This window comes from Gigantopelta aegis, chromosome 8 (assembly GCF_016097555.1).
Source record: "Gigantopelta aegis isolate Gae_Host chromosome 8, Gae_host_genome, whole genome shotgun sequence".
Lineage (NCBI taxonomy): Eukaryota > Metazoa > Mollusca > Gastropoda > Neomphalida > Peltospiridae > Gigantopelta > Gigantopelta aegis.
The window spans coordinates 7,392,216-7,536,394 of NC_054706.1; the positions used below are offsets into that span (position 1 = coordinate 7,392,216).

Below are 144,179 nucleotides of genomic sequence, written 5' to 3' on the forward strand. Positions count from 1 at the left end.
TATAAGTACTGAACACATTAAAGAAAACAAACTTGAAACTTTATTAAAGCGTATCATTACAGACGACTTAGTGTTTTAAACTAATCCAACTTATAAGTACTGAACACATTAAAGAAAACCAACTTGAAACTTTATTAAAGCGTATCATTACAGACGACTTAGTGTTTTAAACTAATCCAACTTATAAGTACTGAACACATTAAAGAAAACCAACTTGAAACTTTATTAAAGCGTATCATTACAGACGACTTAGTGTTTTAAACTAATCCAACTTATAAGTACTGAACACATTAAAGAAAACCAACTTGAAACTTTATTAAAGCGTATCATTACAGACGACTTAGTGTTTTAAACTAATCCAACTTATAAGTACTGAACACATTAAAGAAAACCAACTTGAAACTTTATTAAAGCGTATCATTACAGACGACTTAGTGTTTTAAACTAATCCAACTTATAAGTACTGAACACATTAAAGAAAACCAACTTGAAACTTTATTAAAGCGTATCATTACAGACGACTTAGTGTTTTAAACTAATCCAACTTATAAGTACTGAACACATTAAAGAAAACAAACTTGAAACTTTATTAAAGCGTATCATTACAGACGACTTAGTGTTTTAAACTAATCCAACTTATAAGTACTGAACACATTAAAGAAAACCAACTTGAAACTTTATTAAAGCGTATCATTACAGACGACTTAGTGTTTTAAACTAATCCAACTTATAAGTACTGAACACATTAAAGAAAACAAACTTGAAACTTTATAAAAGCGTATCATTACAGACGACTTAGTGTTGTAAACTAATCCAACTTACAAGTACTGAACACATTAAAGAGCTCAGTAATCTTAGACAATATGTAATTCTGGCAAGTAATTGAAGAAATAATTCGATTTAATCACGTTTTAGATTGCATATTTGTATGTGTATTGTGTAATTTTCAGTTGCCAGATTATGTAAAAATTAATCCCTACCATTATACTGTGCATATTGTATAAACATGTATTTATTTTGTATGCTTGTTTTGTTTCGTTTATACTTTTTTTTCGCGTTTATATTCAATAAAGATTAAGGAGGGGTATTTTTTATATTAAATATATAAATATATATGTTTAATTTGTGTGCTCTGATTTCAAATATATGTGACTGTGTGTGTGTGTGTGTGTGTGTGTGTGTGTGTGTGTGTGTATATATATATGAATGAAATCAGAGAACACAAATTAAACTGAGTCGGCGCCTCATTAAAATACAGATTGCATGATACGAAATGCAAAGGGAAACGTTTGACCTTTTCATTATGTACACCGACATGCATTTTTATCCATTTACAAGGCTAGCGGTATACCCGCTTGTTAGAGTACACATAGGAACATATTACGCATATTTGCAAGCATTTGCCGAAGGTTTGGCACCGTAGCGATGGGATTAACAAACACTGATTAAATGGAGCTCGAGAAAGTTGGCGCTTTATTTATAATCCGCTAATCAAAAACCAACTCGGCTTTTTTGGTTACACTAGCGGAAGCAAACGCCGTCACTGTCGCTAGTGCAAGAGTTTTAGTTGCCATGTCAACAAAACATCACACACATTAACCATACAACGCCTCTTATCCATTCATAATGAACCCTTGTGTACAGGGACTGCCTCAAAGGAAACTAGTTGTCACGTAGTTAATATAATAAGTTATGTTTTTAATGTTATTTTATTAAAATATATCTATATATATTTCCGTGCTTATATCCAATTAAGGTTCAAGAACGCTGTCCTGGGCACATACCTCAGCTATCTGGGCTGTCTGTCCAGGACAATGGGTTAGTTGTTAGTTGTTAGTGAGATAGAAGAGGGTATAGTGGTCTTACATCTGCCCATTGAGTCGTTAAAACTCGCTCTGGATGGGAGACGGTACAGGGCTGCGAACCCTGTACCTACCAGCGTTATGTCCGATGGCTTAACCACGACACCACCGAGGCCAGTAAGTTATGTTAAAAATAGCTTCTCTATGCTTGAAATGAATGAAATGAATGAATGAATGAATTAATTGAAAATGCTTTTGTTTGAGCCATTTTCACATATGTACACAAATGGCTAATTTAAGGAAAACTTTATCAGCTAAAGCCTCAATGTTGTAGCCATTTTGTATAAAATGTTTTTAGCAATTGGCTAATTTGGCAGTGCACACTACATGATGATCCCTGATCGGCTATTGGGTGTCAAACAAAGGTAAATGTATTAATATGATTATTTACATTAAAATAATAATAATAATAATAATAATAATAATCATAATCATAATCATAAATAAATAAATGAAACAATAAATAAACGTAAAGTCCTGTACATGCTTCAGTGAAGATGGCTGACTGTCACTGAACGAGTGTCTACCAGTTATGCGGCTTTCCGTATTCAAGATGATATAAGGGTTTACTAGTTTGGACTAGTTGTGTTAAATAGGAAGGAAAGAAATGTTTTATTTAACGACGTATTCAACACGTTTCATTTACGGTTATATGGCGTCGGACATATGGTTAAGGACCACACAGATATTGAGAAACCCGCTGTCGCCACTTCATAGGCTACTCTTCGATTAGCAGCAAATGATATTTTATATGCACCATCCCACAGACAGGATAGCACATACCACGGCCTTTGATATACCAGTCGTGGTGCACTGGCTGGAACGAGAAATAGTCCAATGGGCCCACCGACGAGGATCGATTCTAGACCAACCGCGCATCAACCGATTGCTTTACCACTGGGCTACGTCCCGCCCCCATTTGTGTTAAATAATGAACGACGGTTGTAAAAGGAAATAGACTGTCACAAAATCGTATACGTAGGAACCCCCATACACACAAAATTAGCTCGGCCATTTACCTTTCGACCGACCGTTCAAAATTGTGCCAAATTCCCTCGATGAAAATTGCGCACCCTTTTCTCTTTGGCATTTAACTGCTCCATTCAAATTTCATAGCACCACCACCACCCCAACCCGCCTGCTACCGATTTAATCGGGCTGCTGGTGCTCCCTTGCACCTGCCAGTGCAGGCGGTCCCTCCTCTCCCCTCCCCCCACCTTTCCTGTCGTGGACGGAGGAGCTGGCCAAGGCCGGCTCTTGTGCCCACGACAGGCGTGCGCTACAACAGCTTGTTCTGAATGTGCACGTAAAACCCTATGACATGACATGACACACAAAAAAAAAATAGATAGAAAAACAACACCACAACAATAAAAAAGAGCAAAAAACAAAAACAAAAACAAAACAAAACAAAACAAAACACACAAAACACCCGCAAAAAATCCCAAGCAAAACAAACCCCAACTCAACCACGCAAAAGAACCCACCCCACCAAACAATAACTCAAACCAAAACAACAACAACAACAACAACACCGAAAAGAAAAGAAAAAAGAAAAGCTCTCTCAAATAATGATAACAACAAACAAAAGAGGGAGCAATTATAAATAGATATACATCTGATAATACATCGGTATTGGCAGGGGTACCAAAGGGATCACTATTAGGGCCTTCCCTGTTCGTAGTTTGTATAATCAGTTTTGTTAGCAATATTAATTGCAACACCAGACAAGTCAATTTCAAGTTAACTTATACGTCACAGTGATAGGTTTTGTGCTTCTTTGTTTTTTTCATTGGTTGATATTGTATTTGCGTGGTCATTACCTAGGAGCAGCCAGTTGAATGTCTTGAAATTGTTATTGCACGAATATATGTATTAACATAACCAACGATGTTCTCACAAACAGGTGTGTAAGAATTCTAATTCTGAACACTTCCATATATTTATAAAGGTCCTTTTTTCATAATCAATATTAGCACTGTACAAATACCTCAAAAATATTGAACTCGAGTACTCAAGGGTCAAACTCGACGCGGATCCGTGTACCCGACACTTACACTAGATGATAATGAGACTAAGGATGTACAATTAAAAAATACACATTATTAATTCGATTTCTGTACAAGTAATTTGTTGAAATTGACAACAAATTACTTGACATATTAGAACACAACAAAGATTTTGCGAAAAAGAGAAAAAAAGAAGACCCCACTCCGCTCAAACAAACCCAAACTTTTTAATTGTTAATGCATATTATGTCAAATACTGGATATCTTCATTGATACTATATTATGTCAAATACTGGATTCCTTTATGGATAGTATAATATTCCTTACTGATAATATGCATATCAAATCTAAGGATATGAAAGTTAAAATTATGATATTTCAAATGGCAGTTTTGATGTCGTTACTATTCCTATTGCTGCCGAATGCTTCCTCTGTAGGAGGACTGCCAGTCCCCCTCACCTCACCTCACATCACATACACACCTCACCCCATCCTATATCACATCACATCACATCACATCACATCACATCACATCACATCACATGACGTCACGTCACGTCACGTCACGTCACATCACATCACATCACACCACATGCACATCAAATCACCTCACCTTAGCTCACCTCACATCCACACCACCTTATCTTATCTCATCTCACCTCACCTCCTCACCTCGCCTCCACCTCACCTCCACCTCCACCTCGCCTCTACCTCACCCCCACCTCGCCTCTACCTCACCTCCACCTCACCTCACCTCACCTCCACCTCACCTCACCTCCACCTCCACCTCGCCTCGCCTCGCCTCACCTCACCTCGCCTCGCCTCGCCTCGCCTCGCCTCACCTCGCCTCACCTCACCTCGCCTCGCCTCACCTCACCTCGCCTCGCCTCGCCTCACCTCCACCTCCACCTCCACTTCACCTCACCTCACCTCCACCTCGCCTCATCTCACCTCACCTCCACCTTGCCTCGCCTCGCCTCGCCTCGCCTCACCTCACCTCACCTCACCTCACCTCCACCTCCACCTGACCTCACTTCGCCTCCACCTCACCTCACCTCACCTCACCTCCACCTCACCTCACCTCACCTCACCTCACCTCCACCTCACCTCACCTCACCTCCACCTCCACCTCGCCTCGCCTCGCCTCACCTCACCTCACCTCCCCTTCACATCACCTCCACCTCCACCTCCACTTCACCTCACCTCACCTCCACCTCGCCTCATCTCACCTCACCTCCACCTTGCCTCGCCTCGCCTTGCCTCGCCTCGCCTCACCTCACCTCACCTCACCTCACCTCCACCTCCACCTGACCTCACTTCGCCTCCACCTCACCTCACCTCACCTCACCTCCACCTCACCTCACCTCACCTCACCTCACCTCCACCTCACCTCACCTCACCTCCACCTCCACCTCGCCTCGCCTCGCCTCGCCTCGCCTCGCCTCACCTCACCTCACCTCCACTTCACATCACCTCCACCTCCACCTCCACTTCACCTCACCTCACCTCCACCTCGCCTCATCTCACCTCACCTCCACCTTGCCTCGCCTCGCCTTGCCTCGCCTCGCCTTGCCTCGCCTCGCCTCACCTCACCTCCACCTCCACCTCACCTCACTTCGCCTCCACCTCACCTCACCTCACCTCACCTCACCTCACCTCACCTCGCCTCCACCTCAGCTCACCTCCACCTCGCCTCCACCTTACCGCACCTCACCTCACCTCACCTCAACTCACCTCAACCTCACATCATCTTACCACCTCACCTCACCTCACCTCACCTCACCTCACATCCACCTGACCTGACCTGACCTAACTTGACCTGACCTGACCTGACCCTCTCACTTCAACTTACCTCACCACCTTCTCTCACCTCCACATCACATTACATCACATCACATATAACATAACAACACTGCAATACCAGAGCATAGCATAGAATAATATTGCATTTCTATAGCTGTATATTATGACAATATAGCACTAGGATAAGAATTGTATTAAGTAGGCATAGCTTAACGTATTATAGCATATCAACATTGCATTTCCATAGCTGTATTAGGACAACATAGCACTGTATTGGCATACAAATTGTATTAGACATAGCATAGAACATTATAGCACATCATCCCATGCGTGTCAGTATGGTAGATTACAGCACGGGAACAGGTGGACGTCCAGTGTGTGACTGGTCACCTACACAACTGTGCTACGAGAAGTCTGTTGTTCAAGTGATGCTGTGTACATGACACCAAACACACATGTGGACATTTCACAGTGTACATCCCCCGTACGCGAACACAAACAAACCAGCTCTTGAGCCGGTCCCTTTCCCACACCTACCTATATCACACTTATGTCATCTGCATATGTAGAATTTTCCGGCCGTTCAAGTTAAACATTGGCGGGAAAAATAATAGTATTGGGGTGTAATTTGTTTTCACGGAACCTTTAAAACGACTGTCATGCAGCGTGGTGTTCAAAACCAGCCATGGATGCGAGGATAATTGTGTGCGCTCTGCTGGTAACGTCAACGTTCGTCTTTTCGCCGGGACTGGGTAGTAAAGTGGTGTTTGAACTCGATGACATCGCGTTGGATGACGGCGGTTTCGAAGGGCGCGTGTTGCCCAGATCTAACGCAAAGAACGAGCGCTCGCTGTGGATGTTTCAGGATGAGTACATCAAGCTGACCTTCTGTCTTCCCAGGAGAACCCAGGTCACCGTCGACGACATCCTGCTTTCCAACGACGGCGGCGTGGACCGCGTCCTTCTCAAGTGGGACATCCGCAACGCCATCGGCAACTTCAACTCGTCCGAGGACAGTAACTGGGGCTTCAGCTGGAATAACTTCTACAGCACGGGCCAGATCGGGGCACCACGCTCACTCCCGGCCGGCAAGCAGACCGTCACCGTCAAGGTAGTCAACGCCGACTGCTACGGCGTAGAGCTCGACCAAGTCGTTGTTAGATTCGATGATGACCTTACGGCTGAGAACGTGAAATGTACAGATGGTGCGCAGACAACGGCGTCCTCGGGTTATGTGCACAACCTGTCGCCAACAAACCTTATTAGTCTGTGCGTCTCCGGGAAGCTGAAGGAATGGGAGAGAACACACCCGCGTTCTTCGTCTCCTGTAGGCGTTACAGAAGTTTCTGCTGAGAAAGGTGAGACGGGCTCCGTGCTCCTATTGTTTGGTCAAGCGCTTAATTTTGTTTTGTATACAATGAGGAGTCCCCTCCTCGTGAAACGTTCTAGATCTATGCCTGTACGGTGTAGCGTGAGTAACTAAATGGGAAAGACACACAGTCTAAGGTGAGACTAGTATGAGAAGGGTACGGGTAATAGTAGACAATAGTATACATATACGTACGGAATCCCTTTCATTTCGGGAGACAAGGAAGGAAATATTTTATTTAACGACGCACTCAACACATTTCATTTACGGTTATATGACGTCAGACATATGGTTAAGGACCACACAGATATTGAGAGAGGAAACCCGCTGTCGCCACTTCATGGACTACTCTTTTCGATTAGCAGCAAGGGATCTTTTATATGCACCATCCCACACACAGGGTAGTACATACCACGACCTTTGATATACCAGTCGTGGTGCACTGACTGGAACAAGAAATAGCCCAAATGGGCCCACCGACGAGGATCGATCCCAGACCGACCGCGCATCGAGCGGGCGCTTTACCACTGGGCTACTTCCCGCACTCTTCATGAGACAATTTCACAAAATATTTACAAAGCTTGTTTATGACTTACACGCGTGTAACTACATACACTTACAATGCTTAAACACCTGTTTATGTCTTACACGCGTGTAACTACATACACTTACAATGCTTAAACACCTGTTTATAACTTAAACGCGTGTAACTACATACACTTACAATGCTTAAACACCTGTTTATGCCTTACACGCGTGTAACTACATACACTTACAATGCTTAAACACCTGTTTATGTCTTACACGCGTGTAACTACATACACTTACAATGCTTAAACACCTGTTTATGTCTTACACGCGTGCAACTACATACACTTACAATGCTTAAACAACTGCCTTTAAAAAAAACAGGCGTCGTAAATTCAGCCCCGTAAATTTACGTTTGCTACTAGCAGTTCTACGTTTTTCATGTCTTTGGTATCTAGTTTACACAGAAAATTACATCTTTATGGCAGATGGAACATTTTAAGGACAAAAGAAAATGAAATATGAGTACTTCAAATTAAATTTGCTGTACTGTTAATAGTAATAAGAACTGTCGCTAAGTCCTAAATGTAGCCTACGAGTACGTGCAAAACTAGGTTTACGATGTTTTTTGAAATTGGGCCTTGATTTTTGCCCGAATTAAACGAAAATGGCCGAATCTGGTTAACGACATTTATTGATATTCGCACTAAAACCAAACAGCTAAATTGGGTTTTAAACGAATCACTACATATTTTTACACGGATTTACAACTAATACTGTGAGTAGAATGATGGAAATACATGGTAAAAAGGTTGTAGGCCAGCTCATTTTATTAGAACCTCGCCATAATTTTCGCCCGAATGCGAAGAATTGCCCCAGCACTAAGATGACAGTTTACCCCACGAAAGGATTAGTGTTAGTAGATTGAGGACAAAAATAATTGTTCTGTTTCGTTTGTTTGGCTTCTTGTGGTATTTCTTTTTCGTTCGTTTAGGTTTTTAAACATTATAATTTTTTTTTTTTTTTTTTTTTTTTTTTTTAAATTTAAATGTTTTGGGTTGTTTTTGCAGAATTTGCTCCAAAATACGTGATTCCAATCTCATCATAAGTGCCCAATAACAGTAAATTACAATACCTTTTAGCGGTTTTGCAACATGATACAGTAAAATACAATACCTTTTAGCGGTTTTGCAACATGATACGCTCGACACAATAACAACAAAACAGTAAAATACAATACCTTTTAGCGGTTTTGCAACATGATACGCTTGACTCAATAACAACAAAACAGTAAAATACTATACCTTTTAGCGGTTTTGTAACATGATACGCTTGACATAATAACAACAAAACAGTAAAATACTATACCTTTTAGCGGTTTTGTAACATGATACGCTTGACATAATAACAACAAAACCGCGAAGGAAATATGGTAAAACTGCCTAAAAAAATACACCAATTTGTTTTCCTACCTATTACACTGTATATTTCTTTTCTTTAAAAAATAGTTCATTTTAGTACAAATGTTTTGGTAATTTTAGTTTTGCGGCCTTCATTTCACTACTTTATATAGCATGTTAACATAATATATATATATATATATATATATATATATATCAATAATATAACATTTACATATCTAACAAATGAAATGGAGCAATGACAAAAATAGCGTCAATATAAAATGTAGACCCACAGAGCTAAATACAATAAAGACAAGTAGGTTTTATTCCAAATTAGTGGCATCATTTCTACGGATTGTCTCAGCTGTAGCGTCCAAGAACTGTTAATCAAACTTGTTTACATATTATTTTGTTTTTAATTAAAAATATATATTATCTACTTCAAAATGTGTTGAGCAATTGTACATTTAGTCAATTTCTAAAAGTTTATTCTTCCATACTACTATACATCCTACTTTTGGGGAAAAAATCATACAGGCATTGAACGCGGGAGAAGATGGGACAGGGCGAGGGCGGAGGTATTGCTCCCAGTCGCTGAAGTCTATACATTGACTCCCCCAGTTTTGACTTTAATGGCGAATTAATATACAACTGTAAATTAATTAAGCACCATATGCCTTGTACTTCGCACCTAATTGTGATCGTTTCGTGTCTACAAATAACTGAAATCAATGTTCCATGTATACAAAGCAATGAAATCAATGTTCCATGTATACAAATCACTGAAATCAATGTTTCGTGTATACAAAGAACTGAAATCAATGTTCCGTTTATATAAAGAGCATGAATTTTTTTTTCTGTGTATACAAATCACTAAAACCAATGTTCCGTGTATACAAACCACTGAAACCAATGTTCCATGTATACAAAGAACTGAAATCAATGTTACGTGTATACAAAGAACTGAAACCAATGTTCCGTGTATACAAACCACTGAAATCAATGTTCCGTGTATACAAAGAACTGAAACAAATGTTCCGTGTATACAAAGAACTGAAACCAATGTTCCGTGTATACAAACCACTGAAATCAATGTTCCGTGTATACAAAGAACTGAAACAAATGTTCCGTGTATACAAAGAACTGAAATCAATGTTCCGTGTATACAAAGAACTGAAACAATGTTCCGTGTATACAAACCACTGAAATCAATGTTCCGTGTATACAAAGAACTGAAACAAATGTTCCGTGTATACAAAGAACTGAAATCAATGTTCCGTGTATACAAAGAACTGAAACAATGTTCCGTGTATACAAACTACTGAAATCAATGTTCCGTGTATACAAAGAACTGAAACAAATGTTCCGTGTATACAAAGAACTGAAATCAATGTTCCGTGTATACAAAGAACTGAAACAATGTTCCGTGTATACAAACCACTGAAATCAATGTTCCGTGTATACAAAGAACTGAAACAAATGTTCCGTGTATACAAAGAACTGAAATCAATGTTCCGTGTATACAAAGAACTGAAACAATGTTCCGTGTATACAAACCACTGAAATCAATGTTCCGTGTATACAAAGAACTGAAATAAATGTTTCGTGTATACAAAGAACTGAAATCAATGTTCCGTGTACACAAAGAACTGAAATCAATGTTCCATGTATACAAACCACTGAAATCAACGTTCCGTGTATACAAAGAACTGAAATCAATGTTCCATGTACACAAACCACTGAAATCAATGTTCCATGTATACAAAGAATTGAAATCAATATTCTGTTTATACAAAGAATTGAAATCAATGTTCCGTGTATACAAAGAACTGAAATCAATGTTCCGTGTATACAAAGAACTGAAATCAATGTTCCATGTATACAAACCACTGAAATCAATGTTCCATGTATACAAACCACTGAAATCAATGTTCCATGTATACAAACCACTGAAATCAATGTTCCTTGTATACAAAGAATTGAAATCAATGTTCCGTGTATACGAAGAACTGAAATCAATGTTCTGTGTATACAAACCACTGAAATCAATGTTCCGTGTATACAAACCACTGAAATCAATGTTCTGTGTATACAAAGAACTGAATTTAATGTTCCGTGTATACAAAGAACTGAAATCAATGTTCCGTGTATACAAAGAACTGAAATCAATGTTCTGTGTATACAAACCACTGAAGTCAATGATCCATGTATACAAACCACTGAAATCAATGTTCCGTGTATACAAAGAACTGAAATCAATGTTCCGTGTATACAAAGAACTGAAATCAATGTTCTGTGTATACAAACCACTGAAATCAATGTTCCATGTATACAAACCACTGAAATCAATGTTCCGTGTATACAAAGAACTGAAATCAATGTTCCATGTATACAAACCACTGAAATCAATGTTCCATGTATACAAAGAACTGAAATCAATATTCTGTGTATTCAAAGAATTGAAATCAATGTTCCGTGTATACAAAGAACTGAAATTAATGTTCCGTGTATACAAAGAACTGAAATCAATGTTCCATGTATACAAACCACTGAAATCAATGTTCCATGTATACAAACCACTGAAATCAATGTTCCGTGTATACAAAGAATTGAAATCAATGTTCCGTGTATACAAAGAACTGAAATCAATGTTCTGTGTATACAAACCACTGAAATCAATGTTCCATGTATACAAACCACTGAAATCAATGTTCTGTATATACAAAGAACTGAAGTCAATGTTCCGTGTATACAAAGAACTGAAATCAATGTTCCGTGTATACAAAGAACTGAAATAAATGTTACGTGTATACAAACCACTGAAATCAATGCTCCATGTATACAAACCACTGAAATCAATGTTCCGTGTATACAAAGAACTGAAATCAATGTTCCGTGTATACAAAGAACTGAAATCAATGTTCCGTGTATACAAAGAACTGAAATCAATGTTCTGTGTATACAAACCACTGAAATCAATGCTCCATGTATACAAACCACTGAAATCAATGTTCCATGTATACAAACCACTGAAATCAATGTTCTGTGTATACTAAGAAATGAAATCAATGTTCCGTGTGTACAAAGAACTGAAATCAATGGGCCGTGTATACAGAGGATACTGAAACAGACTGACAGCAAGTGGCACTGTCATTAGACTCATTACAGTAGTATTTAATGTATTCTAGGGGAAAATACAGAAATTGGAAGTATACATGAAACTGTATGGTAATTAACTATGGACTTGAAATCACACTGGAGTAATTCATGTCATTTCGCCCTAAACTCCCAGTAGAAACAGAGTATGTAAATACTCTCAGTACCTGGATTATATTAGATTATCTTGGCGCGGACAATTACTTCTGGTCGCCTTTTGATTGCAGTGCAGTCCAGGCAGCTTCTAAAACCTAATAATCAACCAAGAGTAAATTAGTTTAACCTTCTTCTTGCAGGTGGTGTGACCTGCACTGACGTCGGATCCAGCACCCAGGATAGTGTTATAGACAAACAGTCAACCAGCAGCACAGGGCAGGAGTCAGACGGACCTACGGACACTCAGACCAAACGCGACCCAGGAGAACGGATACTTAGAACTACGATAACTACCCAGTCTGACATAGAGTTTAGCACCGATAGCAACCCAACAAGGAGTCAGTCTCGGAATACCGAGCCAATCTACGACACCACTGCTCTATCTGGACAGTCTACAAAGGCGACAACATCTACTTCAGAATATGACAAATCTACACCACTTACTTCTGAATCCAACAAATCTACATTTACTTTACAACCTGACAAATCTACACCCACTTCGGACTATGATAAATCTACACCAACTTTAGAATATGATAAAACTACACCCACTTCAGGGTATGACAAATCTGTATCTACTTCAGAATATGACAAATCTGTATCTACTTCAGAATATGACAAATCTACACCCGCTTCAGATTATGACAAATCTGTATCTACTTCAGAATACGACAAATCTGTATCTACTTCAGAATATAACAAATCTACACCCACTTCAGAATATGACAAATCTACACGCACCTCAGAATATGACAAATCTGTATCTACTTCAGAATATGACAAATCTACACAAACTTCAGAATATGACAAATCTACACCCACTTCGGAATATGACAAAGCTACACCTACTTTGGAATATGACAAAGGGTCATCAGTCATTCCTGACACTACTAATGAAGATTGTCGCAAGAGGGGAACATGTCCAACACAAAGTACAAAGAGTTCACAGACAAAGAAATTATCTACAGAAAAACCTGACCCTGATGACCGACGCTTTAAAACACCAACAAGTAACCCTGAATCTGAGCAATCTACTGAATCAACATCTACTTCAGAATCGAACAAATCTACAAAATCAACATCAACTGCAGAATCGGATAAATCTACAAAATCAACATCTACTTCAGAATCTGAGAAATCTACAAAATCGACATCTACTGCAGAATCGGATAAATCTACAAAATCAACATCTACCTCAGAATCTGAAAAATCTACAAAATCAACATCTACTGCAGAATCGGATAAATCTACAAAATCAACACCTATTTCAGAATACGAGACATCTACACCTACTTCTGTATCAGACAAATCTATTTCGGAATATGTAACATCTACACCTTCAGAATCTAATAAATCAATATCAGATGTTACCGACATTACAAATTGTCTCTGGAAAGGAAAATGTCCAACAAAAAGTACAGAGAATTCACAGACAAATAAATTATCTACAGAAAAACCTGACCCTGATGACCGACGCTTTAAAACATCAACAAGTGACCCTGAATCTGAGAAATCTACAGAATCAACATCTACTTCAGAATCTGAAATAGCCAAAGAACCAACATCTTCTTCAGAATCAGATAAATCTACAAAATCAACATCTACTTCAGAATCGGATAAATCTACAGAATCAAAATCTACTTCAGAATCTGAGAAATCTACAGAATCAACATCTACTTCAGAATCAGATAAATCTACACAATCCACATCTACTTCAGAATCTAAAAAATCCAAAGAACCAACATCTTCTTCAGAATCAGATAAATCTACAAAATTCACATCAACTTCGGAATATGAAAAATCTACACTTCAAGAAGTTGACAAATCGACACCTACTTATATATCAGGCGAATCTACTCCACAATCTGTAAAATCTACACCTTCAGAATCTAATAAATCAATGTCAGATGTTACCGACATTACAAATTGTCTCTGGAAAGGAAAATGTCCGATGCAAAGTACAGAGAGTTCACAAACAAGTAAAGTATCTACAGAAAAACCTGGCCCTGATGACCGACGGTTAAAAACATCAACGAGTAACCCTGAATATGAACACTCCACGGAATCAACATCTATTGCTCCAGGGAATGATAAATCTACATATGTTTCAGAATCTGATAAATCTACATCACCTACTTTAGAATCTGACAAATCTACAGTTACTCCAGAATCTGACAAATCTAAACCAACTTTGGAATATGACAAATCTACACCTACTCCTGACGCTAATACATCTATATCTACTTCAGAATCTGACAAACCTATATCAGCTATTACTTGGACTACAGGAAAGGGTTGTCACAAGAATGGGAAATGTCCAACACAAAGTACAAAGAATTCACAGACAAGTAAATTATCTACAGAAAAACCTGACGTTGATGACAGACAGTTTAAAACATCAACAAGTAACCCTGAATCTGAGAAATCTTCAGACACATCGTCTACTTCAGAATATGACAAATCTACAGAAACAAGATATACGGCAGAATATGAGAAATTAACATCTACTTTAGAAGTGGATAAATCTACAGCATCTACTTCAGGATCTGACATATCAAAATCTGTTCCGGAATTTGACAAATCTACATCTATTTCAGAATCGTATAAATCTACGTCACTTACTTCAGAATCTGACAAATCTACATCTACCTCGGAATATGACAAATCAACATCACCTACGTCAGAATATGACAAATCTACACCTGCTACAGATGTTGACAAATCTACATCTACTTCAAAATATGAGAAATCGACAATTACTCAAAAATCTGACAAACCTATATCAGCTATTACTTGGACTACAGGAAAGGGTTGTCACAAGAATGGGAAATGTCCAACACAAAGTACAAAGAGTTCACAGACAAGTAAATTATCTACAGAAAAACCTGACGTTGATGACAGACAGTTTAAAACATCAACAAGTAACCCTGAATCTGAGAAATCTTCAGACACATCGTCTACTTCAGAATATGACAAATCTACAGAAACAAGATATACGGCAGAATATAAGAAATTAACATCTACTTTAGAAGTGGATAAATCTACAGCATCTATTTCAGGATCTGACATATCAAAATCTGTTCCGGAATTTGACAAATCTACATCTATTTCAGAATCTGATAAATCTACATCACCTACTTCAGAATCTAACAAATCTACATCTACTCCAGAATCTGAAACATCTACACCAGTTATTCCAGACACTACATATAAGGGTTGTAGCAAGAAAGGAAAATGTTCAACACAAAGTATGGGCTCATGGACAAATAAATTATCCACAGAAAAAACTGATCCTGATGATCGAAAGTTGAAAACATCAACAACTAACCCTGAATCTAAGACGTCTATAGAATCAACCTCTGTTTCAGAATATGAGAAATCTACAGAATCGACTGCTGAATCTGACAAATCAACATCATCTACTTCAGATTCTGAGAAACCATCATCTACTTCAGAATCAGACAAATCAATGACATCGACTTCAGAATTTGATAAAAATACCCCTACCCAAGAGTTTGACAAATCAACATTATCTCCTTCAGAATCTGACATATCAACATCACCTCCTTTAGAATCTAACAAATCAACATTGTCTATTTCAAAATCTGACAAATCAACATTATCTCCTTCAGAATCTAACAGATCAACATCGTCTACTTCAGAATCTGACAAATCAACATCGTCTCCTTCAGAATCTGACAAATCAACATCACCTACTTCAGAATCTAACACATCTACACCTACGTCAGAATATGACAAATCTACACCACCTACTTCAGAATCTGACAAATCTACACCAGTTATTCCAGACACTACATATAAGGGTTGTACCAAGAAAGGAAAATGTTCAACACAAAGTATGGGTTCATGGACAAATAAATTATCTACAGAAAAACCTGACCCTGATGATCGAAAGTTAAAAACATCGACGAGTAATCCTGAATCTGAGACGTCTATAGAATCAACCTCTGCTTCAGAATATGAGAAATCTACAGAATCTACTGCAGAATCTGACAAATCAACATCATCCGCTTCAAATTCTGAGAAACCATCATCTATTTCAGAATCAGACAAATCAATGACATCGACTTCTGAATTTGATAAAAATACCCCTACCACTGAGTTTGACAAATCAACATTATCTCATTCAGAATCTAACAGATCAACATCGTCTACTTCAGAATCTGACAAATCAACATCGTCTCCTTCAGAATCTAACAAATCAACATCACCTACTTCAGAATCTAACACATCTACACCTACGTCAGAATATGACAAATCTACACCACCTACTTCAGAATCTGACAAATCTACACCAGTTATTCCAGACACTACATATAAGGGTTGTACCAAGAAAGGAAAATGTTCAACACAAAGTATGGGTTCATGGACAAATAAATTATCTACAGAAAAACCTGACCCTGATGATCGAAAGTTAAAAACATCGACGAGTAATCCTGAATCTGAGACGTCTATAGAATCAACCTCTGCTTCAGAATATGAGAAATCTACAGAATCTACTGCAGAATCTGACAAATCAACATCATCCGCTTCAAATTCTGAGAAACCATCATCTATTTCAGAATCAGACAAATCAATGACATCGACTTCTGAATTTGATAAAAATACCCCTACCACTGAGTTTGACAAATCAACATTATCTCCTTCAGAATCTAACAGATCAACATCGTCTACTTCAGAATCTGACAAATCAACATCGTCTCCTTCAGAATCTGACAAATCAACATCACCTACTTCAGAATCTAACACATCTACACCTACGTCAGAATATGACAAATCTACACCACCTACTTCAGAATCTGACAAATCTACACCAGTTATTCCAGACACTACATATAAGGGTTGTACCAAGAAAGGAAAATGTTCAACACAAAGTATGGGTTCATGGACAAATAAATTATCTACAGAAAAACCTGACCCTGATGATCGAAAGTTAAAAACATCGACGAGTAATCCTGAATCTGAGACGTCTATAGAATCAACCTCTGCTTCAGAATATGAGAAATCTACAGAATCTACTGCAGAATCTGACAAATCAACATCATCCGCTTCAAATTCTGAGAAACCATCATCTATTTCAGAATCAGACAAATCAATGACATCGACTTCTGAATTTGATAAAAATACCCCTACCACTGAGTTTGACAAATCAACATTATCTCATTCAGAATCTAACAGATCAACATCGTCTACTTCAGAATCTGACAAATCAACATCGTCTCCTTCAGAATCTAACAAATCAACATCACCTACTTCAGAATCTAACACATCTACACCTACGTCAGAATATGACAAATCTACACCACCTACTTCAGAATCTGACAAATCTACACCAGTTATTCCAGACACTACATATAAGGGTTGTACCAAGAAAGGAAAATGTTCAACACAAAGTATGGGTTCATGGACAAATAAATTATCTACAGAAAAACCTGACCCTGATGATCGAAAGTTAAAAACATCGACGAGTAATCCTGAATCTGAGACGTCTATAGAATCAACCTCTGCTTCAGAATATGAGAAATCTACAGAATCTACTGCAGAATCTGACAAATCAACATCATCCGCTTCAAATTCTGAGAAACCATCATCTATTTCAGAATCAGACAAATCAATGACATCGACTTCTGAATTTGATAAAAATACCCCTACCACTGAGTTTGACAAATCAACATTATCTCCTTCAGAATCTAACAGATCAACATCGTCTACTTCAGAATCTGACAAATCAACATCGTCTCCTTCAGAATCTGACAAATCAACATCACCTACTTCAGAATCTAACACATCTACACCTACGTCAGAATATGACAAATCTACACCACCTACTTCAGAATCTGACAAATCTACACCAGTTATTCCAGACACTACATATAAGGGTTGTACCAAGAAAGGAAAATGTTCAACACAAAGTATGGGTTCATGGACAAATAAATTATCTACAGAAAAACCTGACCCTGATGATCGAAAGTTAAAAACATCGACGAGTAATCCTGAATCTGAGACGTCTATAGAATCAACCTCTGCTTCAGAATATGAGAAATCTACAGAATCTACTGCAGAATCTGACAAATCAACATCATCCGCTTCAAATTCTGAGAAACCATCATCTATTTCAGAATCAGACAAATCAATGACATCGACTTCTGAATTTGATAAAAATACCCCTACCACTGAGTTTGACAAATCAACATTATCTCCTTCAGAATCTAACAGATCAACATCGTCTACTTCAGAATCTGACAAATCAACATCGTCTCCTTCAGAATCTGACAAATCAACATCACCTACTTCAGAATCTAACACATCTACACCTATGTCAGAATATGACAAATCTACACCACCTACTTCAGAATCTAACACGTCTACACCTACGTCAGAATATGACAAATCAACATCACCTACTTCAGAATCTAACACATCTACACCTACGTCAGAATATGACAAATCTACACCACCTACTTCAGAATCTGACAAATCTACATCTACTCCAGAATCTGAAACATCTACACCAGTTATTCCAGACACTACATATAAGGGTTGTAGCAAGAAAGGAAAATGTTCAACACAAAGTATGGGTTCATGGACAAATAAATTATCCACAGAAAAACCTGACCCTGATGATCGAAAGTTAAAAACATCGACGAGTAATCCTGAATCAGAGACGTCTACAGAATCAACCTCTACTTCAGAATATGAGAAATCTACATCAACTACTTCAGAATCTGACAAATCAACATCACCTACTTCAGAATCTGACAAATCAACATCACCTACTTCAGAATCTGACAAACCAACATTATCTACTTCAAAATCTGACAGATCAACATCACCTACTTCAGAATCTGACAAATCAACATCATCTACTTCAGAATCTGACACATCAGCATCGTCTACTTCAGAAGCTGACACATATACACCATCTCCTTCACAATCTGACAAATCATCATCGTCTACTTCAAAATCTGGCACACCAACATCGTCTACTTTAGATTCTGACAGAACAACATCGTCTCCTTCAGAATCTGACAGATCAACATCACCTACTTCAGAATCTGACAAATCAACATCCTCTACTTCAGAATTTGACAAATCAACATCGTCTACTTCAGAATCTGACAAATCAACATCACCTACTTCAGAATCTGACAAATCAACATCACCTACTTCAGAATCTGACAAATCAACATCACCTACTTCAGAATCTGACAAACCAACATTATCTACTTCAAAATCTGACAGATCAACATCACCTACTTCAGAATCTGACAAATCAACATCGTCTACTTCAGAATCTGACAGACCAACATCATCTACTTCAGAATCTGACAGATCGACATCATCTACTTTAGAATCTGACAGATCAACATCGTCTACATCAGAATCTGACAAGCCAACATTGTCTACTTCAGAATTTGACAAACCAACATCATCTACTTCAGAATCTGAGAAAACGGTAGCAGTAACAAGGACTACTTCTGAATATAAGAAATCAACAGAATCAGACACATTTACTTCACGTACTTCGGCGTCTGACAAATCAACAGCTATGCCAGACTCCGAAAAGACTTCAACTCCAAGTGACCAAAATATGAAAACAACAGACAAACCTGACCCCGACGCCCGAGCCCTATCGTCCACAAGCATGACCCCATCAACTGACAAACCCTGGGATTTTCAGAGTGTAAACGAGTCTTTTACTCTTGAGTGTTTGTCTAATTCTCTCGTCACCTTAGTTCGCAGAGATCATTTGCGCTGTTCTAATGGAAAGATCCGTCTTGATATCTACACATCGACGGTAACACAACTCCTTGTTTCAGTACCCTTTGCTGGAACTACTGATGAACAGCCATCGTCGCGTCACAAGAGACGAGCGTCTATCGACCACACTATTTTTAAATTAGGCCACCAAAGCAGTCAATGTGTTGATGATATGGGAAGAGAACTTCAACCGAGTGAAACAACGATCTCCCTTAACAATACTAATATCAGCAACATGTTTCCACTAACAATAGATCCTCAAATCTCCAATTCCCTATCCATAAAGTTCACATTTAACTCCACCATGCAACATTTCTGGGGAAAGGTTTTCAGAGGCAGATTGACTATTGGCACCAGCTGCTTGAAAGAGGTCACTGTGGCTGCCAGTTTCACCGACATGCTGACAAACAAGCTTCTTCCACTGGGATCCATATTTATACAGGATAGCAGCAGTCAAATGCCCGTGTGGACATTTACACTGGATACCCGTGGCAAGAAGAGGGATTTTGAAATAAACTTAAATTTCTCAAAAACATCTGAACCGTTTGGACTGAATTACATCAAAATGGAGGCCCAAGACACCTCGATATCGCCTGGAGGTTGGTTTGGAAAACATTCTGGCGAACCTAAGAAGTGGATTCTATCCAGCAACCCCGAGGTCAAACTGGAAGGTAGATCTAGTGGTAAGGGAAAGACAAAGAAGATGGGAGTACGAATTAATGGTTCGAAGAAGACCAAGATGGTAGATTCTTTGGTGTTTTCTTCATTTCTGTCTCCTGGACAAAAAGAAAAAGCTAGATTTGTGCTGCAACAGAATGGCCGTGCCATGTTTTATCCAGAGGAGGAGCCACAAGAGCAGCCTGCCTTTTTCTTCGGTGGTGGAAACTTTGACGTAGGGTCTCCCGACGCAGATATCAAAACCATCGACATTTCTTCTAACGGACAGAACTTCGAGCTGGATATCGTCTCGAAAAGCCACACAAAGACGAAAGTGGTGGTGAGCATGGAGAAAAATACGACCAACCTGAACGTAACAAGCGTTAATCCCCCGAACATTATTGGCAGCATCAAAGTCTGTTCTTTGACATTGCCATGCTGGAGGCCAAGAGAAGGCAAGCAGTCATTCGTGTCAGCCGACGGTACCGAACAAATTCCAGTGTTGTCGCCATGGAAACGTATCACTGGCAAGAAACTAAAGATCGAAAGATTTAAAACAGACTAGTTTTCAGAATGAATTGTTTTAAAAACATAATTATAAAGTACGATGTGTACTGAGACATATAAACTAATATAGATCTACATACATGTGTTGAAATAGTATGTGTTTTTGCAACACATGACTCTATAAGATTATCAAGTCTTTCAAATACAGCGTGACAATTAATTTAACGTGCCATATCAATGGATGATGTTTTAAGATAAACTCATTACAATTATTTAAAGGAGGTCTGTAGTATAATTGACAGTTGAGAGATTTGATAAAAACCGAGAGGTACCTAGCCTGGTTTAGACAGTAAGAGAATTAACTAAAATGACAGTTTTTCATATTGCGTACTCTTAACTGGTTATTATTAAGACTGTTGTAAGATTATATTTAAGAGGGTTATAAGATAATATTTAAGAGGGTTATATGATTATATTCAGGAGGGGTGTATGACTATATTAATTTAAGAGGATTGTAAGATTATATTTAAGAGGGTTATAAGATAATATTTAAGAGGGTTATATGATTATATTCAGGAGGGATGTATGACTATATCAATTTAAGAGGGTTGTAAGATTATATTTAAGAGGGTTATAAGATAATATTTAAGAGGGTTATATGATTATATTCAGGAGGGATGTATGACTATATCAATTTAAGAGGGTTGTAAGATTATATTTAAGAGGGTTATAAGATAATATTTAAGAGGGTTATATGATTATATTCAGGAGGGATGTATGACTATATCAATTTAAGAGGGTTGTAATATTATATTTAAGAGGGTTATAAGATAATATTTAAGAGGGTTATATGATTATATTCAGGAGGGATGTATGACTATATCAATTTAAGAGGGTTGTAATATTATATTTAAGAGGGTTATAAGATAATATTTAAGAGGGTTATATGATTATATTCAGGAGGGATGTATGACTATATTAATTTAAGAGGATTGTAAGATTATATTTAAAAGGGTTGTAAGATAATATTTAGGAGAGTTGTAAAACATATTTAAGAGGGTTGTATGATGGTATTTAAAAGGGCAGCATGTTTTAAAATGATAGTATGATAATATTTAAAATGACTTAATTGTAAGATAATATTTAAGAGGGTTGTAAGATAATATTTAGGAGGGTTGTATACTAATATTTAAATGGGTAATAACCTAATTTTAAGAGGTTTGTATGGTAATTAAAAGAAAGTTCATAATTGTATTAAGTAATGGATTATAATGGTTTTCTTCTCACATATTGGTAAACTACGCAATCAAAATGCATGATTTACGTATTCAATGAATACTAATTTGTTTCATCTCTTGGCATTAAACTACACAATCAAAGTTATCAATATCTGGGCATTACTTGATCTTGTAAATGTTTCGAAACCCAATGAACTCTTAGCGGCTGCGATAATCATACTTGTTAGAAATCTATCTTGTTGTCAGCAAAATATAAGATTGGCATCTATCTTTATCTTTTTAATCTTTAACTTGATTTTCGTGTTTTTATAGTCATAGAAAGAAATACGGGAACACATGGAATTGAGACCAAAATGTATTCACTATTACAGTAGTTATGTGTGTAGAAAATACAAACGTGTAATGTCAGTACTGAAGCAATGAATGTCAGTGGGGACGAGACGTAGCCCATTGGTAAAGCGTTCGCTTGATTCGTGGTCGGCATCGGATCGACCCCCGTCGGTGGACCCTATGGGCTATTTCTCGTTCTAGCCAGTACTCTACAGCTAGTATAACAGAGGCAGTGGTATGTACTATCCTATCTGTGGGATGCAATGGCGTAGGCAGGATTTTGTACTGGGAGGGGCCAAGTAAACAATGATATCGAGTACGCCACTGATCACCCCTAATTTCCCAAGATTGGGGGGGGAGGGATGGCCCTTGCCCCCCCCCCCCCCCCCCTCCCCCGGCTACGCCACTGATGGGATGCTGCATATTAAAGATCCCTTGCTGCTAATCGGAAAGAGTAGACCATTGCGTAGCGACAGTAGGTTTCCTCGCTCATAATCTGTGTGGTCCTCAATCATATAACCGTAACTGTAATATGTTCTGCGTGTCATTAAATAAAGCATTCCTTCCTTCCGTTTGGATGTCAGTAACTAGGTTAACTTCCTCATACTACGGACGAGGATTCTGGTAGCAGCTAGTCAACATTTACTATTAGTATTTATATGTTCCCTTATTTCTTCCAATAATTTTTTCTATTTGAGTCTCAAACACGCTGTTCTGCAATGGGATGGGGAAGGGGACAAATTTTGTTTTACCTATTCTATATAAATAAATATATAAATGTGGCTTATGCACTCCCAACACTAGAGAGTGCTCCCTCACTCCAGATGTCGTTCCTACGTGCCTGTTTTGGGCATACATCTTACCTCAACGGTCTACACAGGACAGAATGAATGAATGAATGTTTAACGACACCCCAGCACGAAAAATACATCGGCTATTGGGTGTCATACTATGGTAAAGCAAATAAATAAAGTGATGATCAACATCAATATAAAAATTCAAGGTTTAAACAAGAACAGTGTAAAGAACTGTGCAAAAATACAAATACAAATATCACAGAAATTTACGGACACCGAATTTTACTCTAAACTTCAATTTGTGCTGTATTGGCCATTCTCAAAGAGAATGTTACACCCCTGCACCACGGTGAGGTTACAGCACTCGCAGGGGACACAGGACAGAGGTTCGTAGGTAACGAGAGACAAGTTGGTGCACTGGCCTTTTCTTACACACCCATTGGTGAGAACACCATCCGTCGTTTTTGATAACACATAGTTGTTTAAACACGTACGTGTGTTAACAATTTCAAAGACATACGACTGGCTACTCCTAGGTGATGACCAGGTCACCAATGCCATACGTCCAATAAAAATAAAAAAACATCACGATGGAAATCGATTACACTGTGACGTATAATTAACCTGGCAATCATGTGTCTATGACGCTTAAGTCAGCTACAAGTGCAAAGGGTTGTAAATATCTTTTAGTCGATAAAGATGTTAAAATTTTCTTAAAACCTTTTTTTTTTGAAGATATGTAAGAAATAGAATAATACACTCGTGTCCGTTAGATACCATGTATCTCACAACTCGTTGTTTTAAAACGTATCGTACTCGCTTTCGCTCGTTAAATACATTTAAACAAAAATGGTGAGATAAATAGTATCTAACAGCTACTCGTCAGGGCCGTAGCTAGGACTTTTTGTTTGGGGGTGGGGGAGCAACTGAGTAGTTGATAATCTAAAACTCCTTAAACGGTTAAGAAGAGAATTTTCTTTAAGTTTCTATAATTTTTCCGGATTTTTTCCGCTAGCTCATGTATTATTCTCCATATACCCCCCCCCCCCCACCACCACCACCACACACACACACGTCAGCCGTTAAAACTACCGGCATACGCTTCTACTACCTACAAGACGTAACACCCCCCCCCCCCCCCCAAACTGAAGATAATGCACGGGTCTCTTCAGTAAAAAATCTAATATATATATATATATTAATATCCTCCCCATTTCCCCCACCCTTAAAAATCGCTGTTATCTTCCGATGACTGTGGTAGCTGTCCCATGACAAATTCCTTGGTGCACTTTAAGTAGGAATAATCTTATATAGTGGCAGCCAACTTCCTGCCATCACTGACGAAGTGTTGAAATAGCCATGCTATAGTTTAAAACGCTGAGATGTCGTTAAATAGTTTGTTTTCTCCATTCACTAAGCATGCTTACTAATAACAGTTACTGGTAGCAATGAAATAGCAGATTAGCCCGGCGCGGTGTGTGATCTGGCTGCAGAAATATTTTTGCAAATATATTTAACCCATTAATGGCAACTGCAATAAATTGGCACACACACACACGTCCGCATCAAGTGGGCAGATATGTCGTTTTTCATGTTCGCAGTATTTGGCGAGTCGCAGGCGCAGAACGCATAAAACGGACTTATATCAGTGCTACTGATAATCACAGTAATATACGTCCAATTTCAGTGTTCCGCGTATGTCGTGTGAAAACCGCACCTCTGGAAAACGGCCGTTACTGCTTATACCTACCATCTCACCTCCGGGTTCATCACTTAATAGATTTTATTCTTATGAAACACAATGTTTGACATCCAATAGCCAATGATTAATAAATCAATGTGGTCTAGTGGTGTCGTTAAACAAAACAAACTTAACCAACTTAAATCCCTCACAGCCACAGTTCAAGGACAATCCATATCAAAAATCCAACAAACAAAAAACAAACAAAAAACAAACAAACAAAGAGCAGGTTGCTGTAATGTTTTATTACTGAGCACTTTGCATGACTAGCAGAAAACCAGCAATAAATCAATAAACCAGCATTCTGAGAGTACTGCTGTTCAAGGGAAACGTGTAAATTGATATGAAGTCAAACCTGATCTGTAACAGTACGTGATAATGCTACACAACATTTTATCTCAATGTCTGGCGGTATTGCAGAGCAAAAGGTCAGGAATTTTTAAAGGTTCAAAGGCCAAACCTTTGTCAAAAATGGGTAAATCGCCACGAAAATCAAACTTGATATGTAACATTACATGATAAAGCTGTACACAAAATGTACTGTTAAATACATGTACCACATATCTTAAGAGAATTTAAAATGTATCTAACAAACTAAAGTATGTTGGATACATATTTAAACAAGTTAAAAGAGAAAATGACATCTAAAACAAAACTAGCATTCTATTTACTACTAAACCGTAACATTATATCCAATACTTGTGCTTGCAGTTATTTGTATGACACAGGTAACAACAGATATCTGTAGTATTAATTTGTATGCCACAGGTAACAACAGGTATCTGTAGTGTTAATTTGTACGCCACAGGTAACAACAGGTATCTGTAGTGTTAATTTGTACGCCACAGGTAACATCAGATATTTGTAGTGTTAATTTGTACGACACAGGTAACAACTGGCATCTGTAGTATTAATTTGTATGAAACAGGTAACAACAGATACCTGTATTGTCAATTTGTACAACACAGGTAACAACAGGTATCTGTAGTGTCAATTTGTACGACACAGGTAACAGGTATCTGTAGTGTTAATTTCAGTAGACAATTTGGATTTAACATGTGCATCATCCCAATACAGATTTCTAAGAATTGAAAATTTGTGTATCCAAAACAAAACAATGCATGTAATCCATTTAATTTTGCATAACCTGTTTCAACCACATAAATCATGTCCTAAATTTAATGCATGAAAAAAAAAAGGTTTTGCAAAACTAGACTTCCACCAGTAATGTGAGAAATTTCAAGCACAGATCTGTGTTGGATACCTCGTTTCTAAACTATACAATTTCAAGCACCTTGTTTCTAAACTATACCATTTCAACCACAGATCTGTGTTAGATACCTTGTTTCTAAACTTTACCATTTCAACCACAGATATGTGTTAGATACCTTGTTTCTAAACTATACAATTTCAACCACAGATCTGTGTTGGATACCTTGTTTCTAAACTATACAATTTCAACCACAGATCTGTGTTGGATACCTCGTTTCTAAACTTTACCATTTCAAGCACAGATCTGTGTTGGATACCTCGTTTCTAAACTTTACCATTTCAAGCACAGATCTGTGTTGGATACCTCGTTTCTAAACTTTACCATTTCAAGCACAGATATGTGTGGGATACCTCGTTTCTAAACTTTACAATTTCAACCACAGATCTGTGTTAGATACCTCGTTTCTAAACTATACAATTTGAACCACAGATCTGTGTTAGATACCTCGTTTCTAAACTTTACCATTTCAAGCACAGATCTGTGTTAGATACCTCGTTTCTAAACTTTACAATTTCAACCACAGATCTGTGTTAGATACCTTGTTTCTAAACTTTACAATTTCAACCACAGATCTGTGTTAGATACCTTGTTTCTAAACTATACAATTTCAACCACAGATCTTGATTAAGAAACTTTCCATGGTGTATTATTTCAACCACAATTCATGGTCAGTTTATTCGGTTTACTAAGAAGCCTCAGTCCATCACATCTGCTTGTTGTGAAGTCCTATACCTTCACAATTCACTGTCAGTGTATTCAGTTCACTAAGAAGCCTCAGTCCATCACATCTGCTTGTTTTGAAGTCCTATACCTTCACACTCTATCATGTTCAAACTGTCTGAAACTTTTTCAATTCCAAACTTGGCCTGAAATGACAAACGAAAACAATATAAATAATCATTACTATGACATCACATAAAAGCAAGTACCTGAAATTAATTTACCAGAACACAAAATGTAGAATCATTCTGATATTAATTACTCAACAGTCACTTGGTAAAGACACCCTACAAGTCATTACATGTTTAATGACATTTATTAATCATCGACTATTGTATGCCAAACATTTGGTAATTCTGACATATAGTCTTAAAGAGAAAACTCGCTATATTTTCCCAATTAGTAGCAAGGGTCCTTTTATATGCACCATCCCACAGACAGGATACAACATACTACAGCCTTTGATACACCAGACATCATGAACTGGCTGGAATGAGAAATAGCTCAATGGGCCCATTGACAGGGATCGGACCCTAGACTTGACAATACACCTATAGCCACACATGGAGTTTGTACATACTGTCGTCATCAGCTTTGCTACATGGATGGCTGTCTCGGTGTGAAGAGTTATGGGCCCTGTTAGGATTCGTGACTTCCCCTGTGCTAATGCCATCAGCAAAATTATCTGAAATACAAATATTTAGAATAACATGGAATAAAAATAAGCAAATTGGTAGAATTATATGGGTATAAATTTAAACTATTTTTTATTGACTTAAAGCAATGTTACATTAAAAGGTTATAGACATTAAGTGCCACTGTGTTATATATAGCTGGTTATGTACAGTACATTTGTAACCAGGTGAATGTTTTATGGTTTTAAGCTACTGCACTGCACTGTACAAAATACACACATACACTGGGTTTTAATTAAGGGTCAATACTTTAGGGCAGTTAGTGTAGCTTGTTTCATGTTTAGAATACTGACCTTTGACACTGACCAGTACTCACCTACTGACTGATATGTTTAAGCCAACAGGTGACTAAGGACTTTTTGAAATTCACCTGACCAGAAAGGACATGCTTTTCATTCTCTGAAATAGACGCCATCTTGAAATCTTTGAGCTGCTGATATCTACATTCCCTATTGACACCTATGTTCTGTCGCCCTATCGCCCACAGCGAAAGGGTTTAAAACAACACCCTTCTTTCAAATAAAGAACCGTTACACACTGCGTCCGTCTTTGTGTTGAAAGCCAGTGTAACACATTGTGTGTTAAATATGGCTAGTTATCTACAGGACACGTTAATATAGCTGAACTGTTTTAATGGTTCACCTAACAATGTAGTTGTCTTAGCAGTCCCTCCTAGTACATAGCTCTTTCTAAGTAGTCCAACCTATCATACAACTATTTTTAGCCGTCCAACTGCAGCATATATATCTCTTTTTAGTTATCAACCCATTCACATAAGTTGCTTTTAGCTATCTACCCTATCACACTGATTTGAGATATCCACCCTATCAGACAACTGGGGTCTTTGTGGATTGTTTGCTGTCCACTCTATCACACAGCTGTTTTAGCTGTCCACTCTGTCACATGAAGTTCTACTTTTAGCTGTCCACACCATCATATAACTGTTTCAATTCCTTCATGTGTGTATTCTCCATGTACTTCTCTACATCCAGCTGGCTTCCCTGTCCTCTGCTTGTAGCAGGTCGGTCTGTTCCATAGCACTACATAATAAGCTTGTGTAGTAGAGAAACATAAAATGTGGTCACAAGAGGTTACTGACAGTGTCAAATATATGACCAATCAGCAGTCACATCGGTCATACAAAGTTGGAGAGCAGGCCTTGTGTTTGGCAAATAAGAGGGCAAGACCATTTGGCCTCGACCGATGGAGATTTATGGAGGTCATTACGGCCAGAAGACAGGACAACAAGTGTCTTACTATAACACGACAGCACCCATTCAAAATAAATAATAAAATAAGTGTTAATGTTTCATGGTTTTGTAATAAAACAACTTTCAGGAATCTCGTTTGAGTATGCTAACCAATCACTAACATACAAAATAAGGTACGGCCAGAGATTTTCTTTAATTTCCAGGACACTGGAGCATTGCGGCAATTTGTCGCTGTTAAATTCAAGTCCTGTTAGAGAACAGACATGGAAAAAAAACGACTTTGGAAAAAACATCACAGGTTTACCATGAATTTTTTTTCAAAGAACAAAGACAGGAATACGTTTGGGGGGAGGGAAGTTTATAAAAATCTAGAACTCCATAAAAAACTGAGGGATTTTTATCTGTAGGAAAAATAAGGATAGGAATGTGGAGGTGGATACTAAAAAAAGCTGAAAGATGGAAGGAGTTGTCAGAACAGAAAGAAAATGATGTAAAGGCAGTGTCACACTGGAAGGAGTTGTCAGAACAGAAAGAAAATGATGTAAAGGCAGTGTCACACTGGAAGGAGTTGTCAGAACAGAAAGAAAATGATGATGTAAAGGCAGTGTCACACTGGAAGGAGTTGTCAGAACAGAAAGAAAATGATGATGTAAAGGCAGTGTCACACTGGAAGGAGTTGTCAGAACAGAAAGAAAATGATGTAAAGGCAGTGTCACACTGGAAGGAGTTGTCAGAACAGAAAGAAAATGATGATGTAAAGGCAGTGTCACACTGGAAGGAGTTGTCAGAACAGAAAGAAAATGATGATGTAAAGGCAGTGTCACACTGGAAGGAGTTGTCAGAACAGAAAGAAACTGATGATGTAAAGGCAGTGTCACACTGGAAGGAGTTGTCAGAACAGAAAGAAACTGATGATGTAAAGGCAGTGTCACACTGGAAGGAGTGGTCAGAACAGAAAGAAAATGATGATGTAAAGGCAGTGTCACACTGGAAGGAGTGGTCAGAACAGAAAAAAAATGATGATGTAAAGGCAGTGTCACACTGGAAGGAGTGGTCAGAACAGAAAAAAAATGATGATGTAAAGGCAGTGTCACACTGGAAGGAGTTGTCAGAACAGAAAGAAAATGATGATGTAAAGGCAGTGTCACACTGGAAGGAGTGGTCAGAACAGAAAAAAATTTATGATGTAAAGGCAGTGTCACACTGGAAGGAGTGGTCAGAACAGAAAAAAAATGATGATGTAAAGGCAGTGTCACACTGGAAGGAGTGGTCAGAACAGAAAAAAAATGATGATGTAAAGGCAGTGTCACACTGGAAGGAGTGGTCAGAACAGAAAGAAAATGATGATGTAAAGGCAGTGTCACACTAGAAGGAGTGGTCAGAACAGAAAGAAAATGATGATGTAAAGGCAGTGTCACACTGGAAGGAGTGGTCAGAACAGAAAGAAAATGATGATGTAAAGGCAGTGTCACACTGGAAGGAGTGGTCAGAACAGAAAGAAAATGATGATGTAAAGGCAGTGTCACACTGGAAGGAGTGGTCAGAACAGAAAGAAAATGATGATGTAAAGGCAGTGTCACACTGGAAGGAGTGGTCAGAACAGAAAGAAAATGATGATGTAAAGGCAGTGTCACACTGGAAGGAGTGGTCAGAACAGAAAGAAAATGATGATGTAAAGGCAGTGTCACACTGGAAGGAGTGGTCAGAACAGAAAGAAAATGATGATGTAAAGGCAGTGTCACACTGGAAGGAGTGGTCAGAACAGAAAGAAAATGATGATGTAAAGGCAGTGTCACACTGGAAGGAGTGGTCAGAACAGAAAGAAAATGATGATGTAAAGGCAGTGTCACACTGGAAGGAGTGGTCAGAACAGAAAGAAAATGATGATGTAAAGGCAGTGTCACACTGGAAGGAGTGGTCAGAACAGAAAGAAAATGATGATGTAAAGGCAGTGTCACACTGGAAGGAGTGGTCAGAACAGAAAGAAAATGATGATGTAAAGGCAGTGTCACACTGGAAGGAGTGGTCAGAACAGAAAGAAAATGATGATGTAAAGGCAGTGTCACACTGGAAGGAGTGGTCAGAACAGAAAGAAAATGATGATGTAAAGGCAGTGTCACACTGGAAGGAGTGGTCAGAACAGAAAGAAAATGATGATGTAAAGGCAGTGTCACACTGGAAGGAGTTGTCAGAACAGAAAGAAAATGATGATGTAAAGGCAGTGTCACACTGGAAGGAGTGGTCAGAACAGAAAGAAAATGATGATGTAAAGGCAGTGTCACACTGGAAGGAGTGGTCAGAACAGAAAGAAAATGATGATGTAAAGGCAGTGTCACACTGGAAGGAGTTGTCAGAACAGAAAGAAAATGATGATGTAAAGGCAGTGTCACACTGGAAGGAGTGGTCAGAACAGAAAGAAAATGATGATGTAAAGGCAGTGTCACACTGGAAGGAGTGGTCAGAACAGAAAAAAAATGATGTAAAGGCAGTGATGTAATGGCAGTGTCACACTGGAAGGAGTGGTCAGAACAGAAAGAAAATGATGATGTAAAGGCAGTGTCACACTGGAAGGAGTGGTCAGAACAGAAAAAAAATATTGATGTAAAGGCAGTGTCACACTGGAAGGAGTGGTCAGAACAGAAAAAAAATATTGATGTAAAGGCAGTGTCACACTGGAAGGAGTGGTCAGAACAGAAGAAAAATATTGATGTAAAGGCAGTGTCACACTGGAAGGAGTGGTCAGAACAGAAAGAAAATGATGATGTAAAGGCAGTGTCACACTGGAAGGAGTGGTCAGAACAGAAAAAAAATATTGATGTAAAGGCAGTGTCACACTGGAAGGAGTTGTCAGAACAGAAAGAAAATATTGATGTAAAGGCAGTGTCACACTGGAAGGAGTTGTCAGAACAGAAAGAAAATGATGATGTAAAGGCAGTGTCACACTGGAAGGAGTGGTCAGAACAGAAAAAAAATATTGATGTAAAGGCAGTGTCACACTGGAAGGAGTTGTCAGAACAGAAAGAAAATATTGATGTAAAGGCAGTGTCACACTGGAAGGAGTGGTCAGAACAGAAAAAAAATATTGATGTAAAGGCAGTGTCACACTGGAAGGAGTGGTCAGAACAGAAAAAAAATGATGATGTAAAGGCAGTGTCACACTGGAAGGAGTGGTCAGAACAGAAAGAAAATGATGATGTAAAGGCAGTGTCACACTGGAAGGAGTGGTCAGAACAGAAAAACAATTATGATGTAAAGGCAGTGTCACACTGGAAGGAGTGGTCAGAACAGAAAAAAAATATTGATGTAAAGGCAGTGTCACACTGGAAGGAGTGGTCAGAACAGAAAAAAAATATTGATGTAAAGGCAGTGTCACACTGGAAGGAGTTGTCAGAACAGAAAGAAAATATTGATGTAAAGGCAGTGTCACACTGGAAGGAGTTGTCAGAACAGAAAGAAAATGATGATGTAAAAGCAGTGTCACACTGGAAGGAGTGGTCAGAACAGAAAAAAAATATTGATGTAAAGGCAGTGTCACACTGGAAGGTTGTCAGAACAGAAAGAAAATATTGATGTAAAGGCAGTGTCACACTGGAAGGAGTTGTCAGAACAGAAAGAAAATGATGATGTAAAAGCAGTGTCACACTGGAAGGAGTGGTCAGAACAGAAAAAAAATATTGATGTAAAGGCAGTGTCACACTGGAAGGAGTTGTCAGAACAGAAAGAAAATATTGATGTAAAGGCAGTGTCACACTGGAAGGAGTGGTCAGAACAGAAAAAAAATATTGATGTAAAGGCAGTGTCACACTGGAAGGAGTGGTCAGAACAGAAAAAAAATATTGATGTAAAGGCAGTGTCACACTGGAAGGAGTTGTCAGAACAGAAAGAAAATATTGATGTAAAGGCAGTGTCACACTGGAAGGAGTTGTCAGAACAGAAAGAAAATGATGATGTAAAAGCAGTGTCACACTGGAAGGAGTGGTCAGAACAGAAAAAAAATATTGATGTAAAGGCAGTGTCACACTGGAAGGAGTTGTCAGAACAGAAAGAAAATATTGATGTAAAGGCAGTGTCACACTGGAAGGAGTTGTCAGAACAGAAAGAAAATGATGATGTAAAAGCAGTGTCACACTGGAAGGAGTGGTCAGAACAGAAAAAAAATATTGATGTAAAGGCAGTGTCACACTGGAAGGAGTTGTCAGAACAGAAAGAAAATGATGATGTAAAAGCAGTGTCACACTGGAAGGAGTGGTCAGAACAGAAAAAAAATTATGATGTAAAGGCAGTGTCACACTGGAAGGAGTTGTCATAACAGAAAGAAAATGATGATGTAAAGGCAGTGTCACACTGGAAGGAGTTGTCAGAATAGAAAGAAAATGATGATGTAAAGGCAGTGTCACACTAGAAGTTGTCAGAACAGAAAGAAAATGATGATGTAAAGGCAGTGTCACACTGGAAGGAGTTGTCAGAACACAAAGAAAATATTGATGTAAAGACATGTCACACTTGAAGTTGTCAGATTTTTTTTTAATGTAGCAATAATTCAAGAAGAATTTTAAGAGTACTGCTAAAGTAATACTTGTCTTCTACAGCCCCCAGCAAATTGTCTCATCTATGATCAAGGGCCATAACTCTGTCAAAAACGGGCAAATCCCCATTAAAGTAACACTTGGTCTGTAATTCTACACAATAACGTTATGTATAAAATTTCAGCTGAATATAACAAAGCATTGTAAAAAAATATATATATAGTCTGGCAAACAATATGTGGGCCATACGGATGGACAGATGAAGAAGAATAGATGGATGGATGGATGGACAAACCGATGGCATAGTTTTCTCTGGTTGAAAAAGAAGGAGACTAATAACATACCGAAGTATCGATAACAAGTGGGAGACGACGACTAAGCAGCTGGTTGAATAAATTACTTTTCAGAAGAAAGTTAATGTTTGTTTTGCTTAACACCACCACTAGAGTACACTGATTTATTTGTTTGGGGCTACTGGATGTCATTAGTATAAAGTGATCTTCTATATGCACCATCCCATAGACAGAATAGTCACTGTTGTGGTGCACCAGCTGGAACGAAAAATAGCCCAATGGGCGCACCGACAGGGATCGATCCTAAACCGACCACGTATCAGGCGAGTATTTTACCTGTGGGCTATGTCCCATCCCTTTCTGAGAAGAAGTTAAATGTATATATTTTTATGCTGAAAGGCTAATATACCTGATCCTGTGCGTGATCGTCTACACAAGCCCCGTGCATGATGTTTGTTATCAACATGTTGGCTGCAGTCTTACCCACCTCCTCGGCAGGGACACCTAGAAAACAAGGTGCAACACATTTATTATAACCACAGACATAGATAGTTGTCAGTAACACATCTGAAATATTAACAAAATACAGAAGAAGAAAAAAACTTTTTTTTTTAAATGTACAATTTTTTTTTTTTTAATGACACCACAAGAAAGTAGTTTATTTTAATCAATTATTATGTCAAACATTTAACATATAATATTCAGAGGAAGCCAGCTGAATGTTTCCAGTAACAAGAAGGAATCTTTTCACACTCACAGGTAGGCATGACAGGACAAAGAAAGATCTTTGATATACTGGTTGTATTTTATTGGTTTTATGTGCAGCATCTTTTAGCTTTTTTGACCAGCCTCAGTGGCGTCATGGTTAGGCCATCGGTCTACAGACTGGTAGGAACGGGGTTCGGATCCCAGTCGAGGCATGGGATTTTTAATCCAGATACCGACTCCAAACCCTGAGTGAGTGCTCCGCAAGGCTCAATGGGTAGGTGTAAAACCACTTGCACTGACCAGTGATCCATAACTGGTTCAACAAAGGCCATGGTTTGTGCTATCCTTCCTGTGGGAAGCGCAAATAAAAGATCCCTTGCTGCTAATCGGAAAGAGTAGCCCATGAAGTGGCAACAGCGGGTTTCCTCTCAAAATCTGTGTGGTCCTTAACCATATGTCTGATGCCATATAACTGTAAATAAAATGTGTTGAGTGCATCGTTAAATAAAACATTTCTTTTAGCTTTTATAAAAAAATGGACACTCAATGCTTGGTTATTTTTTAACTTTTGCTTATTTGTGAAAAATGTAAGAATTACCAGTTCCTTTTTTTCCCTTTATTCTAGGTCATCAATCTATATTACGTCATTTTGGCTTCAAAAATATTTTATATTTGTAAAATGTAGGGAGTGGTCTTAATATATAGAGATATAACATAGAAAATATCAACCGCGTCTATGTTAATTGGTATTTGTCGAGGCTATGCCAAGACAAATACCAATTAACTAGACGAGGTTGATATTTTACATATTAAAACATGAGTAGCAAATTCTACTGATCCTATAAACCTTCTAAAATAACATTTTAATTAAACTTTTAGTAAATCACAATACTAAAATCCACGCCATTGGTAATATGATGTCATCACGATTAGGACAAATTATTTTGACGTCACACATTTTAACTAAATCTTTGAAAACGTTACGCTCAGGTATACACAAATGACCAATTCACAGCAAGACATTACCTAGAGACCTTGCAAATTTGCATACCATTATTAACCGGGTTATTACACTAAATTTATCACATGGGTAAGGTAAGTTATAGGATAAAGGCTTTTATTTGTTGGCTTATTGCAATACAGCATATCTGACAGTTAATAAACCTTGTTTAAATTATGGTTTGATGAGTACCAGTCACTGGTGACAGTTTCCTACCTCTTTTTCCAAGAGCTGAACCAGACAGGAGACAACCAGTGCTGGTTTCGGCCATCAAACTGTAAAACAATTAACAACTGTAATCAGCAATAATAATTTACTTAGTAAAACATTGCATTATAGTCTATGATATACAGCATGTATAGTAAAAATCAAACTGTTTTTTTCTGTGTTCTTTTTTAAATGTAAAATCATAATATATTTTATAATAATTATATAATGTATTATGATTTTACATTTAAAAAAGAACACATATATAACACACTAAAAATACTTTTATATACTCAGAGAGAAACGTTCCTGTGTATGTATTGCACAAGATATACGTTTAACTGTAATAAAGGTAAAAACAAATTGTTTTCAAGAAATTATTTATTGGTCATTCCTAAACATTATGAGACAATTTGCAAAATTATGGTGTGTCCTCGTGATTCACAAATTTCAACCACTTCACAAACTTTACAACTAGTCTGAGACCATTTTATTACATGCACAGGAATGTTTGTCCTTGAGTATATATATATGAGTATATATATATATATATATATATATATATATATATTTATCATATAATATCTTACATTTTCAGTGCAATCAAAGTATGTGATATTTTTCAGATCACATAGTTTAAAAATTTGATAACTTTGCAAATTAGATGTAAATTAGTCGAGGTCTCGGCACTAGGTTTATTGACATTTAAGCAAACGTACTTGGGTATCACTATTGGGTGATACAATAGTCATCAAATAAAAACATTTCAATGGCAATTTGACACTGAAAGCTGTCCAGCGTTCAGAAAACAAGAAAAGTTAGGCTTAACTTTATTTTGAGTTTGACGTCATTTCCATTCAAAAATACACTGCGCCACATATTCTTACGTCATTTGAATATCTAGTAATGGCGGACTGGCATTAAAGTTGCGTGTACAGTTTACAAAAACACGTTGTATTAAGCTTGAGCTTATATGATAAAGAGATTATTACCCTCGTGTATTTCGATACAGGCTCGCATAATACAATTTTTATTCCTAATATATGATATTGACGATACCGAAAAACACTCTGGTAATAACCTCTATATATATATATATATATATATATATATATATATATATATATATATATATAGACTTGCATAGTGCAGAAACAAGTCCATTCTTTGGTGTTATATAACATAAAATCATTATAACTGCAATGATTTACAATGATTTTTAATTAGAACTTGAATTATATTCCATACCTACTCAAATAATTCCTGAAATGGTTTTAAATAATCATGAAGGAAGGAAATGTTTTATTTAACGATGCACTCAGCACATTTTATTTACTGTTATATGGCGTCAGACATAGGTTAAGGACCACACAGATATTGAGAGAGGAAACCCGCTGTCACCACTTCATGGGCTACGCTTTTCGATTAGCAGCAAGGGATCTTTTATATGCACCATCCCAGACAGGATAGCACATACCACAGCGTTTGATATACCAGTCATGGTGAACTGGCTGGAGTGAAAAATAGCCCAATGGGCCCACCGACGGTGATCGATCCCAGACTAATCGCGCATCATGCGAACGCTTTACCACTGGACTACATCTCGCCCCAAATAATCATGAATTATGTGACCAAATTATTAACGCAAAAAATGTGACTTATGTATAGGTGCAATTATTGTTTAACTAATTATATTTAAACTGGTAACCTCATCAAGAATGAAAAATAAACAGTTATTGTTCAAACTAAGTAAAGATACTATATTCGCTCTGCATCTTTTAATTTTTGTTGTGCTTTGAATAAAGTGAAGGAATTTACTATAATCTAAAACAAATCATATTTAGCTTTCACTGGTGTGACTGTTAAAAAAAAATCCTAAACATTTTTGTTCAACTGATCTGAGATACAATAAAAGTAAATTTAGTTAAAACTTGGTATTTTTAGTTTGATATGCTACTTTCAAAACAGTGCATTGGTCAAACACATCACAAAAACCCCCAACATTTTTCTATGTACCTATTGCAATAATGATTGGATATATTTGTGATTGACAAACTATTCTGAATGTACTCACATAATTCCTGACCCGGTTCCTACAGCTGCGGCATCAGGCTCTTTCACAACTTGGATTTCAACTGGAACATTATCAAACTGTTTCTTTATCGCATACTTGGCACTTTCCGACATCGCCTTTGAAATCTGTTAAAGAATAAAGTGTGTAAAACGTGCGAGAAAGGAACATTTCTTGCTGTATTGTTAGAGCTGTAATATTATGATACAGTATTATATTACAGTTGGAGATCCACATTATGATGCAGCTTCTTATGTCACCTGTAAATTTGAGTAAAATATGATATAAAAATGTACAAATTTTAAAACATGCCTGAGGAATAAAACCATAATCCCTACCCATGTCCAGATGCAGGGATTCCCTAGTATCTACTAAATTTAAATTCCTATTAATATATTATGAGATTATGTACAAAATGTGTTACAATGAAATTTGTTTAATACTTGGTCTAGTATCTACTAAATTTAAATTCCTATTAATATATTATGAGATTATGTACAAAATGTGTTACAATGAAATTTGTTTAATACTTGGTCTCGAGAACGAGAGAAAATGAAAGAAATTAAATATTTGTTTAATTATACCTGGGCACTTTTTAAACTATTTGGTGGAAAATATATGGTTGTGTCGACACATGGTTTATAGAGAGAGAGAGAGAGAGAGAGAGAGAGAGAGAGAGAGAGAGAGAGAGAGAGAGAGAGAGAGAGAGAGAGAGAGAGAGAGAGAAAGAGAGTTAAAAGTTAATGTTGGTTTTGTTTAAGAACACCACTAGAGCACATTGATATATCTATCATGGACTACTGGGTGTCAAATATCTATCAACAGCTATTGGGTGTCAAACATTTGTTAATGCTGATATAAAGTCTTAAGAGAGGAAACCTGCTATATTTTTCTATTAGTAGCAAGGGATCTTTTATATGCACCATCCCAGACAGGATAGCATATACCACAGCCTTTGATATACCAGTCGTGGTGCACTGGCAGGAAGGAGAAATGGAGAAAACTTGGAGTGTTTTCTCTTTTATAGATAAATCACCTGTCCTCAAACTAGTGCATATTCCCCTAGGGGTAGTAGACTGGTCTGAACATCCCAACAGCCAATGGGATGGCCTACGATTCTTCTACTGCACACCCATTCCTGTCCCGGTCACGTGACTGTAACTTCCTTCTTTTCTCTGAGTAAATTGCATGGAGAACTGGAAGCGGGGAGGACGGGTGGGTGTCATCCCTTGAGGACAGGTGATGTATCTATAAAAGAGAAAACACTCCAAGTTTTCTCCATTTCTTTTTAACATCACCTGTCCTTAAACTAGTGCAGCAGTCAACAGATGGTGGTGGGTTCCGCACTCCGAAGATTCACACGTGTTCTCCCCAAGGACGTGTAGGAAACTGACACAGTGGAAGAAAAGGCCAGCTGTGGTTAGCCCATCCTCCATGGGATGCCCGTAACAGACCATAACCGTGCTGTTAGTATTGACAGTGATGATGGTGGCATCCATCAGTGGTGTAGAAGAACGATACTGCGTAGTATGTACAGACTCATGATCTCGTTCCCCAACAATAGGTTTTGACAGGGTGGGTAAGTGTAGCCACCAGGTATGCAGGTGTTAGGTAACCCTCCCATGTCGTGCATGTTATGGGTGCATCCATCAGAACATTGAGCGAAAATATCCCCCTGTTTGTTCTTACTAGTAAACAGTGATCTGTTAGCTCAATAAGGTGGAAAACAGGTCACAAATGTGCAGTACATTAGATTGACTAGTTTATCCTGACAAAATGTCCTGTCACCAACCAGTGCGTGAACTTCAGAATGGTGCAACAAACAAGTGTCAAAGGCAGATCCTCACCTGTGGATTCGTTAGACATCTTGGAGTGCAGTCCGTGAATCCATCAGACATCAGCGGCGACAAGGACGACCAGTGTTAAACAAAGCTTGTGCTGCGACCACATGACCCAGATGACGGAATCCCTCAACATCTTCGTTGGATACATCTCACAGACAGTAGTTGGCGAAAATCGAATCCTGTTAAGATACTGTTAATAGGTGTACTGCAGTGCAGTGACATCGTGGCAAGTGCACGTAGTTCATAAGTGGGTTAGATGCCGATGGTGGAAGGTAAGATAAGAACACAGAATCATAGATCTGATCCAGATAGACACTGTGTTCTTAGTAATGTCTTTCAAGTGGCTCTGGTTTCTTTCGAAATTGACGAAACACTGAGTTCTCTCAATATAATGCTTGAGGACTTGGACAGGACATAGTGATAGGTCCTCCACATTGTGTGGACCCACAATAGTAGAGACAGTATAGGTGCAAAGCACTTGATCAGGCAGTTGATTCTTTGTAAATAAGTTCATCAGGAGGCCATGCATGTAGTTGAAACAAGTGGGGATTTGGATGGTGCTGTCTAGACATGAGATGAATCAGGAGGCGATCCCAATCAGGTAATAGTAGATGATCTGGATTCACAAGTCGAATGAGGTCGGGATACCAGACTCTGCCTAGCCACATTGGAGTGATGAGAAGTAGTTGACAGCGAAATTGTTAAACCCGCTGGAGTACTTGTGGGAGCAGTACTAGTGATGGAAATGCATAAGCATCCAGATTTTCCCAACTGATGGCCAGTGCGTCAAGATCGAGAGCTTCCAGATCCGGAACCAAGGAGATGTACAACTTCAGCTGATGATTGAAGCATGTAGTGAACAGGTTGACGTTTGGTGTCCAAAGTCTGTGGAACACCCACTGGAATGCTTCTGGGTTGAGCATCCACTTGGTTGCTTGTGGAATGGAAGGACTTGACAACATGTCTGCCAGCACATTTGACAACCCTGGAATGTTACAAGCTCCAAGTTGCAGAATGGCATCGATCAGCTGAAACAGGCGATAAGTGAGCTGAAACAGGCTGCTGGAATGAGTTCCACCCTGCTGATTGATGTAAGCAGTCACTGTCACGTTGTTTGTGGCTACCATGAGACTCGCATAGATCAATTGCTGACGCCAATGACAGAATGAATTGAAGACTGCCAGAAGCTCAAACATGTTAATGGAAAACCACAGTTGTCAGACTGTTGAGATGAGCTCCTCAATCTTCTAATGATAAGTCTACGAACAGGTGGTGAGTCGCTTGAAACGGCTGCAAAGAGACTCCATCAAAGACATTCGATGGAATCAGCTACTATTGGAGACTGGGCCTAAGGTCGCTGGGGAGACTGATCAACAAATTAGGGTTGTCCAACGTGATAAACGGATTCAGGAAGACTTGCAGGCGACGTAACTGAAGACGGCCTCTGAGAGTCATGTCTTGCGCCGACGTCAAAAGACCCAACAGGCTTTGCCAAAAGTGGAATGTCACAGGTTCTGCCAGGACTGTGGAGACCGCAGACTGAATCTTGGTTCATCTGTCGGCAGGAACTTGAACCAGTCCCAGATCTGTATGCAGCAGGGCTCCAATGAACTGAAGACTCTGTGTTGGTTCCAACTGAGGCTTTTCTAGGTTAACAATCCAGCCGAGGTGATGTAAAAACTGAAGTATGAACTTGATGTTCATGTTAACTTCGGGGCTGTTATTCAAGTGAACAGCCAAGGAGCTACCGATATACCAAAAGGCAGAGCTGTCCACTCGTAGTGCATTCCCTGAAGTATGAACCTCAGATATTTGTGGTAATCTGGATGGATTGGTACATGAAGGTAGGCATCCTTAAGATCCAGCGAGGCTAACCAGTCTCCCAGTTGGATGACGTTGTAAACATCTTGATCTTCATCGGTGGGTGAAAATGATGTTTGTTTAAAAATGACAAATTGTGGATCATTTTCAGCTCTCCTGAGCCTTTCTTTGGTATGAGAAAGATGTCTGAATAAAACCCTGGCATGACGTGGTGTAATAGTATCTACCAAACCGCTCCCAACTCTACCAATTTGTTGTTTCTTGCAGGACAATAGCGTGAGAGATGGAGTGGCTGTCTTCCCTTGGTGACGTTGTCATGGGTGGTAGGGAAGATAATTGAAGACAGTATCCGTGTTGGAGAGTCCCGGCTACATACACATCGTCGCAGAGGTGTTCCAAGTTTCTCCAATACCTCTGAAGTAGACTTCCATCACTGGATTGTTGGACACACTGGAAGTGTAAGGTTGATATCAGTGTTCAGAGAGAAGGGATGGGCGAAGGTCATAAAAGTCGAAGTAATCCAGGATTGGCCAGCTGGCATCAACGACGTACCAGCTTCCCCTGGGGTTGGTTCCTGGTTCCGGCAGGCTTGCGGGGAGTGGTGTATCGACAAAAGGGCTGTCTCTTGAATGGTGTGTTCTTCCATTTCTTAGACTGCATCGGTTGAGAAAAAGTATTTTTCCACTTTGATGCTTTCAAATTAGAAATCAACTGCAGCACCTTCACTGTCACAGTGGACTGCTGCACTTTCTCATTATCCACAACCACATCAGTAATCTTCCCCGCGAAGAGTTTAGATAACGACCACAGTTGTGAAAGGAATTATTTTGGCAGATTGCTGGAGAAGAGCATAACCCTTCACATCCTTTACCTGTGAAGCTAAGCCCACCAGGAAAACATCAAAGTACGATAAGACATACAAAAGACGTCGTTGTGTGGTGTCCATTGCCGTAATGGTGAATTCAGGAATCACAACAGTAGCCGAGTGTTTTCCAAGTCGTTCCAAGTCACCTTCAAGCTCCGGGGCCCTATCTTTGAACGGCATATTAAAGACTGGATAGGAGTAGGTATACCGCGGCAGAAAAGACAACGGCGAAGTAGTTTCCTTAAAGTTGCAGTCCAACTCAAAACCCATGTTGGAAACCATGGTGCCTGCTGCTAACGACCGAAGTACAACATCATCAGGGGCTGCATCAGTGGTCATCATCGGGACTGGTCCCTTCCATGTAGGTGCTGGCGGATGAGGTAATGACGGAAGCAGCTCAAAGACAATTGCCAAGCAGTCTTTCATGATCATTAGGTCGGCCGCATCTAAACCTTCAACAACAGACACAGTAAACTCATCATCTGGGAAGTCCCGTAAAAGCCTGGCACACACCTGATGATCCCCGACACTGGTAGTTCTAGATCTAGACTGTGGAAGATCCTTACGGGACCCATCGGATCCCCGTGACGTCTGAATCTTAAGACTGCGGGACGAGTGACGGTGATCCAATTTTGCTGATGGTGGCCGTGGTGAACAGCTATGGTCACGGCTCCGATGGCTTGTGGAAGGTCGACTGTGAGATCTGAAAGAACTTGATAACTTCCTACTGTAGTCCGCAGAGCCCCAGAGACCGGCGCAGGAGCCATCTCACCTGTGGATACAGGGGCTGTAGACACTGTAGGTCGGAGAAGATCAGCTGCAGGAACAAGTGCTGGTGTACAAACAGGAAAAGCTGGGCTTGCAGTCTTGATGGTAGACATAGAGGTGAAGGTCTACAGTAGCATGGTTGGTAGAAGTGATTTCAACACTTCAGCAACTGAATCCATGATTGAAGACTGTGACGGTACAGGTGATGGAGCTGGCTCGGTCTTCTTAGCCCACTGGGCAAGAACCCAGAAATAGTTGTTAAACTCTGCTGTTTCTAGAGGAAGACACAGCAGACATCGTGACTCTATGTCACAAGGCGGGCAACAACCAGGGCAAACATCATGAGGATCCCCTCCTGCCATAAATTTCTTGTACTTCGTACAAGGACATACCACTTGAGCTGCACTTGTATCTGACATATTCAATTACAGAAAAAGCAAACACATAAGTCTGTACAATTCCAGTAAACAAAAAGCTGCCATTTTAAAAAGGGTGACCATGACTGTTGACTGGCACACGTCAATTTATAAATTTGGAAAGAACACTTGAAAGAAAGTGATTACAACCAAAATAATTGCACTCCAAGAATGTAACAACATTTAAAAATGTATTACTGACATAATAGTCTCAAATAAACCAAGTAAAAAAGATAGATGGCTCAGATTACAACGGCGCGAACAAAAAAAATGTCTGAACCATAAGAGTGAAGGAAAGAGAAAGAAGTTACAGTCCCATTGGCTGTTTAGATGTTCGGACCAGTCTACTACCCTCAGGGGAATATGTACTAGTTTGAGGACAGGTGATGTTAAAAAGAAATAGACCTGTGGGCCCACTGGCGGGGATCAATCCTAGACCAACCGCGCATCGAACGTGCACTTTACCATTTAGCTACGCACCGCCCCTGAGAGAGAGAGAAACTCACTGGCACCACACAAAAAATAGAAAGGGATCACCAATACACTTTCCAACAGACAGAACAGTATATACCACAAGGTATTGGGCATCAGTTGGGACAGAAAGAAAGATATGTTTTATTTAAAGACACACTCAACACATTTTATTTACACTTCATGGGCTACTCTTTCCAATTAGCAGCAAGGGATCTTTTATATGCACTATCCCATAGACAGGATAGCACATAGCACGGCCTTTGGTGTACCAGTCATGATGCACTGGCTGGGATGAGAAATAACCCAATGGATTGATCCCAAACTGACTGTGCATCAAGCGATCGCTTTACCACTGGGCTACGTCTCGCCCCCGGTTGGGACAGACAAAAACCTACAAACCACAACACCTCAAGCCAACGTTTCCTCCCTGAGCTAAATCCCAGGCCTATTGTAACGAATTCCTACAAACCACAACACTTCAAGCCAATCGAGCTAAATCCCAGGCCTATTGTAACGAATTCCTACAAACCACAACACCTCAAGCCAACGTTTCCTCCCTGAGCTAAATCCCAGGCCTATTGTAACGAATTCCTACAAACCACAACACTTCAAGCCAATCGAGCTAAATCCCAGGCTTATTGTAACGAATTCCTACAAACCACAACACCTCAAGCCAACGTTTCCTCCCTGAGCTAAATCCCAGGCCTATTGTAACGAATTCCTACAAACCACAACACTTCAAGCCAATCGAGCTAAATCCCAGGCCTATTGTAACGAATTCCTACAAACCACAACACCTCAAGCCAACGTTTCCTCCCTGAGCTAAATCCCAGGCCTACTGTAATGAATTCCTACAAACCACAATACCTCAAGCCAACGTTTCCTCCCTGAGCTAAATTCCAGGCCTATTGTAACGAATTCCTACAAACCACAACACCTCAAGCCAACCGAGCTAAATTCCAGGCCTATTGTAACGAATTCCTACAAACCACAACACCTCAAGCCAACGTTTCCTCCCTGAGCTAAATCCCAGGCCTATTGTAACAAATTCCTACAAACCACAACACCTCAAGCCAACCGAGCTAAATTCCAGGCCTAATGTAACGAATTCCACATCACTAGAAAACAAGAACACTGCGAGTATTAAAACTCAGTACCTTCATTTACCTTAATTGGTAGTACGCCCGCCACAAATGACCTGCCGACCACCTTGACAAGTTTGCCGGGGTCTGTCCGGGTGAGAGGAGTTACGCTCTTCACTGGGTACATTGTAATCTTCACTTCACCTCCACCTTTGGGATAATAACCTCTGAAAAACACAACACATGACACAATTTATTGTATGACATTCAGCGAAAGATCTGGGGGGAAACAGTGAAGTAATAGACAAAGTGCAATCAGTGAGTAATAAAAAAATAATAAACAAAACCAATACTATCTTCAGGGTTGCGGAAAGTTGGAAAGGCACCAAGGCAAAGTTATCTTTCACCAGAGGGGCACACATGGGAGTGGGGCTACCATAATCTAGAAGCCCTGGCATGGTCACAAACCAGGTATGGAACCATGGTATTTTCCTTACAGTCATTGCCATGGTAAAATTTGAAATCTACGTCTCTTCTGTGCCTACACAACTCTGTTAACTCAGCACCAGGGATTACAGTGACACTGGACAAGAAATTCAGAACACTTTCAAAGTGTTGAAAAGTGGAGATTCCTGTAAGATTGTCATCAAAGACCAAGGAGAGGACCGGGTTTTTTTGTATCGCTCTAGTGTCTCCATTTGTGTAAACATCAACAACATTCACATTGAGGCAATATTACACTGTGTGATTAGTAGAAGAACAAAAACTGAAACCTACAGTCAAACCTGCTAAAGTGGACACCTCCGTTAATCTTAAGTAGACTACTGTCTTAAAAGGCCACCTTTTATTATGTTTACATGTATCAAGTAGTAAAAATACGAACCTGCGTATAATATCACAATCAAACTTCATTCCAAACTTCCCTGCTAAAGGCTTAAAAACCTGTAATTACACAAATAACATACCTGACCACTAGTATATATAATTTAAATACTCTCCACTAATTAAACAATGATGGTTATGGACAAAAATCAACAGTTCCAAAGAACATAGCCATGTATTAAAGGTGCTATGTCAAAGTTGTATTTATTAATTTTTACTTTGAAACCAAAGGTTTATACTTTCAGCTATATGCCTATAACAAATTACAACCAAATAATTCCATTTCTTACACACCCGTTGGCGAGAACATCATTCGTTATTTTATATGACACATACTTGTTAACACATATATATGTGCATTAACATTTTAAAGACATATGACGAGCTGCTCCTAGGTGATGACCAGGTCACCAATGCCATACCATCCAATGAAAAATAAAAAATGGTCTAATTGATCACTCTGACGTACAAGTTAACCTGAAATGGACTTGTCTGTGTTGCACAAGTTAACAATAAGCGCAAAGGCCATAATATGTTTTTGTTGTAAAATGCATTTAAATTTATTTTAAAACAGTTTTTTTAGGATGTTAGAAATAGAATACAACATTCATGTCCATTGGATAACATTTATCTTACAACTCGTTGTTTAAAAACGTATCCATCTTGCTTTTGCTCGTTAGATATATTTTAAAACTCACTGTAAGATAAATGGTATCTTAACGGCCACTCATGTAGTATTCTCTATTTACTAGTAGAAACAAGTTATTTTAAGAGAGATATCTTGAATGTGTCAATGCATTAATTATTGACCTCCCGTTTTATGCATACACATTTAACACACTAAGTTTACCCAGAATTCTTTGCGATCAGCTGACTAATGAAACAAAGATGGTGGCCGTGCTGGATTTAGCAAAAATTTATTTGGGAAACCCCTCTTGTTGTTCAGTGCAACACTTTTAAAAAATATCATTCTAGAGTTAACTATCAAAAGATTATGTGTGGGATCGATAATTTGTATTTATTTATTGCAAATAAATTTAAAATAACAAAATACTGTAGTTTCAAATTTGACATGCATGTAGGCCCTTTAATATGAACTGATCAATGGAATATTGGATGATTGTCATCATTTTGATAAATAATCACACTGAATATGAAAGTTCTTCAGAAAAAGATTTAAAGGCAATTAGAGAAACTTTGTAATCACTTTAACCGGAGTTTAGCCAAAACTTGTTTTATTCATATTTTTAAAAACTGGACAAATATCCAGCACCAACACACCCAGTCTGTATAGTCTATTTGTGGTGCCATTTCCGCATTTGTTCCTCCAAGTAATGTCAGCTCACTAGTGCCACTGCCGAATAACAAACATGGCATTGCGGCCTGCATCAGTAGACAGACACTCCTGAAAAGAAACAAGATTTCACAAACAATTAACAAGGTTTCATCAAACAGAAAACAACATTTCCCAATCAATAAACAAGGCATTAGATATACATTCTTGAGTTTAAAAGATTTAGTTACAAACACGCAGTCAATTGTGATCGAACTGTAGATGTTATCAACATATCCAGCTGTCTTGACATGACAGTAGATGTTATCAACATACCCAGCTGTCTTGACATGACAGTAGATGTTATCAACATACCCTGCTGTCTTGACATGACAGTAGATGTTATCAGCATATCCTGCTGTCTTGACATGACAGTAGATGTTATCAGCATACCCTGCTGTTTTGATCCGATGGTAGATGTTATTAGCATACCCTGCTGTTTTGATCCGACAGTAGATGTTATCAACATACCCTGCTGTTTTGACATGACAGTAGATGTTATCAACATACTCAGCTGTCTTGACGTGATAGTAGATGTTATCAACATACCCAGCTGTCTTGACATGACAGTAGATGTTATCAACATACCCTACTGTCTTGACATGACAGTAGATGTTATCAACATACCCAGCTGTCTTGACATGACAGTAGATGTTATCAACATACCCAGCTGTCTTGATCTGACAGTAGATGTTAACAACATACAATGCTGTCTTGACATGACAGTAGATGTTATCAACATACCCAGCTGTCTTGACATGACAGTAGATGTTATCAACATACCCTGCTGTCTTGACATGACAGTAGATGTTATCAGCATATCCTGCTGTCTTGACATGACAGTAGATGTTATCAGCATACCCTGCTGTTTTGATCCGACGGTAGATGTTATCAGCATACCCTGCTGTTTTGATCTGACAGTATATGTTATCATCATACCCTGCTGTTTTGACATGACAGTAGATGTTATCAACATACCCAGCTGTCTTGTCGTGACAGTAGATGTTATCAACATACCCAGCTGTCTTGACATGACAGTAGATGTTATCAACATACCCAGCTGTCTTGACATGACAGTAGATGTTATCAACATACCCTGCTGTCTTGACATGACAGTAGATGCTATCATCATACCCTGCTGTTTTGACCTGACTGTAGATGTTATCAACATACCCTGCTGTTTTTGTATCTGCCACAAAGGAGCCTGCCTGTATGTCTCCCGGGGTGAAGGTGATCTCTGTGGATCCAACCTGCCCCCCACTCAGTTTCCCCCCACACAGCTCCTGGATGATCTTCAGACCTGTCAGATGTTGAGGTCTACAACAAAAAACATACTGTGACTGTTTACACCTGGGTCTCAAAAAAATAGTAACAAGATTTTGAGGTCTACAACAAAAAACATACTGTAACTCTTTACACCTGGGTCTCAAAAAAATAGTAACAAGATTTTGAGGTCTACAACAAAAAACATACAGTGACTGTTTACACCTGGGTCTCAAAAACACAGTAACAAGATTTTGAGATCTACAACAAAAAACATACTGTGACCGTTTACACCTGGGTTTCATAAACACAGTAACCAGATGCGACTGTTTACACCTGGGTCTCAAAAACACAGTAACCAGATGTTGAGGTCTACAACAAAAAACATACAGTGACTGTTTACACCTGGGTTTCAAAAACACAGTAACCAGATGTTGAGGTCTACAACAAAAAACATACTGTGACTGTTTACACCTGGGTCTCAAAAACACAGTACTTAACTAGATGTGAGATCTAAAACAAAAAAACACACACTGTGATGGGTCTAAAAAACCACAGTAACCATGAAGTCATACTTGTATATAAGTACATGCCAAGTCTATAAAACATACAGTATATGTCTGTTAAATCCTGAGATCTAAAATGGACTAACTGTTTAGACGTAAATGTAATATGCCAACTGGTGTAATTGTGAACTTTGTTAATGGGGGAGGGGTCCATAACATCAATGTAATGTAGTTTAGTGACCTTAATAAACAGGGTTAGGATATCAACTGGTGTGAAATACAAGTCATACCTACAGGGCTAGGATATCAACGAGTGTGGAATACAAGTCATACCTACAGGGCCAGGATATCAACCAGTGTGGAATACAAGTCATACCTACAGGGCCAGGATATCAACCAGTGTGGAATACAAGTCATACCTACAGGGCCAGGATATCAACCAGTGTGGAATACAAGTCATACCTACAGGGCCAGGATATCAACCAGTGTGGAATACAAGTCATACCTACAGGGCCAGGATATCAACCAGTGTGGAATACAAGTCATACCTACAGGGCCAGGATATCAACCAGTGTGGAATACAAATCATACCTACAGGGCCAGGATATCACCAATGTGGAATACAAATCATACCTACAGGGCCAGGATGTCAACCAGTGTGGAATACAAGTCATACCTACAGGGCCAGGATGTCAACCAGCGTGGAATACAAGTCATACCTACAGGGCCAGGATGTCAACCAGCGTGGAATACAAGTCATACCTACAGGGCCAGGATGTCAACCAGCGTGGAATACAAGTCATACCTACAGGGCCAGGATGTCAACCAGCGTGGAATACAAGTCATACCTACAGGGCCAGGATGTCAACCAGCGTGGAATACAAGTCATACCTACAGGGCCAGGATGTCAACCAGCGTGGAATACAAGTCATACCTACAGGGCCAGGATGTCAACCAGCGTGGAATACAAGTCATACCTACAGGGCCAGGATGTCAACCAGCGTGGAATACAAGTCATACCTAGAGGGCCAGGATGTCAACCAGCGTGGAATACAAGTCATACCTAGAGGGCCAGGATGTCAACCAGCGTGGAATACAAGTCATACCTACAGGGCCAGGATATCAACCAGTGTGGAATACAAGTCATACCTACATGGCCAGGATATCAAAGGGCCAGGATATCAACCAGTGTGGAATACATGTCATACCTACAGGGCCAGGATATCAACCAGTGTGGAATACAAGTCATACCTACAGGGCCAGGATATCAACCAGTGTGGAATACAAGTCATACCTACAGGGCCAGGATATCAACCAGTGTGGAATACAAGTCATACCTACAGGGCCAGGATATCAACCAGTGTGAAATAAATGTCATACCTACAGGGCCAGGATATCAACCAGTGTGGAATACATGTCATACCTACAGGGCCAGGATATCAACCAGTGTGGAATACATGTCATACCTACAGGGCCAGGATGTCAACCAGTGTGGAATACATGTCATACCTACAGGGCCAGGATATCAACCAGTGTGGAATACAAGTCATACCTACAGGGCCAGGATGTCAACCAGTGTGGAATACAAGTCATACCTACAGGGCCAGGATATCAACCAGTGCGGAATACAAGTCATACCTACAGGGCCAGGATATCAACCAGTGTGGAATACAAGTCATACCTACAGGGCTAGGATATCAACCAGTGTGGAATACAAGTCATACCTACAGGGCCAGGATATCAACCAGTGTGGAATACAAGTCATACCTAAGGCCGGGGTTACTTCTTCCAGCACGGATATTCTTCACGGTTATCGCCTTCCCAAGCAGACAGCTCAATGCTGCAGCATTACGCAGAATCTGCCCACCCTGCCATCACATATATACTTCATAAACATACACGTCAATAATCATTAAGCAATATAACATCTTTAATATCAATATCACATAAAAACATCACTTGTACTCGTATCAAAGAGCAGTATAATTATTATATATCCTCGCGATATGGGTTTTGACGCAGATAAACAACGATCTTGCGTAGTGTAAAAATAACGATGTTTTTCTTGTTATTATTTACAGAGACATAACCTAATGTATATATATAATTAAAATATAAACATTAAATTCAATATATAGTGAGATTTTTAGTTTTAGTTTTAGTTTATATGTGCATACTGTAATATTCTAACCTTTTTGATGTGGTATGTATTTTGACGCGGAACATCCAGATAACTTGTGAATGACCAATATTCAAGAAAAACAACTCCAAACAACAGGAAACGATGTGTGGTGGTCCATAAATTCCATATTAATAATACACATCAAAAATAATACAATTAAAATACATTTTAACCATATAGCCCAGTGCAAAGATAGTCACTATTTGGACATTGATAGGGTGGGAGTAAATTTGACAGCCATTCGAGAACTTTTTGTTTGTTTATTATTAGTATTATTCAAGACAATGTCCACTTTACATTTCATGTGAAATAGACATTATTTTAAGATGTAATATGCCCTTGAACATTGTTTAATCCTGACCCAATATAATCGTATGCAGTGCATATAAAATAAGGACAGGGGACTCATTCTGACGTCCATAAAAATATATCTGCGTAGAGGTGATCTAATTGCCTTGTGTTTATTTCAATAGTAGCAGACGACAAAGTTTCGTGCAGTTGAGTAAAATTGATTGAGAAAATTTGGAGAGAGAGGGATGTTTATGAATGTTAAAAAAGTGCCTTAAGGAAAATAGTACTTTTAACTACATGGCATTTTTCATTGTTTATACTTACTGCAAACTGGCAAATTGAAAACATTGCATTATTCTTATTAATTAAAAAAACTTCCGTCAACAAAAATTTCTGCATTTGACGTCATAGCTTTTATTTGATGACGCACAATTGCTATTTAAAGATAGCGCGCCAAAATACATACCACGTCATAATACATACCGTGACGATATGTCTAAAAATATATATATACATATATATAATATTAATAACTGTTCATTCAAATATGTAATTATGACTGAAAATGAACCTTCTCAAGATTATTTGTCATAAAATGTTTTAGTGAGCATATCTTAATTTAGTACTTCACCAATAGCAATTAATGATACATTGTTATGTTTTATTAGTAACAATGAGTTGTGTACTAATTATCTGATGTTGTCACTTTATATTATTTATAGTACTTTGTGTTATTAATAAATATGATCTTGTTTGTGTTATTAATAAATATGATCTTGTTTGTGTTATTATTAATAAATATGATCTTGTTTGTGTTATTAATAAATATGATCTTGTTTGTGTTATTATTAATAAATATGATCTTGTTTGTGTTATTAATAAATATGATCTTGTTTGTGTTATTAATAATAAATATGATCTTGTTTGTGTTATTAATAAATATGATCTTGTTTGTGTTATTAATAATAAATATGATCTTGTTTGTGTTATTAATAATAAATATGTTTCAAAGTTAATTATAAGGACTGTCTGTTATTTCTTTTAGAGTCATTGGGATATGTAAAGAAAACACCTAAAAAACCCTATGACAAACGTTTGTGAGAGCGGCTTCACAAAAAAAGTACTAGTATATCTCAACATATGTGTAGCAAATTAGATTTGGGTAGTACACCATATACCATTCGGTATCGGTATCATGTCAACACAGATTTACAGTACTCATCAAGCAAAACTCAAACTACTGAAATTTCAGTATTGAAAAATATTCTTGCCATTAATTAAGTAAAACTTTATAAAAATATATCTGTCGACATTTCACTAACAAGAAGACTGACAAGAAGATGGTGTGGACTACATGTTCCCTTTAAAAAACATTAGGAAATTTAACATAAAGAATCCAGCATGTCAAATGTTCACTTGAACGTGGAGATACTGGATTAGGAAATAATATGAACATTATGCAAGCATGCGTATAGAACCAGGTAAACCCTCCACCCACCGAAAAAAACATGACTGATATCTGTATACGTATTGGGTTTTTGTCAATACCGAATACTGCACCAATACCAAGGTAAGTTACCCCTAAAATACCAATATCAAATATGAAGTTGTCCAGCTCTATAGCAAACAAAATGAGTACTGGGTATTTATATTAACTTACACCTTCCAGCAGCGCACCGTCAATTTCTGTGATCACCTCACTGTCTGCCATATTGTCTGAAATATTACTAAAATTAAAATTAGATTAAAAATTGTAGTTTTTTCTCTTTTTTGAAACCACAAAAAACTATTTTAAAACAAACACCATTCAAGCAAACTACAGTGAAACCTCTCAAAACTGGACCCTCTGTAAACTGGAATTATTTCATAACGCGACATTTTTCACGGTCCGTTTTTAGATATCAGTACAAAAGAGAACGTCTCTAAACAAGATACACCTAAAACTGGAAATTTTACTTGGTCCTGAGGGTGTCGTTTTGGGGAGCTTCACTGTATGATAGTTCAACAATATCGATGTTTATCCTGTTTTCTGTTTTTCGTCAAATCCCCTCCATAATCCATTATTTTGTTGGGATGGGGGAGGGGTTGTTATTTATATCATCTTCATTTCATTTAAATATTTTGGCACTTTGTTATGTTAATTTTTTAAAACACTATAAAACAATGCATTGATTTTAAGAATTACATTTCAACTATAGTCCGTCCAGTCCTAGTAAAAAAAAAAATTGTAGATAATTTCTGTTTGGTTTGACGTAACAGGGCTGGCCAAAAGTACTCGTCCACTCGCCCCAGATGAGTATAAATTTGCTCAGATAAGTAAAATTTACAATTCAGTTGTCCGCCGGTCAACCAAAATTTTCGAACACAAACTGCCTCTATGTATCCCTTTTGTACACTTGCGATTTTTGTAATTCTGCAGTCTGCAGCAGGCGTCATCCATCTTTTAAAAACTCGGCCAAAACTGTGAGGCCATTAACAGACTTCGATTAGCAGTGCAAGTAAAAAAACCTGTAACTGACCCCCAAACCCCCCTCTCTCTATCTACATGTATCTGTCTGTCTGGGTCTCTCTCCCCCCCTCCCCCTTTTTTGAAGACGTTTAAGAAATTAGGCCTTTATTCGTAAATAATGGTATTTCATGTTGATCTAGGTCATTACTAAAATGGTTAAGTAGACTCTTTCATAGGCATACGAGCTGCCATTTTTGTAAGGGGGGGGGGGTCTGACTTTTGCCCAAATTTAAACAAAAATGCCCGAATCTGGATAACAACATTTATTTATATCAGCATTACTACCAAACAGCTATATACACATTTTTATATGGATTACAACTACTTTTGAGGGTAGAATCATGGAAGAAGTTTGTTTTGTTTAACACCACCATTAAAGCACATTGATTTATTAATCATCGGCTATTGGATGTCAAACATATGGGAAACCCACTGCATTTTCAATTAGTAGCAGACAGGATAGCACATACCACAGCCTTTGATATACCAGTCGTGGTGCACTGGCTGTGACGAGAAATAGCCCAATGGGCCCACTGACGGGGATCAATCCTAGATATGATAACATAGCGCTGACATCGACACTGAGACGTAGGCGAAAGTTTGTGTTACAATTCCGTAACTAGGATCAATCCCAGACCGACCGCACATCAAGAATGATGGAAGTACATGGTAAAAAGGTCTCAGGTAGCACATTTTGCTTGAATATCTTTCATGTTTGCTCGAATTTAAGGTTTTCCTCCAGAGAACAGTTGTTTCCATCCCATCCCCCCCCCCCCCCCCCCCCCCCCCTCCCGTCTCATACATTTATGGACTCTTTGTAAAGTTAGTTTTCACTTTATCTGTGCGAGCTCCCAAGCACACCGTCACTTGTGACATAAAACGAGGCCTGGGAATTCCCACCACACGGTCGTTTTTTTACTAATGTAGTAGCGTTTCGTATTCACTAGTTGGAACGACAGACTAAATCAATGTGCTCTAGTGGTGTCGATAAACAAAACAAGCTTTAGCCAATCGCATCTCAGACACGTTTAACCGATTTGTTGCAACCGTGCACTGGTGCAGTGCAACCAAACTAGTCGAGCACCAAAATATTGATCAGCGTGTGCCTTCACGTCGAGTAGTAGCCTAATCAACACAATTGGCATTTTTATTCTCGAGTGGAATATCACAAAATGACAATATAGACAAGTTGAAAATTCTCTGACAATAAACTTACGTAGCATTAATTGGTACCCATTAATTTTGTAAAGCAGCGCCCACACGAAAAACAACAAATTTTGCTTTAGTTTGATCCTCCTATTTTGTAAGAGCACCTAGACAACTGTCCTCCTATTTGACAAGATTACATTTAATTTTCAAACGTATTAATTATTTATACTAGTGAAGAAACAGCAGCAAGAAAATGTTTTATGTGCATTTTCCTTAAATCTAAATTTTAAAATTGCTCCAATCTAAAAACAAAATTTGTTCATTAGTCTTTTCAAAACTGTGTTTGGCCCTCTAATTTATTTGTTCTACCCTGACTACTTCTTAATAACTTTAAAGGAAACATGTCACGTAAACCATATTTGGCACCAACCATGTACAATTAATTATAAATTGAATCACCTAAAAAAAAAAATTATAAAAAATTAATTACTTAAAATATCTCCATAAAAGAACCCCAGATACGAGCTCTTAGCGGAAATTGCCGATCTTTAATGAGCAGGGCAATCACGAGGTCCCTGACGTCAGAGACGCGTCGCTTGATCTGAAGCCTTACACTTAAAAGCATTAGTCCGTACCACTCATAAAGAATCTAAGACTTGCACAGCTTACCAAAACAATGAGTGTTCGTTCGCAAAACGTTTTGCCGTATCAATATGAGCTGTTAGTAAATGAAGAAAGACACACATTTACTTACAGCAGTGATACTGAAGAAAAAACGGATAGCGAGTCGGAGGGTGGGGAAACTGATGGTGCCAGACCAGACCGGTCGACCAATTTACAGCCCGGAGCCCGAAAGTAACCCGGAGACAAAACCAAAACTCGGATGCTAATGCCGAGGTGTATACTGTTCATATTTAGCATAAAGATACACCTCGATATGATGTATTTAAATATGTAAAAAATATAAATGTAGGACAAACATTTTTGGGTTGTTGTTTTTTTAGAAAATATCGCATTTTTTATGTTCGGGCTGTACATAATGAAATCTGTATGCACAGTGTAAACAAACGCTCTAATTTACGACAAGGCGCTTCACTTTCATTAACCTGGCTTGTAAAACAACATAAATGACTTGAGAGTATAATCAACTTTTAAACTAAATATATTTCTATTTGCATCAATAGAACGAAATGGGGTTATAGTATTTTTCTCTCATAAAAAAAAGTAGCATATTATTAGGCCTATTGGTAGGGTGCGTTAGAGTAAAAACGACCACTCACGATACCCAAGTGATAATTTTCTTTTCTTTGGTACTACGTAATTGGTCAGTTTTGTAATTTTAGATGGGAAAGTCTACTTAATCAAGGGTTTTACAGCATTATTTACAGTAATGAAGCAGGGCGGCTGATAATGTCCATTAACATTGTACTATAGTCGCGACAGGTTACGCCACAATACCCTGTAATCTTAAAAAAAAACTGGCACGTATTTTGTACGCATGTCTAGACCGTGGTAATCACTTACCTGGTCGATACCCTGCAATATACACCTGCCAATCAGGAATCACATGTGCAGGCCACGGAAAGAAAGGACCAATTAACTAAAACAACACTCCGATTCTCAAGTCAGCCCGTGGATGAAACATAATAGTTATTTCGACACCGACAGTAGTGGTTTATTTTGTATTGAACTTCGTGTTGCTTTGGGGCTTCGGGCGATGAGGAACGTTTTTGTGACGTATTCCGCCCGAAGATTAAAAAACATTATTTAAAATTATTATTGTTTTTCTACACGTTTTTTAAAAAACATATTTAAATACATCGTACTGAGATGTATCCTCATGCCAAATCCCATGTTTGTATATGCCATATTTAATTACTTATTGACGTTTCCTTCTTCGGACGGTGAATACAGATTTTGTTATGTAGGCCTACAGCCCTAACATGAAAAATCTTTTTTTTTCCAAAAAAATAAATAAATAAAAAATTCTACATTTTTGTTTTAACATATATAAATACATCATGCTGAGGTGTCTCTTTATGCCAAATATGTACAATGTACACCTCGGCATTCGCAACCCAGTACTGTTTTTGCCTCCGGGTAACGTTCGGGCTCCGGGCTGTAATTAGGCGGACACCAAAGTACTATGCGGTGTTGGTGTCCAATCTTTTCTTTTGCGATAAAATACACGCGTCTTTCTTCGGATACAATCCTTTGGAAAACCATAAAAAGACAATCCCGATCGTTTAAACTGTTTATTTTTACACCCGAAGGCCGCGCAGTACGGCACTGTTGGACTGAAAAGATCGTAAGCCCCTTACTCCATATATAAACAGTTAACAACAATGGAAGAGTACAGCGGCTCTGACGTCACTTCCCTTTTTTTCCGAACGCTCACGAAGAAATATGCATAAATCGTACTTTGATACTGGTTAGCGTAATTTCTTCATTTTAAGTTAACTACACGTATTTTATTGTTATAAAGTTATTTGTATATTATTTTTATATCATTTTTCTTTTAAAATGAGCTATAATATGGTCTCGTGTCATGTTTCCTTTAACAAATGCCCTGGTAGCGTTCAGTTCTCTTGCTAAATCCAGAGGCAATATAATAATAATAATGCCACTACCCCCAATTTGCCGATGCATGCTGTTCAGAGGGTGATAACAGGTTTTTTTTACCGGTCTCGGTAGCGCAGTGGTTAAGGACTACAGGCTGGTAGGTACAGGGTTCGCAGTCCGGTACCGGCTCCAACCCAGAGCGAGTTCTTAAGGGCTCAATGGGTAGGTGTAAAGCCACTACACCCTCTTTTCTCTCACTAACCACTAACCAACTAACAACTAACCCACTGTCCTGGACAGACAGTCCAAATAGCTGAGGTGTGTGTGCCCAGGATAAACGTGCTTGAACCTTAATTGGATATAAGCACAAAAATAAGTTGAAATAAAACAGTTTTCTTTCTAGGATTATAGGAAAGCTTCTCCATTTTTGTAGCCAGATGGGCTAACCCGGGCACCCTCCCCCACTCCCCATCACTTTATATACATAATATATGGGGCTAGTCCTTACTTTTTAAAAGTTAAGTAATATATTTTCATGCAGACACTATAATAACAAATCCTTCTTTTTAGAGAATACATTTTAAAGTCTGTATATCACACACACACACACACACACACACACACACACACACACACACACACACGCGCGCGCGCGCGCGCGCGCGATTTCGTTTTATGCAATTTAAATAAAATAATGCTAATTAAGTTTCATTGTTTTCATCCCCCACCCCAGGTATTTCACAACCCCCGTAAAAGTGGGACCTAATAGAATCATCTAGGCAGTTTGGGTGGCCATAGGAGTGGGCTTACATGCTCCTAATTTTGTAAGGTGCAGGTTGTTGATTTTTGCCCGAATTATACGAAAATGCCGAATCTGGATAACAACATAAACAATTTGCATTACTACCCAACAGCTATTTAAAAGAAATCACTAAAGGGGTAAAACTAACGTATGTAATCATCAATACCACCCACCCACCCCCCCCCCCCCCCCCCCCCCCCCCCACGCGCTTAGCAATAAAGCAAATTATACTCTGACAAAAATGAAACCTATAGGCGAAATATTCATGGAATTATCTCTTTAATACAAAGTGGCATAATTTCGTTATTTATGATCGTATCACAATCAAATTTGACATGAGTATGTGACAATGTTCTTGCTATGGACTGACGGCAGTGGAGGCGTTTTCGTCACCAAACAGCGTCGCACGAGGGAGGTGAAATTAATACCTTGTGTGGCTACCAACAGCAGCAATTATTGCGCGACATCTCCTTGGCATAGACTGAATGAGTCTCTGAATCCGGGCACGTGGAATCCTAACCCATTCTTCCTGCAGTGCATGTGACAGTTGCGGAAGCGTCTGAGGCTCCGGGTCCCATTGATGTTCAATGGGGTTGAGATCTGGCGTACTTAATAGCCATGGCAGCACATTAATGTTCTCATTCTGTAGGAAATCCATTGTTACACGTGCCGTATGCGGCCTGGCATTGTCCTGCTGAAAGAGTTATCTCTGTCGATCCAAAATGGGAAGCATGTGACGGCGAAGAGTTTCATCCCGGTAGCGTACAGCTGTCAGGTTGCCTTGTACGAACACAAGATCACTTCTGCCGGTGTATAAGATGGCTCCCCACATCATGACACTCCATCCACCGAATCTGTCAACTTGGGCGACGCAGTTGTTGGCAAAACGTTCATTGCGGCGTCTGTAAACACGTTGTCGTCCATCACGTCGCTGTAGAAGGAAACGTGACTCGTCGCTGAACCATACTCGCCGCCAGTTTCCCAATGTACATTCGTGCACCAGCGAACACGTAAATGTGGATATTGACGTCGCAGGACGTGGCCAACATACGGTCTCCTAGCCCGTAAACCAGCTTCTCGAAGTCGGTTCCGAATGGTTTGTGCAGACACCCTTCTCAAACTAGGTATGCGTCCAGCAGTGTTCGTTGTTGTGGCAGTTCGGTGACGCAAGTGCAGAACCCGGATGTAGCGATCTTGTGCTGCAGTTGTTATGCGAGATCTTCCACTTCTGACCGGCCTCGGTGGCGTCGTGGTATGTCATCGGTCTACAGGCTGGTAGGTACTGGGTTCGAATCCCAGTCGAGGCATGGGATTTTTAATCCAGATACCGACTCCAAACCCTGAGTGAGTGCTCCGCAAGGCTCAATGGGTAGGTGTAAACCACTTGCACCGACCAGTGATCCATAACTGGTTCTACAAAGGCCATGGTTTGTGCTATCCTGCCTGTGGGAAGCGCAAATAAAAGATCCCTTGCTGCTAATCGGAAAGAGTAGCCCATGTAGTGGCGACAGCGTGTTTTCCTCTCAAAATCTGTGTGGTCCGTAACCATGTGTCTGACGCCATATAACCGTAAATAAAATGTATTGAGTGCGTCGTTAAATAAAACATTTCTTTCTTGTAACTCGTCTACGTCGAAATGGAAATGAGACATCATTGCGAGCATTGCAGCTTTAAATACCCATCACTACCCCCAATCTTTTCCCCGAGTTTCACGTGCATTCGCCAAAATCTGACCATTTCACACCGATTTCCTGGAATTGTCGCACAACGTGCGTTAAATTTGTTTTTGGGTGCATTTGGGCATGCTGTCGCAATCCAGGAACATTAACAAACATGGTCATTCGGCAACATTGTACATAAAAACAATTTTTTTGTAAATTCAAACACTTTTCTTGTTTCTCTATCACCTATGCGTTTCTTTTTTGACAGAGTATATAGATTGAAAACTGACCACGATTCCGCACACTTGGACATCTAGGCCTACCCTGCCTAGGAATAAAACAAACTACATTAAACACGAAAAGGATCCCGCTGATATTAGGTTCCAAATGAATCACTGTACACATTTGTATATCAATTACAACTAATTAGTATTGTTTGTAAAATCGGCTCCATCGTTTTCCCCCGAATGCGAATATTTGCTCTGTGTTTAGTACCCCCTTTCTTGTACGATTGTGCACTTTTTGTAGGGGACAGCTAGCCCGAGCACTCTGACGGTAAGAGCTGGGCGGACATTTGGACAGTCATCGGTGAAGTCGAAATGATCGATGTAACTGTCAAAATGTCCGTCTAGCAAGCTTTCCAAGATTTACTCCAACACTTGGACGCTTGTGGGACTTACTTTATAACTTTTATAAGCACAGGCACATGTTTCAAGTACTCACACTGGTAGAAGATATTTGAGTTTACCACAGGCACGTGATGCAGGTCTGTTGGTGTATACATATCGTCAGCTTCATTATATCATTATTGACATATCTTTGCTGTGCCATTTATGTTTCGACTTTCCGACCCTCCCCCACCCCCAGTAGATCTGGATCAGGGGCCCGTTATACGAAGCAATCTTAGCGCTAAGATCACATGCAGTGTGCACTTAAGGTGATTTTAGTGCTATGACCGCTTCCTGGAACGGGGCCCAGATGAAAAGTTAAAAAGTTTGTTTTGTTTAACGACACTACTAGAGAACATCGATTAATTTAATCATCGGCTATTGGAATTCAAACATTTGGTAATTTTTACATTTACAATCTTAGAGAGGAAACCTGCTACATTTTTCTATTAGTAGCAAGGGACTTTTTTTATGCACCATCTCATATACAGAATAGCACATATCACGGCCTTTGATATACAAGTCTATGATGCACTGGCTGAGACGAGAACTGCGTCTATCGACGGGGATCGATCCCAGACAGACTGCACATGAGGCGAGCGTATTACCAGGTTACGCCCCACATGAAGACGACGATAAGCATGTCAGAGCCAAGTAGTCGATGTTACTTAAAAATGTCACTGGGCATCACTGGCGTAACCAGAGGGCGGGAAAATCCCCTTCCCATCACATCTTTTTTTCCCACATGACCCAGCTCAAACATTCACGATTTCCCTGAAACAGGTCTTGGAAATAACATTAGCAAATTCCAGGACTTTTCACGCTTTCCATGAACACAGAAATGGTTTTGTGTCGTTTTTCGCAAGATGTTTGTTTTTAATAAAGGTACGTAATGCAAAAAGCGGAATTTCTGTACCCATCAGACTTCCCTTTCCCACTATAAAATAACGTACACTCAACGTCGGCACATATGTTATGCAACTCTTTACAAAAACCTCTACTTTCCCAATAACGTTTCGTAATGCATTCCATGACACACCCTCCCCCTAGAGCTTTAAGTAAACAGACACCAGAAATAGCAGTGATTAAGTTCAGACCCATGTATCAACTTAGTCTGGACTGCACAACAAATTAAAGTTTAATAACAAACACACAGTGGGGGTAGGTCAATTTTAATATGACGAGTTACCACAAAATTATACAATGTGTAAATGAGTGAAGCTTTCGTACATGTACACGTAAGAACGTCATAGATAATCTGAGCTATGATCAATGAATGGAGAAAAAACAATAAAAAAACATGGACATTAAAACATGACTATCTAACTCCCTGTCTCTCCAACTCATGTTATATAACGTGTATCCAACTCCATGTTAAACAATGTTTATCAAACTTCATGTTATACAACGTTTATTAAACTTCATGTTATGCAACGTTTATCAAACTCAATGTTATGAAATGTTTATCAAATACCGTTTATTCAACTCCACTCTATACAACATTTAACAAATTCCCAGTTTTGTGTAGTTACATAACTTATTTGACTGTAGTTATGTATCAGTATCTAAGTCTGTTTCTACAAAACAATCTTAACTGCTTGATTTTCTGTAGTAATATGATTTCCATAACTCTCCGAACATAATAACAATACACTCTATTCATTATAAAACATACCTTACTAGCTGCATGAACAAACACACTTAGAAACATTGCCTAATGTCTGTGAACAACATGATAAGTAGCCATCAGGCTAGAGTATCAAAATATAAAATAGTTCTGCGTGCCGTTATGGGGCTACACAGAGAGGGCGAGGAAAAAACAGAAACAGAAATCAATGTCCTGAGTAACTAGTATCTCGCCACACACCGGGTTACACTCCTGAGTAACTAGTACCTCGACATACATTAACATACACACCAGTACAGTGTCACATACACACCAGTACAGTGTCACACACACACACACACACACACACCAGTACACAGTGTCACATACGCACCAGTACACAGTGTCACACACACACACCATTACAGTGTCACATACACACCATTACACAGTGTCACATACACACCATTACAGTGTCACATACACATCATTACCCCATGTCAAATACACACCATTACCGTGTGTGTCACACACACCATTACTGTGTCACATACACACCATTACTCAGTGTCACACACACACCATGTGTGTCACACACACTATTACACAGGGTCACATACACACCAGTACTCCGTGTCACATACACACCATTACTCAGTGTCACACACACACCAGGCGTGTTACATACACACCATTACACAGTGTCACATGCACACCATTACTCTGTGTCACACACACACCAGGCGTGTTACATACACACCATTACACAGTGTCACATACACACCATTACTCTGTGTCACACACACACCAGGCGTGTTACATACACACCATTACACAGTGTCACATACACACCATTACTCTGTGTCACACACACACCAGGCGTGTTACATACACACCATTACACAGTGTCACATACACACCATTACACAGTGTCACATACACACCATTACTCAGTGTCACATACACACCAATACACAGTGTAATATACACACCATTAGTGTCACATACACACCATTAGTGTCACAAACATACCATTACAGTGTCACATACATACTAGTACACAGTGTCACATACACACACCCTTATACAGTGTCACATACACACCCTTACACAGTGTAATATACACACAAGTAATGTCACACTATTAGTGTAACACACACACCATGTGTGTGACATACACACCAGTACACAGTGTCACACACACATTAGCTTTACGTCCTGCCCTCACCATTACACAGTGTCACATGCCATTACAGGGAACATTTTGTTCAGTATCGCATCACTTTTCGCTATGGAAATTTCACAGATTGCTACACAACTTAAAATAATTAATTGCTAATCAATTATCAATTGACTAGAAATATCACTAATCAAGATTTTTTAAAACAATCATTCCCTGCATTACACAGTGTCACATACACATTACACAATGTCACATAAACACTGTGTTACATAGTATACACACCATTACACAGTGTTACACCATTTCATATACACACACCTATATAGTGACACACACATACCATTACACTGTGACACACATACTTCATTATACATTGTGATACAAGCACGCTGATACACACCATTACACAAGAACACAATCACATCATGACAATGTCACATACCGTTCTCATTATTAAACAGCGATACACATACAGTGAAAAATAAACATACACACTCATTCACAGTAACACATACAAACACATTTACAGCAAAAACTCTGAGAGACACATACACAGCTATATATAGATAGTGACATAGTATACATGTACACATAGAAATGTGGACACACACTGGTCTATAAGTCCTGGTTTCTCTATGCTATCACTACACCCAACACACACACCCAGACCAGTGTGACACCATCACATTCCCAGTACAGTCATCTTAACATGCACTGAATGTGTGAAGAGGAACTGATGGGATCGTCATCAAATAAAACTTGTACCACGCATGTTGGTATATATATATACAAACGTATATATATATATATATATATATATATATATATATATATATATATATATATATATATAGTGTATAATTTACATACATATATATATACACACACACATACACATATATATATATATATATACATACAGCAGGTACTTAGCTACAATGGACATGCTGCAACAATATGGCTAATACAACACATATAAAATAAAACTTCAAATAAAAAAAAGCAATTACAGAAAAACCAAATTGTTAGCAAATACGTAACCAGCACTATGACTATAAGTTGTATTGTCCATATGATGATTGGAAAACTATTTGTCTGTTTGTGTGTCCGTCTGTCACACGACAAAATCCCAAATAATCCCTTCCTGTGCTGAGCTGCGAGCACAACAACCCAACACAATGTCACGACAAGGATAGTTTCTCAAGTTGGGCAACCGTAACGATGGCGACGGGTCAGCGATGAGCTTCCACCTCCATGTTGCTGGGTGAGTGAGCGGGTGCGGCCGACTGGGGGGAGGCAGACGATGTGTAAGAGCCGGAGCCAAACTTGTCAGAGGTGGAGAGTCGAGAGAGGGCGTTCAGGGCTTCCGGGAAGTTGGGCGGTGTTGCGGGCGTGTTCGCTGGAGTACACAGCTACAAGAGAGAAGAAACCACTCGATCACATATCAGAAAACATTTTGTTCAATATCATGTCACCATTCGCTATGTATACAGGTTACAGAGATTTATACACAATTATAAAACATCAAACAGTAGTAGCTAATTATTTTTAAAAGTAGTTTAAACAATATTTATTTCTGTTTATAGTAACAGATGGGAAGGGTCAACAGACATAGCCTATATAAAGACCTTTCCCTACATTATACAATTGAAATATTAGCTGGTCAACATGGACATTTTAAAAAGTACAAGATGTGTATTTAGTGTTAAAAAATGTAAAATTATTGTATATTTAACCTGTCAAAATATAAATATTTGTATGTCTTCAAAGTAGTAAATGTTGCTAATCAAAACATTGAAAACAAAATGTTCTCTGCTTATATACTGATGGGGAAAAAATAAGGGAACACTTGGTACTTGAGATCACAACTAGAATAGTTATGCCTGTTTACAATACAGGGCCCATATTTTCGAAGCAATCTTAGCTGTACAAAATCGTAACATCATCATAATGGCATGTGCTGTAGCAACATCACAGCGTACAATGTTTTTATCATTTTTAGCACTAAGATTGCTTCGAAAATATGTGCCCAGATGTAATGTGGGATTAGTGCACCAACCAATTTACTTTTGATTAAATGATTGGTTAGAATTATATGAACGTTAGAAAGCTTTGAATTTTAAGCACCATGCACCTATTGTCATGTTCCCTCGACTCTAGACCTTACAAATGACTCATTTTACTTTTAATAACAAAATAAATTCACTAGCCATCTGACATGGCAATAGTAATTATTTACTAGCCCAACATTGAATATCACTAGCCACGGGAGTAAGGCTACCATAATCTACAAGCCCTGTATTACTATTATTTAGTAAAATTGTATTAACTTAAAGTAAAGTAGGGCTAATTAATTTTTAATCATATGGCTAGTAAATTTCTTTAATCCCATGGCTAGTGGACAGTATACAAATTCTAGAAGCCCTGCAAACACCAACATATTTACATCAATAACATCATCTAAATCGGAGAAGTAATCATCTAAATCGGAGAAGTAATCATTAAATTGGAGAAGTAATCATTAAATTGGAGAAGTTAGCATTTCCCCACACAACAGACTCTAGAATTTTACAATCGATCATCACATTGGTAGCGCCAAACCGATCCAGTTTTCATTATAATTGCAGGGCTTGAACCTAATGGCGACAACTGCCGTCATTGAGATATAAATTGCCATAGGTAGAGAGCATCACGGTAAAGCTCCTCAACAATTGCGAAATGTATACACCTGGTGTACATTATCTGCTAATATTTAACATTTGCACATTTAAAAGATGTCTACATATAACAAGATAGCCTTTCTGTCAGGTTTATTTGCTGCAAATGTCACTTTAAAAAAAATTGCGATAGGCAGGCTCAAAATTGCCGTCGGAGGATTGTTTCACCCATTGCAATTCTTTTAAAAATTGCTGTGGCAGACAAATTCATAAGTTCGAGCCCTGTAATCGATCATTATTGGAACATCATTCTGTGGGATTCAAACATCATTCTGTGGGATTCAAACATCAGTGCTGTGGGATTCAACGTCAGTGCTGTGGAACTGACTGCCAATAACATGAATCAGGGCTTGTAGAATTGTTATAAAATCCACTAGCCATGGGATCAATAATGTATGCAAATTACAAAATGGAGTCTTCTAGAACCAATGTTATCAGACAACTTTTAGGAAAACAAATATAACAATTCTGATGTCTTGCAAAAGTTGAGCATATGGATGGTTATAATGATAAAATTGTTTGGTTAAAAAATATAAGCTGCATTCTGAGTTTTAATAAATATATAAACAGATATCCAGAAAGATATTTATGTTAAAACATATAAGGACCATATATTTTTGGCATGTGCCCCCCCCCCCCCACTTTTCAGATATTTTGCTTTATATCTGCTTTATAATAGTGTAAAAGTGTGTAAATATAAAAGTGTGCCCCCCCCCCCCCACCCCCCCCCCCCCCACACTTTTTGGCACTTTCCTACGCTCGTGTTAATACAAACAGGCCTTTAGATCTCATTAATTTGCACACACAGAGTTTTTGTTTTGGTTCTGAGCACAACCAGGTCATTTTAGTGTGCACAGTAATGTTATTAATAGCTGCTGAAGAGTTGTGGATATTCAAAAATGCATTTCAAGTTATTTTAATGTACAGTGCTGTCTGGTGTATCGGCGTACCTAAGCATTCACAGACCATTTTCTATGTGAAAACTGTGAAATACTTAATGAAATGTGTCTCTCACCAATGAAGCAGTGCATAGTCTGAGATACATTACACATTGTTTTATGTCTGTAGTAAATAAACATTTTAAAATTATCCATAAATGTAGACACCCCTTTGTATTCAAAATGATTTCCATGTCTGGTGATTCGGCGCAGTAGATGTGGATCGGTGACCCCGCTATTTATAAATTGCCCATGACCTGACTTTGTAGCCCATAAAAGCTACACTGTTGTCCCAGGTTTATTTTAGTACTTTTTTTGTTTTGTCTTGTTAAAAAATATTACTATGAAAATGAACGATCATACATGACCCATCTTGTGATCAGTTTTGGAATCGTTTTCTTGAGTGGTACAGTACTGCAGATGCATACATGTTCATTATCATGCATGGCTAAGATGCCTACATGGATTTTTTTCTAGGGTAGATTATGCACACGTGTGTCTTATTTCGCTTTTATTATTATTATTTTTGGTAACAATGTGACAATTGTGAACTGGAATGACTGTCAATGAAGGTGTAAAACTTTTTGTTTTGTTTGTATTTGTCCATGTCTTCTTTTTCAATTTAAATAAAAATAACCGAAGAAAATAATTACTATAATTTATTAAATGCAGGAAAGGTGTTTTTAGACTGGTTTTAACATTCTTACTATCAATTATGCTGACCTACTTCGCGTTTATATGTACACGAAAGCAGGTGAATGACTTATTTTGAAATTATGACAATTATTGATAATTCTAAAAAATATATTAATTGTACCCTTAATAATAAATATGCTGATACTTGATTAAACATTGAAAATGGAACTGAACTTTAAAGGGACATAGTGTTTAAACACTAAGGCATATTTTTTACTATTAGAGCCGTTTTTGATAACTGAAATCATACTTTACTTAGATGTTATGGTTTAGATTATCAATTTCCGTACATTCAAAGTGTTTTTGGTCTTCCTGGTGTTTTTAATATCACAAAATGCATTTATCGTTTTTTTTTAAAATGCATGTGCGTCTGATATACGACTGCTTTCGCTTTTTGTTAATTTTGGTGACAGGGGGAAAACGATACATCTAGCATTCACCGTCGATTTTGTGGTTTAAAAAAAGGTTACGCATTATATTGTGGTTCATGGTTTTTTTCTTGGAATAAACGTTCAAAGTGGGGGGTGCGCATAATACATGGGAAAATACAGTAGTGTTAATTTTCACAGGTTGAAACTTGGGTTGTCCCTTTAATTCGTTAAAAACACAGACAACATGACAACTTCCTAAGCATACTTGAGCAAAATACCAAGTGTGCCGAATCACCGGATGTGCCGAATCACTGGACACGGTTGTATAATTATTGAAACTTAATATTTCAGTGGTTTTGAAGTTAAATGTTTTGAGCTCAGCATGTCTGTAATTAATTTAGGTATAATTATTTTGGGTACAGAGTTAATTGCCTCGACTTTGCTGCAATTTATAGCCCTGATCTAGGCATTGCCTGTTGACAGATTCATGGCTATTATATTTTGTTAATACATGTGGTTTAAATTATATGTAAGGACACCCTTCACATGGTTAAAAACCCCAAAACAAACACCCCCCCCCCCCCACCACCACCCCCCCCCTATTTTAACAGTTTCGTATGGTGGCATTCTAGGACATGTCTAAAGTTGGGCATTGGAGAATAAATGGGATCAGGCTAAAACGGAACTACTACCAAAACGGAACCATTTTTGTTGGCGAAAACGGAACCGATTGTGGCTATAATGGCACCTCACTGTACTGGCGAAAACGGAACCACACATTATATATATATATATATATATATATATATATATATATATAGAGAGGGAGAGAGAGAGAGAGAGAGAGAGAGAGAGAGAGAGAGAGAGAGAGAGAGAGAGAGAGAGAGAGAGAGAGAGAGAGAGAAACGAAAAATCATGACTTAGGTTTGTTGCCGAATAAAGCCGGTCAAAATCGTATTATTCTACATGTGAAACCGTGGATAGTGCTATGATAGGAATTAACACTTACCAAATCCAATTTGATTGAACATGGACAAACCTTAGTGAGCATATATTGCTAATTAGTTCTCAGTGGATAGCAGCTCTCCACATTGGGAAGCTGTGTGTTAAGTAAACAAGTAAGGGGATCTGCAGGGCTCACCCTGGATCAAAAATACCCGTAGCCAAAATATTAGCCAAATGGAATTTTTATTAGCCATATTGAAAATGCTTTAGCCAAATTTGTTTTATGCAGTACTGTATAGAGTATATATGAATATGAAAATGTATCTTTTTCAGCTAATTGTGTACAAACTGGAATAAATAGGAATAACAAAACCTCAATGGGGGTAGGGGCAGTTAATATATTACTTCGATTTTTCAGCGGGAGTGGGGTGCGATGGGGATGGGGTTATGCATTATCTTCAGAGTTTGAAGCCAGTACCCCATACACCCACCCCTACTTCTAAGGCCTATGACATTAAATTAACAAACATACAGAAATATGGGGGTGGGTGGATGTTTATTGAGGGTAGTTGTTTTTTCTTTCTTCCTTTTTTCCCAAATAAAAATTTGAGAGCTTTTTTTATATATAGAGCTCATTATTTCTTTAAATAGCAATCTTTATGTTAATTTGAATAGGGTTTTTTTTTTTTTTTTTTTTTTTTCTTTTTTTAAGTGACCCATCAATTCCCCACCCCAAACAATTTCATAATTTGTGCCATGTTGTTGCTGTTGATTTCAGCGTTGTGTTAAATGCTTGTGATTTCTGCTTGCAAAATACCTCGGCTAAGAATACCGACTCCACAGTATACTCCAGATCTTTTTCCCTTATATAATAGCCTACAATTAAACTCAAAATACAATGGTTTGGAGGCTTATCAAGTTATATAAAGTTGTCATCAAAGGCAACTAACAAAGTTCATTAAAAAGTGTATGCCTTATATGCCTTAATTTTGGTTTCGGTTCCGTTTTCGCTATAACCCTATTTTTTTAATAGGATTTTTAATTTAAAAAAAAATTATGTTATGAATTACATTATTTTATATCAAGATACTACATATATGTATGCATGCATACATGTATTTATGCAGAGCTTGCATGTGTGTGTGTGTGTGTGTGTGTGTATGTGTTTCTGTGTACTGTACTATATATGTATTTTACAATGTTTATTGTTTTTGTTGTGTATACAATTTGTAAACAAGCAATCACTACATGTTGGCAGTGATCAGATGCTTTTTATATGAATATATTAGTAGAGTTATTGCGACTAGAATCGAATGACACACTGACACAAAAGCCTCTTTTTTTTCCCCCAGAGTTCAGGCGTCTTCGTGATGTCACAGTGTCATTGACCTTAAAAGACTCACCGGATAATTTCCGTTGTGTGTGTGGTTCCCATTACACGTTCTGCAAATGGGTATAGATGCGTCTTGAAAAAACATGCTTAATGCTGCCTGAAAAACATAAAATGTAGAACAACGCTTAGATGTTATTGCTGACCACGGGAACAAATGAAATGGCGTTGTACTTAACTCGCGGAGATGATAAACAGACGCCATATTTGATGTTTACATCCGTTCATGCACAATCACCCACCTCGAATTGCCACTGTGCGGCTTGTAGTAACTGTTTCGCTTGTTCGGCGTGACACCCTGCCGCTAAAACGAACTGATTAATCATAACCTGCTGTTTGAGGTTATCCATGGTTTCAAACATTAAAATTATTAAATATAAAAAGACGAGCTAAGAGGCACCAAAACAGAAAATTGTAAACACAAGCTGGTTGGTTGAGTTGTCGATTGATCTCATCTATGTAGTACAATCTAAACAACTGGTCATGTATTTCTGTTAGCTACAAGCGTGCATTGCGTTGATAAAAACTATAGGGAAAGGAAACATTTGTTTAATGTCTGAGCACATTTTTAAAATTAAAAGTTTTGTTTTGTTTAATTTATTTGATTTCAACTTATTTTCGTGCTTACATCCAGTTAAGGTTCAATCACGCTGTCCTGGACACACACACACACACGCACACACCAGCTATCTGGGCTGGCTGTCCAAGACAGTGATTAGTTATTGAGAGAGAAAAGGGTGTAGTGGTCTTGCACCTACCCATTGAGTCGTTAAAACTCACTCTGTGTTCGAGCCGGTACCGGGATGCGAACCCTGTACCTACCAGCCTTATTTCCGATGGCTTAACTATGACACCACTAGAGCACATTGGTTTATTAATCATTGGCTATTGGATGTCAAACATTTGGTAAATCAGACATATAGTCTTAAAGAGGAATCCCGCTACATTTTTCCATTAGTAGCAATTCACTTTAAAATGCACCAAATCACAGACAGGATAACACATACCACGGCATTTTACCTACCAGTCATGGTGCACTGGTTAGAACGACACGAGAACTAGCCAGATGGGCCCACCGACGGGGATCGATCCTAGCACATTTGTATGCTACAACTAGCTATTTAATGTCTGACATAAAAATTATTATTTGGACATTTGGTCGATTGAGACAAAGAAAAGAAACCCACTGCATAAAATTTAATATATTTTTTAACAAGAAGGGCCTTCTAAGCCAGATTTCCGCCCATTCATTTTGCATATTATGTGTAAAAGCGTTTCTTTTTAATCAACTCACATTTTCTCTTTTAATTGATAATTTTATAGTTTAATGATACTGAATTTTTGAGTGTGTGTATGTGTGTTTTTGTTACTTCAGTAGACCAGATGAAATACATTATTAAAACACTTACCACAAGCATCTTTTAAACATGTTTAATAAAATGTTGTTTTCTAAATGACGTTCCTTCTGATTGGAAGGAAGCAATTCTTATCTCTATCCCAAAGCCTGATAAGGATCACACACATCCTAATGGTTATCGCACTATTGCTTTGACAAGTTGCATAGATCTGTAAACCCATGAAACGAATGGTTGTTGCTCAGTGGCGTATCTACGGAAAATAGCGCCTATGGCAAGCACTGAAATTGCGCCCCTGTCCAAACATCTGACACCCATCTTTTAGATAACGTCTAACTTTAATAGAAACTGCTCAGTGGCGCCACCCCCCCCCCCCCCCCTTTCAAGTGCCATACCTGCCATACCCTAGGTACGCCACTGCGTAGACTTGTTTGGTATATTGTGTGCCACAAATAACGTGCAATGTGGATTCAGATACAAACGAATAACAGTTGATCATCTTGTTAAATTTGAAACTTCTTCTTCTGCGTTCAAACATTGTTGGTTACGGCAGGATTTGTATGTTCCCAATGAACTGTGTAGTGTTGATCAGTTCACATTTGGTTCCCCATAGCTTGTCTCTAAAGTGTATCGGTATTGGCCAAGAGCGTGTTCTCTCGGTGGTGTATGTAGCACACTCTTGTAGTATGTGCTCTGGATCTGGTGTTCCTGTGTCACAGGGGACATTCCATGGATGGTGAAATTTTGAGGCGATGCATATGGGACAGTAGGCGACAATGGCCAGTTCTGAGTCTAAAAGATTTGAAACGTTTTGCAGGGAAGTTTTCATCCATAATCAACACTTAGTGACCGTCGTTTTAATTTACAACACCACATGGAAGTACGGACTTTTAAAATACGTCCATGGCATGCGCCTAAGAGGTCGACTTCCTAATTTAATTTTTTTAAATTTAAAATACAGAACAGTTAAGATAAAAGTGGGATCCAGCTTTTCTGATTCTCACTCACAAGAGATGGTTGTGCCTCAAGGTAGCATCCTATCAGTAACTCTATGAAAATTAACAACATCAACCACTGTTTAAAACCTGGTGTTGACTGCTCGTTATGTCAATGATTTTCAGATTTGCTACATATCATCCAGTATGAGTTCAGAGTATCACTGAACGTCAGTTGCAGCTTTGCTTAAATAAACTACAGCAATGGATAAGTGGCAATGGCTTTAGATTCTCTAAGTCAAAGACAATTTGTCTGCATATCTGTCAGAAAATCCGATTTCAGTTGTGGAGGAGAAAAATGTCTGGGGGTTATATTTGACAGGAGGCTATCTTATGTGACCCATTTAAAATAGATTAAAAAAAAGGGCTTAAAGGGCCTCAGTATTTCAAAAGTTATTGGCAATACTGAATGAGAAGACAATCTCCTGTGGATAGCTTGTACGTTGATGCACATGAACCTAGTTTGGGTGCTAGATGTGCAAAGTTTTCTCTACAGTATGATACCAAAATATAATCTTTGCCAAAACATCCTGCACATAATGCGGTGTTTAATAACAAATATATGAAGTTGTTTAATGCAAGGCCGAATGTCATCCGAACATTTGGTCTTCGCATTAAGCAGTTTTTATAATTTTCCAACATTTATTTAACCGACATTTTGGAAACGCCTTCATATTTGTTTTTTGCAACCTTGATGTATTAAACAACCCAAAATTGTATTCGATCTCATGCATCTGAAAAAAGATCACACAGATGCAGTTATTTATAAACAACATCTCATGTAAATCAAAGGCAGGTACCGTGATTACATTTCTGTTTAGACAGACGGATTACGGGATTGGAATTATATAGCTTCTGTTGCAGATTTTTCATCAGACACATTTTCCATGAGATTTCCCGATTCTGCATCCATATTTACTGTAGACATTTGGGCAATCACTAAAGCCATGGAAGAAATTAAGGATTCAGTTGCATTCAAATATAATATTTATAGAGACTCACTTTCGTGTCTCCAGAGTCACCAGACATGAAGCTGGAACATCCTTTGTTTGGGATGATGATACAAAAGTGTTTTTTTTTTAACTGCTAAAATATATGTTATATTTTGGTGGGTACCCAACCATCTTGGCATTATGGATATGAAAAGGCAGATTCTGCTGCCAAGTTTGCCTTGAATTTGCCTGATGCCATTGCTGGTGTCCCCTACAGTAATTTTAAATATGATATTAACCAATATATCATTTTAACATGCAAGATGATTGGAACGGTGCGATTGCGAACAAGCTTCATTTTGTCAAGCCAGTCCTAGCAGAGTGGTGGTCCTCCTACAGGCGGTACAGGAAGGATGAAGTAGTCTTGTGTCGTGCTCGTATCGGCCATACACATTTAACACATTCATTTATTTTAAAGACGGATCCTCCTGATCTTTGTGAACACTGCCAGTGAACAATGACCGCGCATCACATTTTGGTGGAGTGTAAGCACCTAGAGCTGAAGAGAAAACATATATTTAGTAACCAAAATATATTAGAATCTTTTAAATTCCGTCCAGAATTAATTTTAAAGTTTTTAAAACATTAAACAGTAATCGAGATTACTTTACCCACAGCTCTTTACAGTGTTTATTTTTTCTTCACATATAAGATCGATCGCAAACTGACCGCGCATCAGGCACGCTCTTTCCGACTGGGCAAGCTTACGTCTCTCCCCCTTTTCCATTAGCAAGAAGTATCTTTTATAAAAAAACAACACAGTAAAGTTTGTTTTATTTAATGACGCCTCTAGAGTACATTGATTTTTATCTTATCATTGGCTATTAGACGTCAAACATATGGTCATTCTGAAATATTTCTTTAGAGGAAACCCGCTGCCTCCACATAGGCTACTCTTTCCGATAAGCAGCAAGGGGTATTTTATACGCACTTTCCCACAGACAGGACAGCACATACCACGGCCTTTGATGAACCAGTTGTGGACCACTGGTTGGAACGGAAAATAGCCCAAACTGCAAATGGGTCTACTGAGAAGGATCGATCAGATAACCGACCGCTTCACGGGACACGCTACCGCTTGAGCTACATCCCGCTCCCCAAAAACACAGATAATAGGTTTACCGAGGAGATTCGACCCTTAAAACCAAACACCTCAGGCAAAGAAAGGAAGGAAATGTTTTATTTAACGACGCACTCAACACATTTTATTTACGGTTATATGGAGTTGGACTTATGGTTGAGGACCACACAGATATTGAGAAAGGAAGCCCGCTGTCGCCACTTCATGGGCTACTCTTTTTCATTAGCAACAATGGATCATCATCCCACGGATAGGATAGTACATACCACGGCCTTTGTTACACCAGTTGTGGAGCACGAGAAATAGCCCAATGGATCCACCGACGGGAATCGATCCTAGATCGATTGCGTATCAGTCGAGCGCTGTACCACTGAGCTACGTCCTGCCCCACCTCAGGCGACCTCTCTACAAACTGAGCTAGATCCCTTACCATCCCAACCAGTGCACCAAGACTGCTATATCAAAGGTCGTGGTATGTGATGTCCTGTCTGTAGGAAAGTGCATATAAAGGATCCGTTGTTGCTAATAAAAATTTTTTACTGGGTTTCCTGTAAAACTATTTGTCAGAATGATGAACTGTTTGACACCCAACAGCCGGTGATCAATATAAATCAATGTGCTCAAGAGGTGTCTTTAAACAAAACAAAGTTTTAACTTATCCAATGATTAATGCATCAACTATAGCAAGATTGTGAAATTAGGAACTGAGGGGTTTTTTATTCACCAAGGAATACATTTACAACAGATGCTAAATGAGATAAGATACTCTTGACGGCCATTTTCATGACCATCTTGGATTGAAATGATAATGCAATAAGTTAGTTAACTAGAGGTTGTTATAAATGAATTCCGTGGCCCATAAAATTCATTCAATAACATAAACATATCTTCCCAGTTGATGTAAAATGCGACAATTACGATTTCCTTGTCATAAATTACGATTTGCTTATATATTGGATTGCCATGATGTTGCAATGCCTTAATTGACCGAGGATATGTCAAAATTAATTCCTGGTGAATGTTGGCAAGTACATTTCAGTTTGTGTGATTAAAACTGACTATATATTGACAAACAGATCAATACAGAGAAACGTTATTAAAATTTTAGAAAAATACCCCCTCTCTACTAAAACTCATTTTCTGAAAAGTCCATCCTGCTGTTTTGAGATCCAGATACATACACCTATCAAAAAAGAATAGTTGACCGAGTTTGATGCCCTCGGATGGTACCAATTGATCAAATGTTGGGTCTCGGCTCATGGACTATATATACTTAACTCCAAAAGAAACGCGAATACGTAGATTGGAGGTTTTGAGTGCACTCATTGAAATACGTCCCAAAGTTCTTAAAATAATCGTTTCTATGAAAAACTTAAACAATTCGTAAAGATGAGATTTCATGTTATTGACATGTTAAAAATCGAGGTCGCATTGTCATTTGAAATGTCAAGGCCATGGCGCTTCTTCAATGGCGTCACATGCCACTCAAACATGTCCACTAATAGCGGGTGTGTCCGCCATTGCTGGCCATGACCGCCGCACACCTCCTACCCATGGAGGAAGAGGTTCCTGATGAAGGCCCTGGGCACGTTGTTGTAGGTGTCCACGACGGCCTGGCGGAGCTGCTGCTGTGTCACCACGGGAGCAGGGCGTTGGTTCATCATGCGCTGAACCTCGTCCCACAAGTGCTCGATGGGGTTCAGATCCGGGCTTAAAGCTGGCCAGTCCATTGTGATGATGTTGTGCTGTGCCAGGAATGCCTGGGTGGCCCGTGCCGTGTGTGGCCTGGCGTTGTCGTGCTGGTAAACCATCTGACGGTGACCCGCGAAAAAAGGCACCACCACAGGCGTGAGCACTTCGTCGATGTAGCGCTGTGCTGTGACGCCCCTGCCGCGTCCTCGGCCGTTGTTGTCGAAGATGACAGGTTGTACACGACGTCCCCAGGATATGGCACCCCACAGCATGACGGAAGGCCCTCCCCAACGGTCCCTCTCCATAACACACGCATCTGTGAAGCGCTCACCTCGACGCCTCCACACCCTCATACGACCGTCGGCCCTATTTAAGCAGTAGCGGCTTTCGTCGGAGAAGACGATGTTCTGCCACTGTCGGTTCCGCCACTGTCGATGCAGAACAGCCCAGTTGTGTCGTGCAAGGCGGTGTCGCTGTGTGAGACGTTGTCCAATGTACGGTCGACGACAGTTCAGATGGATGGCGATCAGACGACGTCGTACCGTGGTGTAGGAAACGGGGCGGTTGTGGGTTCCCATTGTCTGCCGGGCTGTTGTGGTGGCTGGTACGAACCGATCACGCATGTGAGTTCGGACGATGTAACGGTCCTGGCGCTGTGACGTCACTCTGGGACGGCCGCTACGTGGACGGTCGACGACGTTGTTGTTTCTGTAGAAATCGGTCTATGAGACGGTAGATTGTCGAGACATGGACACCGAAAGCACGTGCAACCTGCCTGGCATCCATTCCGGCCTCCAAATTCCCCAAAGCTCTATGTCTGGAATCAGCGTTAAGTCGTGGCATCGTTGTATCGCTACTCGTAAAATGAGTTGAACATTGCTGTCTGGCGTTTCTTTTATACCCAGGCCTGGTAGTGTTTCACGTGCAATTCGCATCTTTCCAGATCGATTTTGGTCGTCAATTTCAGCACGTGCGTGACGTCACACTGTACTCGTTTTTTTTCATGCGTTATGTGGAATTGGATACGCTGACAAGATGGCTATTGGTCAACTTAATCGATTTGTACATAGTTTATTCAAATGTGGGTTTTTTAATATTTTAAAATTTTCGCGTTTCTTTTGGAGTTAAATATATATCTGAATGACAAAATCGTCATTCGCGATCACGATCGTATCTCTGCACACGTCAGAGTCGAATGGGTGTTTGGCAAAATAGTGGTTGATTCCATGAATCTCTATCTAGTTCCTCGTCTATAGGAGGACAGCCACTATCAAGATCATTTACTGGACCATATATCATTCCTACGCTGCTAAAGAGGACTGCCACGGCTATCAAGTCCATCACTTTGTCTAACACGAAGAACAAATGTGCAAGTTTCACAAAAGAGATAAACAAAAAGTACACACAAGTTCAAAATATGGAATAGAATAAGCCATCATTTTGGTCAATGATGTATCATACACACACACACACACACACACACACACACACACACACTCATTCAGTAAATGTTTTGAGCATGTTTCTGTTGTTCTTTCTTTGGATATTTCATTCATTCATTTATATTTATATTTATATCCAATTAAGGTTCAAACACGTTATCCTGGTCACACACCTCAGCTATCTAGGTTTGTGCAATCAGTGGGTTAGTTGTTAGTGATTATAGAGAGAGAAGTCGGTGTTGTGGCCTTACACCTATCCATCGAATCTATCAAACTCGTTCTGGATGGAAGCTGGTGCCGGGATGCGAACCCAGTACCTACTAGCCTTTATCCAGATCACGTAACCACTACACCACCGAGGCCGGTTTGTCTTCAGACAGGGTCATCTATTAATATATATACCAGGTAGAAAGAATAAGATTGTTGGGTTGTCATGCCACGATCAGAAGAGATTAGGCCCTTTCTAAGGGCCCTATGGACAACCTAGGGAGACATGCCCCAGCATCAACAAGGTCTTAATAACGAGCAGAAATGGGACGGAATGGAAGAATACCATTAATAGCTGTATGGAAAGCATTACGCTCGTTAGCATAATTTACTTGAGTGAAATGCAACTTAGCCATTGATTGGTTAAAAAAGGTAATCAATACAGACAGGCACTCCCATTTTTGACTAGTAATTTAGTAATGTTTATAATAGAATATAACATGTTTACTAACAGAATTGAAAACGTAATTTTATCAATATTATTATTAAAATGGCGAATTAAAACTTGCCGAATACCTATTAAAAATATCGCATGTGTAAATACACCAGGAAGTATTTCACAATACCACGTGTTACCGGCATGCCACAACAAGAAATAGACCTAAATAGATGACGTCACCTGTCAAGGATTATATGGTTGTCGTATAATAAACCAGTTTCCATTTGTGATAAAGTTAACATGAATTAATAAATATTTGTTTAACAACACCACTAGAACACATTGATTAATTAATCATCGGCTATTGGATGTCAAACATTTTGAGGAAACCTGCTACATTCTTCCATTAGCAACAAGGGATCTTTTATATATATCTATACACTTCCCCACAGATAGGAAAACACATAGAACATATCAAACAAAGGACAGGGGAAATAGTAATTTTTTTCAAATAATCAATGCTGGCATTCATTTGAATCATATTGTCCAATATTGCAGTATTATAAATTGCATTCTGCCCATCTGTCGGGGGGGGGGGGGGGGGGGGGGCAAAATTTAGCTCATTCGGTTGAGCACTCGGCTGGGGTGCTAGGGCCGAAGGATCAAAACCTGTCGACGGACCCATTGTTGTTTTTCTTAACCATCCCAAACAGTGCCCCACGACTCAGGGGCGTAGCGTGAGCTGGACCTAGTGGTCGTGGTGGTTGTGGTGGTTGTGGTGGTGGTGGTGGGGTTTGAATATGAACCAAGTGGACCTTTTCGACCCCCCGACCCCCCCCCCCCCCCCCCGACTACGCTGACTGATACAGCTATACGGCAATATGTGTTGTCCTGTCTGTGCACTAGAAAATGCATGTAAAAGATCCTTGCTGCTTATGGAATAATGTAGCAGGTTTCCTCTAAAGACTGTGTGAGAATAGCTATTAAATCGAATCTCGCATGCTCTTTGAAGACGCACCGTCAATTTGGCTATTAGGCTAATTAAAACATGAATTTGGCTAATAAATATAATAACGGTGGTCATAATATGATCTCTATAGAAGTAACTTGAACTTGAAGTTACTGCCACGAGATTGTTTGGTATCTCGCGAAAACCACAGAGAATGGTTTGGTGTATCTCGAAAGTTAAAACAGTTTGTTTTGTTCAAGAACACCACCAGGACAGTGGGTTAATGGTTAGTTGTTAATTGTTAGTGTGAGAGAAAATGCTTTCTACAAAAAACAAGAAAAGAAGTTAAAGTTTGTTTTGTTTCATGACACCACTAGAGGACGTTTATTAATTAATCATCGGCTATTGGATGTCAAACATTTGGTAATTATGACTCAAGTCTCATATGAAACCCCTTGCATGTAACATGTTTCCATTAGCAGCAACGGATCTTTTGTATGCACTTTCCCAGAGACAGGAAAGGTCGTACCATGTCCTTTGACCAGTTGTTAGTGCACTGGTTGGAACAAAAAAAAAAAAAACAAAACAAAAAAAAAACCCACCTCAATCAGTTAAATGGATCCACCAAGGTGGAAAGAAAGAAATGTTTTATTTAACGACGCACTCAACACATTTTTATTTACGGTTATATGACGTTAAACATATGGCTAAGGACCACACAGATTTTGAGAGGAAACCCGCTGTCGCCACTACATGGGCTACTCTTTCCGATTAGCAGCAAGGGATCTTTTATTTGCTCTTCCCACAGGCAGGATAGCACAAACCATGGCCTTTGTTGAACCAGTTATGGATCACTGGTCGGTGCAAGTGGTTTACACCTAGCCATTGAGCCTTGCGGAGCACTCACTCAGGGTTTGGAGTCGGTATCTGGATTAATAATCCCATGCCTCGACTGGGATCCGAACCCAGTACCTACCAGCCTGTAGACCGATGGCCTAACCACGACGCCACCGAGGCCGGTACCCACCAAGGTGGTTACACTCAACCGATTGAACTAAATCCCACCACTTACAAGAAAATAAATTGAGGGTACGTAAATAAAACAGACACCATATATATATATATATATATATATATATATATATATATATATATATATATATATTATATATACATGTATATATATGTCTGTCTGTGTGTGTGTGTGTGTCTGTGTGTGTATGTGTGTGTATATATATCCATCCATTAATGTTCATGATTTTGGTGTTCGTAATTTTACCCTCCGTACCCTGCAGAAGTCGGTGCATGTAGACATCTCCCCACTACGAACCCAGTACCTACCAGCCTTAAGGCCGATGGCTTAACCTTTACTGCTCTAGCTCTCCCCAGTTTAGATGTGAGGCTAGGGCTAAAGCGTAATTAGTTCATTTAAAACAGTCATTAAGGTCGTTGCGTTTCCCAACTGTTAAATTTACATTGGTTTCTAACCGAGTGTTTGTCAGCAAGTGCTTTCTTAACTACGGTTAACTTAAACTGGACTTCGATTTATGTGGGACACCCGATGGCCTAGCGATTAATGTAGTGGGCTGTCACGCTGCCATGCTGAACTCAGTGTTTTTAAATAATATGTACGTGAGGTACTGTTCTGATACTTATCACATTTAGAAATATTACGAAAACCGTTGTTAGCAAAATATAGGCTAGATGCATCCTAACAAAATATCGTTTATAATTCCATGGTCTAAATGTTGAAACACGTACTCTGGTTTGGGATGAAGCCGAAGTCTTTGAACATTCTGTGATAGAGATCGAGGATATTGACGTCGAAATTCATCTTATACTTGTATGTGTACAGTTCAATGAATTCCATGTTAAAATTTTAAAAACTACATGTCCTAAAATGCAATTTACTACATGCTACAAGTATAATTAATAATCACTAATGTGAAGTAAAACATGAAATATTTTTGTAAGAAAACTTAGGCTACCAAACTATTCAGTTGCACATATAGCTAAGAATGCAAAGGGCGTCTCTTCCAGTCTCAGTCTCCAGATGTTTACACATATCTAAACAAAGTTCAAGTGGAATCGATAGCTGATCGTAATGTTCAAAGTTAAATTTTGTTTTGTTTAATGACACATCTATTTATTAATCATCGGCTATTGGATGTCAAACTTTCGGTAATTTTGACATATAGCCTTAGAGAGGAAACCCGATATCTTTTTTTTTTTTTTTTTTTTTTTTTTTTTTTACATACATACATAGTGTGGGTAACATCCCAATATAAAATCATACACACATAGTGTGGGTAGCCTCCCAATATAAAATCATACATACATAGTGTGGGTAGCCTCCCAATATAAAACCATACATACACAGTGTGGGTAGCCTCCCAATATAAAACCATACATACACAGTGTGGGTAGCCTCCCAATATAAAATCACAGTACATACACAGTGTGGGTAGCCTCCCAATATAAAATCATACATACATAGTGTGGGTAGCCTCCCAATATAGAATCATACATACACAGTGTGGGTAGCCTCCCAATATAAAATCATACATACATAGTGTGGGTAGCCTCCCAATATAGAATCATACATACACAGTATACGCTCTATAGTCCGAAGGTTCAATGGTCCGAAGGTTCAATAGTCCGAAGGTTCATTGATCCGAAACACTGTACTCCGTTTATTGAATAGTAGGTTTTTGACGATATCCGTTGTCAGCGAAGACAGACAAGTGTAATAAAGCTGCAGTGTAGTGTCCGCTATTTTGCATTAGTATTCGACATTATAACATGGAAACCGGATATAGGAGCTTTAACTGTTGGATTTCAAGAAAGTTATTTTAATTAATAATCGACATTTCCTTTGTGTTAATTCATGTGTTATACTACCGACCTATTCAGGTGTGACATGTATTATACTACTGGCCTATCCAGGTGTGTCTTATGTTTTCAAATATCCACTCTTAAAAGAGGCATTCTCTTTGTTACCGGTATATTATTTATCTAATTGTAGATTAATAGCATTATCACCAAGCGTTTAAATCGTGACCACTGTTGACTGTTCTTGGATAAACAGAGAATACTACATGAAGGATCAGTACAAAACGTTTTTGATTCCGGGTTGCTTCAAACCGTACCTAAGGAGCCAACATTGGCGTTGCCTGTGAAGGGGGAAGGGGGACTATGCTATAGATCTCCAAGCACGCCTCTTCTTTGTTTTTCAAACCACATTATTTATGTTTGTCTGTCGCCCTATTAACAGGGGGCCGGGTCGTAGCTCAGTGGCACAACACTCTCTTGATGCACGACCGATCCCCGTCGGTAGGCTATTTTTCATTCCAGCGAGTGTTCCACTACTGGTGTAACAACGGTCGTGGTATGTAATATCCTGTCTGTGGGATGGTGCATATAAAAACTGCTTTGCTGCTAATCGAAAAGAGTAACCCATGGAGTGGTGGCATCGGGTTTCCTGTCTCAATATCTGTGTGTCCGACGCCATATAACCGTAAATAAAATGTGTTGAGTGCGTCATTATATAAAACATTACCTTCCTTCCCTATTAAGTCTCAAAAACAACGTCACTGCAGGCCTATTCTGGATGACACTATTTTTTCTATACCGGTCGCGAGATCGCTATTACGCTAATTATGTTTGAGGTGTCTGATAGATTATGTAACCGTGTGTTCACATCAGAAGATAGAACAGCTTGAGCTTGAACTTTTTTAACATGCCCATATACCACTAAAATTTCAAGCATGTCCATCCCGGGTTCTGTTTCTGGATAGCCAGGGACTTAACTCGGGAGAGAAAGTTAAGAGGACAATTTGAAATATTACTTTTTAAAATGCTACCGACAGCCAGAGCCCTGTATGTGTTTGACCCTCTATGCCATTGTGGTCATCCACGAATATAAAACATGGTGACATATCAAAGCATTCACTTCCCCAAAATCAAAGAAAAAACACTGCAGTCACCTTTGGATACTATCCCTGTTAAACGTCGTAAGACTGATGCAGAACCCTTAACTCCACATCAGTTATTCCGGAGAACAAGGCAACAACACATCGAACACAAATCAATAAAACACATGCATATACTCAAACTGATCAACTATGTGTATTTGTTGACAACAAACTCCTTTCTGAGGAAGACTAAGTTTTTGCAAGATGACAACACTGTTTCTATATGCAAAAAAAAAAAAAAAATAATAATAATAAATAAATAAATGAAACACTATGATCAGAATGACATATTTATTTCTCAAAGATATAACGTTACACCCGTTTATTTTGACATGGCAGGACATATATTTTTGTTTTGAAATTCCAGATCGCCATTTGAATTTCCGACCACATGGACATCTGTATTTTGGATCACCATGCATACCTTCAAAGTGTTCTTTTAACAGCCTTTTTGAACGACACACAGTTTTGCAAAAGGAGTCCTGGCATAGAAATGTCTTGTTTCCAGTGCACTGTTTAACATATCTTGCCAAATTACAATTTTTATTGAAAGACTTTTTGCATACTTTGCATACGTAGGGCTGCAGTGTTATATGAGTTGACAGATGCACCTGGAACAAGTCACGCCGGTGATATCCTTTGTTGCAGATATTGCAGGTAAACTCGTATTTTTTGGAATGAGTTTTATAATGTAGTTTTAGACCCCACCTGGATTTATACTTGCCACCACATTCTTCACAAACCAAGTTGTGGACACTAACTCTATGACTTCTCATTTGTTCCGCTGTCTCAAAGGTTTGGGAACAGCAACAACGTATCAGCTCCTGGGTCCGTATTCATAAACGTACTTAAGTCAAAGCACGATACTTATGTACCTACTTAAGTCAAGTATCATGAACAAGTGGTATTCGGTATACTACTTACCTAAAGCATTATACTTAAACTGGTACTTAAATTTAAGACACCTACAAGGGGTTACCTAACTTTAAGTAGAAAATCCATTACAAAGGAAATCGCTTCATTCAGTCACAGTCAACAAGAGTAATGGCTGCGTTGATGTTAGCAGCACAGGATGAGCTGGCAAGACGACGTGCAAGACGTCGAGAACGTGTTTTTCAAGACCGGTTTCACCCACTGGACATGTACAATGATTTAGAACTGTATCAAAGATACCGACTGGATAGGAGAACCATTTTAGATTTGATTGACGCTGTCGGAGATGTACTTGACCCACATACAGTTAGGAATCATGCTCTACCAAGTAGTCTGAACATTGTTGCAGCTCTACGTTTCTATGCTACGGGATCATTTCAACAGATAACTGGCGATACCGTCCATGTATCACAACCAACAATGAGCCGAGTAATTTCACAAGTTACTAATGCTTTGCTTCATCTATTGCCAACAATTGTGAACTTTCCCAAGTCTGAAGATATTCCTAACATCGTGCAAGAGTTTTGGGTGTGATAGACGGGACGCATGTATGGATTCTAGGTCCAATACAACATGAGTGGCGATATGTAAATCGTAAAAACTACTATTCAATAAATACTCAAGTAGTGATGGATGCACAATACCGCTTCATTAACGTCGTTGCCAAATGGCCAGGAAGTACCCATGACTCGGTAATTCTTCGAGAAAGTGGACTTTGTACAATTTTTAAACAACGAAATGGAGATGAGGTTCTATTAGGGGACAGTGGTTATCCAGTAAGATCATGGCTGATGACGCCATTTCCAAATCCAAACACGGAGCAACAGCATCGGTACAATAGGTCCCACAAGAGAACGAGATGTTTGGTAGAGAGAGGAATCGGACAATGGAAACGACGATTCCATTGCCTCCATGGACAGTTGAGATATTCGCCGCAAAAAAACGTGAAATAATTACTGTGCGTGCAATTCTTCACAATATTGCTATTAACAGGGGTGTGCCGGATTTTCAAGAAGAACCTACACAACTTCAGATGCATCCCGAAGACGACCCTGAAAATGTAGTTGGTTTTCAAGACAGATTTACTGGCATAGCTAGAAGAAATCAACTGTTAAAAACAACATAATCTCATTACATTTTATTTACGTTTTTATTACAGCAATGTTGGTAAATTAAAAGTTACTTTCATGTTCATCATCTGCATTGTTTCTCAGTTTGACATGATAAGTTCATTTTGTTAATGTTTGCTTCTTTAAAGCCAACACTTCAATTTCTAAAGATAATTTATTTTTCTCAATTTCCAATTTTTCAATTTCTAATTTGACTCGCTCCTTCTCTAGAACTAAAAGTTCTTTCTGCATATTGATCACGTCATCACTATCATCTGCTTTACGCTTTTTTAAAACATTTTTCAGCACCCTTTGAAGAAGGGCATGAATTTGGCAATGTGGTGGAATATGGACATTTACTTGACAAGCAAATGGGTGTTTCAGTGGGAGATACCATCTGATAAACACTGTGCGATGACTTGTCGCTGTCAACAGAAGTGCTGTAAAGAACAATTATTGTTATTTATAATAAATACACATAATATTACATTTTCATTGTCTGTTTGAAGGAAGGAAATTTTTTATTTAACGACGCACTCAACACATTTTATTTACGGTTATATGGCGTCGGACATATGGTTAAGGACCACACAGATATTGAGAGAGGAAACCCGTTGTCGCCACTTCAAGAGCTACTCTTTTCGATTAGCAGCAAGGGATATTTTATATGCACCATCCCACATACAGGGTAGTACATACCACAGCCTTTGATATGCCAGTCGTGGTGTATTGGCTGTGACGAGAAATAGCCCAATGGGCCCATCGACGGGGATCAATCCCACAACGACCGCGCATCGAGCGAACGCTTTACCATTGGGCTACGTCCCGCCCCTGTCTGTGTTTGAATGCATATAGAATGATGTAACCTATCATAATTATGCGATATTAATATAAATATAGAAAATACTATTTTATTGCCTTAAGATATTGTTTTTATTATGCCAATGTAGAGGACAATTGCAGAGTATAAATAAATAAACAAACAAACAAATAAACAAATAAATAAACAAATAAATAAATGTATTACCATCACCTAATTTGCTATAAGTAAAATGAATAGATCTATCAAGGCGTTTGCAATATGATGTCTGACTAAAATGAAACGTCAGTATTTGAAAAATACAGCTGTATTGGTTTTTTAACACACATAAAACACACACATTAGTGAACTTCATTAAATATATAAATGCTAACGGTTTATATTCAGGCAAGTAATTTACATTTCAGTTAGGCTTATGCCACGCGAGATATATTTTCATAAGTAAAAGATTTTTAGAAAATTATGTTGCCATATTTAAAAAATTTAACTAGTGATTCGAGGATTTAAGAATTGCATACCTTGAACTTGTACCAGCCTGTGGGGAGACAATATTTGCAGTATTATCCTCAACATGAATCTGTGAACTGTCTAAACCCCCATCGATTCCGTGCACTGTGGGATCTTCTTCTCCAAGTATCGCAGCTATCTTCTGTGATATAATTGAAGGCTGCACTAATGGAGGCCCACCACCTTGTTATAAAATAGAATAGAATAGAATAGAATAGAATAGAATTAGAATAGAAATTGAACTGAATTGAATTGAATTAAAATAATTAAAATTAAAATATATAATAAAATAAAATAAAATTAGAATAGAATAGAATAGAATAGAATAGAATAGAATAGAATAAATGAATGAATAAATGAATGAATGAATTCATTATCGTTAACCAGATTATTACTACAACGTTGGTAATTTTAAAATTAATAATGAAATTATGCTTACCAGTTTTTACAAGTTCCTTCCGATATTGGCGATGTTCGTCTTTCATGGTAGAACATAGGTTTTGCCTTTTTTTCAGAAACTCTGCCTCACCACGAATTACAGACGGGTTTCGTCTATTCAAGCTTGCGTGATTTGAACCCACGCATCGTGTTTTTTTTTTTTTTGTTATTGCTGACCCAAACCAATTATTTATAATTATATTCCCATGTTCGTTTTATGTAGATATACTTATGTGAATAGTTTTACTCTGTCATCTTGTTAAAAAGTGTGAATTGTTGTATTATATATTGTTCCTCATATGCCGTGGATTACGGCCTGAGAGAAATAAATGTTCAGTTCAGTTCAGTTCAGATAGCTGACGAAAACTTGGATGTAAGTAAAGCAAATTGGTTTTCGTATTCTTCAACCAAACGGTATTTTTCATCTTCGGTGAAATTTGCTTTCCTCTTCTTCTTGTCCATTGTTAGAGTTGGACAGGAAAGGAAAGGGGCGGTTGTAAAAATATTTGTAATAGAAGGGTGTGTCAACTAAAGGTGTTAAACATATTCTACCCCTTGCCACATCCCCAAAGTATACAACAAACAAATATATTATATCTTCCCCATAAGTTTTCTAAATTTTATTAATACATTAAAAACGTGGTTTTCGGGGTACTTTAAGGTTCATTGAAGGGTATGTGCAATCCATCAACACCCCCAAGTGACGCGCCTGTATGAATCCCTCTAACATTTGTAACTGTTCGATGTGTTGGCACAGAGCCAACTCGTTGAAATCGACATGAAATGGATTTCAAGACCCTAGCAACAACACGTGAGAAACTTTAGGCATGATGCTTAGATTTAGGTATCATACTAAGATATGTATGATACCTAAGTAATTTGATGAATACTAACTAAGTATAATGACTAGTTTAGTATGATACTTAGGGTTTAAGTATACTTAAATTAAGAAGTTTTATGAATACGGAGCCTGGCCACTGTGTTTCAATCGGATGTAACGTTTGTAGTTGGAGCTTACTGCGGTTTTATATTCACAATCACAGCTGTAAGATTTAACAGGTCGCCGGATTTCTTTAACTGGCGGAGGCTTTAAAGGCGTCGATGTGGAAAATCCTGGATGTTCTGATTCTTCCAGGAAACTCCTCATCTGTAATATAAAATTAAACTTTGTTACTATGTGAATGAAGCTGTGACGGTACATGCTCTTAATTCTTTTCGCCTGTGGCGATATTAATTGTTTTAGAAGGCCGTGTGCAGTTCCAAATTGCACTTAAGCCCAGATGGGCAACTTGTTACGTAATACCTTTGCGCGACGGTCGTCTAATACACACTTAGCCAGATGCAGAGGCCATGTGGCGAGTAGTTACGTAATACCTCTGCGAGTGCGGTTTTTACAACCGTGATTTGGCGACGATCGGCGTCATTCAGTCTGGGCGATCTAAAAAAAATATACCGACTCTGGTCGTGGTGGAAACTCATATGATAAGATTCGGTGCCGCGATGTATCCCCAGGCGACATTCGATTTATAATAAATAGCTAGTGTTTTAGAGTTATCAGCAGAACGAAATAGGAAGGCGTCCAGGGGGAACGTTAGTCCGTTTGGACTTTGGTAAATATATATTTCTGCTCTGTGTGATTGATGTGACTTTAAATATTTTAATACTGTATTATACCAATATTCTTTAGACAGGGTCTTCGGTCATCTGACGAAGTAAATCGTAGTCTTACTGTTCTATATTTATACGAGTATTTGGTAATATAAAGCTTAGCCAGTCATCCTAGAGGACCTAGGTAAACTGTAGGTTATTGTCTTTATTGTGATAGGTACCAGTATTAATTCTGTGTTACAAGGTTACTGAACGAGTAGTAGGGTTAATTAAAAATTAACCAGTTAGGAATAGTGTTGTAATTCCTTTATTAATTAAGTTCCCCTAGAAGCGTTTCTCAATTATCACACGTGTGGGTGTTGTGTCACGGTGAAGTGATTAGCATATTGTGTAAACTAGACACCTAGAGATTAACTAATTAAGTGATCAGTTCCTGGGTTGTTATTATTGTTGTTATTAATTAACTACTGCGGCAGTACATTTGTCAGCGTAGGTAATACAGATTCCAAAGTGTATTGTGTTTTTGTTGTGTTTTCTAGTGAACTAAACGTGCTATAATAATATATACTTTATATAAGATCTTATCTCTGATCATACCTAGAGACGAGCCAACGCGGGTATATACTGCCTGTTACAGAGAGATCTAATAGATATACAGTTAGGAGAGATATTTTGATAATCGTGTTTCATTCAGTTACGGGTATTATAGGATCCCCGTGACAGAAGCCTATTTAGAATCGGACAAGTCTGTATAAAATTTAAATAAAATTAATTATAAAATTTTAATTGGCAGAATAGCATTTACTGGACTGAAGATAGTGCCTGCATATAATTATATAATGTAACGTTGTTTTACAAAGGTAAGCTTACTTTAAACTGATATAGCACCAAAAAAGTAAAACGTTGATAAACAACACTCCGTACACCAATCAGCAACACTCCGTACACAGCAAAATTATCACTTTTTAGCAGTAACTAACTTGCATATGTCGGCTTAACGTTAATATGCTTGCATGTAAACATACCAAACTGTGCAGTCGTGTGTATAGGTATTTCAGCTAACTCTCTGTGTATTATTTAACATAATAAGTTTTATTATTTGATTGGTAACGACCTTTTCGTAAGAGTAACCGTCATCAATTTCACTTAATTATTATGTACCGTTCGGTGCTTATGCGCCAATTGCTCTTTTTGTCAACAGGCCATACACATTTCTTGCTCTATATTATAAATTGCTAGTTTATAAGCAAGAAGTAGATATGAGTATTATTTGAGAAATCAATTAATTTCAAACTTAAAATAACAAAAAAACTTCACCTACCGGATGACGGAAAACGAGCTCCTTCACTGTAAATGTCACGTGATCGATCACCAACAGTCGACGTCCTCGAATACACATTACACCCAGTGTAAAATCATGGCTATGCCAACAGGAACAAACGTGAGGCGAATACAATTTTAAACGAAATGCAAGATAAATATCTAACACGAGAGCTGGAGACACGAGTGTAGAAATATTTTTCTTACATATCTTTATCTTTTAAATACAGGCTTACGGTAAATAAAAAACCCAACAACAATTATTTTGTTTAACGACACCACTAGAGCACATTGATTAATTAATCATCGGCAATTGGGTGTCAAACATTTGGTAATCAGAGGAAACCCGCAACATTGTTCTTAATGCATCACGGATTTTTTTGGTATGCAGAGAGGAAAGCACATACCACGACCTTTGACCAGTTGTGGTGCATTGGTTGGAACGAGAAAACCCCAATCAGTTGATGTGATCCATCGAGGTGATTCGATCATGCGACGCAGACCTCAGGCGAGCACTCAACAAGAGAAATTAAAGTGACAGACCCGTTTTTAAACACTACGACGTAATTTTCACTATTAAAGCCAATTTTTAATAATTTAAATTACATTTTATTATTTAGAATATTCACTTTTGTATAAGTACCTAAAGTGGTGGTTGTCATCTGGGATGTGGTCATCCAGGGTTTAGTAAAACCCCAACATTTTTCATAATTCTAAACACGCACGTAGACCTGAGAAATAATGGTTATCGAGACAATCTCTAGCTTTTTTGACGGTATTTCCATGTTTGAACATCACAACTTTTACTTCTCTCCTTATAACCTTATCCAAATGTATTGCAGGTTTGTAGATTAACTAAACTTAGTGTCGTTTTATGCAGGCTGAAACTGGTTTGCGCCTTTAAAACGTATTTTGAACCAAATTATATACGGCGCTCGCGTTTACGTAATATACACTGTTGACTTACAAGTAGGCCTACGTACGTCATCTGACAACAGAAATCGACGTGTGTAGCCTTAATCTCAGACAGTGATTGGTTTGGATTGATAATTTAGAAGCCAATCAGATGTCTTTAAATTGATATCCAACATGTATCATATCTTCGTGTGATAACATCTTACGCTGTTGCCTAAAGGTACGCTTGGTGATTACTGTAAAGAATTCACATTTGTTTAGTGCATTTGGCACTGTTCTTTTGCCATTCATCGTGATTATAGTTAGGTCTATAAACCTTCGGACTATTGAATCTTCGGATCATTGAACCGTCGGACTATAGAGCTCTGTAACCTATGCGCTTTACGGTGTACCAAATTAAATGGCTACGTCGGGAACCAATCAAATAGTTCACGAACGTTAGCTGACTTAAATTGGGGGTGACGTCATGAGAAACAGAACTTTCCAGATCCTCTACCTCAGTATAAACAGTAGGCCTATAATGTTATTAATTATTATTAAACCATCTAAATTATATACAACAGTGTGTGCCATTATTCACTTAAAATCCATACATGACTGTATGTTTTTATTTAAATATTCTTACTTATGTTTTAAAATATGCCATGTTCTTTGTATTATACATATATAAAGAAATACAACTGTACAAAACAAAAACAAAAAAAACAAAAACAAATAATTTTTTTAAAGAAATAAATTGAATTGAATTGAATTGATCGCGTCTGGGTTTATATTTGATAAAAATTATACAACTCTTTTACGTTCGGACCTAATAAACGGACAAACATATTAACCACAGTTTTATATACAGATCTACAACAATGCCAGCAGGGCCACACTTACATAGTTACGTGTGTGTTTCGTTGATATTGTTTTTAAATAATGTCACTGTTGTTGGGGGTTTTTTTTGTACAAAAAGCTTGAGAAGAGTAGATTAAATATCCGCGAATTAGGCCATTCGCTGTGACGTAGGTTGAAACCTCGAACAGGATAATCGAGACTATGTCTAAGAGGAAAAATGTCATTTTGTTTTAGCTTAATTTACTAGAACAATCACCAGCAGCAAAATGGGTGGCACTTTAACAACGAGGAGAAATACGGGCGTGGAAACTGTTGACATCGCTGCTAGTAATGCCTACAGATACCCACCGAAAACTGGTAAAAACGACATATTTTGACAATATTTTGATCATAAAATCCACCATGTTTACTTCCTGCTAATGCTATGTCAATCAATCAAATCATTTATTTCCATATATGCATTATACAGAAATGTACATAAACATAAACTAGTAGTGCTAATAATGATGCTACCATCATGAACATGTTATAATGTTACATAAAACTCTAAAATGAATTGCCTTTATGCATGAATATAAAATAACATACAGATATAAATGCATACATGAAAGAGAATAAAAGTATAGTTATGTGGTTTTGTTTTTAGTTTGTTCTAGACTGTGGTAGGGGGTCTAGAGAGTTCTGTCCTTCTGTGATTTAACATTTCATAGCACAACTGACCTATTATTACGGATATATTCCCTGGGCAGTCTAAGAGAAAAAACGATTTCTCTTTGTTGGTTAGATGTTGAAAGTCTGGGCAGAGTTGTTGTATTTTATTGTATAGGATATTTCGTATGTGGGAGTTTGTGGGACATGTTGTCAAAAAATGTATTTCGTCTTCTACTTCTTGGTTACACAGTCTGCATAGTCTGTCTTTTCTGTCAGTGTTCCTATATCGTCCAGTTTCAATTTCAAGTCGGTGAGCGCATATTCTTAGTTTTGTAAGTGCCTGCCTAAAGTTTACATTTTTAATTTGGTTTAGATATTCGGCTAATTTATATTCATCTTTAATATGTTTGAATATACTCTTCAAAAAAAGAAACGCAAAAGGGTACAAATGGGTTATAACTCCGATTTTATGTTTCCTACCGGTTCATGCTTTGTGAATATAAGGTCATTGCATGTCCCAAACACATTCCCACGGTTACATTCGATAAAACGCAGCTACTGTACAATAAAGTTCCAAAATGTGAATATTCGCAAAAATGCAGCCACGTGCAAACCATGTCACCACTGCACGTGTGTTGTCTGCACGTGCAACATGAACACCGACAGTATAAAAGTGCAGGGTGTTCGCTTGCCTGGCCTCTGTATCTGGCCGACAGTTGACAATCCAGGACATGCCACGTCTCAGTGAACCGCAGAGAAACAATGCCATCGGCCGACTAGACGCAGGCGAATCCAGAATGGCCGTTGCCAGGGCATTTCATGTGTCCCCAAGCACCATCTCCAGACTGTGGGACCGTTACCAGCAACATGGATCAACACGTGACCTCCCTAGATCCGGTCGACCACGGGTCACTACCCCCGGGCAGGACCGCTACATCCGGGTACGCCACCTTCGGAAACGATTGACTACTGCCACCTCCACAGCCGCAGCAATACCAGGTTTGCGCAGGATATCCGACCAGACCGTACGGAACCGCCTACGTGAGGTAGGAATTCGTGCCAGACATCCAGTTCGAGGTGTCATCTTAACACCACAACACCGTCGACTCCGACTGCAGTGGTGCCAGATTCATCGACAATGGCCTCAACTGCGATGGAGACAGGTGTGGTTCAGTGACGAGTCCCGATTTCTGCTCCGACGTCATGATGGAAGATGTCGCGTGTATAGGCGTCGTGGTGAACGTTATGCGGCAAACTGCGTGCAGGAAGTGGACAGATTCGGCGGGGGTAGTGTCATGGTGTGGGCAGCCATCTCATACACTGGCAGAACTGACCTGGTCCAAGTGCAGGGCAACCTGAATGCACAGGGCTACATTGACCAGATCCTCCGGCCACACATCATTCCAGTTATGGCCAACGCCAACGCAGTGTTCCAACATGACAACGCCAGGCCTCACACAGCACGTCTCACAACGGCTTTCCTACAGAACAACAACATTAATGTCCTTCCTTGGCCATCGATATCACCGGATTTGAACCCAATTGAGCATCTATGGGACGAGTTGAACCGACGCCTCCGACAGCGACAACCACAGCTCCAGACCCTGCCCGAGCTGGCAGCAGTCTTGCAGGCCGAGTGGGCCACCATCCCCCGGGACGTCATCCGTACTCTGGTTGCTTCAATGGGCAGGCGGTGCCAGGCAGTTGTCAACACACGCGGAGGCCACACCCGGTATTGACTCCAGATGACCTTGACCTTGGTGGTGTGTCCTATCACTTACTCACAATGGACTAGAGTGAATTGTGAACAATCCTGCAACATTTGGTAATTATCGGACTCACCATTCAATAATTAAATCAATTCTCCAAATGTTATGACAATGTGGTTTTGCGGTTCTTCTTTTGAAGAGTATATTTGGAGTTTTTCAGATTTTTCTAGTTTTATTGTAAAGTATTCTTTGAAATTGTTGTTAAGGCAATATGCATGCCAGCCTATGTTGTGTTGTGACTGTAGTTCTTTACTGCATTGTATTGCGTCATAGAGAATTGTTCTCGACATTTCTATGCGTTCTAGGTATGCCCAGTATTTATATATATTGGTGTGTATGTTATTAATCAGTGGATATCTCCCAAGTTCGCTTTTGCATGCAATATTGGTGCTATTCTTTCCGACTTGGAGGTTTAACTTACAAAATTTTGTGTGTATTTTTTCATATGCCTCGTTTTCTAATGTGTCCAAAAATGTGTGTTGGTTGTGCTTTTTTAATCTGCCGTAGAGTTCGCTGCCCCATACCTCACAGTTATATAGCAGGATCGGTTTAATAAGAGAGTCAAAAAGCTTATTATAAATATATGGAGGAGGGTTTGTCCCCCCGAAAGTCATATGTAATTTAAAAAGGGCCTTTGAGCCCTTCTTGCTTAGTTCTAGTTTTGTTTGTGTGAAGTTTCCGACAGAGTTTATGTTGCATCCTAAGTATGTGTAGTTGTTTGTTTGAACTATTTCATCTTGTTCCAGGTATAATTTCAGATTAGTGGGGCTTTTTCCTTTTTGTATTATCTTAGAATTTGATTTTGCTGGGTTAATATTAAGGTGCCATGATTTGCAAAAGTTACTAAGCGTGTTGAGGCATTCTTGTAGACCGTTGGCGGTTTCAGATATAAGGACTAGATCGTCGGCCCATAGCAAATGTGATATTGTTTATTTCTGGAGCGTTACTGGTGTACATATATTTGTTGGAAAGGTAAGGTCATATATATATATGTTAAACATAGTAGGACTTAAACTATCCCCCTGTTTTACTCCAATGTTAGAAGGGAAGTGGTCTGATACCCCATTTGAAAATTTTACTGCACTTCTGTCTTATTGTACATGGACTTGATAATGTTATAAAACTTTCCACCAAGACCAAGCCGTAGTGTTTTGAGAAGGAGTCCTTCTCTCCACACCGTGTCAAAGGCTTTTTGGAAATCTATAAAGCATACGTATAGTTTCTTGTGTTGCTTTTCTACATATTTATTTATAATAGTTTTTAAAATGAAAATGTTATCAGTTGTTCTTCTGTCTTTTCTGAAACCTGATTGATTATCTGATAGCAATTTTTTCTCTTCTAAATGACTGGTTAGATGGTTGTTGAGAATGGTAGAAAACAGTTTACCTAGGCAACTTGTTATAGTTATTCCTCTATAATTTTTGGGGTCCATTGGGTTTCCCTTTTTATGTATCGGCGTTATATATCCGTTAGTCCAGCTGGATGGAAATGTCCCTGTGTTATATACTGCATTAAACAGTTTGGCTAATGGGGAGCTTATTATGTCATGGCCAAATTTAATCATTTCATTGGAGATGGTATCAGGGCCACATGCTTTGTTAAGTTTTAGTGTCTTTATGGCTATTGTTATTTCTTTTGTTGTGATGTGACTATCTAGGCATGTCTCATGTTTTTTATTTTCCAGTGTTTTGAGTTCTTTAAGCAATTCTTGTGAGTTACTGTTTGAGTATGAATTAAGGTCACTATTGAGTTCCTTAAAATGATTGGTTAAATTATTAACCATTTCATCAGGTAGCTCAGCACTGTTAGATGCGTGTTTATTGGTCATTTTATTTATTATGTTCCAGTATTCTTTTGGGTTGTTTTCATTTAGATCTTCTAATTTTGTATATAGTTCCTCTTTTAGTGTTCTTTCAAGTTTTTTTTATTGCTTCTATGTAGTTTTTTCTTTGTTTTCATTAATGTGTTACGTAGTGTTGTATTCTGTGGATTTATTTTCAATTTTCTTGCCAAGCTCCGGAATTGTGACTGGAGTGCACTTATATTTGTTGTTGTTTTTTGTTTTTTCCTTTTGTGTTTTGTGTGTGTGATGTATGGGTGATACTTTAGATGCTGCCAACAGCAGGATATTGTTCAGTGTTTCAACACTATTATTAATATTGTCAGCAGAGATGTTGGAATTCATAAAGTTTTGTATTTTTTCCAATGATTTTAACGAAAGGAGCTGTTGTTGATAGGCTGTTTTATTTTCTGTGTTTTGAATTCAGTTGTTGTAGTTTCGGTGGCTGTACTTTATTGTGAGATACTTTGCCTTTAATGATCACTGATAGGGGGGAGTGAATGGAATTTGGGGTAATATTTTTAACGTTTAGGCTGATGATATCGGACAGATAATTACTCTGACAGATGACATAGTCTACTGCACTTGTGCCTTGGGTATTGAAACAGGTTAATTTTCCTAAATAGTCGCCAGGAGTTCTTCCATTAAGTATTCGCATACCGGTCGTTATGCAAAAGTCTGTCAGTTTTCTGCCATGTGTGTTAATGGTTGTGTCCTGTGATTTTCGGTTGCGTGTGATATAGTCTGGTATATAGTCTGTTGGTAAGGGTATGAAGTCATTTGTGTCATGTGGTATGTAATCATTTAGTATGGTAGTTTTGTCTGCTGTTCTGCCATTTGTGTCTCCCATTATGAGAACAGACCCTTTTATGCTATATTCAGCTACCTCAGCTTCTAAAGTGGAATACTGATCTTGGAAGTAAGGCGAGTCTGATGGTGGAATGTAAAATGAACATAAAAAGGTGTCTTTGTCCCTCCCCAGTACCTGTCCAGAGATTCTCATCCAAAGTGTGTAATCGTTGTTGTTATTGATTTCAGTTATATGTTGGTGAAGCTCGTTTTTATATAGGATAAGCAGACCTCCAGACCCTCTACCACATGAACGCTTCGAGTTTTTCTGACAATGTTTTATTTTAGAGGTATACCCTTCTATCGTGGTTGTAACACTACCTATGTCTATTTTGTGTGTGTTTGTGTGGGTCTCCTGTAGACATATAATATCATGTGTGGAAAGTTGTTCCATTACTAGTGGGCAATTTAATTTGTGTTTTAAGCCATCAATATTCCATGACAATATTGATAGCAATTTAGCTGGGTTTACTGATGTGCCTTTCATAATATGGGGAGAAAGAGCTATGTTTGCAAGGTAGACGAGAGAAAATCCAACATAGATGAAGTCACCCTAAACTTGTAGGTTTGTATGGTAATGTGAGTGAACAGAATGAGTTGAGTTGATTTATTACATGTTTAGTTATTGTTATTAGTTAATATAATTATATCGTTATAGTAAGATCAGTAGATATATGGGTAGTACAAGTATAATAAAAGTCATTTTCATTTAAAATATTACAAATAATACTATATATATATACATGTCCACACCTGCACACACACACTCACACACACACACACACACGCACACACCACATACACATACACCCACTCATTCACACATATAAAAGTACAGTGATGCATACACAATGTTTCTATAGCACCAATATGCATGGGTTAGTCTCATTAGTCATATAATATAGTTAAATAGCACATGAATAATAACATCAGATATGATGTACATACCTGTTTGGCACAAAAACCTGTATGGGTGTTATCCTGATACAAATGGCTGGAAGTATACTAGTCAAAATGGTTAAGTAAATATTGCATAGTAAAGGGTACAATATTAATACATATTCAAGCATGGTTAGTTGTTAACTGGATATGACACAGAATCTTCTTCTAGAGATTAAACAAGAGATTCTAGTGCCTTGAAGTAATTGGAGAGTGGTATGTTGAAGTCTGAGTTACGCCTAGGGTGGGGTCCTTGTGCTTGATTTCTGTTGGTCATATTGTTGTTGATTGTATATGATTGTCCTTCGTGTACAGATTGTTTCCAAATTGGTCGTGTGTATTGTAGCTGGGGTTTTCTATAATAGTTTCTTCTCCAATCATCTTCTTGGTCTTTGTAGTGTCGTGTAGGTGGCGAGTATGAAGGTGAATGTGATGTGGAGGGTGAGTATAGAAGGCCAAATTTTGGGAAGAGAATATGTTTGTACACTGATATCACCTTGCTGATACCCAATGAGTTCAGATGTTGAGGGTCACCTTGAATGAAGTTGTTTTTGTTTGTACTCACTGTAAGCATGCTTGCATATGTGACTGAGCTGTGTGTGCATAGTGTGTGAAAATTCCTTTAATACTGTGGCTTCTTCATTCCTGTCAGTGTCATTCCCTCCTGTCTGAATGATGATGTGGGATGGTGATATCTTCATGTTTGTAATGAATTTTATTGCACCTCTGATAGTTTTTTCCCCTAGTACAATCCGTGATGACTGTTTATTGGGCACTATGTTTCGGGGGCGAATCATCCTTGTGTTTGAGTCCCCAATGATGAGAACGTCTTGATGTGCCCTTTGGTGTTTGTGTCCTTCATTTCCATTGACTGTTGGGTTTTGATTAGTCAGTGTGTTGTTTTCCTCTGCAGAACTGGTCTTTGTGGTAGTTGTTGTTTGCAATGTTTTCAACGTGTGTTCAGTGTTCTTTTCTGTTTGTTCCTTTTGTGCAGTTTGCTTCCTTTGTCCGAGGACTGTGTCATATTCAGCTGTGGATGGCATTGGCTGTTCCATAGGTTGGTCTTGTTGGACAGATGACTCTTGTTGAGCAGATGCCACTGGTGGTGATTTCTTGAAGTCTGTCTGTGTTTGCTTTGTACTTGTTAAAGTGAGTTCTATGTCTGTCTGTGTTGAGACTGTTTGTGTTGTAGTTTCTTTACGGGTTATTTGGAGAATTTGTGAGTAGCTTGGAAGGCGTTCGAAAATATCTTTCATCTTTTTATTCATTCCGTCTGTGAGCTGATTCACTGCTTTTTTTAGTTCTGTGATGCTGGCTGTTATATTTGTCATTTCATTTTGTAGTGGTGTTTTGTCCATGGTGGGCTGGATTTGTGGTGTGTGTGTTTCCTCTTTGGTGGCCAGGCTTTTGAACTGGAGGAATAAGTTGCAAATTGACATTTCTATGGCAGTTAGGGAGGTGACTGCTGGGTCTTCACACTGAGTTGAGCAGTTGACTCTGTTTGCTGTTTCCTTGGAGCTTTGATGTTCCGTCACTCTTTCATGTATTTCCGCAGAGGCCTGATTTGTTGGTGAACACTCTGTTGAGTAGTTGACTTTTTTTGCTGTTTCCTTGGAGCTTTGATGTTCCGTCACTCTTTCATGCATTTCAGCTGAGGCCTGATTTGTTGGTGAAAACTCTGTAGGTTCTTTGTCTGGCCCACATAGTGTAGCAGATTCCGGTATAATTCTACTTTCATTTATTGTGGTGGTAGATAGTTCTTGTGATTGCATGGGATCTGTCATTCTTTGGGTAGTTAATGTGTTCTCATTTGTCCCCTCTGTCGGATTGCATGACATTATACTGTGTGTATTGGGGTTAGTGTCTGGTGTCTTGTCTATTTTGTCGTTCTGCAGTGATTTTTCAATGATTGATTTAATTTGCATGTCTTGAGTGTGAATGCTTGGGTCGTTTTCATAGGCTGCTTTAATTTCCTGCAGAACTGGCCGAATGATATCTACATTGCCATTGATGAGGATCCGACTGGTTGTTGTGTATAGGTTTATTGTTGTTGTTTTTGGGGATTGATCAGCATAAATAACACGAAGTGTCTGTGTGTTAATGCTTCCTTTACAGTCAACAGTTTGTGAGAGTTTAGTTTCAATTCCACATTCATTATCTAGTGTTTGGTAGTAATTTAGTAATGTTGTGGAGATGGTCGAGAATGCTGCAGCACTTAATTCTATTATCAATTGATTTTGATTGCCTTCTGTAGTTTCCCGGATTTCAAATTTATCTTGTCTACTTGTGGCAGAGTGTTTGTTTTTAAGTGCTTTTATTTTGTCTAGTTCATATGCCATTGTTTTGGTTTCGATTGCTGATAATTCTGTTTGCTGTTGGTATCTGCGGTTTGGTTTTGTGGGTCGTGATGATCTTCTTGTTATTTCGGAAGTACCGGTGCCGTCTTCGTTTAGGGTAACAATATTCATGTTGTCTGCCATCTTTGTCACTATCGTTTTCGCCTTTATAATTTAGTTTTGAGTGTTATTCTGAGTGATCTTTACAGTGTGAAGCGTGATTATTTATTTCTTTCAGTTTTTCCACCTCTGGAGTGTCACGAAAAAACAGTATCATCCGCCATTGTTTGTTTTTGTGTATCACTGTTGAATACTGGATAACCTCAATTACGGCCTTTTGCAGCACAGATTACAATTAAGTCGATGTATTATGATCGCTGATGTGTTATGTTTGATTGTTTTAATTGCATTTACCTTTTCATTTTACGTCAAGAGTTATTCATATTTATTAACTAGGTAAAACCTAAAAGCGAGCGCAAGAGAAGCAAATTGAAATTAAATACGCTGTATAAATACGTGTGTGGTTAGGGATGGGGGGTATTATATTATATTATTATTATTATATATATATATATAATATATATATATATATATATATATATATATATAATATATATATTATTATATATATATATATATATATATATATATATATATATATATATATATAACGTAAACTAAACGTCCCTAACTGGTTATCATAAACCATTATGCTTCAAACTGTTCACTTTGTTTTCTTGTGCACTGTTCGCGCAATTAACATCCGATTTGTTGTTGTCTGCTTGTCATTCATTTGTGAGGTTTTTCTCCACAGTTCTAGAACATTTTCATTAACAATAAAGTTCAAACAAGTAAGTATCTACCGTAAATACAAAACTTTACAAACCCCCAAAACCATTAATTTTACTAAGTGGTTTATGTTTGTTCCTTAAAATTACTTGTATCGGGTCCACTTGACTCGTAGAAATTGACTTCAAATGGAGGAAGATAAATTAACATTTGGTGCGTATGATGAGATGCAGTTGATTCGTCCACTGGACAATTCGTCCACAGACGATTTGTCCACTGAAAATTCATCCACTGAGGAACTCGAGACAATTCGTCCACGACAAAAAATCAGTTCCGGACGATTCGTCCACTGGGTTTTTATTTCCCCAGTACATTTCGTCCATGGACTAAATAATGTGTACTACATCAGTACACGTACATGGGGGCTAAATAAATTATTAGATATATTTTACCCCGTATGTTTTTTGCTGTGTCATAAATTTACAAAGGTGAAAATAAATTATAATTTATATTGCATTAGATTACGCTTGGTAGATGTTTTTGTAATAATAACAGTTACAATGCTCTGCAGACATAATTCTTTGGCGTTTCTATTTATTCGGTTATTGTTTGTTTCTATAATGTATGCCTTTCACGCTACATGTCGTAGGATGTTTTTAGTACAATATGCCCAGTAAAGATAATCTTTAGCCCTTTCCTTTCAACTTGTTTGGTTTCTTTTTGCTTTACCAATTAAGTGTACAGGTGTCCTCTATTGTGATATTGTGAAGTAATTAGCTTAAGCTTGTTTCACCAACTTGGATCCAGTAGCGTCTAATACAACATTTAATTAAATTGGAATTGAAGACAACAATTTTTTATTTTATTTCGAGGTTATTAGGCATATGGGGATAACATGTGACGAGGGAGGGTACAGTGGATAGAATTTACGCCATGTTGAAGGAGAACATGATGGTAATAGAGTCTTCCGACGCGGAGGCTTGCATTACCTATTTACCACATCGTAACATGTGAGATAATGTACGAGCGAGTGGATGAATCGTCCGCATGATAAAGAATACAAACAGTAAATAAAAACTGGATATTAATGTTGAATTCTAACTCTATTTTACTTTTTTGGTTATAGTATACCACAAAATAATGTTAAGAAACGATTACAATGTCAAAGAAATAACTATTAATATGTTTTTAAAAAATGCAGTCATCGAGTGGACGAATTGTCTGAGGTGAGTGGACGAATCATCCGTGGATGAATTGTCTGGAAAGCCGTATGACATGACCCACACATGCCAGATCAACAAAGCCAAATCATTTAATTTGTATGATTTTTAGGGCCCCTGATGTTAGAATTTGTTTTCAGTTATTATATTCGATCTGTAAAAGGTATGCTACATTTTTGTGCCTCTACTGTAGTGAATAGTATTCATAATCCGTTCATAACAATTGTAAATAATTTTGAGTGTATAAATTGTGTTAATTAAGAATCAGTTCATTAAAAATATATATTTTACAAACTATTCACAGGTATGAACGTAATGCCTATTAGTATTGACGTCAAGTGTTAGCGTTGGGTGTTGGTAACGTGGATTGGACGAAATTGAATTTTTCCTTTAAAAAAAAAATTAAACAAAGTATTCGTTAACTGTGCATAGTTAAGAAATATAATTTTTTTCATGTAGTGGCCTTAAAAATGGAAAATGACGAATCGCAGATGTGGTATGATACTTTTTGCAAATGCATACGCCTGAACGCAGTTAGAAACGTTGCACTATTTCCTGTTTACCGGAGGGTGTTTCACTTTTATTTACTATCTAGAATGGATTTGTTTTACGTCCACATTGTTGATTTTTTACGTTAATTGATTGCAGTCTATTTTGTTTCACGTATTGTAGCTGAAAAATGTAGAATAGTATTTCCGTTAATATCGTATTCATGTTTTTGTTGTTAGGTGAATACAATTTGGGACATCGATGGTATATATATATATATATATACATACGTTTCTGTGTGTGTGTGTGTGTGTGTGTGTGTGTGTGCCCGGACATTCGGTTTCTGGTGCATGGATGATTAGTTAGTACCACCCGATGGAACGAGATATTCGCGTATGCTGTATATTAAGTACGTCACATTGTTCTGAGGCTTCCACCCCTCTTGAAAGACGGCGAAAAATTACAGGCTTTTTCTCCAAGGTGACATGGTTATAATTTAGTATGTTAAATCTGTCATTATAATAGTTTTTTTGAAGATTTATGTCTGGACAAAATATTGGGAAATCTAACAGTCATTAAAGGTTGGTGAGTAATTTATACTTGACAGGCTTCCACCCCTCTTGAAGAGAATTCCATAATAAATTAAAATGGCAGACAGCGAGAAATTACATGTTTTTTGTCCTAGGAGATCTTGGTGAAGTCGATATAGAAGACATGGTTACAATCTGGTGTATGGAATCTGTCATTGTAATGTTTTTTCCATGATTTCTGTCAAAGCAAAATGTAAGGAATATATATTGGTAATTAAAAGTAGGCGAGTAATTTAACAAATTAACAATGTAGTTTGGACTTTAAAGCATTACGTAATTATTGAACAGTGCCCTATATATGTATATAATATTATTTTGTAATGGCCACACCTAGGTATAGTCCATCCCACCAATATACACATTTAAAAAAAGAAATTGTAAATAATTTTAGTTTAAGAAAAAAAGTAAAAGTGTTTTGGAAATAACAAAACAATACTATTTTTGTGTGCAATTTAGAAATTAATCAGCTCAGAAATAATTAACTTTTAGTAAATTCCATAATATTTCACAAGAACCGTAGGTCAGTTTGCGTGTAGGTTATGCAACTTTAAAATCACGAGAACCACCAGTCGGTTACGTGGTGAACAATTACATTCTAAAATTAAAAGTACTATATATCAACAATGAAAGAGGAAATCGGTTTGTTTTAAATACATTTGAACCACCAATGTAGCACAGAACTGTAGTTTAAGTTTTTTATGATTAGGTAGGCCTGACTCATCGGTTACGAGACCTATATTCACGATACCGAACAATCGGATACCTAAGTAAAACTTAATTGAACTGACTTCTGGTTACCTAAAATTTTGAAATATTGTCCCCTGCTATCCTAGTATAAAATAAAAAGCTTTTCCTAGTGGGAAGGACAATAGATGGATTACTATTAGATTAATCCATTATAGTGTTACAGCATATTATGGTACTAGTGTATGACAGTGAATAATAGTCTAGAATCGCTTAATTTGCAGTGTGCATTTGATAAAAATATACCGGCCTCGGTGGCGTCGTGGTTAGGCCATCAGTCAACAGGCTGGTAGGTACTGGGTTCGTATCCCAGTCGAGACATTGGGATTTTTAATCCAGATACCGACTCCAAATCCTGAGTGAGGCTCAATGGGTAGGTGTAAACCACTTGCACCGACCAGTGATCCATAACTGGTTCAACAAAGGCCATGGTTTGTGCTATTCTGCCTGTGGGAAGCGCAAATAAAAGATCCCTTGCTGCTAATCAGAAAGAGTAGCCCATGAAGTGGCGATAGCGGGTTTCCTCTCAAAATCTGTGTGGTCCGTAACCATATGTCTGACGCCATATAATCGTAAATAAAATGTGTTGAGTGCGTCATTAAATAAAACATTTCTTTCTGATAAAAATAACAAAATGCTAAAGTTTATAGTCCTCCCCACAGGGAACGTCTTTTTTTTTACTACAAATTGTTTATTTTTGAGCCAATTGATTTCTAAATTGCACACAAAAATAGTTATCTTGTTTTTTCTTTTCTTTTTCCAAAACACTTTTACTTTTCTTCTTATGTGAAACCAAACTAAAATTATTTACAAACAGAAACATTTTTGAAGGAGGATATAGGATGGACTAAACATTGTTTGCTGTATTGATAGACGTTTTAGTAATAGACAAAGTAACAATACAGCAGTAATAAATCTTATTTATAGATGTACCAGGGTATGCACTTGGGATTTTGTTTGACTGGCCAATCGGGCCACTCACAGCAACACTTTGACTTGTCCTTACAACTTTTGAATGGCCTCCGAGTGAATTTCGTTTTAAACAAGAATCTGCTTAAATTGCACTTTAAAAACATGTTATCATATCATACAGACAATAATAACAACACAAAAGAAGGAAACAGAACTTGTTTTTAGTTTTATTACAAACTGTTGTAATTAAATTCTAATTATTTTGTTGTCACGGGACCCACACAATCAAACATCTGGAATGTTTTACCAAGGTTCGGTCTTGGAATGAATAAGGTGCTTTTATGACCGTATGACGAGGAATTAAAAAAATTACTAAGCTGACAGCAATCTATACAAACAGTAATCACATCCACTAGAGAAATAAACATACAACACAAGTTAAAGGCATAATTATCATTATTTAGGCTTGACAGGTCATTGTAATACCCGTAGATTATTATTTATCCGATATTAAGATCTCCCCAATATAAAACCAGTTGACCAGCATTCCTATTTAACACTTGCACGTGCAGGCAATGATTGCTGTTGTTGACATCGTTGGCAGTGATGATTGGGTGTTTGGTGTAGTAGACTCTGTATTTTCCATAAGAAACGAAAATGTTCCAACACAATGTAACTTCGGAAAACCTCAGACTCGTAAACAAAATCTTTCTGCAAAATGTAGTGTAGCGGAATGTGACGAGTTGTTCTGATTGTAACTGAAATGAAAAGTAAAGACGGACATGGCCGGGGTTTTCCGATTGAACCTACGAATAAACTTATGTGGCTGAGGTTTTTTGAATACATAATCAGAACCAGCCGAGGCATTCCGAATGGTTTTAGGCTGTTCGATATACTGGGGTAGTAGTTGCTATTATGTCCTATATGGGTTTGGTTGCGCAGATATTAATAGGAAACCAAATGAAAACAATAAATAAAAAAATAACTTTCTGATCTTGTACAAACATTAATTATTTTAATTTTGATACATAATACAATATGCGGAAAGTTTCAATTGGCGACACATGATACGGTTTTAACTTGCCTGACACTATTTTGACTCGCCATGGGCAATCGGTCGACCGTAAAGTGCACACCCTGGATATACACTTCACCAGTTTTCTAGAACATTGTATTTTATTATTTGTGCAGAATCGCCAACATTCATTTATAGTTACTTTCTTACTTCGACAGCTGCTGCCATCGACACTTGATGTATTAAAAGGACAGGTCAAAGAAACGTTAAGCAAAAAGATTATAAACACAATTTATGAACTTTGACCATCAATAGAAATAATTGAACAATACAATGACAAGAAATAGTGTTGAGATTTGATATCAGAGATGAATTAGGAAATTCTTGTAATCTGTCAGACTTATTTTGATCAATAACATTGTATTGTTGTCAGCTATAAAATTTAATTTTTTTTGCCGTTACAGCGTTTGTTCAAAGTAATTTAGTCTTGCTTCAAATAATCAGTTTTGGCTGACGCAAATTTTTAAGCAAACTAGATAGCAGAATATATTATGGTTTGATTGTTAACCCATTTTACTTGCACTAGTTGTTGTTAATTTAAAAACATCATTTAAGTACCAACTTTAGGACACGGGATGGACTAGAATGTAATATTAACAATGTTAACATTGTGCATCCGAGGTGTAAATATCGCATTTTTCAAATTTTAAATACTTATTGAAAAGGAAGTCAGTTGGTGAGATAAAAAATATTGTCAGATTCCTTGTGAAAAATCAATTTTTCAAGAAAAAAAACCATTGACACAGTTTAGGCTGTATATACTATTTACATTAGTATTTGTTTGAAATTATCGTCAACTAAAATGTGTAAACGAATCATGCTGAAACATTCGGTAAATTTTTGTTTGTCATATTATTGTGTTTGTTCATATATTAATATACCACAATACGTGGCAAAACACATTTATACTGTTCACGTATTTATGAATGAACTGATTTGATTTATATATAAAATAAATTCTCACCCACAATGCATATGCGAATCCGCCATGTTTTTTCTGGTCAAAATCCTATTTTAAAAATTCAATGCATTCTTGTTTTGCACAGTAATGTATCGAATGTATTTTTAAAAAATATATCTTCACGATCCCGATCATAGGGTATTTGTTCTAAGGATCAAATCCCCTTGGTAGACCCATGCTCTGGTTGGGATTTTTCCTGCCCTAACCAGTGCTGGTGTATCAAAGGCCAAGGTACATGTATGTGTTTCCTAAAAGATCCCTTGCTGCTAATGGAAAAATGTAGCAGGTTTTGGTCTGAAGATTATATGTCACAAGTACATCCAATAACCATTGAATGGAATGGAAATGTTTTATTTAACGACGCACTCAATACATTTTATTTTCGGTTATATATGACGTCCTACATATGGTTAAGGACCAAAGAGATATTGAGAGAGAAAACCCGCTGTTGTTACTTCATGGACTACTCTTTTCGATTAGCAGCAAGGGATCTTGTATATGCACCATCCCACAGACAGGATAACACATACCAAGGCCTTTGATATACCAGTCATGGTGCACTGGCTGGAGCGAGAAATGGCCCAATAGGCCCACCAACAGGGATTGATCCCAGACCGACCGCGCATCAAACGAATACTGTACCACTGGGCCCAATAACCAATGACTAATTAATACATTTTGATGTACTACATTGTACAGAGCTCCTAGAATATGGTAGCCTGAAGCACTTGGCTAGTGTTTTTTAACGTCTGGCTAGTAAATAGTAACTCTGTCCCAGAGACATTTTTCGGTATTTGGCACCCCACACCTCTAAAAGGATAATTGTAAAATCACGTAAGCTGTAGCCACTTAGCTAGGTCAGTTGGCCTCACTGAACAGTACACCACTATCACAGTACTTGTCCTCAGATAAGGCCCCTTCAAATAAACATTTCACCTCTCTGTAAAGAGGGCATTCTATCATTTCGTCTGGGCACTTACTTTATTATTTACAACTTTTTGTCTTGCTCTATTTTATAGGTCAATACTTTGGCACTCATTTTATTATGGGCGGAGAAAGATTTGATTCACCCCAGCCCGGAGAATACCTGTTTGGTGAAAATGAGGACCTCAACTTTCTGGGAAATAAACCTATTCCTGTAAGTAATTAACCTCTTAATGGTGTAATATAATGTCTGCAACTTAAGTGATGTATTTCACGATTTTTATATTTTATTTGTGATAAATAAATACATTTATCCCACCCATGATAGTTGCATAATCCACTCGAGATTATCAACATTGTAATGAGTTTTTCTAAGTGTGAACAGTGGTTTCGTCAAGAATTACATGCATGTGCAGTATATCTAGGCTAGCAAGAAGGCAGCCAATTACAATTCATGCTTGCGTGACGAGTGTGATATGATTGCAAACTTCACCTGATGAGAAGTAAATCATATTTGACAAAAAACATGAAATTTTCTATTTATTATATAACTTTTGGCAATTTACCTTTATTTTTAAAATGCCAGCAGTTAAACAGTTCCGGCTTTCTTACAGTGAAGATAACACTTTCTACAGTGATGATAACACATTTTAGAGTGAAATAGTGAAATTTTCACTCCAAAATGTGTTATTGTCACTGAGTGACTGATAACACTTTTATTTCACTGATATTTTAAGTTATTTCAATAAATGTTAGATAATAAACATTATTAAGGGATAAATTTAGTTTTTTATATCTGTTGTAAATGTTACTGGTTTAAAATTGCTGTAGGCAAGCTCAGACTTGCTGTAGGCAGGCTCAGACTTGCTGTAGGCAGGCTCAGAGGTGCTGTAGGCAGGCTCAGAGGTGCTGTAGGCAGGCTCAGACTTGCTGTAGACAGGCTCAGACCTGCTGTAGGCAGGCTCAGACTTGCTGTAGGCAGGCTCAGAGTTGCTGTAGGCAGGCTCTGACTTGCTGTAGGCAGGCTCTGACTTGCTGTAACTTGCTGTAGGCAGGCTCAGAGGTGCTGTAGGCAGGCTCAGACTTGCTGTAGACAGGCTCAGACTTGCTGTAGGCAGGCTCAGACTTGCTGTAGGCAGGCTCTGACTTGCTGTAACTTGCTGTAGGCAGGCTCAGACTTGCTGTAGGTAAGATATTCTCTAGTCTGAGCCCTGTCTAAAGTTTTGGTATTAAATTTGAGTTTGCTAGTAAATAAAATTATTTCACTTCAATTATTTATGGGTATACTAGTAATTGTTTCTTGAAAACAAAAAAGTAATAAATGAATTTTGGCCATTATGCCACTTTGAAATCGGCCTTGTAAAGTAAATCAACCTACATGTACATGTACATATTAACATATAAGTTGATGTACTGGTTTTCTTACAAGTATTTATGTACTATTATCTGTATCTGATATTTTTATTTCAGTTTCCATACCCAGTTCCTGGTGGTAATGAACCAACCAAGACCCTGAAAAGCCTTGTGTACATCCGGAAAGATTCTCTGCGTCTTGTCAAGTAAGTCATACTCCCTGTTATAATCAGGTCTTGTCAAGTAAGTCATACTCCCTGTTATGATCACGTCTTGTCAGTAAGTCATACTCCCTGTTATGATCAGGTCTTGTCAAGTAAGTCATACTCCCTGTTATGATCAGGTCTTGTCAGGTAAGTCATGCTCCCTGTTATGATCAGGTCTTGTCAAGTAAGTCATACTATACTCCCTGTTATGATCAGAGGTCATGCTCCCTGTCTTGTCAGGTAAGTCATACTCCCTGTTATGATCAGGTCTTGTCAGGTAAGTCATACTCCCTGTATGATCAGTCTTGTCAAGTACATCCCCTGTTATGATCAGGTCTTGTCAAGTAAGTCATACTCCCTGTTATGATCAGGTCTTGTCAAGTAAGTCATACTCCCTGTTATGATCAGGTCTAGTCAAGTAAGTCATACTCCCTGTTATGATCAGGTCTAGTCAAGTAAGTCATACTCCCTGTTATAATCAGGTCTAGCAGGCAGTGAGCCCTTTCAATATTGTATTTTCACAGAACATGTTCTGACATAGAAATTGCGTTGAACTTAATGGAATAATTAATAGTGATATGCAACATTTTAGTATGTGTTATAAACCTATTCCAAATTGATTGTTTTATTCTTTTAATAGTTATCATGAATATTGATTAGCTAATGTGCATCTCCCTCTCTCTACCCACCCATCTGATTTAGTTTTTGCAGATTTTGCAATATGCTATGTGTGGACATAATTCCGCTTTGTTTAACACTAAAACATCTCGATATACTAATGTTTTTTTATGTTATGACCACTTTTTGCATACTTTGGCAAGACTAATGTACATGTTGGTGTTGTATTTGATTTTGTCAATTGATGAATATGGACAGTCGAAACAAGCAGTTTCACTTTTATGACAGTTGGTATACTTGCAGATCGGAAGGACTCGGTATGTGCTGTTCTGTCTGTGGATAAGTGTGTATAAAAGAGCCCTGGCTGCTAATGAAAAATGTAGCAGGAGTTTCCTCTGAAGATTAGGGTGTCTGAAGTGACAAATGTTTGCACCTATTAGCTGATGATTAATACATGAGTGTGCTCTAGTGGTGTTGTTAAACAAAACAGACTTTAACTTGTGAAAAGCTACTGTATGTGATGTTTGTGAACTGTTTCAGGTCGGCCCTCTGGGAGAAGGTGCCACTCGACAAAGATGAGAAGGAGTGCAGCAGTCCACAGTACAACATCGAGTTCACGTTTGATGCCGACTGTCGGTGCACCGTGACAATCTACTACCTCGCCACTGAGGAGGTCAGCAGCGGACAACTCATGTAAGTAATTCATTAAACAGATTCTAACTTTCGTGTGTCACGGTGGGGTGTCGGGGTTCATACTGCTCATGGAAATCGTGAACATTTTAAGTAAAAATCAGGGTTAGCTCTGGATGAGCAAAACATTTCGCCAAATTGTTTATTAAACTTGAAAAATAGCAGAAATCAACAGTTATTTTCTAAAAAATGTCATTTATTACTTAGAGAATAACTAACGAGCTACGAGGAATTATGAATTATCTGTCCCGAGTGAATGAATGTTTTACAACATTCATTCACGAGGGACAGATAATTCGTAACTCCTCGTAGCGAGTTGGTTATTCTCTTTATTACCCATTGTCAATTTTAACTGATTTTTAATGTAAAAATTCCTCTGCAGTCTACAACAAAGCCATCAGCCATTACGTCATATAATCTTACACACATTAAATGACGTAATGTAAGTGACGTCATAGCATAACGGCGTTCTTTTTACGCCAAATGTTTACAGTACAAAATAATACGACTGTATTTGCATTTGAAAATAATTATTTTTATATATTACTAAAGCCGCTGCTTATGAAAATATACCATTTCATGTTTACGAAACAAGTGATTCCATTTGTTTTTGTAAATCTTTGTATATCGTATAACGTATGTGTAATCTGACTCATGAATGGAAACATTATATGAATGAAAGTGAAGTTCCGGCCATGACAAGCAACCAACCAAACATCGTGATTTTTAAGCCAGCCAATCAGTGGCTGTAGAAGCAATCTGCACACTGTGCAAAGATCGAAAAAATATTACCCCGTATATTTGAGCCCATATGGGTAATAAATAAAATTATTTCACCAAATTAAAATAAAATTTGCCAAATGCTTTCAAAATTAGCAATTTGCGAATTTGGCGAGTGCCAGAGCTAGCCCTGAAAATAAGTGAGTATACATTATCAGTTTGTAGCTCGTCAATGTGCTTCTGTCACAAATTAATACATTATCAGTTTGTAGCTCGTCAATGTGCTTTTGTTACAAATTAATCCAGTAGTCCGATGGTTACCGTGATCTTAGCGCTAAATTGTTTTATGGAATGAGGCCCTGAGAAGTTGTCATATTTTAAGTTGGGTCATAGAAAGTCATTGAAAATGAAAACTAGTTGAAATATGATTTTTCTATCATTTATAAATAACAAAAGAAGAAGTACAGTTTGCATTAAAACATATTATTACATTGAATATCGAATTGTAATTTTATGTTGATGATCACAGACAAATTCGTAAAAATCCTAAAAAAAACATGCCTTCAAATGTTTTTGAACTTATTGTCCTTCCCAGCAATGAATGTCATTTTCACTTTTTTTATATGTACTATAATTGTATTTATTACCCTAGCAGGCACTCATAACGGGGAAAATAAAAATCATAATTTCTCACACTGAGAAATTATCATGCATTGGTTTAACGTACACTAACTACTATTGGACGATTTGACGCCAACAAACCAATCACGTTTGCATTTACGTCTTTCTGGTTTCAATGTTAAACTTGTAATAAAATGGTAGTTTAATGCAATTCATTATAGATTTTTATTTCACAGAATATATAGAACTTTGGGTTTTGAAAATTAGCTCGGAACCGTGAATAAAATACAAAGTTAAAGCAATACCCAGAACAGTAAAGTAGTTTACGTCGTTTCCCTATAAATAGACGTGTAGCCGATGTAGGCTATATCGAAAATAAAGGCTTTACAAAAAACCCAAATAGCTGGGTTAATAAATAGAATAACAAACTCGTGACAAGTGAAAATTATTTCACTCGGGACATAAATTTGATAATAACTGATAGCTCGTTTCTTATCCTCTATGTATGCTGGTGTCCAAAAGAAACTTTACAAGGCTTGAAATTGTATTATAGAAAACCAACAAATGCTATGGTAGGATATGAAAGTATCATGAAGTTCAACATCTAAACATCACAAAGCACTTAGTGATACATGCAAAGTGTTTGTAAGATGGTTTCTCAATTGGTTCTCTTTGATTAACAACAATATTTATCAAATTATTTAAATTTTATATATGTAAAGTTTATTTTGGATGTCAGTATATATTTCTCACAAGTTTGCTTGTCAATATGTACACAAAAATATTCCTTTTTTGTTATTTCTAAAACATTTTTATTTTACTTCAGATCAAACTGAAATTATTTACAAATTTACAATGTTAACGTATCTGGGAAGGACTATAGCTGCTGACAAAGGGTGTGAACCCTGGGTGTTGTCACAGTGTGACGCTGTATTTTAAATTTGTATTTCTTGTTGTGATACGATGTGGCAAGAATAGCTTTAATAAAAACCTGTAGCCGCTAACAAGTTATGCTGTTGAACGGATCTGACAAGTGTAATGTTTGATTGTTTGATTACTTACAGCTACCATGCGAAAGATGCTTCAATGACGTCCGAGACATACCACTACAAGAAGGGGGCGGGTCAGGTGTTCTCGCAGTCCAGTCACATCATCGACCCCAGCAGACACCCCGCTGATGAGGTGTGTGTCACTCACAGAAGTTTATCGTACACAAGTTGACTCGCTGTAGTTTATCATACACAAGTTGACTTACTGTAGTTTATCATACACAAGTTGACTCGCAGTAGTTTATCATAAACAAGTTGACTCACTGTAGTTTATCATAAACAAGTTGACTCGCTGTAGTTTATCATACACAAGTTGACTCACTGTAGTTTATCATACACATGTTGACTCGCTGTAGTTTATCACACATGATACACAAGTTGACAAGCTGTAGTTTATCATATTCATAACCAAGTTCATTCATGGTCTGTTATGTTGTCTTGATGTACAGTTTAACTGTAGGCTGTAATGTCTTGATGTACAGTTTAACTGTAGGCTGTGATGTCTTGATGTACAGTTTAACTGTAGGCTGGTACAGTTTAACAGTAGGCTGTGATGTCTTGATGTACAGTTTAACTGTAGGCTGTGATGTTTTGATGTACAGTTTAGCTATCGGCGGTGATGTCTTGATTTACAGTTTTTTTGTAGGCTGTGATGTCTTGATGTACCGTTTTTCTGTAGGCTATGATATTTTGATGTATACAGTTTTACAGTAGGCTGTGATGTTGTCTTGATGTACAGTTTTTCGGTAGGCTGTGATGTCTTGATGTACAGTTCAACTGTATGCTGTGATGGTGTTTTGATGTACAGTTCAACTGTAGGCTGTGATGTTGTCTTGATGTACAATTCAACTGTAGGCTGTGATGATGTTTTTAAAGTACAGTTCAACTGTAGGCTGTGATGTTTTGATGTACAATTCAACTGTAGGCTGTGATGATGTTTTTAAAGTACAGTTTAACTGTAGGCTGTGATGTTGTCTTGATGTACAGTTCAACTGTAGGCTGTGATGTTGTCTTGATGTACAATTCAACTGTAGGCTGTGATGTTATCTTAATTTATGATTTGACTATTGATGTGTGATTAGAATCATTGTAATATCTTGATGCACAATGCAGTTGCAGGCTGTGATGTTATCTTGATGTACAATTTGCTGTGATGTTATGAATTACAGTTTCACTGGTGGCTGTGATGTTATCTTGATGTACAGTTCAACTGTTCTTGATGTGAAGTTAGACTAGGCTTTCATGTTATCTTGATTTACTGTTTGACTATACCCTGTTATGTTATTTTGATGTATAGTTTGACTATACCCTGCTATGTTATTTTGATGTATAGTTTGACTGTAGGCTATGATGTTATTTTGATGTATAGTTTGACTGTAGGCAGTGATGTTAATTTGATGTATTGTTTGACTGTAGGCTGTGATGTTATTTTGATGTGTAGTTTGACTGTAGGCTGTGATGTTACCTTGATTTATGATTCAATTACAGGCTGTGATGTTATTTTGATTTATGATTTCATTATAGGCTGTGATGTTATCTTTATGTACAGTTCTACTTTAGACTGTGGTGTTATCTGTAGGTACAGTTTGACTGTAGGCTGTGATGTCATCGTGATGTACAGTTCGACTGTTGGCTGTGATGTTATCCTGATGTACAGTTCGACTGTTATGTTACCTTGATTTATTAATCTGTTTTCAGTGGCTGTTCTCTGCTGAAAAGGAGACCATACCTGTTGTTATACAGTGCTGTGTAGAAGAGGAAGGTTTGTTATCCTCACCTGTAACCTCATACCATTAATAAATAGAGAATAACTAGTTAATGACGTCGGATATCTGCTTTATCCTGTGATGGTAAGAATGGGAAATTTCTCATTCGGCCTGAACAGGATAAAGCAGATATCCGACATCAGTAACTAGTTATTATCTTTATCCTGCAGACCATAAAATTAAGGGCAAAAGCTATTATTTCTGTTATTTCAGCCACATTGTACGATGACCTAGAGGTCAAATGAGCAATTTTGTAATGTAGCTATGCATATGACGTCATATGAGTGACGTCAAAAGTGATAATCTGCTAGTATACGTTTATGACTTTGCTTTAATCAGTTATCATAATCTATCAATAGAAACAGTGGTGGTAGAATAAAACCTTGTAATCACCTATCAGTGATATGTACACCAGGTGACCCTGTAATCGCCTGTCAGTGATATGTACCCCAGGTGACCCTGTAATCGCCTGTCAGTGATATGTACCCCAGGTGACCCTGTAATCGCCTGTCAGTGATATGTACCCCAGGTGACCCTGTAATCGCCTGTCAGTGATATGTACTCCAGGTGACCCTGTAATCGCCTGTCAGTGATATGTACCCCAGGTGACCCTGTAATCGCCTGTCAGTGATATGTACCCCAGGTGACCCTGTAATCGCCTGTCAGTGATATGTACCCCAGGTGACCCTGTAATCGCCTGTCAGTGATATGTACCCCAGGTGACCCTGTAATCGCCTGTCAGTGATATGTAGCCCAGGTGACCCTGTAATCGCCTGTCAGTGATATGTAGCCCAGGTGACCCTGTAATCGCCTGTCAGTGATATGTAGCCCAGGTGACCCTGTAATCGCCTGTCAGTGATATGTAGCCCAGGTGACCCTGTAATCGCCTGTCAGTGATATGTAGCCCAGGTGACCCTGTAATCGCCTGTCAGTGATATGTAGCCCAGGTGACCCTGTAATCGCCTGTCAGTGATATGTAGCCCAGGTGACCCTGTAATCGCCTGTCAGTGATATGTAGCCCAGGTGACCCTGTAATCGCCTGTCAGTGATATGTAGCCCAGGTGACCCTGTAATCGCCTATCAGTGATATGTAGCCCAGGTGACCCTGTAATCGCCTGTCAGTGATATGTAGCCCAGGTGACCCTGTAATCACCTATCAGTGATATGTACCCCAGGTGACCCTATAATCGCCTGTCAGTGATATGTACCCCAGGTGACCCTGTAATCACCTATCAGTGATATGTACCCCAGGTGACCCTGTAATCACCTATCAGTGATATGTACCCCAGGTGACCCTGTAATTGCCTGTCAGTGATATGTACACCAGGTGACCCCGTAATCGCCTATCAGTGATATGTACACCACGTGACCCTGTAATCACCAGAGGCAGGATTTAACACTGTCGTAACATTGGACTCCATTAAGTGGATCCATTGAGTTTCTTCCCATCCCAACCAGTGTGTTAAGGCTGGTTTATCAAACTCCATGGTATGTCCTGTCCTGTCTGTGGGAAAATGTATATAATAGATCCTTTGCAGCTAATGGAAAAATGTATCTTGGTTTACTCAGAAGACGTGTCAGATTTTTCAAATGTTTCATTAATTAATCAGTGTGCTCTAGTAGTTTTATTAAACAAAACAAAATTTAACTTGTAATCACCAGTAAGTGATGTGCACACTCTGTGACCGTGCACCTGTTGATGTATTTCTCACTCCAGCATGTGCACCACAACTTGTACATCAAAGGCCATGGCATGTGCTATCCTGTTTATGGGATGGTGCATATAAAAGATCCCTTGCTGCTAATCGAAAAGAGTAGCCCTTGAAGTGGCGACAGCAGGTTTCCTCCCTCTATCTGTATGGTCCTTAACCATATGTCCGATGTCATATAACCTTAAATAAAATGTGTTGAGTGCATCATTAAATAAAACATTTCCTTCCTTCCTGCGGATGTGTGTGTGTGTTTTGTTTTCAAACTGATGCTTAACATGTTGCTTCAGATTTGTAATTTGTCACATTAAATTTTGCAGAACATGCAGGACATTGTCATGTGACATTTGCCTCCATTGAGAAAACATCGGACAACAACTACTCACTGAAACCTTTGAAGCAGAAACAATTCGTTGATGGGCTGTCCTACTTGCTCCAAGAAATATATGGCATAGAGAACAAAAACATGGAACGATCCAAGGTAGATCTGGTTTCTTTTTTACTTTTAGACACAAGTAGTGTGAACTTCAAATCATTTATTAGCCTATGTAATATATACTCTTCAAAAAAAGTAGGGGAACTCTAAAACTCTAAGAAGAATTTACAATTGCCAAAATTGTAAGGTATATTAGCTGTGGGGAATGGCTACACGTGTGTAAGAGATGAACAGGCTTTGTAAATGTGTGCAGCTACACGTGTGTAAGAGATGAACAGGCTTTGTAAATGTGTGCAGCTACACGTGTGTAAGAGATGAACATGCTTTGTAAATGTGTGCAGCTACACTAGTGTAAGAGATGAACAGGCTTTGTAAATGTGTGCAGCTACACGTGTGTAAGACATGAACAGGCTTTGTAAATGTGTGCAGCTACACGTGTGTAAGACATGAACAGGCTTTGTAAATGTGTGCAGCTACACGTGTGTAAGACATGAACAGGCTTTGTAAATGTGTGCAGCTACACGTGTGTAAGAGATAAACAGGCTTTGTAAAGGTGTGCAGCTACACGTGTGTAAGAGATAAACAGGCTTTGTAAATGTGTGCAGCTACACGTGTGTAAGAGATAAACAGGCTTTGTAAAGGTGTGCAGCTACACGTGTGTAAGAGATAAACAGGCTTTGTAAAGGTGTGCAGCTACATGTGTGTAAGAGATAAACAGGCTTTGTAAAGGTGTGCAGCTACACGTGTGTAAGAGATAAACAGGCTTTGTAAATGTGTGCAGCTACACGTGTGTAAGAGATAAACAGGCTTTGTAAAGTGTAAGAGATAAACAGGCTTTGTAAAGTGTAAGAGATAAACAGGCTTTGTAAAGTGTAAGAGATAAACAGGCTTTGTAAAGTGTAAGAGATAAACAGGCTTTGTAAAGGTGTGCAGCTACACGTGTGTAAGAGATAAACAGGCTTTGTAAAGTGTAAGAGATGAACAGGCTTTGTAAAGTGTAAGAGATGAACAGGCTTTGTAAAGTGTAAGAGATGAACAGGCTTTGTAAAGTGTAAGAGATGAACAGGCTTTGTAAAGTGTAAGAGATGAACAGGCTTTGTAAAGTGTAAGACATGAACAGGCTTTGTAAAGTGTAAGAGATAAACAGGCTTTGTAAAGTGTAAGAGATAAACAGGCTTTGTAACTGTGTGTGTTGTCATCTTGCAGTTGGACCCCGACGACGATGTCGAGGACAGTGGAGCGGAGTGTGTCATCTGTATGTCAGACATGCGTGACACGCTCATCCTGCCGTGTCGTCACCTGTGTCTGTGCAGCGCGTGTGCCGAGTCTCTGCGGTACCAGGCCAGCATGTGTCCCATCTGCCGCGTCAAGTTCCGTGCCCTGCTCCAGATACGAGCCATGAGGAAGAAGCTGCCTCCATCCACCTTGCAGCCGGTAAGCAGAGAATTGGTTTCTTTTTAAAGCAGACCTCCGGATTTCACGGGAAACAGTCGTGTCTGGTAGTGTGTCAGGTTCATGTTGGCAGTATGTCTAACAACCCATCATTACCATGATGATGAAAGTTTTCTGGATATAATTAATTAATGGCTATAAACTCAGGTTAGTCCCTTTAAACAGAGATAAAAGTTTATCGGATTTTTAATTGTCTATATAGTGTTTCCGGATTTTTAATTGTCTATATAGTGTTTCCGGATTTTTAATTGTCTATATAGTGTTTCCGGATTTTTAATTGTCTATATAGTGTTTCCGGATTTTTAATTGTCTATATAGTGTTTCCGGATTTTCTGCAGTTTGTTGTAACTTCCCATCTTCTTCATTGAAAACATACAATTTGATTTTTTTACTAATACTTTGCATACATTCTGAAAGAGAGCCATTATTTTAAACCATTGAGTAACCCTGACCTTAAAGTCAATCTCAATATCCGACCACAAATTTTGTGTTGTGTGACAAGTAGTGTTTGTGTTGTGTGACAGGTAGTGTTTGTGTTGTGTGACAAGCAGTGTTTGTGTTGTGTGACAAGCTGTATTTGTGTGGTGTGTGACAAGCTGTTTGTGTGATGTGTGACAAGCTGTGTTAGTGTTGTGTGTGACAAGTAGTGTTTGTGTTGTGTGACAAGCAGTGTTTGTGTTGTGTGACAAGCCATGCTTGCGTGGTGTGACAAGCTGTATTTGTGTGGTGTGTGACAAGCTGTATTTGTGTGGTGTGTGACAAGCCGTGTCTGTGTTGTGTGACAAGCTGTGTCTGCGTGGTGTGACAAGCCGTGTTTGTGTTTACAGGGTGAGAACACTGAGGAGACCGCAGTAAGTCAGGAGGGAGTTCCGGCGGGATACGAAGCAGTCACTCTGATTGAAGCTTTGAATGGACAGTGTGTGCCTCCACCTGGTGAAAGTAATGCTTTCTTATGTTGAACATAACGTTTTTACCTAGGGAAAGTTGTTTTTATATTGTTTTCATCCATGTAAGGTGATGTGTTTACCTGTCAAAAGTACCGTTTTCAACCAGTGAAGGTAATGTGTTTACCTGTCAAAAGTACCATTTTCAACCAGTGAAGGTAATGTTTTTACCTGTCAAAAGTACCGTTTTCAACCAGTGAAGGTAATGTGTTTACCTGTCAAAAGTACCGTTTTCAACCAGTGAAGGTAATGTTTTTACCTGTCAAAAGTACCGTTTTCAACCAGTGAAGGTAATGTTTTTACCTGTCAAAGGTAATTTTTCACCTGAGGAATGTAATATTTTTTCCTGGCATTTTTTCACTTGGAAAAAGTAATGTTTTATTTCGAGAAGTTAATGTTTTCACCTTGGGAAAGTAATGTTTTCACCTGTCAAAGGTACTGTTTACATCCAGCAAAGGCAATATTTTCACCTGAAAATGAGGTAGTTACCTGGCAAAGGCAATGTTTTCGCCTGGCTAAAGTAATAACTCCACTTGGCAAAGGTAATATATTTCGGACATCATGTACATTTAGGACATCATATATACTGAACAAAAAAAGTAACTTCCGATTTGTACATATAGTATTTGTTGTGTTAAAGAATTCATTGTGTAATGAAATTATATAGGTAGTATTAGCCGTGAGCTGTATTATCAGGATTCATGAATTTTATCGATTATTTTTGCACTGTTAATCGTCGACAACGTGAAATTCAATTTGCACGTGCATGCATGGTTCGACATGTCCCGTGTAGTATTCGGTCAGTTTGTTTTACTTGTCTTACCGACATTTTTGTCAAGTGAACGAAAACGCTTCAAAATTTAAAAAAAATTAAAGTTTTTTACATTGTAGCATTTTTAGTATGCCAAGAATACCCAATAATTTACGCGAACGGGCGATTGGCATGCTTGATGCTGGCATGTCGACAGAAGACGTTGCAAGGCATGTTAGGAGTTCTAGTCGAGCGATACGAAATCTTCGCGTAAAATCTTCGCGTAAGATTTCGAACGACAGGAAGCACCAATGATTTGCCACGTCGTGGACGCGTGGTCAAGACCGCTATATCATGAACACGCATTTGCGCAATCGATTCCAAACTGCCACTGCTACCGCTGCTAACACACCTGGGCTTCATAATAACCGAATCAGTGGGCAAACTGTTCGTAATCGTCTGCGGGAGAACGGTTTACACGCACAACGTCCTTACGTCGGATGCGTTTTAACGCAACGTCATCGTCTAAATCGTCTTAATTGGGCACGTGTACACACTCGTTGGATACGGCGACGCTGGAATACCGTTCTTTTTTCCGATGAATCCAGATTTTCTTTACAACGTGGTGATGGCAGGGTACGTGTCTACCGTGGGAGAAATGAACGCTATGCTGACTGTTGTGTTCTTGAACGAGATCGTTTCGGGGGTGGGGGTTGTGTCATGGTCTGCGCAGCCATTGTCCATGGTTATCGTTCACCACTAGTCGTCATTGATGGCAATTTAAATGCTCAATGTTACCGCGATGACATTCTCGCTCATCACGTCATTCCTCTGTTCCATAACAATGCCAACATCTCGATTTTTCAGCATGATAATGCCACCTCTCATACAGCTAGAGACACTGTAAATTTTCTTAGGACAAATAACATTGATTTCATTGATGACTGGTCCGCTAAAAGTCCTGATCTCAACCCCATCGAGCATGTCTGGGATAGTCTGGACAGACGATTGAGGCGTCGTCCCAACCCACCCGCTAACATCAACGAACTTCGTCAAGCAATCATTCAGGAATGGAACAATATTCCACAGGCAGAAATCAACACTTTAGTCAATTCTATGCGCCTGCGATGCACTGCAGTGGTCAATTCAAGAGGTGGTCATACCCGTTATTAAGTGGGTTTTTTTTTTTTTAACCCCTACCACACTTGGTCAAAATTTCTTCCAGTTTCTGTTAACCTATGGCCATGATTTTTGCACCAAATGTTGCATCATGGAACACTCTTTAAACGCATATATAACAATTATTCCCCCAGTTTGTTTTCATCAAGTTATGTTCAAGCAAAGTTAGCGGAAGTTTCTTATTTTGTTCAGTATACATACAAGTAGTCATGATGACTTTACGCAAAACACAAATGGATTAACTGAATATGTTTTTGTGAAACCCATAAATGACTTTCGCAAATTTTCAATTCTCAGGGCCTGTTATTTGCATGGTTTATCACACTGATCTGTATGGTTACCCTAGAGTTAAACTGTACATTGTGTTTCAGTAGTATGGTTACTTGGTTAACCTGTGTGTTTTGTTTACAGGTGGTCCTCCCATGCCTATTGTCACACCAGGCACGATGTTTACTCTGGAAAACTCGAAGAAGAAACCTTCACAGTAAGTCACATGCTGTCATTATGCACAAGATTTAATTACATACAAAACTCCCAGAGGTGTAGTTTTTTGAAAAACAAGCAACATCTAAAAAGAAAGGATTTTTTTTTTTTTTTTCAAATTCTATAGCATCACTCCTATCACATGCATGCACCCTCCTCTAAAACAAAATTACTTAAATTTTTTAAATAAAAAGATAAATAGTTGCCTGCTTTAATTTTGGCAATTAGTAGATCTAACCAGTTTGCTATTTTGTATAAAATGTGTACCAAGTGATGATCTTTTCAAAGGTCATTTCCTTTTTAGCCATTTTTATTGGCTGTTGGGATGTTTGGGCCGGTCAGTTGGAATAGGAGAATATGCAGTTAGTGAGAGATCAGGTGAAGTATCATGAAAAGAGAAAACGATCCGCGTTTCTTCCAGATCATCTCTCTGAAACATTGATTTAACTCCTGAATCTGGTAACAATTGACTTTCATATTTGATATGAATGTTGCCCAGGTGAATATAACCTCAGTGTAAGATCAAGGCCATTTAAAACCTTTTAGGAAGGGTAGTATTAGTATCGACTATTATAATTCCCTTCTTATCCTCTCCTTTCACTGTACGTCGTGTGTTTTCTTTATACAGCTCTTATAGCTTTTCTATTTCACATGTAGTTGACAGTAAATTTTAATTAATGTTTTTATTAGACGGGGAGACAGGAGAAAATCCTCAAATTCGGCCGAAAACAATAGAGAAATTCGGACAAATTGAGCTGGCCTGAACACTTTACACCATGTATTTTCATTATTCTACCTACAATATCAGTTGTAATCCATGTAAAAATGCGTGGCGATTTCGTTAACAACCCTATATAGCTGTGTGGCAGTAATGGTAATATGAATACATGTTGTAATCCTGATTCAGGCACTTTTGTTTAATTTGGGCAGAAATTAGCTCTCCCCCCCCTTACAAAAATGGTAGCCCGTACGCCTATGATTAGTACATGTTTTTGTGTGTTTTGATTTAGTAAACTATGTTCTACAGTGTTATCAGACAGTGTTGAGAACCATGGTTTATGATCCCTTCATGATGAAGATTTTAGGAATATAACACCTTGTATGTATATGTACGTATGTAATGCACGACTTCGCCGCTCTACCGACTTCATTTCTCATCCAATGTCCATGAAACTTCATTTACAGGAAAAGAGTCATGATATCTTGAATGAGTTTGCATTTCGCCTGTCTGTGTCAGAAGGTCAAGGTCACCGTTACCAAAAACAGAATTTACAATATCGCTGCTGTGAATACCGACTTCATATCACTTGATTTTCATGAAACTTAACATATAGGAATAGGATCGTGATTTACATTTCGTATGTCTGGATCAAACGTCAAGGTCACCATCACTAAAAATAGAAATTACAATATCTAACAATTTCTTTTTTATATAATTTTTATGATACATTACTGCAATATTGCCAAACTGTGAGGGGATTTGCATCATTTCTGATAGCTCATTTGACAAAGAGGGCTGTAAGTGGTAATGACAAAGTAAAACCTTGCTTGCATTAAGACGGTTTGTTTTGTTTCAGGGTGAAGGACATGACCCGGATTGAGTACCAGAAGGAGATGGACCCCGAGAAAGATCTCAGTGTAAAGACGAAACCAGACAAACAAACTAACATCCCAAACACCGAGGTCGCCCCAGAAGTTGTCACTCCACAAGTGGCGGAAATAGACGAAAAATCAGTCACTTCACCCAAACCAGCTGATATTGAGTAAATTCCTAGGCTTTATTTTGTTAAAATTCAAACTAGGACATACTGGATTTTTTTTTTTTTAATTTCATGATATTCTTTAAAATTGAAGCCAGGATAAAAAAAAAAATCTGTGATATTCTTAAAAATTCAAACCAGATTCGACGTCCGATACACACCTGATATCTTAAAGGTGCAGACCCTTGTTTTCACCTGTAAAAAATGGACACTAAGTTTAGTTAATTTACAAATATGTAACTCATTTAGATAAAGTTACAACAGAGTGAAAAAAGAGTCTGTGATGTAAAAAATGTGAAATATCCTTAAAAATAGACTAGAACTCGAATCAATAAACCGCTACTTCTCAGAAGCACATGCATTTTTAAAAATATGAAAAAAGCTTTTTCTGGTGTTAGAAACACCAGAATGACTAGAAACACTTCGGTTCTCCATAAATGGATAATATAAAGAATAAAATATAAGTAATGTTTGATTTCAGTGACCATAAACGTCTCTAATAGTGAACAATATGGTGTAGTGCTTAAAAACTAGGGTCTGTCCCTTTAAATATTACAGATATTACACACCAGATAATCGACTCGTCATGTAGTAATACTCTGATGTTTTATTATAGATATAACCCACCAGATAATCGACTCGTCATGTAGTAATACTCTGATGATTTATTATAGATATAACGCACCAGATAATCGACTCGTCATGTAGTAATACTCTGATGTTTTATTATAGATATAACCCACCAGATAATCGACTCGTCATGTAGTAATACTCTGATGTTTTATTATAGATATAACCCACCAGATAATCGACTCGTCATGTAGTAATACTCTGATGTTTTATTATAGATATAACGCACCAGATAATTGACTCGTCATGTAGTAATACTCTGATGTTTTATTATAGATATAACCCACCAGATAATCGACTCGTCATGTAGTAATACTCTGATGTTTTATTATAGATATAACGCACCAGATAATCGACTCGTCATGTAGTAATACTCTGATGATTTATTATAGATATAACGCACCAGATAATTGACTCGTCATGTAGTAATACTCTGATGTTTTATTATAGATATAACGCACCAGATAATCGACTCGTCATGTAGTAATACTCTGATGTTTTATTACAGATATTACGCACCAGATAATCGACTCGTCATGTAGTAATACTCTGATGTTTTATTATAGATATAACCCACCAGATAATTGACTCGTCATGTAGTAATACTCTGATGTTTTATTACAGATATCACGCACCAGATCATCGACTCGTCATGTAGTAATACTCTGATGTTTTATTACAGATATCACGCACCAGATAATCGACTCGTCATGTAGTAATACTCTGATGTTTTATTACAGATATCACGCACCAGATAATCGACTCGTCATGTAGTAATACTCTGATGTTTTATTACAGATATCACCCACCAGATAATCGACTCGTCATGTAGTAATACTCTGATGTTTTATTATAGATATTACGCAGAAGATAATCGACTCGTCATGTAGTAATACTCTGATGTTTTATTATAGATATTACGCAGAAGATAAGACCGTAACTCCTCCAGAGCCAGAGGAAGATTACACAAACGATGAAAGGAAGAAATCTGCATCTAAGAAGGTAGGAACTAGGTGATATTACCATGGTAACCGCTATAGTGATCGGCCTCGGTGCTGTAGTGGTTAAGAAGGTAGGAACTAGGCGATATAACCCTGGTAACCGCTATAGTGATCGGCCTTGGTGCTGTAGTGGTTAAGAAGGTAGGAACTAGGCGATATAACCCTGATAACAGCTATAGTGATCGGCCTCGGTGCTGTAGTGGTTAAGAAGGTAGGAACTAGGCGATATAACCTTGGTAACAGCTATAGTGATCGGCCTCGGTGCTGTAGTGGTTAAGAAGGTAGGAACTAGGCGATATAACCCTGGTAACAGCTATAGTGATCGGCCTCGGTGCGGTAGTGGTTAAGAAGGTAGGAACTAGGCGATATTACCCTGGTAACAGCTATAGTGATCGGCCTCGGTGCTGTAGTGGTTAAGAAGGTAGGAACTAGGCGATATAACCCTGGTAACAGCTATAGTGATCGGCCTCGGTGCTGTAGTGGTTGAGAAGGTAGGAACTAGGCGATATAACCCCAGTAACAGCTATAGTGATTGGCCTCGGTGCTGTAGTGGTTAAGAAGGTAGGAACTAGGCGATATTACCCTGGTAACCGCTATAGTGATCGGCCTCGGTGCTGTAGTGGTTAAGAAGGTATGAACTAGGCGATATAACCCTGGTAACCGCTATAGTGATCGGCCTCAGTGCTGTAGTGGTTAAGAAGGTAGGAACTTGGCGATATAACCCTGGTAGCAGCTATAGTGATTGGCCTGAGTGCTGTAGTGGTTAAGAAGGTAGGAACTAGGCGATATAACCTTGGTAACCGCTATAGTGATCGGCCTCGGTGCTGTAGTGGTTAAGAAGGTAGGAACTAGGCGATATAACCCTGGTAACCGCTATAGTGATCGGCCTTGGTGCTGTAGTGGTTAAGAAGGTAGGAACTAGGTGATATAACCCTGGTAACAGCTATAGTGATCGGCCTTGGTGCTGTAGTGGTTAAGAAGGTAGGAACTAGGCGATATAACCCTGGTAACCGCTATAGTGATCGGCCTTGGTGCTGTAGTGGTTAAGAAGGTAGGAACTAGGTGATATAACCCTGGTAACCGCTATAGTGATCGGCCTCGGTGCTGTAGTGGTTAAGAAGGTAGGAACTAGGCGATATAACCCTGGTAACCGCTATAGTGATCGGCCTCGGTGCTGTAGTGGTTAAGAAGGTAGGAACTAGGCGATATTACCCTGGTAACAGCTATAGTGATCGGCCTCGGTGCTGTAGTGGTTAAGAAGGTAGGAACTAGGCGATATAACCCTGGTAACAGCTATAGTGATCGGCCTCGGTGCTGTAGTGGTTAAGAAGGTAGGAACTAGGCGATATAACCCTGGTAACAGCTATAGTGATCGGCCTCGGTGCTGTAGTGGTTAAGAAGGTAGGAACTAGGCGATATAACCCTGGTAACAGCTATAGTGATCGGCCTTTGTGCTGTAGTGGTTAAGAAGGTAGGAACTAGGTGATATAACCTTGGTAACCGCTATAGTGATCGGCCTTGGTGCTGTAGTGGTTAAGAAGGTAGGAACTAGGTGATATAACCCTGGTAACCGCTATAGTGATCGGCCTTGGTGCTGTAGTGGTTAAGAAGGTAGGAACTAGGCGATATAACCCTGGTAACAGCTATAGTGATCGGCCTTGGTGCGGTAGTGGTTAAGAAGGTAGGAACTAGGCGATATAACCCTGGTAACCGCTATAGTGATCGGCCTTGGTGCTGTAGTGGTTAAGAAGGTAGGAACTAGGCGATATAACCCTGGTAACCGCTATAGTGATCGGCCTTGGTGCTGTAGTGGTTAAGAAGGTAGGGACTAGGCGATATAACCCTGGTAACCGCTATAGTGATCGGCCTGGGTGCTGTAGTGGTTAAGAAGGTAGGGACTAGGCGATATAACCCTGGTAACAGCTATAGTGATCGGCCTCGGTGCTGTAGTGGTTAAGAAGGTAGGAGGGACTAAGCGATATAACCCTGGTAACAGCTATAGTGATCGGCCTCGGTGCTGTAGTGGTTAAGAAGGTAGGGACTAGGCGATATAACCCTGGTAACCGCTATAGTGATCGGCCTCGGTGCTGTAGTGGTTAAGAAGGTAGGAACTAGGCGATATAACCCTGGTAACAGCTATAGTGATCGGCCTTGGTGCTGTAGTGGTTAAGAAGGTAGGAACTAGGTGATATAACCCCGGTAACAGCTATAGTGATCGGCCTTGGTGCTGTAGTGGTTAAGAAGGTAGGAACTAGGTGATATAACCCTGGTAACCGCTATAGTGATCGGCCTTGGTGCTGTAGTGGTTAAGAAGGTAGGAACCAGGCTATATAACCCTGATAACAGCTATAGTGATTGGCCTCGGTACTCTAGTGGTTAAGCCAGTGGACATACGGTAGCCCGGTACTGGGGTCCCACCCAGAGTGAGGTTAAAGATCACGCGAGTAGGTGTAGGGCCAGTACACTGACTTCTCTCTCACTAAACACTGATCATCAGCAGGGATGAACATCTTTTACACACTTTGTCTTGTTGAGGGTTGTTATTTTGAATGCTATATTCGATGACAAGTGACCGGCCTCGGTGGCGTCGTGGTAGGCCATCGGTCTACAGGCTGGTAGGTACTGGGTTCGGATCCCAGTCGAGGCATGGGATTTTTAATCCAGATACCGACTCCAAACCCTGAGTGAGTGCTCCGCAAGGCTCAATGGGTAGGTGTAAACCACTTGCACCGACCAGTGATCCATAACTGGTTCAACAAAGGCCATGGTTTGTGCTATCCTGCCTGTGGGAAGTGCAAATAACAGATCCCTTGCTGCCTGTCGTAAAAGAGTAGCCTATGTGGCGACAGCGGGTTTCCTCTAAAAAACAGTGTCAGAATGACCATATGTTTGACGTCCAATAGCCGATGATAAAATAAAAAATCAGTGTGCTCTAGTGGCGTCGTTAAATAAAACAAACTTTTTTTTTTCGATGACAAGTGTTTTAGTGGGGTGCTGGGTGAGATGAACATCTTTAACCTGTTATATTGAGGGTTGATATTTTGAATGCTATATTCGATGACAAGTGTTTTAGTGGGGTGCTGGGTGAGATGAACATCTTTAACCTGTTATATTGAGGGTTGATATTTTGAATGCTATATTCGATGACAAGTGTTTTAGTGAGGTGCTGGGTGGGAGGAACATGTTTAAACTGTTATGTTGAGGGTTGATATTTTGAATGCTATATTCGATGACAAGTGTTTTAGTGGGGTGCTGGGTGAGATGAACATGTTTTATCATGTTGAGGGTTGATATTTTGAATGCTATATTCGATGACAAGTGTTTTAGTGGGGTGCTGGGTGAGATGAACATCTTTAACCTGTTATATTGAGGGTTGATATTTTGAATGCTATATTCGATGACAAGTGTTTTAGTGGGGTGCTGGGTGGGATGAACATCTTTAACCTGTTATGTTGAGGGTTGATATTTTGAATGCTATATTCGATGACAAGTGTTTTAGTGGGGTGCTGGGTGGGATGAACATGTTTTAACCTGTTATGTTGAGGGTTGATATTTTGAATGCTATATTCGATGGCAAGTGTTTTAGTGGGGTGCTGGGTGGGATGAACATCTTTAACATGTTTTATCATGTTGTGGGTTGATATGTTTTAGTTGGGTGCTGGGTGGAGAAGGAGTGGTGAGGTTAGAGCTGATCATGCCTGGATTCAGATATTGATGATTAGCACAAAATCATAAACAGTCTAATAGCAATGGGAACCGGTCTTAAGAGTTTGAAGAACTTCAGTCAGCCAACTCGGTCACAGAAATGTGTTACTCACTAGTCACTATCAGCAGCTCAGAGTCCTTCCCTCACTGATTCCAGCTTTAGTTACATCAAAAGCCATATTAAGCGGAGTATTTGTCTATGGGGAAAGTGAATATAAAAGATATCATTCTTTGTGGTGGAAGTGGGTTTTCTCTCATTTTCCTTACTACATGTCCCAATAACCTTGTTAAAACCCAAATAGCCATAATCATAAATGTACTGAGGTGTTGTTAATAACGATACTTTCCTTTTCTTTAATTGATATTACTACATGTATATGTAGTGAAATCTGTCTAAACCAGACCCTGAACAGGAATCCTGTTAAAACCGGCAAGTTGCTCAGTCCCGAATTTTTGCTCAGTCCCGATACATTTAAGTTCCACATTCTAAAACGTGACCCTCCAAACACCGGATCCTGTCTAATTTGGATACATATTAGGTCCACCAAATTCTAAAACGTGACACTCTAAACACCGGATCCTGTCTAATTTGGATACATATTAGGTCCACTAAATTCTAAAACGTGACACTCTAAACACCGGATCCTGTCTAATTTGGATAAATATTAGGTTCCCAGAATGATCCGGTTTTGACAGGTTTCACTGTGTTATTATTGTGTCTCTTCCCTGCTTCAGTCTCTTGCTACGTATGAAGACGGCGATGGTGTGGGTGTTCAAGATGAAGCCATCAAGCTGTACAAGATGGCCACCATGGAGATGGAGGTGGATGAGCGCGGAGATGGAAAGATGATCGGCGCGGTGTCGCTGGGTCACATGGCCGACGATGAACACGAAGACACGTCCGAGGCGGAGCCAGAACCGGATTATGATGATCCGGACGAGGACCAGCACGCCACGGAAGACACAGGTCAGTTTACACACACACACACATATTACATAGGTATTCATTGTTCACAGACACACACACATGTTACATGGATATTCATTGTTCACAGAAACACACACACACACACACACACACGTTACATGGATATTCATTGTTCACAGACACACACGTTACATGGATATTCATTGTTCACAGACACACACACACACACACGTTACATGGATATTCATTGTTCACAGACACACACACATGTTACATGGATATTCATTGTTCACAGACACACGTTACATGGGTATTCATTGTTCACAGACACACACACACACATGTTACATGGATATTCATTGTACACAGACACACACACATTGTTCACAGACACACACACATGTTACATGGATATTCATTGTTCACAGACACACACACGTTACATGGATATTCATTGTTCACAGACACACACACACACGTTACATGGATATTCATTGTTCACAGACACACACACACATTACATGGGTATTCATTGTTCACAGACACACACACATGTTACATGGATATTCATTGTTCACAGACACACACGTTACATGGATATTCATTGTTCACAGACACACGTTACATGGATATTCATTGTTCACAGACACACACACACACATTACATGGATATTCATTGTTCACAGACACACACACACATGTTACATGGATATTCATTGTTCACAGACACACACACACACACACATGTTACATGGATATTCATTGTTCACAGACACACACACATGTTACATGGATATTCATTGTTCACAGACACACGTTACATGGGTATTCATTGTTCACAGACACACACACACATGGATATTCATTGTACACAGACACATGTTACATGGATATTCATTGTTCACAGACACACACACATGTTACATGGATATTCATTGTTCACAGACACACACACACGTTACATGGGTATTCATTGTTCACAGACACACACTCGTTACATGGATATTCATGTTCACAGACACACACGTTACATGGATATTCATTGTTCACAGACACACACACACACGTTACATGGATATTCATTGTTCACAGACACACACACACATGTTACATGGATATTCATTGTTCACAGACACACACACGTTACATGGATATTCATTGTTCACAGACACACACACACATTACATGGATATTCATGGGTATTCATTGTTCACAGACACACACACACACGTTACATGGGTATTCATTGTTCACAGACACACACACACGTTACATGGGTATTCATTGTTCACAGACACACACACATGTTACATGGGTATTCATTGTTCACAGACACACACATATTACATGGGTATTCATTGTTCACATACACACACACACACATATTACATAGGTATTTATTGTTCACATACACACACATATTACATAGGTATTCATTGTTCACATACACACACACATATTACATGGGTATTCATTGTTCACAGACACACACACATATTACATGGGTATCCATTGTTCACACACACACACACACATATTGCATGGGTATTCATTGTTCACATACACACACATATTACATGGGTATTCATGGTTCACAGACACAGACACATAAACACAAACTGCACACATGAACACATGTATGTAGCATTACTTCTGTTTAGTTTGTGTGTGTGTCATATTCAATATTGTAGACTTGGATTATAGGCTGAGAGGTTGTGGGTCACAAAATTGTGAATGTAGGGCATGACTACAGTAGATCACCAAAAACAGAAATAAACATTTATTGTAAATTGGTATTTCGTGTGCAGGTTTTTGATGGTTCTTGGCTCAGTGGTGTATATAGAATACTATACGAGTTTTCGCTAGATATAATTTTTACGAATCGAGTGAACTTCCCAAACGTATCTGACCGAACGAAAGTGAGGTCAGATACGTTTGGGAAGTTCACGAGTTTCGTAAAAATGATATCTAGCGAAAACGAGTGTGGTATTTTATTTATTACCCTCTTTTAAATCACACAAATTATGAAAAATAAATAAATAAATCAATCAATTTTGTAGCCTATTTCAAGACCGGATGTTGATTTGCATAACTAGCCGGTGCACAACTACGTACCGCCGCATTGAGAAATAGTTCGTTGTACTTCCGCTACTTCTCAGTGACGTTTTCAGGGGAGTGGTGTAGACGTACTTCCCCATAAATTTACATCGGGTTTCATTTTTTAATTTAAAGAAAGCTGTAAGGTACATGCATCAATATATGTTTATTTTCATATTGGGTGAAAAATGGTAAAACTAATGCATAATTCCATATTTTAACAAAACGCCCCCCAAGAAACAAATGTTCCCGTTACCCAACTGGCACTGGTTATGCTAATAATGATGAATTCACAAATCACAACTGACAATAACAATTTGTTGACCAAAAATCCAACCAATAAGAGAATAACAAGTGTTTTTGCAGTTAAAAACGTGTAGCTTGCAAAAGCAGCTGAGTTCACGGGAAAACTAAAGTTATAACTTTAAGGTCGACGACAGTCACTTTTCGCTCCCTTGTTTTGGCTTTCTTTGTACACAATAAATATAGCATATCTTACCGTAATTTCACTTGAAATCCATATTTCGTAAAATGTACAATTTTTCAATCACAGAATTTTCTTCAAACACATTCAGGTGCTTCAGTAAAGTTCGAAAAAAAAAAATCAATAGGAATTTTGCATTGGATTTTTCCCAGCATTCTTAAAACGGAAACGTCATGTACCCAGTTTGTGATTATTGTAAGGAGGTGCAAAGTGACGTCATTCAAATTCAAAATTAGCTATATTATTACAATGCATCGCCACATTAAAATAAAAACTGGTCTACTAACCTTGACCCCTGTTAAATTTCTACAACAAGCAAACAACGCTGTTTACAGGTCGGTATATTTTACTTTTTCATAATTCTACAAAAAATGGATTAAGTTTAAAAAAATAAAAAACTACCATATCATATGAAAAAACATTAACGTTGGATATGTTTCATTTATTGTGTACGAAGCCAAAACAAGGGTCAAAAAAATGACTGTCGTAGACCTTAATAATGATGAATTCACATATCACAACTGACAATAACATAGGTTTGTAGACCAAAAATCCACATAATAAATAAAATGAATATGTTTAATTATTGTTCTGTTCATTCTTTTATTTTTATTTTTTATTTTAAAATATTTCTCGCGCGTATCCATGTTTACATCAACTTTTAATGAATGACATTTGTAGTAAAAGTTGTGGATGTTACTGACCTTGACATTAATTATGAATGAAAAAAAATAGTCCCGTTATGCTAATAAGGTCGCTGTCCAACCAATCGAAATTAACTCTGTTCCCTGTTGACAAATCAAAATACAGTTTGTAATACGCACCTGGTGGTGCGTACGAAATTTGTACGACACCGCTATATCTTCACCAGGAGGGTAATAAAGCTGGTTATCACTTACTGTTTGTATTTTCAGGGAATTTGGACTCGTACGAGACTGTTGTTGCTGGTTATCACTTACTGTTTGTATTTTCAGGCAAGTTGGACTCGTACGAGACTGGTGTGGTGTACCACGTGGCTGGACACGGAGACGACGGACAGTACCACGCGTTGAGCGTCATCGAGCACATGAACCTATCGGACGCGCCCGGCAGTGCCAACAGCAGCACGGAGGCGTCGAGCTATGGCAGCAACAGTAGCTCACAGGCCCTGCTCACCCACGTGGAGACACCCGAGGAGAGCGTTGGTACCAAACGCACAGATGTGTAGGTGCCTCACAGATGTGTAGGTGCCTCACAGATGTGTAGGTGCCTCACAGATGTGTAGGTGTCTCACAGATGTATAGGTGCTTCACAGGTGTGTAGGTGTCTCACAGATGTGTAGGTGTCTCACAGATGTGTATTGTGTCTCACAGATATGTAGGTGTCTCAAAGATGTGTAGATATCAGACAGATGTGTAGGTGCCTCACATGTGTAGGTGCCTCAGATGTGCAGGTGCCTCAGATGTGTAGGTGTCTCACAGGTGTGTAGGTGTCTCACAGATGTGTAGATGTTTCACAGATGTGTAGATGTTTCACAGATGTGTATTGTGACTGACAGATGTGTATTGTGTCTCAGGTGTGTGGGTGTCCTACACATGTTTAGATGCCCTACAGATGTGTAGATGTCCTACAGATGTGAGATGTCCTACACATGTTTAGATGCCCTACAGATGTGTAGATGTCCTACAGATGTGAGATATCCCACAGATGTGTAGATGTTGGTGCTTTGTGACATCACAAGTCAAAACTACAAGACAGTTATTGTAAATATCATTCAGGCGATAATATAGATTGGATATTAGGTATTGGGACTATGTGACATCACCAATGTAAACTACAAAACTGTTGTTGTACATAATGTTCAGGCATCATTCTAGATTAGATTATAGATGTTGGTGTTTTGTGACATCACAAATGAAAACTTCAAAACAGTTGTACATAGAGTTAAGGCGATATCCCTGTAAAGCTATCACATGATTAGGTATATAGATGTTGGTGGTTTGTGACATCACAAATGAAAACTTCAAGACAATAGTTGTGCTTAGAGTTGAGACGATATCCTTATAAAGCTATGATTACAAAAGTCATTATTGTCATATACTCCATTTAAATCATGTGTCACAGTGTACAGAATACATTACCCTTTTGACCAAATACATAACTACATTACACCAGAACTCATCATTTTCTTTTACAAAACCCATAACTACAAAATACACAATTCTTCACAAAACATATAACTACGATAGAGCAACACAAAAACCATATTCAAATTAGTTTGAATATTTTACATCATATTTTATTTAGCCCAAAGAGTCTTCAAGGTATACAAATTTACAGAATTTGAATCAATCCAAGTATAAAATACTAGCAGACATTTTTTACATATTGGTGAACCATCAATGGCTGTTTAACGACACCCCAGCACAGACAATAAGTGTATGACTTTGTGATACATCAGTGAACCACGTTACAGGCAAATGTTCATTACATGTCATCAAAGCAGTAGTTACAACTTACATGTGACATAAGCAAATGTCAGTGATATGTGTTACAAGCTGAAGTTAAACATGTTCAAACAAAGATTGTATTCAAAACAGTAGTTGCCGATCTAGAAGTTATGACTTGTGCATTCAGTTACATGTTACAACCATACGTTAGTTTCATGTATTTTAAAGAAGTTATGAACTATAATAAACAGAAGCATGCTATGTGTTTCTAGCTGTATTACATTACCTGTACATGTGTATTACAAACTATATTACACAGTGCTTGAAATTAAGGCAATTTTGAAATGTTTTTACTTGCTCACTTGTAATGGTTATTAATTTTATCCAGCAGCAAAAACTGACATCAATCCGTAAAGTTCCTGACCTTCAACAATCCATGTTACAACTATAGCAGTTGTCTGTGTCAATGTTAAAGTTCCTGACCTTCAACAATCCATGTTACAACTATAGCAGTTGTCTGTGTCAATGTTAAGTTCGAGCCCTGTTAGATTATGGTATAATTTTGCTAGTTATATCAATTTGGTATTACATTACATGTGTTACAAGCTATATTACAATGTTGCCAGCTATATTGGTATTACATTACATGTGTTACAAGCTATATTACAATGTTGCCAGCTATATTGGTATTACATTACATGTGTTACAAGCTATATTACAATGTTGCCAGCTATATTGGTATTACATTACATGTGTTACAAGCTATATTACAATGTTGCCAGCTATATTGGTATTACATTACATGTGTTACAAGCTATATTACAATGTTGCCAGCTATATTGGTATTACATTACATGTGTTACAAGCCATGTTAAATGTTGCCAGCTATATTGGTATTACATTACATGTGTTACAAGCTATATTAAAGGGTGATTAGTTACATAACAGTACATAATTATGCTACTAGCAGAACTGTGTACTGTTTGGGATTTTAGATTGTGTAGGCCTCATGGTTTCATAGAAATGACTGTTTCTAAAAGATCTGTTGCCCACTGTCATATCTCTGCTTACCGGTAATCATTTTCGAATCACATAGCATGGACCTGAAAAAGTGTTGCCCATGAAATTTGAAGTCCTGAGGGCTGTTTGTGCGTCATGTATAATAAAGCAAATTACTTACAGCAGTTATTTTGTGTATAGCTTTGACTGCTGTGACAGATGAAGTAATATTGTGATTGTGCTGTACCAGCAGAAAAGTATTGCTATAAAAATCTAAATGTATAAATTATGCAATAATGGGTTGATGTATATATATATTGTAAATAAATGTACGTTGTCACTGGAGTTATAGGTCCGATTCAGAATAAACAGTGTATATTGTATCTGATAAGTGTTATGTATTTTTTCACTTTCTTTCATTTATACGTATTTTCATGCTTCTATCAAATTAAGGTTCAAGCATGCTGTCCTGGGCACACACTTCAGCTATATGGGCTGTCTATCCAGAACAGTAGTTAGAGAAAGAGAAGTTGGTGTCATGGTCTTACACCAACCCACTGAGTTATTAAACACTCTCTGGATGTGAACCCAGTACCTACCAGTCTTTAGCCTGATGGCTTAACAACTACACCATCGTGTGACCTCTTTTGTAGAACCGCTCTGTGCATAAGCATCAGGAGTAGTGGGCCAACTGCATCTGCCATGTAGTTTGTGGAAATAACAGTTTTCCAGTGTTTCCCCTGCCCACTTTTGGCACCTTCCTTCATCTGTGGTATTTTTATTTTGTATTTATAAATTGGAAAAGTAAGAGAGGCAGCACCTTACATTGTTAGAAGGACAAGGGCAGCTATGTTGAGTTGGAAGGACAAGGACAGCTATGTTGAGTTGGAAGGACAAGGTTGGAAGGACAAGGGCAGCCATGTTGAGTTGGAAGGACAAGGGGAGCCATGTTGAGTTGGAAGGACAAGGGCAGCTATATTGAGTTGGAAGGACAAGGGCAGCTATGTTGAGTTGGAAGGACAAGGGCAGCTACGCTGAGTTGACAGAAATACTGGCCTATCCAAATATCCACCGAAAGCAGCAAGTTTTTTTCATGTTTTTATCAACTACATTTATCTACATTTCACAAGCATACAAACACTACAGTAGGGAGTATACTTGTTAAATGGGGTGAAAGTGGACAAAAATAGCCCTTGGACAGCCATACAATGCAAAAGTGTTCTTTTCTTCTAATCATTATTCCAGCCAGTGCTCCACAACTAATGTAACAAAGGCCGTGGTATGTACTATCCTGTCTGTGGGATGGTGCATATAAAAGATACCTTGCTGCCATTCGAAAAGAGTAACCCATGAAGTGGCAACAGTGGGTTTCCTTTCTCAATATTTGTGTGGTCCTTAACCATATGTCCGACGCCATATAACCGTAAATAAAATGTGTTGAGTGCATCATTAAATAAAACATTTTCCTTCCTTCTAATTATTATTTCCTACAGGTTAAAATAATATCACTGAAAAACTGACAAGCTTTGGTTAGGTTTCAGGGGCTGGTTGGATGGTGTATTGCATATCACTCCATACCTGTGATGTCACATTATTGTTCTAGGTGTAGATTATTTTTCAAGAATGAACAACTGTGAAACAATGCAATTTGAACTTTTTATGAGTTTCACGTCAGGTATTCGAACACACTACTGACAGAACTTGTAGATTGTAAACAAGTACAACGCTTTAGCCCACGAGGCCAAGCATCTGCATCATCAAATGAACGTGTAATTTAAGCCTTATAAACCTGATAATGGTGATAGTAATGTATTCTGGCAGAACACAAGGAAGATTGTCAGAAGGAAGGAAGGAAATGTTTTATTTAACGACGCACTCAACACATTTTTATTTTACGGTTGTATGGCGTCAGACATATGGTTAAGGACCACACAGATATGGAGAGAGAAAACCCGCTGCCGCCACTACATGGGCCACTCTTCGATTAGCAGCAAAGGTTTTTTATATGCACCGTCCCACAGACAGGGTAGTACATACCACAGCCTTTGGTGTACCAATTGTGGTGCACTGGCTGGAGCGAGAAATAGCCCAATGGGCCCACTGACGGGATTGATCCCAAACCGACCGCGCATCAAGCGAATGCTTTGTCACTGGGCTACATCTCTCCCCGAAGATTGTCGGAAACTAAATAGGAAATCAGAGGTTGCACGTTTAGCACGTGCATCACGCTTAATGCCAGCTATCCACTGCTGAGATTTTGTTGACCGAATCGTTCAGGTTAGGTCCGAAAGGATCCTACCGTTTTGGGTTATTTGTTTTGTAAATATTCTTTACCATTTTAACCAATAGTTTCATTAAAAAAGATCAAATAGAAGTTAATTTAGCAGTTATGTAATTTTTGTTTAAATGAATAATGGAGAATGTACTCGGAAGTGTAGATTCATGAAACATAATTAACTGAATTATTTTTCACGAATCTACACCTCGTCTTACATTCTCCATCACTTAATAAATATAACACAGCACAGACCAGCCGTGTAGAAACATTAATGGCTAATCTGCACTAAATAGGCCAAAAAAAGAAGAAAGAAAAAAAGAAATCAACACTGCCACCAAAAAAATCGAACAACATTGGTTCTAGTTAGAATATCTTCATTGGTGACACGTTCCCAGATTCTAGGCGGGACGTAGCCCAGTGGTAAAGCGCACACTTGATGCACGATCGGTCTGACATCGATCCCCTAATGAAAACAACACCCCAGCGGGTTTCCACTTTGACTATATGTCAAAATTATCAAATGTTTGACATTCAAGGTGTGTTTAGCTAACTGGTGAACTATTGATGGAGATGTGATGGGTGTACCAGGGCTTGTAGCTGCCAGTTTAAGTGGGAAGGTGTGTTTAGCTAACTGGTGAACTATTGATTGAGATGTGATGGGTATAACACGGCTTGTAGCTACCAGTTTAAGTGGGAAGGTGTGTTTAGCTAACTGGTGAACTATTGATTGAGATGTGATGGATGTACCAGGGCTTGTAGCTGCCAAGTTTTATTTGGAAGGTGTGTTTAGCTAACTGGTGAACTATTGATTGAGATGTGATGGGTATAACACGGCTTGTAGCTACCAGTTTAAGTGGGAAGGTGTGTTTAGCTAACTGGTGAACTATTGATTGAGATGTGATGGGTATAACACGGCTTGTAGCTACCAGTTTAAGTGGGAAGGTGTGTTTAGCTAACTGGTGAACTATTGATTGAGATGTGATGGGTGTACCAGGGCTTGTAGCTACCAGTTTAAGTGGGAAGGTGTGTTTAGCTAACTGGTGAACTATTGATTGAGATATGATGGGTATAACAGGGCTTGTAGCTGCCAGTTTAAGTGGGAAGGTGTGTTTAGCTAACTGGTGAACTATTGATTGAGATGTGATGGGTGTACCAGGGCTTGTAGCTACCAGTTTAAGTGGGAAGGTGTGTTTAGCTAACTGGTGAACTATTGATTGAGATGTGATGGGTGTAACACGGCTTGTAGCTACCAGTTTAAGTGGGAAGGTGTGTTTAGCTAACTGGTGAACTATTGATTGAGATGTGATGGGTATAACAGGGCTTGTAGCTACCAGTTTAAGTGGGAAGGTGTGTTTAGCTAACTGGTGAACTATTGATGGAGATGTGATGTGTGTTTAAGTGGGAAGATGTGTTTAGCTAACTGGTGAACTATTGATTGTTTAATGAGGAGTTAGTGGTAGATATATATTTTTTAAAGTTTGGTTTAACAACACCACTAGATCACACTGATTAATTAATCATCGGCTATTGGATGTCAAACATTTGGTAACTCTGACACGTAATCCAGCTTCAAGTGGGAAAAAACGTCTGACAGACAGATGGATGGACAGACAGACAGAAGGATGGAGACGAAATAAAGGCTAGATGTCCTGTATCGTAGTTTATATGTGAATGAAATCTGGACAGGTAACTCGGGTACACCTCAGCATGTTGTGTAATGACAAGGCAGTAGTAGACACCAAATACACGGAAAATGTAAAGCGCAATACTACGTGAAAAAGAAGAAATCCACTGTGTGGGTGTGGGTATGTTTTTGGTATGCTTTCATCAGAGAATTGTTCAGGCACGCCTGTCATGGACACAACCTGTGACTTCGCCAAAGAGTTCTGTCCATGACAAGAGAAATCCACTGCTGCAACGCAGCTTTATTAGTAGCCAGATGGGTTTTTAATAGTTTTATTCCTGTCACTGACAGAACTCTCTGGCGAAGTCACAGGTTATGCCCTCGGCAGGTGTGCTTAAACAGTTCTCTTACGGAAGCATGCCAAAAATTACCCGCACACACTTTGTATAATTTCCAAACAGGTCACCACATATACATGTTCGTCTTTGAGCCATGCACGATTCAGAGGACTGAGATGATTAAAGGCTGTTCCACACAGGCAAATTAACTGTGACAGGTTTTCCATGATGAGGTAATAGTGACCGAATAGCAAGGAAAAAGTGATGACCTTTCGATGTCAAGTTCCTCTCATTTGAAGTAACTTGTGCTAATGAATGATGAAGTGAAGTTTGTCAAGTATGCACACACATCGTCAACACGTTCAATTTACACCTTTTTCACTTTTGTTGCGGAGATGAATTCAGACAGTCGCCATTCATATTAGTCCAAAACTGGCTGCACTACAAAAACTTGTTGATCACTAGTCAGAGAAAATCTTTCCAGTGTGGCCTTTAAACTCTTAAGATCAACTGCATTATGCTGAAGCAGCACCTGTGCTTATAAAACTTTTAAGAGTCCAGACTCGATCTCTAATGACGTCACACACATACAGTTTGTATGACGTTGCCATGACATTAATGAGTCTCGACTCTAAAAGTTTTATAAGCAGCAGACCGGAAGTGACAAACCAATTTCCTTGTAGACCAGCGTGTGGTTGTTTTAGGTTCCATTAGACCAAATCAATTCCTATTGCCGATAATGTTAACGTTTACTAATAAAACTGATATAAGCAGCGTTTCAACACACCCAGAAAGTACAGCAATAGAAAGTGTGGCACCTCACATCTAATTTAGCTGCAAGAAAATGGGGGGGTCACCTATCATTTAAGAGATTTAATTTATGTTTTTAATAGAAATGTCATTTTTGCTGAAAATTGCAGTTCCATTTTTGGGGGTACCCTGCATTAGTTTCAACCTCTGGTATATACTGCATAACAACTGTATAACAAATAAAAGTGTATTTATTTATTGTCACTGGATAATAGTATTTGCACAAATAGTCAATGTCACATATTACTACCAATCACGCCCACAGCTGCTTTTACTCCGTAAATATTTGACAGTGCACGTCGAACTTTGATACGGTACTCTCTTCTTTGGTACTATGCAACCTTTAGTGTACCACCAAATCTACATGTATTTTATTATGGGGAAAGAAAAAAGTAAAAGTTTGATATAAACTATCATGATCATTTGTCATAATTCATCGAAAGCACCAAATACATAACTGTAGAATTAAATGAATATTCAGTTTATTTTTCCATAAAATTATTAACATTGTATAGAAAAGAAATACACAAACAGAATCTAAAAGCGTTTAATTGAAGATGTTAAATCTTTGACATTATGAACACTAACTGATGGATGTAACATTGGTGTTAATGGATTCAACACAACACAAGTCCAGTAAGTCAATGCAACTGCGACAGATTCAGAATTGTGTTAAAGCAATTAAAATACTAGAGCACTATCACTACAATGAGAATAATAATACACTATATTGCCTACACTAACAATTAAAATAATAATACACTTTATTACCTACACTAACAATTAAAATAATAATACACTATATTACCTACACTAACAATTAAAATAATAATACACTTTATTGCCTACACTAACAATTAAAATAATAATACACTATATTGCCTATACACTAACAATTAAAATAATAACACACTATATTGCCTACACTAACAATTAGAATAATAACACACTATATTGCCTATACTAACAATTAGAATAATAACACACTATATTGCCTATACTAACAATTAAAATAATAGCACACTATATTGCCTAAACTTAAGTCTGATACAAATACATGCAAATCAACCAGTGATGTTGCAAAAATTAAAATCTAGACTACTAGACAACTCACAGCAACAACAATTAAATTTAAAACACCTAATCACTAACTCACAAAATTCTATTGTTAATGTTAATCATTTATAATTAAGCCCCACTCTCCAGTTCAAACTTCTCTCCAACTGTTTTAAAATGCTATAAATAGACACATCTAATAACAGTAACCATGTGTTCATGTCATGTGAAACATGCTGGCATGTACAGAAAATGCAAAAGCTACCCAAACGTAAGCATCTATAGAAGACTTTAGCATCTAATTCACAAACCTACAATAACAAACACCTCAAGATATTGTAAACACAGACATTGCAAATATCTCTACATACAAATAAGGCAGACACCTACAGTAAATACAAACACCTACATACATTGCAGACACCTGTTTGAATAGACATTGCACCTTAATGTATCAAAGTAGTCATCAGTAAAACACGTCTGTTGATGTCAGTCAATCTTTACATTCTATCAATGTGTTTCAAAGTAGTCCTCCAAATAGTCGTCAGCGAAACACAACATCTGTTTGATTCCAATCAAACAAGGAAGATCGATTTTATCATTCAACTCTATTTCCTTTTCGTAATTCTGTACCGGAAACACATGACAACGAGGGAGTGCCACGAGACCAGAAACTGATTCAACCGCTTCACCGACAGCATCACTGAAAAATATCTTGGCAGCGTCTTCGCTCACCTCGGGACAAAGTTTGTCCACCTTCGTGAGAAGAACCACCTGAGGAATACCTGTCGAGACAAATAACCTGCAGTCAGTGTGATATATCGATGTCTGGTCATTACTGTACAAATAACCTGCCGTTAGTGTGATATATTGATGTCTGGTCATTACTGTACAAATAACCGTGCAGTCAGTGTGATATATTGATGTCTGGTCATTACTGTACAAATAACCTGCAGTCTGTGTGATACATTGATGTCTGGTCAGTGTGATATATCGATGTCTGGTCATTACTGTACAAATAACCTGCAGTCAGTGTGATATATTGATGTCTGGTCATTACTGTACAAATAACCTGCAGTCTGTGTGATATATTGATGTCTGGTCATTACTGTACAAATAACCTGCCGTTAGTGTGATATATTGATGTCTGGTCATTACTGTACAAATAACCTGCAGTCTGTGTGATATATTGATGTCTGGTCATTACTGTACAAATAACCTACCGTTAGTGTGATATATTGATGTCTGGTCATTACTGTACAAATAACCTGCAGTCAGTGTGATATATTGATGTCTGGTCATTACTGTACAAATAACCTGCAGTCAGTGTGATATATTGATGTCTGGTCATTACTGTACAAATAACCTGCATTACTGTCAAATAACCTGTGTG

General features: G+C 38.4%; 6 protein-coding genes across 9 annotated transcripts in view; 3 read left to right on the forward strand and 3 right to left on the reverse strand.

Moving 5' to 3' along the window:
• Positions 1–6,359: 6,359 nt before the first annotated feature.
• On the forward strand, positions 6,360–21,290 carry LOC121378695 (serine-rich adhesin for platelets-like). Its single transcript, XM_041506978.1, has 3 exons — positions 6,360–7,032; positions 12,427–17,068; positions 17,486–21,290. The coding sequence occupies exons 1-3, from the start codon at positions 6,360–6,362 to the stop codon at positions 21,288–21,290; spliced, it is 9,120 nt and encodes a 3,039-aa protein (XP_041362912.1).
• A 4,276-nt stretch (positions 21,291–25,566) lies between these two features.
• LOC121378795 (RNA 3'-terminal phosphate cyclase-like) lies at positions 25,567–55,558 on the reverse strand. Of its 2 annotated transcripts, none has more exons than XM_041507119.1 (12): positions 55,495–55,558; positions 53,430–53,496; positions 51,064–51,164; positions 48,701–48,844; positions 47,476–47,599; positions 46,196–46,254; positions 45,398–45,539; positions 38,046–38,170; positions 35,981–36,039; positions 34,466–34,560; positions 27,912–28,016; positions 25,567–27,477 (listed from the first exon to the last, which is right to left on the reverse strand). In XM_041507119.1, exons 2-12 carry the CDS (start codon positions 53,478–53,480, stop codon positions 27,394–27,396), a joined length of 1,089 nt encoding a protein of 362 aa, XP_041363053.1. In that variant the 5' UTR covers positions 53,481–53,496; positions 55,495–55,558; the 3' UTR covers positions 25,567–27,393. The 2 variants fall into 2 exon arrangements, with proteins under 2 accessions (XP_041363053.1, XP_041363052.1); XM_041507118.1 differs by having other exon boundaries at positions 53,430–53,485; positions 55,495–55,553.
• Positions 55,559–62,276: 6,718 nt separating this feature from the next.
• LOC121378947 (UBA-like domain-containing protein 1) lies at positions 62,277–71,488 on the reverse strand. Its single transcript, XM_041507340.1, has 3 exons — positions 71,209–71,488; positions 70,980–71,066; positions 62,277–65,321 (listed from the first exon to the last, which is right to left on the reverse strand). Exons 1-3 carry the CDS (start codon positions 71,326–71,328, stop codon positions 65,142–65,144), a joined length of 387 nt encoding a protein of 128 aa, XP_041363274.1. The 5' UTR covers positions 71,329–71,488; the 3' UTR covers positions 62,277–65,141.
• Positions 71,489–85,136: 13,648 nt separating this feature from the next.
• LOC121378696 (putative nuclease HARBI1) lies at positions 85,137–85,559 on the forward strand. The gene has a single exon (XM_041506979.1). The coding sequence runs from the start codon at positions 85,137–85,139 to the stop codon at positions 85,557–85,559; it is 423 nt and encodes a 140-aa protein (XP_041362913.1).
• A 7,210-nt stretch (positions 85,560–92,769) lies between these two features.
• Positions 92,770–137,063, forward strand: LOC121378280 (probable E3 ubiquitin-protein ligase MGRN1). 3 transcript variants are annotated; one of them, XR_005958699.1, is made up of 15 exons: positions 92,770–92,939; positions 108,766–108,884; positions 110,141–110,229; positions 111,388–111,540; positions 113,943–114,060; positions 115,626–115,689; positions 117,723–117,883; positions 119,045–119,272; positions 120,118–120,229; positions 122,576–122,648; positions 124,225–124,410; positions 125,952–126,039; positions 130,479–130,710; positions 134,227–136,155; positions 136,215–137,063. XR_005958699.1 is itself a non-coding variant. In XM_041506373.1 (15 exons), exons 1-14 carry the CDS (start codon positions 92,849–92,851, stop codon positions 134,457–134,459), a joined length of 1,947 nt encoding a protein of 648 aa, XP_041362307.1. In that variant the 5' UTR covers positions 92,770–92,848; the 3' UTR covers positions 134,498–137,063. The 3 variants fall into 3 exon arrangements, 2 of the variants coding, with proteins under 2 accessions (XP_041362307.1, XP_041362306.1); XM_041506373.1 differs by having other exon boundaries at positions 134,227–134,459; positions 134,498–137,063; XM_041506372.1 differs by having other exon boundaries at positions 134,227–137,063.
• Positions 137,064–142,195: 5,132 nt separating this feature from the next.
• LOC121378697 (interferon-induced protein 44-like) overlaps positions 142,196–144,179 on the reverse strand; it is a 26,565-nt gene continuing 24,581 nt past the window's right edge. The window contains exon 4 of the mRNA XM_041506980.1: positions 142,196–143,723. Within this exon, the coding sequence (XP_041362914.1) occupies positions 143,297–143,723 (427 nt within the window). The 3' untranslated portion in view covers positions 142,196–143,296. The remainder of the gene's footprint in view (positions 143,724–144,179) is intronic.

Coding starts and splice junctions, on each gene's coding strand:
- LOC121378947 (XM_041507340.1), bottom strand. CDS start 71,328: ATGTTTGAAACCATGGATAACCTCAAACAGCAGGTTATGATTAATCAG. Junction 71,067..71,208: donor CCGCACAGTGGCAATTCGAG/GTGGGTGATTGT, acceptor TATGTTTTTCAG/GCAGCATTAAGCATGTTTTT. Junction 65,322..70,979: donor CACACAACGGAAATTATCCG/GTGAGTCTTTTA, acceptor TCTCTCTTGTAG/CTGTGTACTCCAGCGAACAC.
- LOC121378696 (XM_041506979.1), top strand. CDS start 85,137: ATGGCTGCGTTGATGTTAGCAGCACAGGATGAGCTGGCAAGACGACGT.
- LOC121378795 (XM_041507118.1), bottom strand. Junction 46,255..47,475: donor AAATAGACTATACAGACTGG/GTGTGTTGGTGC, acceptor GTGTAATTACAG/GTTTTTAAGCCTTTAGCAGG. Junction 28,017..34,465: donor ACGATCACGCACAGGATCAG/GTATATTAGCCT, acceptor TTTGTATTTCAG/ATAATTTTGCTGATGGCATT.
- LOC121378695 (XM_041506978.1), top strand. CDS start 6,360: ATGGATGCGAGGATAATTGTGTGCGCTCTGCTGGTAACGTCAACGTTC. Junction 7,033..12,426: donor AGAAGTTTCTGCTGAGAAAG/GTGAGACGGGCT, acceptor TTCTTCTTGCAG/GTGGTGTGACCTGCACTGAC. Junction 17,069..17,485: donor TCTAACACATCTACACCTAC/GTCAGAATATGA, acceptor AGAATCTAACAG/ATCAACATCGTCTACTTCAG.
- LOC121378280 (XM_041506372.1), top strand. CDS start 92,849: ATGGGTGGCACTTTAACAACGAGGAGAAATACGGGCGTGGAAACTGTT. Junction 111,541..113,942: donor GTCAGCAGCGGACAACTCAT/GTAAGTAATTCA, acceptor GATTACTTACAG/CTACCATGCGAAAGATGCTT. Junction 114,061..115,625: donor GCAGACACCCCGCTGATGAG/GTGTGTGTCACT, acceptor ATCTGTTTTCAG/TGGCTGTTCTCTGCTGAAAA.